The sequence below is a fragment of the Thunnus albacares genome, chromosome 5 (assembly GCF_914725855.1).
Source record: "Thunnus albacares chromosome 5, fThuAlb1.1, whole genome shotgun sequence".
Lineage (NCBI taxonomy): Eukaryota > Metazoa > Chordata > Actinopteri > Scombriformes > Scombridae > Thunnus > Thunnus albacares.
Genome location: NC_058110.1, coordinates 5,965,588 through 6,087,483, shown reverse-complemented (window position 1 = coordinate 6,087,483; position 121,896 = coordinate 5,965,588). Strand labels below are relative to the sequence as shown.

The 121,896-nt window shown below is 39.8% G+C and overlaps 2 protein-coding genes and 1 long non-coding RNA gene across 7 annotated transcripts; all 3 read right to left on the bottom strand.

Moving 5' to 3' along the window:
* Positions 1–411: 411 nt before the first annotated feature.
* lamb2l (laminin, beta 2-like) lies at positions 412–92,329 on the bottom strand. Of its 5 annotated transcripts, XM_044351001.1 has the most exons (36): positions 79,231–79,320; positions 79,086–79,120; positions 66,083–66,162; positions 47,637–47,806; positions 42,173–42,311; positions 41,660–41,733; positions 41,052–41,240; positions 39,737–39,800; positions 38,941–39,143; positions 38,602–38,722; positions 36,429–36,617; positions 35,672–35,851; positions 35,412–35,524; positions 34,840–34,919; positions 34,486–34,642; positions 28,514–28,654; positions 25,282–25,443; positions 25,033–25,154; positions 21,827–21,947; positions 20,870–21,062; positions 20,573–20,716; positions 19,286–19,517; positions 19,037–19,200; positions 18,620–18,844; positions 17,862–18,076; positions 17,617–17,713; positions 14,764–15,136; positions 14,488–14,672; positions 13,973–14,220; positions 13,174–13,389; positions 12,907–13,051; positions 12,563–12,770; positions 10,006–10,147; positions 9,727–9,903; positions 3,033–3,198; positions 412–1,145 (listed from the first exon to the last, which is right to left on the bottom strand). In XM_044351001.1, exons 1-36 carry the CDS (start codon positions 79,303–79,305, stop codon positions 1,009–1,011), a joined length of 5,682 nt encoding a protein of 1,893 aa, XP_044206936.1. In that variant the 5' UTR covers positions 79,306–79,320; the 3' UTR covers positions 412–1,008. The 5 variants fall into 5 exon arrangements, with proteins under 5 accessions (XP_044206936.1, XP_044206937.1, XP_044206940.1 ...); XM_044351002.1 differs by lacking the exons at positions 79,086–79,120; positions 79,231–79,320 and adding an exon at positions 91,872–92,329; XM_044351005.1 differs by lacking the exon at positions 79,086–79,120 and having other exon boundaries at positions 79,231–79,342.
* A 16,622-nt stretch (positions 92,330–108,951) lies between these two features.
* Positions 108,952–109,710, bottom strand: LOC122981862 (structural maintenance of chromosomes protein 5-like). The gene is made up of 2 exons (XM_044350635.1): positions 109,635–109,710; positions 108,952–109,467 (listed from the first exon to the last, which is right to left on the bottom strand). Exon 2 carries the CDS (start codon positions 109,450–109,452, stop codon positions 109,165–109,167), a length of 288 nt encoding a protein of 95 aa, XP_044206570.1. The 5' UTR covers positions 109,453–109,467; positions 109,635–109,710; the 3' UTR covers positions 108,952–109,164.
* A 114-nt stretch (positions 109,711–109,824) lies between these two features.
* LOC122981903 lies at positions 109,825–110,656 on the bottom strand. The gene is made up of 3 exons (XR_006403356.1): positions 110,318–110,656; positions 109,971–110,015; positions 109,825–109,895 (listed from the first exon to the last, which is right to left on the bottom strand). It is a non-coding gene; the product is annotated as an uncharacterized LOC122981903 (long non-coding RNA).
* Between the last annotated feature and the right edge of the window lie 11,240 nt (positions 110,657–121,896).

Below are 121,896 nucleotides of genomic sequence, written 5' to 3'. Positions count from 1 at the left end.
TGTTTATTGACTACTCTGCCTGAAATGTCAATCAGGCAGAGTCTGTACCTACTATACACAGTCTTGAGAAGAGGTCTAATCAGGCAAATAAGTGAAAACACATGTGTGGGTTTGTCAGACATTTTCTTGTCATAGCAGGAAAAGCACAGCTGTAGCTAACAACATTAATGATGTTTAGTGTCACATACGCTATCTACTGAGTCCTGGAGCTGACACACCTAACTGGAACACAGTTATCATTAATGTTATTAATTACACATAAAGAATGTCTGCTGTGAACACACACTGCCTTGCTAAGTAAGAGGCGCCCCCTTGTGAGAATGAATTTAAACACTTTTTCTGCAATAAATTTGTAATCTGACACTGTAAACATTAAGCACACATCATCACACAAACAGGACACGATATATATTATGAATTTACATAAATCAAATTTATTTTTCTCCATCATCACATCTCAGAATAAATTTTGCTTATAAGAATATTTGTGTATGCATTCATATGTATTTAATCAAGAGTGTCTTTTGTAATAAAAAATAAACACAAAATTGGATTTCAAAAATCAGTTCACGTTACTCTCTTAATAGGAATGTCAGTAGCATACTAATGTGGTCAAATTACAAATTACAGTAAAAACACAAAATCTTAAAATCACTTTTGGTCAAAATAACACATTTATGATACATGTATTATTTATGAAATCAATTATCATGGCCTATACAATAAAACAATACTCTCCACTGGTCATCCACTTGTTTTAATAGCTTAAAGACATAAACACCACACAGGATAGTGTTGATATCCAGGAGTCAAAAAGTGGTACAGTACACTGATAGAGGAAGGCACTTCTGTGATATAACACTCGACAGGTAATGTGTAAAACTTGAAATACCAATGACCAGAGCAGTGTCTTATTTTCATGGGTGATGTAATTTTTCTGTCCCAGCATCAGTCATGACTCTGCTCTGGACTACAGCAGCATACGGTAAACAGGGAACTGTGACCTCCTCACACACAGTTACTGTACTTCTGCACTTGATCCCGGATGTTGTCCCGCACCACAGTAGCATTTTCCTTTAACTCCTCCAGCTCCATGCGCTGCCTCTGCATCCGCTTCTCGTTTCTCCTGAAGTTTTTCTCCAGTTCTGCAAAAACAAAGAGAAATAAAAAGCTAAAAAAAGGGAAACAGTAGGGGAAGCTGAATGCCATCAAAGTTCATTGAGGTAGCAAGAGTATTATAGATGTGAGTATGGTAAACTGAGCACAATGTGCCAGTGGAGTTAAATACTTGACCAGAACAGACAAGCAGCGTTGGTCGGGACCTTGCACTCTGGCCCGTCGGGATCAGATCATTTCGCTTTTTAAAAATGAGGGATATTTCTTACAAGTGTGGTGTGCTTTTATTTTGAAAGTTTGATTGATGTGTACTGTCAGGTGTGTAGAGACAATAAGTAACTGCAGTTGGACACAGAAAACTACTCATATATTTGAATGGAGAGTGTGAGCGAACCCACACCTTTTTGAACATTTACTGCTTCCACATACTTCTAGATACAGATTTCATTTGAACTTTAAATGAGTCATGAGACTTTGACCTACAAATCTTGAATTTACATGTTTTTTTTCTATCTTTTACTGTTTTTGAGATGTTAGAGTTTGACTTTTAAAGTCTTTTCTTGCTCCTCCTGTAATTTTATAATGAGTGTGTATTGCGGAATGTTTCACAGCACTGAGGGAGTGACATCACCAGGAGCAGTAGTTTAGGGGGTCAAAGCAGCATGTTTAGGGGGTCAAATTTAGGGTTTAAGTGACGGAATAATAAAGAAAGAAAGAAACAAACACACAAAATACAAGAGGGCCTTCACCCTTTGGGCTTGTGCCCTAATAAAGAAAGAAACAAACAAACAAAGAAAAAAACAAACACACAAAAAACAACAGTATATATACTACTGTTACTACTATAATACTATTGTTTTACAGTAGTCCTCTGCCTTTTCAAAATAAGACTTTTCCTCAATTTTGGCTCCCGAACAAATGCTATCAGCTGGTATTGGCTTCAAACTTTAATCGATGACTTATGACACTGTGCTGAAAAAAAGTTTGTAATTATTCGAACAGTTTGGATTTTATAAGCCCTGAAAGTTGCAGTGCCACATCACATCAAATGTACCCCTTACAATGTAAAACAATGGGGGAGGCATGGACTTTGTGTCAGACAGAGGCTTCTGACGTCTAAACTATAAGTCTGACCATTTTCAAACCTGTATCAATGGATTCACCACGAAATTTCTTACTAAAATATGATTTTTAATGTAAGATTTCACCAAAGTAGTAGTAGGGATTTATGTGGAGATTTCACCAGAAGTGTTCTCTAAAATACTCCTCTCCAACTGCTCCTGGTGATGTCACTCCCTCATTGCTGTGAAACATTCCTCAATACACACTCATTATCAAATCACAGAAGGAGCAAGAAAAGACTTTAAAAGTCAAACTCTAATATCTCAAAAACAGTAAAAGATAGAAAACACATGTAAATTCAAGATTTCTAGATCAAAGTCTCATGACTCATTTAAAGTTCAAATGAAGTCTGTATCTAGAACTATGTGGAAGCAGTAAATGTTCAAAAAGGTGTGGGTTCGCTCACACTCTCCATTCAAATATATGAGTAGTTTTCTGTGTCCACCTGCAGTTACTTATTGTCTCTACACACCTGACAGTACACATGTCAATCAAACTTTCAAAATAAAAACAAACCACACTTGTAAGAAATATCCCTCATTTTCAAAAGGCAAAATGATCTGATCTCGACGGGCCAGAGTGCGAGGTCCCAACCAACGCTGCTTGCAGCTTTAATTGTGTTTGAAACTGTAAATATAAAAATGTATTTAATGTAAATGTTTCCTATTCTTTTAAGTGCTGAAATATTATTAAACATGTAAAGTAAGAAAAATTAAAATTAACTAATCTTGGCCTGTCCTTAAGATACCCCAGGGTGCCATGGAACTCACTTTGGGAACCACTGCTTTACTCACCCATGAGTTTCTCCATCCCCTTGTTGGCTTCATTGAGGAGGTCTTCTGCCTCCTTCTTGATTTTCTTGGCCTTCTCATTGATGCTGTTCAGGCCTCCAGACTCCCCGCCAAGAGAGTCCACCTTCCTCTGCAGCTCACGGTACTGTTTCTCTGTGTCGTTGAGGCTCTGAGAGACGACACAATATTGAGAGCATGGGTTGTTGTATAAATATTGTACTTATATTTGTGTGATTGCTTTTCATCATCAAAATGGAGATTTTTTCCTCTCATTTTTGTGAATGTCTGGTTGGTTCTCCTGATCAGCTTCATCTTAGATGACCTTAGATGACAAGGTTGTGTGTTCGATACCCGCTCATTGCAGTGCTCCTCGTAATATTGCTCTCATGTACAAAGTTGCTTTACATCCTCATCATGTACCATAATTCAATTCCACTCTAGCTTACTTTAACATTATTACCTAAAATGTGGATTGATATGCTTGTTAAACACATCTTTTCCTGAGCTACAGAAAATGTGTGAGTAGTCCAGTGGTTTAAGCTCATGTCACTTCTAAACTCTTTTTAAATCAAAAGATTGTGAGTTCGAGCCCAGCTTAGGGCAGAACTCAGTAGAGTTGAAGGATGCAGGAGCCCACAGGTGATGTCAATCTGCTTAATGAGACTGCTACTGATACATTTCATGCAATTGACAGAGTAAACACCAGAATCTGGCCTGGCATTGCTGTGTGACATGTCAGCTCGATGTGGAGCATGTCTGTCTCATAATCACGAAGGTGCAGGTTCAATTCCAATTCACTAGTGTTCAGCTTCCATTTATGCAGTCTAAATCTGCTTTCAGCAATCACACGCAATTTGTACAGAAATTCCATTTTTTAGTTGTGTGATTGCTGGAAGCAATCACACATTGCTCTTCTCACTCTTTACTCTTATTCCGTCTTCCGTACGTTTTTTGCCACGTTTCAACTGCTGCATACTTTGTGCTATAAAAACCATTCAACTGTCAATCTCTGCAACTCATTCAGCAGATGTGTGCTTGTATTTTTCTGAAATGTAACATGTGTCAGTGATTTTATATAATTTTTTAAAACATTAAAATTTATAATGGCAGTCTATGGGACGAACCGTCCAACTGAGTTGGAACCATAGTCACTTTGACACTCAACTGCTCGGAAGTCCCTTATTGTACAGACGCCATTCAAACTGTAAAATGTTCACAAAACTTTGAACTTTCAAAGTTATCAGATTGTTTAGTGATATCTTTTGTAGTTTTTCAGCAATTTAAGCCCAAAGTCAGGGGTTTTGAAGACTTTTTCAGGTCTCATCAGTGTGTCATGTGATCAGGCACAGTGGAGAGCACAGATAATTTTAGACCAGAAATGTTTTTCTAAACTGCTGTCACTCCCACAATTTTAACTCCTCAAGCACATATCTTGTCTCAGTATGTTGCCACAAGCCTCCTCTCTCTCAAAATGTAAATACATTTCACATAGGACTTATAGTTTTTGAGATCTGAACCTTAATTGATAGAGAGTCGCTGTCATGTTCTCATTGACTGCAATACAGTCTGCAGGATGTGTGTCTCCTCTCACTGCAGTTTCTTAAACTTACAGATTCTCTCTTCCTTCAAACACTTTTTACACATATCATTCATTCTCATGTTAAACTAGTCTTGCTTTCACTAATGATGTACAAATCTCTGGGCTTCAAACTCTAGTTTGAGACAAATACATTTTCCTCATCAAAATAGAGATTTTTTCCTCTCATTTTTGTGAATGTCTGTTGGCTCTGTTCTCCTGATCAGCTTCAACTTAGATGACAAGGTTGTGTGTTCAATACCTGCTCACTGCAGTGCTCCTCATAATATTGCTCTCATGTACAAAGTTGCTTCACATTTTTATCCTGTACCATAATTCAATTCCACTCTAGCTTACTTTAACATTATTACCTAAAATGTGGATTGATATGCTTGTTAAACACATCTTTTCCTGTGCTACAGGGCATGAATGAGTAGTCCAGTGGTTAAAGCTCATGTCACTTCTGAACTCCTTTTAGATCCAAAGGCTGTGAGTTCGAGCCCTCCTTAGGGCAGAACTCAGTAGAGTTGAAGGATGCAGGAGTCCACAGGTGATGTCAATCTGCTTAATGAGACTGCTAGTGATACATTTCATGCAAATGACAGACTAAACACCAAAATCTGGCCTGGTATTGCTGTGTGACATGTTAGCTTGGTGCATAGCATGTCTGTCTTACAAACATGAGGGTTGTTGGGACTACATGGGGGGACTAGAACATCCCAGAACTGTTCAGCCTCTCCTCTGCACTATCAGGAAAGTGATAACAGTTGTTCAGCCCCTGCCCTTCAACCAGAGAGAATTGTAGCACATGATGCACATGTCCATAATAGTGCTAGTTTAGTCTTGTCTTCATCAGAAATGACTTCACAGTGTCCCCGCCTTAAAGTGCTTGAGCTTATAGCTAAGGACATTGATCATTTTGACCCAGACAGCTGTAATCACCACATTGAAGATTACTTTAGAGAACTAGAATACAATCTAGTTGACCTGCCCCATGCAACCCAAAGTGAGAAAGTTAAACTTGTGTGGAAAACCAGCTCTAAAGCTGTACACAAGTTTATACAATCACAACCTTCCAGAGTCAGAAATGACTACCAAGAGCTCCGTCAAGCACTAGTAGAAGAATTCTCTTTTACTGCTGACAAGACCACATCAATGGTTGCAGCCCTCCAAGTTAAACATTCCCGTTGTGAGCATCCCTGGGATTACTACCAATGTTTGAGGCATGCGCACTTCCAGGGCAAGAATGCACCAGGCTTAAAACCCCACCTTCCAAGTCCTTATTCTTGCAGAACCTTCATCCATGCGTACGCACTCACGTTGTACTTATGACGCACCAAGGTAACCCCTCACTGTGTGAGATAAGAAAGATGACACAAGTGGCTTGGGAAACTGCTGTCACTTCCAAAGCAGGAGGGAAAACAATTGAGCCTGCCAGCTCAAACACTGAAGCGTCATACAGGTCTTCTGCCTCAAAAGATCACCCTCAGAACAGTCCAAAGGGGGGTGACAAAAGGCAGCATAGGGACACTGGGCGTAACTGCCATGTCCACCAACTGCGTCAAGATAGGCATTCACACAGTAGAAGCTTTAGAAGGCCATACGCAGAGATTCTGGCCCAGAAGTGTGACCAGACAATGGACAGATCAGATGATGACCACAGCATCTCTGACCACAGTTCAGTACATGGTCACCATCTATCAGACAGTGACAGTGCCTCTGAATGTCTCTCTCCCTCTGGCTACATGGAGCGTTACAGCCCTGAGCCACAAATTAGAAACTTAAGACACAAAAGCTCTAGAGCTCGCTTTTCACAATTCTAGATAGCGACACAGATCACCGCTGTTCTGACAGTAAGACAAATACCAGTGCCTTACCTTTCCTGCAGTTACATAGGCAAACTTGGGTTTGTTAGCAACAGTAGCAACCTCAGTTATTCTAAACTCAGTAATAGCCAGACAGCCTGCTATTAGTTGAGGAAAGCCTAAATTCTGATTCAGCTCAGACACCACTGTCCTACTTTGCAAGTACAATTGGATCAACTCCTTGGAAGTATTTTGCCAATAGGATCACTTTGCAAAACACTAGCTTAGGACACTTGATTAGGTACTTTCAGAAGTAGTCATACACATGTCCTCACCCACCAAAAGTTTAGGACATAGTGCCAAGCAAACAATGATACAGCCATTAGGACTTTGGGATTTTTGGAAATATGATGACATCCTTCTGTAGCAACACCTGCCTGAAGGACAAAATTGTAAAGTCTGCCAAGATCAGACTGAGTACTACATTGAGTAGTCAGTATTGTCATCAGATCCAATGAGTGAAACAACAAACACTCTTGGACACTCCAGAAATGGCTTTATCATTTTAGGTGCCACTCTCTCTGCATCTCACCTTAACAAAGTTACACCACTAACATTCCTGTTCTCACCAACCCAAAGAGTAAAGAGAAACACAGGTTATGTTATTTAGGACTATGCCTTTGTTGTTGTCTATCATGCTTTTGTTTTGTAACTCTGACTGTTCTTGCTTAGCCAAGATAGATAGTGTTAACCACTGCCCAAATGTTACAAACTTGAATGAACTGACAAATGAACTCTTTCAACTGTGGACCATACAGTACATGTTTGTGCTCCCAGGATCACACATCAGGTGCAATCCTAGGACCAAAGGGGGGATGTTGGGACTACATGTGGACCACAGTTTACCACATGTTTCAAGACTCCAAGAAACCGCAGCCCTGGGGGTTCGCACCCAAAGTGTGAAGCTCCACCCGTGGATCCAGGTTATCAAAACTAGAGATTCCCCTCTTATCTTTCTCTTTTCTCCACCAGCTGCAGCAGGAGCAGCTCCTTGCTCTCTTTCTCCTTCAGCTGCAGGATCAGCTGCTTGGTCTTTCACACCTCCAGCAGCTACTGGAGCATCTCTCTGTTCTCTTGTGTGGCCTGCTCACAGCAGACACACACAGTCTTCTTTACGGCAGAAGACACAAGAGCCTGCCTAAGACTCAGAAACTAAGTTTCCTTGTGCCAGCAGCTAACACACAAGTCTGCTGGCCAGTTTAACAAGTACAGGAGCCGTGAAACTGAGTTAGCTTGCTGCTAACTCTACACAAAGGAGTGACCTGAGCCCTCTGCACGACTGGAGTGCTGTCTCCCCAGCAACACCTGCATCTTTCAGCTTCAGAGCCAAAGCCTTCTAAGCCTGACTCACCCACGGATTCACCAGCTACAAAGCAGAATGCCACAAAGCATCTCTTCCTTCATGGACTGGTAACAACTGGGCATAGTCTAGCAACACAGTGAAGCATAGGTCAGCTAAGCAAGAATGTTTAACTCAAACAATGTACTGTACGTGTATTGATTTGGTTAAGGTTATACATTGAACTGTTGATGTGATGTCCTTGTTGCCTATAGTCAGGTTACTGCATAGCCACACCGCTAGGTTAATGTTAGCAGGCTTAACACATGTTACATCCAGTAACTAGGCCTTGCATGCAACTAACCTCATTTTAACCTGGCACTTTAAGCATACACCAATTGGCCTTGAATAGAGAACCACACAGTTAAGAGGTTAAAACCTAGTTTGGCAAACTTTGGTTCAGGCAGCACATGTGGTTCAAGACACCACATGGTCTGGCCTATTGTCTCTGTAGTTCCCTTTATCAGCCAAATTGTCGGCATGCCATGTGCTCAGTCACCAGGTGACTGCAGCCATCTTGCTATTGTCTTCCCTACACACACACACACACACACACACACACACACACACACACACACACACACTCACACTTGTATATAGGTACACTTAGCTAGATTAGTATTGTGTGTTTTGCTTTTACCCTTTGTTAAATAAATGCTTTTGGATATACCTGTTGTCTGTTTTAATGTTGTACAAGAATGAGTTTTGCCAACCCCTGCTCTGTAAAGAACTCCAAATCCTTTAACCATAACTGACTACTGATATGGTGATTTTGTTTATAGTTATTAAATTAATTATTAATCAAAGTCCCAAATTCATAGATTAGTACACTTTGAGACTGAATTGGCTATCTTTTTCCCTGAGTCCAGGGTGGTACCCCGTTATTATTAATTCTCATCAATAATCTTATTGATTTTAATAATTAACGATTATCTTTGATAAAACTTGTAGCTACGGCCCAACAGGGTGTAAGTTCAATTCCACCCATTGCTGACTTTAATCTTGGTAGATTTTTCAATAGTGGTCAGCTTCTGGTAATGCAATCTAGATCAGCTTTTAGCAATCACACGCAATTTCTACAGAAACTGCATTTTCTAGTTATTATTCCACATTCCATATGTTTTTTTGGCCCTTTTCAACTGCTGCATATTTTGTGCTATAAAAACTAGGGATGCATGATATTATCGGCACATCATCGGTATCAGCCGATAAAAGCTCTAAAATGAAATATTAGCATCGGCCATATCTGCCGATTATGAGAGGCCGATTTTTTGCAATCTCCTCAGCCGCCTGACTGTGCTTCCCTCCATGGACTGTTTCACTCTGACAGTCCCGGTGCTTCCTCTGCAGGCTCCACTTCACTCAAGCTGCCCGTCAGACCTGCTGCTTCTTCCAACTTTAACTTGAATAACAAACTGGGGCTCAGTGCTCTGGTTGGATCCACATGCAGAATCGGTGCTAACATTAGCTGGGAGGCTAGCAGAGGTGAGCTGGCTGTGCTTCCCTCCGGTCATGCTGCGGCTAATGCTCCACTAGCCTCTCAGCTAACGTTAGCCCTCCATGTGGATCCAACCAGAGCACCGAGCCCTGGTTTGTTATTCAGGTTAAAGTGGGAAGAAGCAGCGGGTCTGACAGGCAGCTTGAGTGAAGTGGAGCCTGTGGAGGAAACACCGGGACCGTCAAGAAGAAACAGTCTGTCGAGGAGCTGCTAAGTTAGGCTGCACAGATAGGAAACACCTCGGCTGACAGGATGTGTCACTCTGTTTGGAAAAATATAAATCTTTTTGGTTTACACCAGTGGTTGGCAACCAGTGCATTAGGTGCATTACCGCCACCTTCTGCTCCGGAGTGTGGAACAGTGATTAAATCCTACTCATTAATCCTGTCTGTAACACATCATGCCAGTTGCACACTCACATGCTCCACTGAAGACGCTAGGTTTGTGGCGTTGTTAGCCAGTGCTTTGGCGTCCTTCGCCATCTCCCTGTTCTGTTCGGTCTTGTTCTTCAGAGCTTCCACGCCGGCAGAGAGGTTGTTTAAACGCATCATGAACTCCATTTGCTTATCTTCCAGTTGCGTCAGCCTCTCATCCACCTAGAGGGAAATGTAATATAAACAAGTGAAGAATCAAGAGAGAGATCTGGGAGATTAGTATTTTTGCTGGAAATAAAAACCAGCACACACAGCATGCTATACCTCAGCAGTAGCGTTCCTAGTGCTGTTCAGGTTGTTGAGGGCTTCCTTCAGGGCTGTTCTTGCTTTCTCTATGGCTTTCTCTGACTCATCCAACGCCTGCTTGGTATTATTGGCTGTATCCTTCACTCCCTCTGCTCGGCTCCTGCACAATGACACCAGAAATTAGACATATATGTTATTGCTATAGTCCTCAGTAATTAGTTTATGCATGTCATAATAGGCGTGGTAATTAGATTTAACTTAAAAAGTACCCAATGTATCATTTTAACATTAACACATAGTGCCGCAACTGCTACTAAAATCACTGTAAGAAAACACAATAAGTGAAGTAAAAGTACCAACAAGAGGGGCATCAACAAAATCCTTCAATTCAAGGCTATGGCACAAAAGGGAAAAACAGAAGAAGGTGGTACGGCAATCTTGGTATGTCAGGACAACCTGAAGGGGTTGATGATATCAACAACAATAAACATCAGGAAGATATTCTACTATACAAATCAAACCGTACCTAAAATCCTTACAGTATTAATACATTACTGAGTAATGTTTTACAGTGTTATAGTGCTGTTAGAAATATTACACAATAACTGAAAATATGTTAAACCTGCATAAACAGATTTTTGGCCACTTTGGTGCAGCAGAAAGAGACTATAAAGACAACAATCAAAAATGATCACTTTTTAAGTTGATGTAGCTAAAGTGATAGCAAACAGTTTGATATTTACACATCGAGACACAAAGCAACATTTGCATTCATTTAGAGTCATCTTTCTGGCCACCCAAAAAATGTAAATCTAGCAACATTTACTCTCCTTTTATCTTTGTTTGTTTCTACCAGCTCCTCAGGCTGCTCAATGCTCCACTATGATGTTCCCCAAATAATGGAGAGTCAGCGATTACGGCTGCAGGTCAATGATGCTTTCATGCTGTTTTTGTTTGTTGTATTATTATGTAACAGCCTTTTGAATCACAGCAGTATAGAATATGTCCTGGAGAGTATTGAATCTGTTGCAATTATGCTAGTTTAAATGTTTGAGACGATTAAGATGAAAATGAACCCTGTGTTTACATTCAGATTGCTGTGCAGGAGACATATGCTCAGGAAAAATATGATTGTCTTCTTTCACTGGAGGCTGATGGAGCTGAAAAGTTAACCAAAACATTATTGGAAATATCATTATGTTTACCAGTGATGGGGGTTCATGATATAGCAGCTTCTAAGGTTAATACACAAACAACCCACACACCTTATTTCTAATTAGTTCCAGTCACAGTTTGTTAACAGTGGCTTTGCCAATAATATTGCTGTCTGTCAACAAGCCTTGCTGCTGCTAGATAGTGAGAGAAGTGAAAGGTCCATTGACACATTTCACTCCTCATAAGTACACATACGCAGTTCTACCAAGGTGGCAAACACAGGCAACTTTTGTCAATTAGCTGGAGTGAGAATTTAATTTTGGGGTGGGGTTAAGGGACATCATAATGTTGGATGCTGACATCAGTGGAAGTCACCTATAAAATGCTGTGGCTATGCTGCAAGTTTTGCTTTTATTTGTCCAGGTTGTGCATCTCAGATTTCTGCCTCCACCTCAATATAATGTAGGTGAATGGACTTTTCACAGAACTCATGGTGAACAAGAACAAGAGGACTATTACTTCAGTAGAAAATAGTCCCTATGAAAACAGAAGAGTGTGTTTTGGTGATTATAAATTCACCTACACTGTATGGGGCACTGTTTCTGAAAAGTGATGTTGATGCATGATCTGCATGGATAGATACCACTGCAATTCTGCAATTTTTCTTAGTAATTTCAGTGGATTGACTCTTTAAATAAGCTGGGAGGAGAAAGGCTGAGGTGTATTTGAGGGGAAAAAAGCACAGTGAAGGCCCAAAACACCATAATATCAATATATATGATTCTATTTATGCTGTCAATATTTTCAATTTGAATTTGTGTTCCTTGTAAATGATCAGCCTGTTTTTGCAATGGAACAACTACAGTAACATGTAACATGTTGACGATCTACTATAGAGGAAATGGAACTTTTGCTGAAAATAAGTTTACAAATGTTTCAGTAGATTCATTTGGAATATGTTTGTAACTCCATAGAGTCAATTACTGTTAAATCATGACTGATCCTGACACTGTATTATAGGTAAAACTCATTGTAATATTTTCCATTGTCTTATTGTGGTAATGACTATATTGGCAACTAGAAATGATGTAGCCACTCTATAGTGTGACTGTTATGCCTCAAAAAAAGAGGGGGGGGGGGGGGCATTAGTCTAACTAGACTGCTACTTATTTGGAATAAAATTTGCATTTCAATTCATGGTTTTGTTATTTTGGAGAAGTCTGTGTGTGTGTGTGTGTGTGTGTGTGTGTGTGTGTGTGTGTGTGTGTGTGTGTGTGTGTGTGTGTGTGTGTGTGTATGTGTACCAACTAAAGCCACTTATGTTTTCTACACTATCTATAATGCTTATGGACTGTAAAGTTTATGTGGATGGTTTATGGGAAATGTCGTCTTTATTTTCAGAGCCAGTAGCATTACTCACTTGGCATCTTTAGCTTTTTCAAGCAGCTCCTTGGCTTTGCTGATGTGCTGCGAGGTTTGGTTGATGATCCCCTCGATGTTGGTGAGGTTGGAAAGGCTATCTTTTATCTGCATGATCATTTTGTCCAGCGTGGTCCTGTTGACTGGCAGTGTGATCGACAAGACTTGCAGAGCCACCTTCTCTATGCTCTCTGGATCTGCTCCCTCCTCTGGACAGCACAAGCAGGGAGAATAAATCAAAAATGCAGCAACAATTAAAGCCCAGAACATTATTTCTGCTCCTGACTTGTAGGCTGACATGATCTTCAATAAGAATTCACTTCAGTTAAAACATCATCAACATACCAGTGAGGAAGTCTCTTATCTTCTTAATGAACTCTTTGAGCATCTTGTTGGAGTTTTCAAAGTGGTCTTTCTTCTTCTGGGCTTTCTTCAGCATGTTCATAGCCTGATTCTTCACATCCTGTGTCAGAGTGGCTATATCCTGGAGCTGAACACAGGAAACCAAGATGTCAACAGAGCAACATTATAGTCTCCAATCATGGCACATAAGAGGATACAACATCACTTGTATGTTATATTGAAATAACAGTGTCTGAAAACTTCTAGCACCTTTCTCGCCACACCCTGCATCTCCTCATTGGCAGCGTTCAGACTGTCAGTGACATTGCTAGCGTGATTCAGTGCTGCCAAAGAAGTGCTCACTGTCCCGTTACATCCTTCTCCTCCACACACACGGTTGCCCTCAATGTCACGGCAACCAGCACCACCACATTGGCTGTCTGAGCAACTGCCATTGGCAGTGGCATTGCTATGACCACCACATACCTGCAAGGAGCAACAACATAAATCATTCATATTGGAATGACTGGATCAATGTAATGAGAAAATACATAAAATACATGTGTAAATAATTTCAAGAAGAAAATTTCAAGAAAACTTGTTGTTTATAACTCAGTATTCTGTCTGAAGATGATAGATTACCAGAGCATATCAATCCACTGCCAATTCATTGCCTCCTTTTTTTTTTTTTTTAGAAAAAGTGGCACTTCATGTTTTATTCTTGAAATGGATTACGATGCAACCTCTGTTGTGCCACATCAATGACAAGAGGTGACACAACAGCTACGATGTGACTGAAATATCATATAAATAGCTTCAACAAACTATGCTTTATATTTTATTAAAAAAAACAACATCTGCCTCTGGGTGCAGATTTATGTTGCTGTGTGTTCACATCATGATGCACCGCAATATCCAGACAACAATATTATTTCCCATCATGTCACTGTTGCCATGCTTCCTTGTAATTGGTACCATTAGACTAGTGATGTTGCTGGCTGAAAGTGTATCTATTAATCACCACACTCCCAAATCTATACATTTTTATATACCATCTAACTCTGCCTACCTTGTTACTGAGGTGATGGACTGTCTTGCCCAGGCCATGGGCTTTCTGCTGCAGCTCATCTAATGATTTGTTGTGAGCAGCCATGGCACGAAGGAACCTGTCTTTCCTGCTATCCAGCTCTTCTTTAGTGTTTGCACGGGTTTCTTTGGACTGTTCCACAGGGCTGAGAGGACCGGACACTGACATGTTGCATTTCTCCTCAGCCTCCACTGACATCCGATAGTACTTCTTCACTTTCTTAAACTGATCTGTAAGGAAACAGGAGAAGGTTTTTGCGTTTGACAGCTTAGCAGTTTAATACCTAATATTTCAGCATTTGGAGGTGGTTTTATAACATTTTGCAGATGCTTGGCTGAGGTTTGCAGAATTAAAATTTGCTACCTTTTTTTGTATCACACATATTGTAGAATTTGAATGTTTGCTTACCCTGTGTTTACAGAAATCTACAGGGAGTTTCAAACTGTGCTGTCACATAATATTTTAGTAAGCTTCACTGATTTGACTGAATATGCTACCTGTAAATCCTGAAGTGAGGTAGTCATCCAGCTGCTGTTTTTTGTGAGCCACAGTGATGTTGATGTCTCTCAGCTCTCTCTCCATGTCACTCAATGTGCGTCTCAGTGCCCCCTCTTCTTCTGCTGTTGTATTTAGCTCTCGGGTGACGCTCATCAGACGCCCATCGGTCAGGGCAATCTCAGCCCTGAAACACACAGGCCAGGGTATTTTATACACTATATGCTAAATTTATATACTATATCAGCAGTTAGGTGCCAAATCATCCAAACACACACCTGAGGTCATCAATGCTCTGTCCAATCAGCTGGTGGATTCTGTCGCTGTCCTCCGCACTGATCAGATCCTGCACCTGCTTCAGCTTCCTCTCCAGCTCTTTGATACGTGTGTCCCCAACTCCCGGCATGACCCCACTCTCCAGGATCTTCTGCACAGTGTACTGAATGTGCTCTAGGTCCCTTTTGAGCTGGCACAGAGCATCGTCCCACAGCTGGAAGCACGGGTGACACTGGACACACTTGGGGAAGAAGCCGGTGAAGCCACGAGCGCATTCGTCACAGCGCTTCCCCGCTGCTCCCTTCCTGCACTCGCACACCCCTGTTATCCGGTCGCACTGGGCGATCTCTGAGCCCAGCGGATGACAGTTACACTCTGGATGGAGGGAGGGAGGAAGGGAAGAAAGAGAGGGAAAGTAATAACAGTGGGTTTGCAGGTGAAACAGGCTGTAAGAAAAGAATCTACTGGTGTCTTTAAGAAGTAATTAGAAGATTTACTGCCTCATAATGTAACAATGAATCTTGCTATTTCACAGGTCAAACTGAACCGATTATGTGAGACAAATGAGACAGGATGCTAATTTTCTTGTCCCTTTTTAATTTAAAGGAACAGGGAGTAGATTCTGGTATGTATATCAGTATTATAAACTGATATACAGTGCTACTGTACAAGCAAGCAATTTTAAAATTGTGACTGTCTGAGAGTTTTAAGTTTGTCCCTTTGGAAGCCAACTGTGGTCCAGTATGCAACGTATACAAGTGTAATGTAGAAACCTGAAGCCTATTTTCCTGCAGGCACAAGACCCGTGCTAGTCCAAATGCAGTCTTTATGCAATTGTCCACAAGCAAAATCTACTTTTTGTGCGTCTATACCTGTTTGATAATTTCTGGGCACCAAAGGAGCTCACTAGCACTGACGTGGAGGAGAGGTGGAGCTGAAGCTGTGTTTATGCAGATTAGGTGGCGCAGTGCAATTTTGGTGCTCATTTTGGCACAAAATTGCATTTGAGATTGCATTGTCATGGCTGCAGTTGGCAGAGGTGCACAGACACAGACATCACCTTTCATTTATGTTAAATTTGTCCCCTTTCAGTTTGCTACACATTTTACATTACTGCAGATTAACATGGGAATCAAAACACAATTTTATTTTTAAGGAAGATTCTTACCAATAATATCATCCACATGAGCGTAATTCAGTGAACCAGAGTTAAGAAATACATTCTGCTGGATTCCATTTCCCACAACAGCTTGTAGAATGTTGGATCTTTTGCATGTTTATTAAACAGCTGTAGTCATCACACAGCAGCAGGAATGACACGTGTGATTAGTCTCTGATTTGAGAGAGGGGCTGTGCATCAGTTCACACGTGGATGGCACAACAGAGGAAACTTCATTAATTATTTAAATCTTCCAACATGGCGACAGGATCGGTCAGGATCTATGGTAATTAATGTTCTGCATTTTCTAAATATCAGGCTGTAAAACTGTTACTCACAGATTCCAGGTTTAACAATAATATTATTTGAAGTAACACCTCAGGATGTGTCCTGAGCTCCATCAAGTCTGTCCAGACATTTATTAAATAAAAGTTCAAACTCAGGTTAGTGTCAAACTATTTTTTCTGTCATGTCATGAGGATCATTACAGTGAGTTTCAGTGATGCCATTTACAGTCAAATCTCAAAATATGTGCAGTAGTCAGTTCTGAGCATGGACGTGTATCCATATAATCAGCCTCTGACAGCCTGTGACGTGTGTGCTACTTCCTAAACTGAGTAGACCTACATTAACATCCGACATGCCGTGAACAAATGAAACATTTTAAAACAGGTTAAAACACAGACATGCTTACTTTAGGCACAGCCGGCACAGCATAGATGCCTTCATTCATCATTTAAATATTTCCATGAAACAGTGATAGAACTGGCATGCTTTTCAAACACTACCCAGCAGATTTTATAAACCTGATTTTGTATCTGTTTATTTAAGGACATTGTATGTACTTAAAAGCATAAATGAGGACTTTCAAATATGCAGGGGAGGAGTATAACTGCAGAGTAAATGTATTATCCTACTTTAATTGTTTGCACAAAATAAGCAGCAGTACTGGTATGCCAGCAGCTGTGGCACACATGAGAGCACATCAGCTTTATTTTCATTCTATCATTGTCAGCATATTTTGATTTTTGTATATTAATGTTTGAGGTGTCCTGAATGTATATTTTGGAACTTCAGGGGCTTCACAGAGATGAACTTATTTCTCTCTCTCACTCAGCCTCTCTCTCCCATTTCACCTGTTGCTGCGTTTAAAGGGGATGAGAGGAGCTCATGTGATTGGTCATTATTGAAGCTTGAAGCCAACTCAATCTGTGCGTAATGCATTCCTCCCACTAATAATGTATTCGGTCTTTCCTCCACGTTGCGCCTGGCTGAGCCCACAGTGTGCCAGTGCTGATGGTCGGGAAAATTGCAAAAGTGTGTTGGCCACACCAACACGTGCCATATGCCAGGAAGTAAGACTCTGATCTGCGCCAACACCCTATTTTGGGAAAATGGACCCTTTGTGTCCACCAGTTAAACTTCTGAAATGAACAATATTTGCATATTCATAGATAATGATAGTAAAGGAGAAGGAGTAGATGCCATTTTAAGGAATTTGATGTGGTAATTATACTTGTTTTTGTGGAAAAACTATATCAGACACACTATTGTACCAAGCAGGGTATTTTTATGCATCTTAATACATGTCTGGGTGAATCTTTGAGGTTTACTGGTATCATGAGTCTGACAATATTATAAGTAATGCCAATGAGTGCTAGCTATCTATTCCAGGATTTGTCACAAGGTGAGTTACCTTGACACTGCACCCGTGGGTCTCCCCAGTGGAACTGCTCACACTCAGTGCACTGTTTACCCCCAAAGCCTGAACGACAATGACACTGGCCTGTGAACTGTTGAAAACACAGAGACACAGAATGACAAAGATACATGGACACGCAGATGAGGATATCAAATAGATAAGAATACATGTAAACTTTATTTCTGTTCACTTTTGCATTAAACATTTTTAGGCTTTTGGAGGTCTTCATGCTTCCTTACCATGTTGCAGTGACTTCCTAGGGCGTGTTGTGGTTCGCAGCCACAGGGCTCACAGCCTCGGGCCTGACCATAGTTCCAATGGTTGGAAGCACACTCGTCACAGTTATGACCGGCCACGTTCTCCCTGCATGAGCAGGCTCCAGTCTGCCGGTCACAGTGACACTGGCCATCACTACAAGCAGACTGGATGGTGCCAGCAGCCACACAGGTACAACCTGAGAGGAGAAATACACAATATACAAAGAATTGAAGCGGAATACTACCAAATGCACAGATACATACTTTGTGGACGAGAAGCACAAGTGGAAATGTTAAGTAGTCAGAATGCTAGATCAATGGACATAATTCAGTACTTACATTTTAAATAGGATTGGATTTCTCAAATTTTATCATTAGCTGTATTATCAAATTGTAATAAATAAATTGATTTGAAGAAATTAACTTAAAATGGTGATAATAATAAAATTTGCCAGCAAACAAATGGCAGGAGGAAGCAGACTGATCGACTGTGCAGCAGAGTACATGCAGGATTTTAAATAAATTTTCAGAAACTAGAACGATTTTAGTTGAATGTCATGCAATTGTGTTGGTTTGGAGCTGTGGCTATTTAAGGCTTTTATTGTCTTTGCAACAACCTTTAAAGCTGAAAACAAGCTGGCGGTACATCACTCATTTACATTGTAGGCTGTTTCAGTTGTTGATGCTTATATCCAAGGCAACTTAGCAGAGTTAGATGCTAAGATGACGCCATCACTTACGTCTGCAGTCGTGGGCCAAAGCATTGCCATAGTAACCAAGTTGACAGTGGGCACAGGACGGGCCATCGGTGTGGTACAGGCACTTGAGGCATTGGCCTGTCCTGGAGTCACATGACCCAGGGTCCTGGGTGTCGATGTTGCCACTGCACTCACACGGGAAGCACTGCCCACCGGGTTGCTCTGGGTTACCATAGTAACCAGGGGCGCAGAGGTCACAGCGTGGCCCTGGGAGAGAAAAGGAAGAATATGGCATTGCAATATGCTTTAAAATTGCTTCTCAGAGATGTGAGACTTAAATAGAGAGTTAAGTATTAATAATGACAAATGTAGATAAGCAGATCAGTCAGATAAGACCAGTTAAAATCCCATGTCAGTGCAGTGCAGTGCAGTGCAGTACAGTGCAGTGTGATAACTCACCAGTGTAGCCTTGTTTGCAGTTACAGATGATCTGGTTAGAGCTGTGGTCTGCTTGGCAGGAGTGTCCATTAAAATGATCTGAGCCAGGGTTACCAGGGCAGGGGCAGGGCCGACAGTGTTCCCCTGAGCCAAGCACTGGGTTTCCAAAGAATCCATTCAGACAACTATGACAAATTAAATGAGTGATTTACCATTAGTCTGATAACCAGGGACTAAGTAGAGTAAAGTCGGACATGGAGAGATTCTTACTGTTCACAAAGGTGTCCTGCTGTGTAGTCCCTGCAGTCTCTACACTCCCCAGTTCGGGGGTCACAGCTCTCTGCATGGCCATTACACTGACAGGGGCTACAGCTGGGGAAGCCCCACTGGTCTGGTTGGCAGTCGGAGCACTGACGCCCCCTGGCCCCTGGCCTGCAATGGCACTGGCCTGTAACTGGATCACACTGGTGGCTCAATGAACCCTCTGAATGGCACTCACAGGCTGGAAGGGAGGAGGTATTTAAATGTTTATTCACTGAATTTATATCATCACTGTTTGTGCTTCTTACTGGAATCAGGAAAAAAAATGATACTCAATTATTAATCTTTTTCTCAGAAAGGTGCATGTGTTCAAGTTTTTATTTTGAATAGCACGTTAGCACACGTATCTATAGAACATACAGTGATGTGCCTTTTCCATTTGAAGCAGACATCACAGCTCTACAGCTAAGCTCAATGGTTTGTGCAAATATGTGATTACGTATTACTAAAGAGTTTCATCTACGTTAAAACCAATACAAATATGATTGCATGACTTTCAAAAAATATTGTTCTTTTCAAGAAAGTCAAAGTTCTGATTTTGTATTGGTATTGACTTGGCATTATCAGTTTGAATTATAAGAACAGACTGGAGGAAAGTCAAATCTTTTACTTGAACTTTGTCGAAGTTGTGACTGCTCTGTTTTTTTATTGCAAACCAAACCAATTTTCTCTTATAGCACAATGGCTTGAAATTACATGGTGTAAGCAGCTGAAAATGCAATAATGTGCCACAGGGGGACACATCAGAAATGTGCTACAATATCAGGGTCAGAAAACATGAGAAATTTTCTCTTGTGTGCTCTGCCACAGAAAATATTAGAATCTACATATAATTTACATTTTGCTTATAAAAACATGTCATGATCTGGTTACTCAGTTTATTGCACCATAAGAATGTATGAGGCATTTAAAACAAACAAACAAACAAACAAACCAACATAACCAAACCCAGTAACCTAGTTAATAGAAAAAGCATCATTTACATCTGTGAGCTTTCAGGGATACAATTACCCAGGTATATTTTACTTACTGGACTTGAACAAGTGTACGAGTCAGCTTTCTGTGACACAACTGAATAAACTGTGATGAGATTGGACAGCTAACTTAAAAAAAAAAAAAAAAAGTAATTTATTTCAGGGAGAACCTGGTTCACATTTTTTCCACATCTGGCCCTGTGGCCGCATGATGCCCAGGTCTGTAAAAAAAAGTGTTAGAGTATCATGTGAACAGACTCACCAGTACAGCCACTAACTCCAAAGCCATAGGTTCCAGGGGCACACTGGTCACAGCGTCGACCCATCACGTTGGGTTTACAACGGCACTGACCTCCAACCTTATCACACTCACCACTGAGGGAGCCCTGGGGGTCGCACTGGCAGGCTGGATACAACAAATACCCATTTAACACAATAAAGAACATATCAGCAAATTACTGTAATTAAAAAAGCAATGAAGGACTTAAAACTGTCAGTGGGTTTAAAACCACATTGTCCAAATCTGTGCTTGTTTTGTGTGTTTCTGTTATTTACTCACCCAGAGCACCGTCGTGAATGATGGCTGAAATGCTACAGATGAGTTTGGAGCACATCTCAGCCAGGGCGGGCATCGGCGTGATCATAAAGGAATCCAGACACATGTAGCGAATCATCTCATTGCGACGATGCTCTGCCTCTGGCTCATAACCTTGGAAACCCGGGAGCTCAGTGTATTTGGGGATCAGAACAAGCTATTGTGGTAAACAAACAAACAAAGGTTAAAAAAAGAAAGTATTATAGTTATAGCTGTGAATGTAAATAGGCAGGTATTATGAGCCATGGAGGTGTTATTAATCATAAGAGCCATAATAAAGCTAACTTTCCTTATGCGGAGAAACATAAAAATGCTAAAGTTCTTTTCAACATAGCTCTCGCAGAAAGAGAACAACTTGGAAAGCCAGAGCTTTGTCAAAGTTTATTCTAGAAATGTCCATGAGATTGACAGAAAAAAAAAGAAAAAAAGAGCAACTACAAAGAGGGAGCCTGAAATACTGCCCTGCCAAAATCTGATGTTGTTTAAAACATTTTTCTAAAGGCACAGCTGTTTGAGTTAGATTGTGTCTTTTAAAAGATCATTCTTTCTTCACTGGGAATTCTTTGTCTTTATTTATTTCATGATTTAAATGACTTAAAAGTGCTTTGAAGGGACATTCATTCACTCATTTACAAGCCAATCCCAAGCCTAGGTTAACTCAACATTTGCAGTTGGATTTCCCTACCACTAGGGGGAAACGTCATGGTGTGAAACCCCAAGGAACATGCAGATGTAGTCACTGTTCCTGAAATCAGTTTAACCTTCATCATCATTTAATGCTGAGAGCCTTTTTTGGTGTCTCTTTTAATCATGACAGCTAAGAGGCCATGGTGATGTAAATTTTCTAGAATACTGCTACCTTTCAAACAGACTTAGATGTGGATAATGAGGGTGGTGGGTTGACAGATTGTCTTAGCTCACCGAGTCGATGAGAATGAAGGCAGTGAGATGTCTGTGTGAGACCCCGTGGCGCTGGAACCTGATTGCAACCATGTAACGATTACTTGGCTCAAAACAGAACGGCCTGGGCATCTGGATGTATCTGGAAGAACATAACACATGCAAAAAAAACTTAAACAGATAGGCGAACAGTATATTCTACATGCCATGGAGACTTTATTCCTCTCAATTTACTCTGTCTTTCTCTTTCCCTTTCCTTCTATCTCCCTATTTCCTTCAACTGATGGGCTCAACACCTGATAGGTGGTGACAAATCACCTATATTAATACCTATTATCAAGTGGCGAGATTGATGAGCTCTACAAAGTGACAAATACTAGATCTTGTGCATTTGTGCACATTCACATGGCCTGCAATGAGGTCCAGCAAAGTTGACTACTTTTGCCTGATGTTGGCCAGACAGCAGTGGCTATACTAACATACTGCTGAGTTACTGGTAATATTTTTCTACCATTAAAAACTGAATTAATGTGTAAAAAGTTTTTGTCATATCATGTCATATTTTCTTTAATCCCATACAGAGTCAAAAGATTTAGTATCAATGTTGAACATTTTACAAGACAGTCAACAATACAGCAATATGGTAGAAAAGAAGAAATGGAAAAAGTTCCACTCAAAAAGGTCAACAAACACAAAAGGAAGTGGAAGAAATTCCATAAACATAAGAAATGAAATCACAAAAGGAAATTGAAATGGTTCCTGAAAAACACAAGAGATAACTGGAAAAGTTCCACAAATGCAAGAAGAGGTGAAAAAAGTTCCACAAACACAAGAGGAAATGGACAGATTCTGAGTCTAACATAGAACATTTTTGCTAAGTACTTATTACAACAGCCCATAAAGTTAAAGATAATCTGTAATATTTCTGTTTTAGTTAATGTTTGTTTGATTGTTATTTATATATTTACTTGTTTGTTTGGGCATTACTTAAAAAAATACATAAACACAATATGAATCCCTATTCCAATTTATCTTTTTTGATTTTGCAAAAGTTAACACTGAACAGAAATTTTACATGTACTTTTAATACAATTCTCTTAATAATAAATAACATAATACTAGTGTTAATTCTTGTGTTTAATGACTGTTTACATAAATTTTCTACTTAGTATGTCTTGCTTTTGATGTTTTGGTACCAGGTTATTTCCTTTTTCCATGTTCTGACTTGCTGTTTGTTTCTAGAGCAACCACCGTACACCAGAGACAACTAGATCCACTGTCTACCTGCGTTTGGCTCCCACCCCTCTGTCTGTGTTTTGAGCTCACTTTGCTAATTGGTTTTGGCTGACGGACCGACCACAGAGAACGGAAGGAGAGCTACGGTCCGCTGAGACAGCTAGATCCGGGCAGGGTCTGTCCTCTTAGTTCCAGATGAATTGAGACTCTGAAAGGCTTTTCAGCAGGGTGAAACTAAACAGTCTTAATGTAAGGATTTTTTATCCTATATCCTGCCTTGATTTTTCTACAGGGATGATTAACATTTTATCTCAATTGATCTGCAGTAATCTGTCTAATGTGTTGATGCTGCAACACAATAAGCGTTCAACAAAACACCAGTTATTGAGAGGATGCCCACCTGATGACCCTGTAGACCTGCCTGCACTCTTACACTCACACACAAATTCATATTGAAACCATGTTCCTTTATTTGCTAAGACAGGTCAAGGGACGGAATTCAAGAAAAAAGAATCTCATACCAGAGAGGTTTTTAACTACTGGCTACTGGTAGAACTAGCTGTACAGGTAATACAGTGGTGGTGGTTGGACTACTGAATGGTATTGCTTGTCATGAGGACCAGTAGATTTATGATGGCAGAGCCAGATTCCCACTACTGTGCATGGTGATAGGTCAAATCATAATTTAACATGAATACTATGAGGTAAATAACATACTGTAATTGTAATACTGTTTAACTGAAGGATTTTAATGGTCTTTCTGTTCAATCAAAGAAAAAAAAAAGTATTAACAAGCCTTTACACTAAAAGGGGGCAACACGAAGACAGGCAAAAGTAAATGAAAATCAGAGATTAAATTTAAATTTAATCTCTTTTAATTTAAATTTAATTAAAATATATGGTGCAAGAAAAAAAAAATTTTTTTTACTCTTTATTTAGATAATTTCCGGCTGATTAACATCTCACTATCAAATTAAAATTATAATGTGTGAAGTCTACTACATTTCAGGTGATACATTTGCGATAACAAATATTATTTTCTTCAGATAACTTTCAACACTGGACTGTGTGATAACAAGTCTCCTTACCGATTGTGGTTTGAGCTCAGACAATAAAACAAGCAAAAGCAACTAAAAATATCTGAACTGAAAAAATATTCACCGTTAGTGATGTCATTTGGCATAAAAAGGGTGGGGGGAAACTAAAATAAGGCAAGGAAATCATCCTGGGGGGAAGGCAGGGGCAATAAATGTCTGTACAAAGTTGTATTGTGGTATATTTCCCTAAATGTGCATAATGGGAAATGTAGGATCCAGTGTTTTGGAGTTTGGCCCATACTAGGGACTAAAATTCAGGATACTGGCCTCTGCTGTATCCATTTTAACCATTCTTTCTTGAATCTCTCTTTTGCAAGTCCCCCGACTTGATGGTGGAAGTGCAATACTAAATTGCTAGAGTAACACTTTTAAGATGTTTAAAAAACTAATGCAAGAACAATCTCAATGAATGTGGACCACATGTATGTTGTTGGTTATGCGTACAAATTCCTTGCCAGACTGTACCATTCTCTGCTCGTTTCCAACAGCTCCTCTGGTTTTTTCACACTCTGAACTTCAGTAAACAAAGCTGCCTCCTTCCTTTCAAATCACTGTACCTGATTCTTACAAGGCTTTCAGGTATGTTTGCCCTCTTATCAGTGAATCAATAGTTAATAATACCTCAGGGTACAGTGAAATAAGAAAACAAATACAGGCCTGACTCACACAGTGCATACAAGCCTAGGCAAGTTTAAGTGACTACAATGCAATGATGCAATTCTTCCTGAGCTATAAAACAACACAAAACCATATCAAGACTTGCATACTTGAACAAATCCTTTAGTGACTTAACAAACATAGTGGCTACAGTGGCCTCTCTCTCAGACCTACAAAGACACACACACGCATGCACACACACACATACATGCAATGCATATATCTAAGTTTTGGTACCTGTTGCGGTGCGGCAAGGTTACTGTGTAGAGCTGTTCAGTTGGTAGAAGGTTTCCACACCGGAGACTGGAAGGCAGCAGTACAGAAGTAATACTAACTATGGCTTCCCAGTCCTCTGTGGACTACACACACAGACACACAGACACACACAGACACAGACACACACACACACATGGCTTAGTTCAAAAGACTTTCATTAATCAGGAAAAGAGATCAATTATGTAGGTTGTGGTCCACACACTCACACACCTCAGGTTCGTAGCGGATCATGATGTCATACTCCATGGCGTAGGGGATGTTTTCAAAAGTGAACACCAGGCCAGCACCATCTTTGACACGGGCAAAACCAGGACCTGTCCATGTCACCATGTGGCTGGGAGTGTGCTCTCTATGAACGGTTTTCACATCCGGCTGAAAGAGATAAACAGATTTAGAAAAAAAAAAAATTCTACTTGTACTTGATATCATACTTATATGTTCTCTCTTTCAATTTACTGACCTGACTGTCTATTTTCTCAAGGATGACAGCTGTGCACTCTTTATTCAACTCAACTCAACTCAACTCAACTCAACTCAACTTTATATATATAGCACCTTTCATGCAAACATGCAGCCCAAAGTGTTTCACATAGCAGGATTAAAACAACACAGACAACACAGACAAACAACAAATAAATAAAAGAAAAATTTCCTTGCAAGGCTTAAAATTACAACAATAAAACAATGAAGTGTGTAAAACAGAATGAAATAGAATAAAAGTCAATAAAATGAACACCAGGAATAAAATGATTAAAACTTCAAAAACTAAAACTGAAACTATAACATTACTCCAAGTTAAAATTCAAAGCCAGATGAAAAAGATAGGCTTTTAACTTCCTTTTAAAAATACAGAGGGAGCTTGCCATTCTAATAACCAGATGCAGTGTGTTCCATAAAAACAGAAGGCAGCCTCACTGGTACTTTGATGGGACACATAGGGAACATTTAAAAGAGAAGTGGTGGAGGACCTTAGTGATCTGGCTGGAAAATACAATGTAAGAAGATCTCTGATGTAGGGAGGAGAAGGTCATTTAAAGCTTTATAAACAAGTATAATAAATTCTAAAAGATACCGGTAGCCAGTGCAGTGTCTTAAGCAGTGGGGTGATGTGATCTGTTTCTTTGTTTTAGAAAAGACTCTGGCTGCAGCATTCTGAACTAGCTGTAGTTTTCTTATAAACTATTTAGGTAATACAGTAAACGGCTGTTAATAAAAACATGAATGAGCATTTCAGCATCTCTCTGAGTTAAAAAAGGTCTGACATTGGCAATATTTATGTTTTAATGACCTTGTTAAAATGAGAATTAAGATTTAAATGAGAGTCTAAAGTCACTCCTAAGTTTGTAATTTGTGTTTTAATCTGTTTGCTAAGACCACAAAGCATTGATTGCGGTTTTCTCTTGCTGCTTTGGGTCCTATTTAAAGAATTTCAGTTTTCTTTTCATTTAACTTTAAAAAGGTTTTACCCATCCATGCATTAATGTCAGTGAGACAATCAATGAGAGCATGCAGTGTATTGGGGTCATTTGGTGATACAGAAATGTACAATTGTGTGTCATCTGCATAAAAATGGTAACTGATGTGGTGATGGTTCATAATTTTTCCAAGTGGGAGCATATATAATGAAAACAAAATTGGACTGAAAACTTCTATGAGGAATACCTTTATTCTAGGTTAGCAGAATGGAAAACAGCTTTTATGAAGACTAGAGCCGCTCAGTTAATCGTATCATCATTGTGATCACCAGTTTGGATTCTAAAATGACAGTGATTAAACTATATAGGGTGACAGCATCTAATTCTTTCATTTAAAAACTTAACACCTAAAGAGTTAATTTATACTGTAGGATTATTTAAGTAAGTTTAGTGAAAAGTTACATTTTTGTAACAAATGATGAATAATTAATTGTTAAAATGACCACCATCTCTGCTGAGCCAGCTTTCCTTCCCTAGGTACATTTGGTGTGATGATGAAGTTTCACTGCTCCAACACAGACATAGTGAACACATTTCAGCTACTCCAAGATCTCCTTCATGACCTCAAGCTCCCTGAGTACTTGAGCAATAATTAATCATCGTTTCATAGTCACAACACACACACACACACACACACACACACACACACACACACACGCACACACACACACACGCACACACACACACACGCACACACACACACACGCACACACACACACACAAAAGCACTCTTTTTTTCTTTCTCTCTAGCTCGTTTGGACACTGGGCGACTTTGGGTCTTTGATATCCTGATCCTGGTTTGATATCAGATATCCTAATAACTTGAGTGAATTACAGATCATTATTAAAGAGTAATGAACTATTAATTGCCTTAAAATTAGTCCAAATTAGAAACACTACATAGCGATGACTTTTCAGCCTGAAGTTCATAACTAAGACAAACTGTACATGCATTTGTAATGAAATTAAAGGCTGTTTCAGGGTTATCAACAGTTTCCTCATCACTGGTGTTAATCAAAACTATTTCCAAAGTCAGGGAATTACAATTATAAATAACGCTACTTTTCCTTTTAAAGATCTGGCAGATAAATGGTTTAGAATTTTGAACCCTTGTTATGATGTCATAACAACATGATTACAGTCATGGCCTGCATTAGGGTTCAAGTTTCTATTTCAGAGGTCTCCAAATATCCCTGCAGTCCTACAGTATATATTAGCAGCTCTTTTTTCAGCTCGACCAGTTTGAACGGACAAAACTAATTTGACAGCCAAGTATTTAATTCGTCTAAGTATCCTCAAAATGCCAGGTGGTGCACACAGCACATGACCAAAACTTTAACTTTAACTTTAAATTTAAAAATCCTATACTGGCCCTTCATGCAGCCCCTCTGTTCAGCCTCTGTCTGAAACAGAGCTTCCCGATGAGCCCACTCTGATTGACCAGCTCTCAGACTTTCAGCGTATTGGGAGACTATGTAAACAAACAAAAGAAACAGGATTTCACTTCTTTTCCTCGTTCTTTACTTGAAATTGAAACTTCGCACCTACCTCAGCAACAAAGGAAAAAGGAAGAAGCAGAGGTAACTTTGACTTTAAAGACGCATTTCTACGTATGTTCACCTGAAGTTTTGGACCTTTGACCATGTGAACCATATACATCCAACATCATAGCAATATAAAAATAACAGAAAATCACAAAGAGCATATGTCCCCTTTAAGGGATAAAGAAAAAATGCTTATGGAAGTGTTTCTTTTTGCTCAGGCCACTAAAATACACCTCATAAGGCCTCTAAATGTGCATAAAAAGGAACAAATCTGAAGAGGAAAAATCTCTGCTCACAACCCATAACCACACTCAGGTCAACAAGTAGACACTGCATTATTTTAGGGGTCACAGGTCAAAAGGGTTGGGAACAACTTAACTACATTCATTTTTGTCCACCTGGTACCTGCGACTCTCAACCTACTGTTTGTTGAAGCTGGCGGATACGTCTCAGTGCTGCCCGATGTTGCTGTGAGTTGGTGATGCGACGGTGACGTCGGTGCCTCCTCAGCTGGTTGCTAAGGTGCTGAACACAGTCAGTCTCTGCCTGAGGCCGAACTTTACCCTGAGAGAGAAGAGGAGAGGAGAGGAGAGGAGAAGAGAAGAGAGGAGATGGTTGACGTTTGTGTCAATCATACGTTGCACTTTTTACAGAAATACTTATTACAGAAACACTTCTTACAACCTACAGGGGTTCATCCTGCACAGCTTCGCCATTCCTAAAAATGACAGCACAAAGCACAGAGACCCATGCTGTGCTGTAGTTGCCAGAGTGTGACAGAGAGAAACAAAGACTATGAGGCTGAGAGTGTTTTTCTCTGCCTGTGTTGTATGTGTGTATGTGTGTGCCACGCAGCAATAATTGGTTGTGACAGGTTGGTATCTGCGCTACTGTCTGGTGTTTTTATGGGTCACTTCAGCTACGGAGTTTTAATTCTGCACAGGAATGCAGGACTTTGACTGTATCCTCCATATTATGTACCTCTTCTCTGTCCTTCTCCATCTACATCCGCCATCACTTAAACAAATCATGTTCAGTCAGAGGCTTCACCCCTGAAGACAACAGCCTCATAAGTCAACGACACATCTCCTCATGTTTAGTGTCTTGCACTGTTGCCTTCCTCGTCATAACATACTGAAGTCAATACTTGCCTTTTCCCTCACATTCCTGTAGCAGTGATGTTGTAAGTGTGGTCTGCCTGAGCTTGCCCAGAGGGCTGAATGGGGAAGTGGAGGGGGCACAAGGTCCCTTCAGATTTTTCTATCAGAGGCAGAGGAGGTGGAGGAGACAGACAGGCAGAGGAAAGAATGTGAGAAAGAGGGTAGATAGAGATGGTAGAGGATAGAGACACTGTTGTAGGGTAGAGAGGAGTCTGTAAGAGTGATAGCAGGTAAGATTAGTCACTGACAGCAGGAACGGGCTTGTCACAGTGGCTGTGACATGTTGGTTGGGGGGAGCTTAAGGGCAATATTAATAGAAATCTGTGTTTAAGTTGCCCAACCATTTGCTTCAACAGATTTGAACAGCAATAGCTGTAACATTAGTTGTTGGTATAGGGATGAGGAATGGTAATGAAACTTCTCTAAAGCTCCTTTCAGACATGCACACCTTTATGTCAATCTGATAGGAATTTAACATGCTGAATAAGCGCCTGAATCACTTTTATGTGCAAGTCACAAGAGAAATCTTACCAGGCTGGGCCTGTATGTCTGTATCACGTTAAACACAGCACAAGTCTGAACTGAATGCCATCAGATTAACCTAAAGACCAGAGCAGCACAAGGTTAAACATGCAGAGAGAGAAATACAGGTCTTGTGTCACCTTCTAACATTACTGTGATAAATTCAGTATCTCAATCATCATCTCTTATGCACAAAATCAGTTTAACAATATAGGAAACACGGTGAAAGAGACAATTTTAAGTTGTTGAGGGGATTCTTCTCATATCAGATCAGTGTATAAAACTATTTTCTCCCTCATGGTGCCACCAGACCATAAGAGATTTTAAAAAACACCTCATACAACCACAATAATATAATAATAATCTAACAGCATTCACTGCATTTTCAGTTTTCATTCATGTCAGCAGCATGAATGAAAAAAATTGATTTCCAGCAAAATGCTTTACATGCATGTCAGACTTTATAAAAACAGGCAACAGAATTTACTCTCTAATAACGAAAATAATGCGAAAATGTATCAGCTGTGAGGAGTGGTCAAGAGTGTCCCTCACACTAATTAATGATGATGGTCATTAACTTAAGTTTCAGTAGTTCAGCCTGTGAGAGAACAGAAAATGGTCTTCTTCCTCCTACTACCACTTTTAACTCACTGCTCTCTCTGATCCCTCTGGATATTTATGAATCCATTTCCATAAATATCCAGTCATGTCTGAATAAAGCTGTACGAAACATTCATGTAAATGACACCTATGTCTGAATGACAAAATGACATAATTTTAACGGATAGATGGAGCCTGAAATGTTGTGTATTCCATGTCTGAAAAGCACTTCATCAGCAGTGCATCTAAGGCCCTGTTTAGACCTGGCATTAACATGTGTCTAGGGTTATCCGATCACAAGTAGACAGCTCTAAGTACAGGTGTGAATGCACCCAAGACGCATTGAGGACACATTGAGATCTGATCACTCAGACCACATTCAGAGGTGGTCTGGGCTGCATGTGGCCACATTCATTTAGCAGTGTAAATGCAATGTGTCCTGGGCCACACTGAAGGACCGCCCATTCAACTGACATCCTCTAATTTCCTGCAGACTAGGCACTGGAATTGCATTGCTGCCTCCTGGTCCGTGAACCCTCCGTTCAAACAAACCCTCCACTGTGTCAAACTTGTTTGATAACAGGATAAAGAAATGCATTATTTTGTTTTTCATGTGAATTAAAAAAAAATGTAATCCACCTCCCTTTTTTTCCTGTTTTCCCCGTTCCCCTAACCCATTTTCCTCTTCAAATCAACAACTGGAATAGAAATTAAACCAAAACCAGAAAATAACTTATTTTTCACTTGTCTGTCTAAAAAAATATTTCAGAAGCTAAATGTTGCTGAATAGTTTCTCTCTCTCTCTATATATATCTATATATATCTATATATATATCTATATATATATGTATGTATATATACATATATATGTATATGTATATGTGTGTGTGTGTGTGTGTGTGTGTGTGTGTGTGTGTGTGTTCCAATGCCACACTAGAGCAAATCAATAGGATGGGCATTTGATTTTCATGAGGGGGCACACAATGCATTGTATATTTGTTTATCCTGTTATCAAACAAGTTGAACACAGCTTTGGGCGGAGGGTACATGGACCGCTAGTCCTCCCACCGCTTAAAAACAACGAATTTGGTCTTTGCAAACAGAAATGATGTACGTGTTTATTTGCATATAGAGCAGGGAAGTGAGATCCGATTACAAGTGGTCACTCAAGATGCATGTGGAGACGCATGTTAATGCCAGGTGTGAACAGATGTACTTAGAGCTGTCCACTTGTGATCGGATCACCCGAGACGCATGTTAATCCCAGGTGTAACCAGGGCCTAAATTTGGCACCCAAACAAACACACCCTTCCAAATCCCATCAGGAAGACAACCTTGGTGGAGTCAGAGCAACATGAAATATCCATCTGTTATAGTCATAACATTATCCACAACTTGATGTACTGTGTGTACAATATACAGAAGCTATCACAAGGTTAAACCTTCTGTTGATGGCGCTGAGACGCAGCAAGAAGAAAAAAAGGTTTTAAACAGTATCATAATATTTTTATCAAGGACGTTTGTAGCCCATCTCATACTGTAGATGACTTTAAAGGAATAATTGGGTTATTTGTTTTTTTGCAGAGAGTTAGATGAGAATATTGATGCCACTCTAAGGTCTAACTATGAAGTAAGTGCCAGCAGGTGATTAGCTTAGCTTAGCATAAAGACTGAAAGCAGAAGGACACGCTAGCCATCCAAAGCTAAAAAACTCACCTACCAGCACCTAAATCTGTTTTGCGGTTTTACAGAGAGTTGTATGCTGGAACAATTTCTTGGCTAAGTACAGTAAAAGGGCGGATATAAACATAGCACAAAAAGTAAGGAAATTTGTGTTTGGTAGATTATTTCTTTGTTGTAACAATGCTTCTTGACAATAAATCTTATACCGTTGGAAAGCCTGTTTATTTCCCTTTTAAATGGTGCCACATTTGTAAGGAACATGCATTTGTGGGATGAGCAGCAGAGCTGAGTATGTGGCTTCTGCCGATGAAAAATTTGCCAAATCTTCTCTGCCAATGCCAAACAGCTTATTTTGCTGTTGCTATTGACTCTTGTTTTGAACTTCTGGTACCCCCAGGTGCTGCCAATCAGGCGCCTGATTGGCAGCATAGGGCTGCCAAGAGGCCTGCCATGACTGCCCTTCACCGTCAGGCCTGTTTGCGCTGGTGTCAGTGTCGTGTCAAATCGATGGATGACAGTTGAAGAAAACACCAGATCAAAAACTGCTTTTTGATGATAAAAATCAGGAGTCAGAGGTCCGAGCAGCAAAGTGTTCTTTAATGCCGGCAATAAAGGAGAGTAAATTAGCGCATACAAGATGAACCAGGTTGCTCTGAAGGTTTTTTCCTTCAGGGCATAGTTTTTATACCCTTGGGTCGGCATAGGTCACACCTATCGTCCATCCTCCTTATTTTTGGCCAATTACACCATTATTTTTATCTCCGTCACTTGTTGTTGGTCAAAACTCTTCAAGACAGGTTTTGAGCTGTTGTGGATATGTACTGGCATATTCATTTCTATCTGGTTATGTCCAAGTATTGGGGATCATTTTACACCATTATTGCCAAGTTGTCTTCTGGCCTTTATTTTTTTATAAGTCATTCTAGTCACTTTCACCCTTATTTCTTGATTTTCTCCAGAGTGTATTTTTAAAAAAGGTGAAGACTTTAATGCAGACCCAAGCAAAGTGACATGTAATACAAGCACACTCAAATTTCTCCAGTGTATGATTATGATTCTTTTACCGTGATTCTATACGTATATCGTGATTAAATGTGATTCATGAGATTACATATACATCATCAATAAGATTCTAACACACTAGCACTTATTGCTTATAAAACTTATAAAATCAATCTGCATAGCTTAATATTGTCTTTAAGCACACCAATGACACTTAATGAAAATACACCACATCAGCAACATGTGCACTGGAACCTGAACATGTGTAACAACGTTATGTTCAGCGATAAGTCCAGTGTGACCAGGCTGGTGACCAGAATGAGGAGGAGGTGCCAGGCTGTCGTGGCTGTGTATGGTTCTTCCACACACTACTGAGGCTCCTGTTTGTTAAATGAATAAATTGTTAAATTGCCAATATGTCTTGTTTCTTCAATCATCCAATCCACCAAACACCAAACAATGTCAATGGCAGAATAAGCTGTTTGGCATTGGCAGAAAAGATTGGACAAATTTTTCATCGGCGCAAGCCACATACTCAGCTCTGCTGTTCATCCCACAAATGCATGTTCCTTACAAATGTGGCACCATTTAAAAGGGAAATAAACAGGCTTTCCAATGGTATAAGATTAATTGCCAAGAAGCATTGTTACAACAAAGAAATAATCTACCAAACACAAATTTCCTCACTTTTTGTGCTATGTTTAGTTCAGAATCGGACACAGACTGCAGATGCATATGTGGTTCCCTACATTGGTCAAAAATTTCGATCTGTACACAGACAGTCCACGTGGATCCTCGTGGACAGGTGCAGATGGTGAATTTGGCATTCACAAAAAGAATATAAACAGTTAATAGTGTTTATAACACACTATAATGTAGTTGCAAGCAGATAAGACACACTACATTATAGTGTAATATCTTTTATTAAATGTTTATTTAGTGTTTATAAATTCTAAACAGGGGGACTTAAAGTAAAGTGTTACCGCAAATTTTACATCATGCCGACTAACTATAAATTAAGCTCAACTTTGTGGAGTCTTGTTGTCACTGTGAGGTTGTTAGTCAACCAGCAGTAACTCCCTGAGGTCCCCCGTAAAACCACAACTTAACAGGAAGACATGAGTGGTACTGATCTTTTTGTCAAATTCTCGAGAAAAAACAACCAATTTCTTTAAATAAAAGACAAACATGACTGTTCCACAGTATAACTGTGTGTATGAACGTGTGTATTTTTTTGGATGTCTGATTCTGATAAACCTTCAAACTGAATTTCCCAACTTCCTTGGGAAAAGCAACAGGCAACAGCCCTACACCAACGCAGCTGCTCACATTCTTTTACTGAAGGTCTATTATCAGTCTTAATCCAGCAGTTACAGTGAGCTAAAATGTAAATTAGTGAGCTCAACTGACACATAGCAGTGTGCTCACCGGCAGTGCAGAGTCACCAGGGGACTGTCCAGCGGCATCTTCTGCTTCATATTTGTAGTAGTCAAGTGGAGCACAAAAATACCCAGGCTGCACCTCCGAACACTGTCGACCAATCAGATGTCTCCTGCAGTCACATTGTCCATTCTCCATCATGCACCTTAAAAAACAGACAGAGGAAACTTTAAATGTTTATTTATAAGTGATTGTGACCTCTCTGTGGTCTGCATTCAGGAATGGACTGAATGATAAACAGCCTCACTTCATGGTTATATGCTCTTCAGACCATTCTTAGAAGTGACCTCTCTTTATAAAAAAGGATATGGTAAAGATACATCAAATTTTGAAAATCTATACCTATTGTTGACGGCTCCGCCAAAGTCACAGTCACATGGTCTGCAGCCAGCCAGGTCGTTACTGAGTCCCCAGTATTCAGGCTAAAGGGATGGAAATAAATTTAAAAACCAGGATGCACAGTGACACATACAGTATGCAGTTTTTACACTCTGACTCTGTGTCTGATGCTTTGTTGTCCTCGTACCATGTCAGCTTGCGCATTTGTTACTGTGTAATATGTTTCTTTATCAATGCAAACAAAACATTTATTTGCTATCCTTGACTGGTGAAAAGAAAACCTCCACTTGAAAATGTCACTACTTTGACAGTGTGAAAAGGTAAAAAAGTTCAAGTCTGTTGTCTGGTGACACAATTGCTTTCAAACTTGTTGCAACAAGTCATAAAAATGAAAAACCAGTGCAACATTTGCTATACAGCTATATAGCCAAACAGCCAAACTTTGTCTGTTCTCTAGTTTTCCTCTTTAAATATGCCTTACTGTGACATGGAAAAACATGAATACTAATTAACAGCCACATGAAAGACAAACACAATTATCAACAGATTTTAAGAGCAGAACAGTTGTTGCTAACCAGACACTGGTTGCAGTAGCGACCGGTGACATATCTTTTGCAGGAGCAGTCCCCACTGATCTGGTCACATGGGGCTCCCATCATAATAATGCCACGAGGGTCGCAGTTGCAGGCTGATGGAGACACACACACAGAATAAGATGGCATATGTGCTTTAAAGATCTTATATGCAGAATATATTATTTTCAGAAAAACAAATTAATTTTCATCCCTGGCCAAACACAAATCTTTTCACTTGTATGACAAACACACATACGTACGCTGACAACCAAGCGGGTCATTCTGGCTGAGTCCATAGTAACCCTCCTTGCAGTCGTCGCAGCGCATGCCCTTGACGTGGGCTTTGCAGCGACACTGTCCAGCTATCATCCCTATGTCTACGTCAGTGTGGCTGTCACACACTCCTCCCTCCAACGATCCCACCGGGTCACAGTCGCAGGCTGGGTGTCAGAGGTCAGATGAAGAGCGTAAGTAAAAGGGGAAAAGAATGAGAGACAAAAACAAAAGGACAATAATAGAGACATGAAGAGACAGAGGATAAGAGCAGTGAAGAAAATTAACTGAAAAGGTTTTAGCTTCATGACACAATGAAGATCTGAAAACTGACACTTAAAAATGGCTGTCGTGTACATGCAGACATGTAATATTTGTACTTTCATTGTTTTGTTGCATCTAAACAAAAGAACGAACGGTAAGGAGATTTTCACGTATAGTAGCGTTATTGTCATGAATTTGCATAGATTATACACGGAGTAATACCATGAAATAAGGCTATTGTGTGGAGAAGAGTGTTCAGCTTTCCACATTTAGTCTCATATTCATTTTAAACTCTTGTGATCTTGAAACTAAATGGAGCCTTCTATAACTATAATGTTCTGAATTCAATCTCAAGGATTTCAGGAATTATCTGAGCCCACTGGCAGTGTAAATACTGGATTTAATTTTGCAGTACAAAAGTAGACACTCCAACATCATGGCTAAAACATTTTTTTTTTTACAAAAGAACAAAAGACTCACCAACACAAACCCGTGGGTCCCTGATGTCCCTGTTGGGCTCTTTGTAGTAGAAAGGTTTGCACATTTCACAGTTGCGTCCCATGGTGTTGTGCTGACACTCATCACACACTCCTCCGCTGACGTTTCCCGTGGCCAAATACACCGCCATGTCAAAGTGGCACTGGTTTGAGTGGCCATTACAGTTACACTCTAGAGAAAGAAGCAAGACATTCAAAAAAGTAAAGACTCATTAGACGCACATGAACGTTACCTTGACTGTAAAAGTTAACCACAACTTCCATGCTAGCAGTAGGAGAGTTGGGTTGACCTCCAATGATATTCTAATAACTAATCACATCACATCATCTCTTATTTATTTGAGCCCTTTAAAAGCAGCAAACACCTTAATGAGCAGGAAAGTAGGGTGCAAGACAGTTTTTATGTCTTGCACAATAACTGCTCATCTACAGGATGATTTAAAATATACAGTTTGCCAAGATTAATGTGAATATGTATATAAGCAGTATATGAATATTTGGGAGATTATACTGAGCTTCAAATGTTAATATACAGCATCAAGGGTATTTGCAGGTCTCGCAAATTCTTAAATGGTTTTGAATTCAGTTCCCTCAATTCAAGACCTTGAATATTTTTTCTTGCCTGCTGTAGACATTAACGTTATATATATCTTTTTTTTGGTATGTGGTTGCTGTCGGGAGACATTCTACATCTATTAACTAAACATAACACAAAAAGTAAGGAAATTTGTGTTTGGTAGATTATTTCTTTGTTGTAACAATGCTTCTTGGCAATAAATCTTATACCGTTGGAAAGCCTGTTTATTTCCCTTTTAAATGGTGCCACATTTGTAAGGAACATGCATTTGTGGGATGAGCAGCAGAGCTGAGTATGTGTGTGATCAGGCTGGTGACCAGCATGAGGAGGAGATGCCAGGCTGTTGTGGCTGTGTATGGTTCTTCCACACACTACTGAGGCTCCTGTTTGTTAAATGAATAAATTGTTAAATTGCCAATATGTCTTGTTTCTTCAAACTTCAATCATCCAATCCACCAAACACCAAACAATGTCAATGGCAGAATAAGCTGTTTGGCATTAGCAGAGAAGATTGGGCAAATTTTTCATCGGCGGAAGCCACATACTCAGCTCTGCTGAGTATCATTTTTTAAAGAATGAATAAAGCTACCCATGCTGTGTAAGCCATGCCTAAAATTTTACACTGTGCATAAAAAAATGGAAATTGCAGATGCAATACACCTATTCCTGCTGCTGATGGCTACATAAAAGGAACTTTGTACATTCCTACAACAGGTGAAGTGACATTATTATATTTTGTTGATTGTGAGTCTACTTCTGCCAACAAGTCAGTAAAACTGCTTGCTAGATGCTCTGAGGAGACCGAAACAAAAGTAAACATAACCTAATTCACAATATACCAGCAACCGGCTCTCTGTATGTGTTTGTATGTGTGTGTGTTTGTGTAAATCCAAGAAAACTAGAGAAAGGCTAAGCAAATGTCTTTCTCTAGCCTTAACCTTTTAACATCCACTGGGTTGCCAGCAACCCTCTTAAGCCAGTGGTAAGCGGTAGCATCACACAGTAATGAGTAAAAGCAAATAACACAATTTGGCCAATTTGAGATGATTGGAGAGGTTCGGGGACACCAGTGACACCACAAACTAAAAACTCCCTAGCTCCCATAAGGTTAGGCCTAGGGGTCTGGAATATTATACAGGTTGACAAGATGTAGAAGGTATATGGAGTTCTGCACAGTTCTGGCACAAAGCAGAGCCTAATTATTGTTATTCAAATATGACTCATTATAGACAAGGACCAAAAACACTTTTTTGAGCCTTATTTGAACTGATGTAGTTTTCTTTGTGTTATAGCCATATGCTAAACAAGCACAGTTCCAGAAACTAGAAGGTGTCACTTGTCAAATGAAGCCTAATACATACATCATGGCCTTACAGTTCTTGTGTTATGAGCTTTTCCATTTGGGTATGCCAAAATAGGCGAAAATTCTATAAAAAGGGTGGATGTTAAGGGGTTAAAAAATATTTGCATCTAATAACAGGCAGCAATCAGTTTAACAATAAATGACAATAAAATATAATCTGCATTTCTGAGTTCATGCTCATATCAGAATTTTTGAGACAGTGCCGTGTGTTCCCACCTCTGCATGTGTGAGGGTTCTCCACCTCAGCTGGTCTCCATGGCAGGTCGTTGTGGAAATGTTGGCAGCGCTCGCAGTTCAGGCCCTCTGTATTGTGTTTGCATACACATCGACCATGGATCTGGCCAGAATGTAGCAAAATGATCAGTAAATAGGTTACTGTAGGCAGTGTCAGATATGAAATTATCTTGGCATGATAATTTGTACTGAACAAATTAAACAAGCACAAACAATTTCTGCTCTTGTTGTCTTTTATGTAACAAGTTTCTGTTCTGTTGTACAGAACATGTTGTAATGACAACAGGTACGATTTTCTCGTGATCTAGTCGACTAACTCACCATGCCGTTTTCTCGTGTGTCAACCCCTGGCACTGGGGTGCACTCTGAGGCGTGTCCATAACAGAAGCAGCTCCCTCTTACCACCAGTTCATAGATGGCATAGTAATATTTCTGGAGGACATCAGAGCGTCGGTCCAGCAGGTCGTCTCCCAGAGTGTTAAGCTTTGTGAAGTTGATACGCAGGTTGGTGATGCGCAGAAGTTCTGTAAAGGACAAATAATAAAAAAACAAAACAAAAAAAACATTAATTAAGCTTGATTTGTGGCTGAAATTGTATTAGTATGCAAACATTTTTTTCCTAAATGACTGGTATTAAGGTGTCCATTTTATGTTAGCCTCACTACTCCAAAAGTATAATATAACCTATTTACTTTAAAATAATAATTGTTGTTGATACCTCTAGGGAGAAGCATTTTGTTTAAACTTAAATATTACTTAAATGTTCAATTTTAGCATTTACTTTTTTGTCTTATCTTCAAAAAATATGTAATTATGGATGTAAAGATCTGATTCTGAAGAAAAGTAATAACAGCAAAGTAGTGTGCAGCAGTTCAATATTTTACATTATATTTTGTTTGTAGTACAAGTTTGTCTGAATACAAACTGACTAGTGTTTGAACTGCTGATGCACACAGTCTTTGTTTATGAAAAGAATATGACAAGTTTTCATCTGGAGATAACATGAAGGTGAAATTTGTAAGAGACAAATTATGCTGTGCTGCTAATGAATGTGTTATTGGTCCATATTTAGAGTTAAAAGTCTCAATCATAGATCACTGAGGAACACTTCACTTACCTTGAATGTCCAAGCTGTAGGGGTCTTTCACATGAATGGCAGGATCCAAAACTTTATAAATGACCTTGAATTTAAAACAGATTTTTTTTTAGCAAGAGAGGTTTTCGGAGAAGTCCCATTAGATTTTGGGATTAGAGGAGATTATATCAATTTTAAAACAACAGATGTTCACCAAAAACAGGGATATGCAAGTGAAATGAACAAATTTACAAATGCACTTTCTCTTATTTATGTACTGTTATAATGTTGGATGTCTATGTTAAACATTGTAGTTTTCATTGTTAGTGGATTCAAATTGGCTTCAAGTGCATGAGGGATTCACAGGAAACATTTGCTACTGCTGCTACTGTAGTTCACATTAAAAGCATTCAGCTGGCGAAACGTAGGGTGGCTTTAATTGTGAACGAGTTATAGGAAACACAGTGTTTTCATCATTGAGGTTGTGATTCAAGACATTTTTCGTATTTTTTGTAGATGTAGTAGATCAGCTTTAAATATTGTGAGTAGTGGAACAGGAGCACCAAGCTGTGAGCTGTGGCTGGTCCTTTGTGTAACACCAAATCTACTGGGACTAAAATGTTAAAAGATTATAACTTTTAAACTTTACTCTAGTTTTATTCTCAAACCACCTTTTGTCTTCAACAAACCAGTAATTTAAGATTATTTTGGTATTTATTCTCCTGTGTGTTGGGTCATCTATTGATCATCTCATCTATTGATCATCTATTCCTCCAAACAACAGTTATCTCACAAATTATTCTTTAAGAATCCTCAACTACACATTAAAGGACAAGTACTGCGATATTATATATATTTTATATTCTTCTTATTGTCAAAAAATCCCATGAAAAGATCAATACCACAATGAATTGATCTACTAACAAGTATTGTGTGTGTATTCAAAGCCTGATTTATCTTGCCATAGAGCTCCAGTGCTGTCTAAAAACTATTAAAAACATATCAATGAGCGTAAGTCATGCACCAAATTGGCAGCTGAAAATAGTCCCCAACAAATGCACTATTTCCTCCCATTTGAGCATTGCTAAAAAGTACAGTGGCTAGCTGTTTTACGAGATTATGTAGCCTTTTCTAAGATTGAAACTATACTGTATATTGGTGGGTTGTTCTTTAAGATTTATGTCTCAAGAAACAGGATGGGAAGTCATAAAGTATTGAGATACAGACTGCCACACTGTTGGATTTGGGGTTTTTTTGTAAAAAAAAAAACAACAACAAAAAAAACAAGAATATTGCTTGCTACATCTTTTAACCATAACCTCTATCCTCCCAGTCCAACATGTCTCTCCTGTCTTACCTCTCCATTAGTGGAGGGTTCAATATCGGAGTAGCGTTCCTCGCAGATTATGTCATTGATGTGGTGCAGGCTGTTGGCAGGGATGCTGGGGAAGGTCCTGGTGCAGTTTGAGGCAAAGTAGCGGTAGGGGCGCCATGTGCGTCCAAAATCAGCTGAACGCTCGATGATCATAGCTGCAGGTCGGAATGTCTGAGAAAAAGAGAATTCAGAATTTTTAACTTCATTTGCATATGCTGATAGTATTTTAGTGGTTTTTCTTTTTGAAACAGGATATAGGATCACAGGGAGGCTTGTGCTGTATGTATGAATATAATACATGCCACATCAATCAATAAGTTATGGACTATTTGAGAAAAATTGGTGATCAGACTGATTTATCTGGGCCTTTTATTTCATGTTTGCTTCACTAACAGTAGGATGACAGATTCATGCCTGATGGAATGCAGTTGCTGAATGTTTGAGTGTACATAACAAACACACACCTAAACATGTATACACCTTGACATGCTTAAGCACATATATGAGTCACCTTTTCAAACAGAGGTCCACTTACACACACATGCAAATTGCACACTTGTCATCCACATGTGTGGAAAAAGTGTGCGTACCTTGAACTTCATGATGAGATGTGTGAAGTGGAATTCAGCCTCCAGGTTCAGTCTGATACTGACATTCTCCTCTCCTGTGGAGGAAATGACTGTCAATCAATATCATAACAACGCAATTGATGCACTAGACTTGACTGCTACAGTCACTGTCTGCTTGACTGAGTGACTGTGGGAGAACTTTTCCATCCTTCTTTGTATTTTTTTTTCTTCTCTTTGTCTCTCACTGAAGAAATATCAAAGTCTTCTAATATTACCCATATGGGGACATAGATTTATACTATAGTGTGAAGGTACTTTTTCTCTTTTTATTACATCACTGCATCTCAACATCTTGTAAAATCCCTCTAAAATATATAAATTATTTCCAATCAGGATGTAAAAAGACAAGAAGAAGAGGAAATTTCTCCCTGTGTGTATGACGACGGAGTCAATCAGCACAATGAACATTCTGATTATGTTCTTGTGTGCTGTTTTTACATTCAGTAAATATTTAAGGATATACAAGGCACAAACCGTTGACAGACTGCCACCAGGTTTGGTCCCTGTCATTGCTGTCCATGAGGTAGATCACGTTTTCGATGCGGTGGCTGTTTTTGTGGTGGTACGGGTCGTAGCGGTGCCGAGAGTTACACTCGAAACACTTGTCTGACTCCTGTCGAGGTGAAAAACAAATAGAGACTGATGTATAATAAAAGTAGAGTTTGAATATAAATATCATTTGCATTTGTTTTTTTTATTCAAGCTCTTTCAGATTTGTACCAACAAGATCACAAGAGACTGAACCAGCTGCATGATAAACCACCTCTGGATGTTGCACTACATGGGGAAAAATAAAATATTAGTTCATTTCACTTTCTGTTTCTACGGTTTTGTAGTGTCAGTCAAACTCATGATAGAACTGTTACAGGGCTTTCATCTGTCAAGCAGAAATAACGTGGATAATGTTCCCCTGTGTGCCAATACCAGTGTAAATTGGACTACGGCCAGAGGGGACTTGACTGTGTCTCCACTGGGTGAAAAGATTAAAAGGGAAAAACGGTCAGAGAGATAGAAAAGAAAGCAAGGAGTTAAAGAATAGGAGGAAGAGAGAGAGAAAGACAGTTTGAGAGAGAGAGCCAGATGTGAGGATTGGGATAAAGGGCAAAAAACAAGAATAACAGTCACAGTCATGCTAGCAGCTCTCTGAGGCTGTAATTAGGCAGTAGTGGTAGTGGTTGGGACAATATACTACTGTCAGCATGCTAACAATGACAACATTATGATATTTAACAGGTACAGGTACAAGTGAAGCTGATGGGAATGTCATTTGTTTTACAGGTATTTAGTCAGAAACCAAAGTATCAGACAAATCAAAATTAGTGAAAAGTAAGGGGGTCACCAAAGTTCTTACAAATCGTTCTGAGGGGGCCAAAAATGTGTGTACCAAATATAATGGCAATCCATCCAATATTTGTTGAGATACGTCAGCCATATTGGGAAAATCATTAGGATTCATCATTCAATCCATCTAGTAGATGTTGAGATATTTCACTGGACATGTGGAAACTTTGACCTGATGATGGCGTTAGATGTCAGCAGATATTACTTTGGGGACCTTGAATATCTGTACCAAATTTTAAGGCAATCCCTTTGACAGTTGAATACATCTTATATAAGATATTCTAAAAATGTCAACCTCATGGTGGAGCTAGAGAAAAAATCAGGGAATCACGAAATTCAGTAGGATTCTTTCTCTGGGGCCTATGAATGGCTGTACAAAATTGAATGGAAATCCATCCAATATTTAGTTTTTCAGTCTGAACCAAAGCAGTGGACCTACACACCCACATTGCTATCCCAAAAACCACGCTGCTAGCATGACTAAGAATCTATAATCTTCAACAGGATCTCTGTCCACTAATTTATAAATATGTAAACATTTTATAATTAAGATAGTCAACACATGATGAACACAAAATATTAAAATCTCTGTGGATGCCAGTGGGTGCCCAGGGACTTTAGACTACTGTTGCTAAGAATTTAGCAACAATATCACCAACTGTTCTCATTAAATTCTTAATAAGAGTGGTTGCATCTTCAGCATCAATAGTTTAGATAATGATTATGAGAGATGCAAAAAGGGTGAGGTGCGGGAGTAGGAAAATGCAGTTAGCTGCTGAAGAGTGGACATTGATGAGGTAGAAGGCAGAAGGAGAGGAAAAAAGGGCATGGGAAAGAGACTAAAATGTGGTGACCGAGGCCAAGAGCAAGGGCTTGAATGAAGGGGTGTGCTTGAAAAGTTAGAAAAGGGGGTTAAAGAGAGGAGAGGTGCAGGTGAGAGAAGTGGGTACGCAGTGGAGAGAGGTCTCAAACAGCACAGCAGGGGTGGGGGACAAAGAAGGGGTCGGTAGAGGGTGAGGGAGATGCTGAGAGAGGGTGAGTGAGATGGGGCCATGAAGAGGGGAGCAGGGAGGGAAAAGAGGGCTAAACAAGCGGATGAGGGTAGGCTGGCACAGAGAAACAGTGGATTCCAGGGCAGCGTTTCCTAATTAGGTTGTTGTCAGGGGTGATTAAGCTGCTAACAACAGCATGGCTGTTAAAGAGACTCGGCTGAGAACTGAAAAGAAATGCCTAAAGTGTGCTGGAAGTGGTGTCTGTGTATTTGTGTGTGTGTGTGTGTGTGCGCGCGTGTGGTTGGGTGGATGCATGTGGATGTGCGTGACCACATGTGCACCCACGCCCACTTGTATGTCTGTGTAATTGAGTGTGTGTTTCTTACATGCAAGCTTGCCTTCTTCACCCACCCTTCCTAATCCCAGTATAAATCTGCCCTCACTCTCAGCTCAGACCCCTTCCTGCACAGTAGCCCATCCATCCTAACGGCCTGTGCCATCATTAGCAAGCACTGAGTATTCTCCACAGCTTTATGGTGTTTATAGGAAGTCCTTAAGCAGGATTTCAGGTATTTGTAAAGGAATGGAATTTTAAAAAGTTATGAAAAAAAACTTGAGATGATGGTGAGAAAGTTTAGGTCCTTGTGCATAGAAGTAAAATAAAAGTCAGATTTCAACTGGATTCTTTTTTTTTTTCAAGGACACTGTAAAGCTTCATTAGGTGCTGAACTTGTGTGCATCTTAGACCCCCCTCCACCCCCTGCCTCCTCTGAGCTCTTATTTATATCCCATTAGTCAAGCCTGGTCAGCTCGACTACAAGGCTTTCTGCTCCAACAATACACTGATGTAAGTCTAATGTTGATTTGAAAACACTTCTTTGTCACACTACAATGGTGGCTTTACAAAAAAAAAAGTATAGCCCAGCTCCCTCATTCAGTTTCCTTTCCACCTCAGTTCCTCCACTCTGAAACTGATATTTCCCCGCTATTAATACAGTATCTCACTTCTCCTTTTCTTCTTTTTCCTCTTTTTCTACATTCTCCATTCCATTTCCCATCTCCTTCTACTTTTCTTGTCCCTTCTCTTTGCCTTAGTAAGCCTGTCTAGAGTTACAGCTTCAGTTCCACTCAACCATGTGGGTCTAAAGGGCCAAACCTGGGCCCCTTTAAAGGCCTTTTACACAATTAGCTTGACCTAAACACACTGCTTCTCCTGGCATACAACTGTGCATAAAAGCTATGCAATCCGATCTCACAAGGAACAAAAAAACAACCCAGGAGATCCTATGCCAAACACAAATGATTGATGAACTCCTGGACGTTTAAAGACCAAGAGTGTGATGTTAGGTGTGGGAATCTAAAGTAGCTTCTGACAGACCAGCAATGGTCTGCAGCTGGATTTATGGCGTGACAAGTTGTCACCCTGTCCTGCACCTTACTGTAAAAGAGGGCCTCTCACCAATCAGAGGATGCCAATCATGTTCACCTGGAAGTTGGATATCCCTGCCCTGGGGTGTGGAAGTGCAGGCACATACATGTAGACGTGTGGAAATGCATGCATGTAGCGTATGGATGCAAGACAATTGAATGACAACATAATGGTGAACCTGTCAGGAGTCATGTAGGAGTGGATGGAAAAACAAGGAACCAACAACATTTTGTCTTGCATTGGAGATGCAATACAAAGCTACTCTCTGTGTCAATAGCTGTATATTTCACAAAATATGTGTACTAGGATGTATGCTGGCAGTGGAAAAGACCTGCACCAGAAGTATTTAGAAATGGTCTAGACTGCTCTTGAATGTTAAATTGTTTTCTCCTGACATTTATACTCATACCCTCTATGTATATCTTAAGATATAAGTTGCTGACAAAATATGCAACACAGTTTTATGACCATTATACATTTGCATTTGAAGACCACCTTCAAAAAAAGTTAAAAAAAAAAAAAAAAGAAAAGAAAAAAAAAGTAAGTCTTAACTGAGTCTAAAGCTGTGTAACTGTTAATGGTACGGGGAGAATTAATAGTGGAAGAGGTTCTAACAGAGATTGCATCGGGCCATATTGCATGCTTTAAAAACTGGAGGTTGTGTATATAATAATAGATGAATGTAAAGTTGGTGTCTACGGTATCAAAAATGTTGAAACAATCTGAAAAACTTTCTTGGCCGTTTTGCAAGCACTTTTAAGATGGCCCCTAACTTCAGATGTCATTTTCCTGTTTACTGTAAAGTCATGCAAATAATACCTGTACAACATCAGTCAGGGGATGTACCTGTTGAAAGTTTTACATTTTGGTGGTATCATGGTGCTTTGGTGACCAACATTTTCTCTTTGTACTGTAGACAACAATCACTTGGATTAAAAAAGGAGCACCTTTTTTATGTGATTTCTAAAAGGATCTATCAACATTTATATCGACATTTATCACTGGAGACTCCACCACTGTAAATTGTGAGCCCCCTCATTGAAGCAAGGTATGGATGATGTCTGTGCTCCTGCAATAACATGGATGCTCTTCGTTTCTGTTCAGACTAGTTATCTGTTCATAATGTATTTGTTTACATCCCTGGTGTTAGCTGGATTTAGGAATAACAAACATAATGATGAATCCAATATCACATTGGCCAAGTCCTCAAACTTTCATCACTGGGGTCTAATTTACTGAAACATACATCATACATACAGTATGATTCTGAATGTACTTTCCTTCCTTTATTCTCCTCCTCTTGACTCACTGATTCACTCTACACTGAAAGACTGCCCTTCAAAAAACAAACAAAGACCTTCACAAACATCTCGACTGCATCAGAAGTCAAGAGAGAGAAGTCCTCAACGCACACAGGAAACCATCATCAATGTCCATTGCAACTGTCTCACATTCATGGGCTCAGCTCTTGAAAAGTGTTATGGTGCGTCACCGGCCTGAGAAGGATGCTCTGAGGGAGATGGAAATGACACAAATGGGGACAGAAAGATGTGTGTCACAAAGAAAACAATGGAGCAGAAGGTAAAAACAGTAAGTTCAAGACAGTGAGAGTGAAAGAGAGGCACTGAAAGAGAGACAGAGGGGGAGAGTGTGTTTGTGTGTGATGGAGGTGTGGCTGACTTGTGTGTCCACACCTGGGGCCTGATATTGAAAGACTGGGCATGTGTCATGGTCATGGAAACCAACCAGGCAACAATCAAACAGATGGATGAACAAATGAAGATGGATGAATGCATGAAGGAGAGAACAAACAAACCATCACATATTCTGGTGGTGGAGGGTGTGGCAGGGTGTTGAGAGATGTAACAGGCAGGTGGGAGAGTCAGGTCGAGTGTGCATGGGAAACTTTGAGAAGCAGTAAAAATTGTCAGAATTATTAAAGTAGGGATTGAGAATGCCGTAAGGACCTGTGTGAATGTGTGAATCTATGTGAATTACTGTACATAATATGACACAAAGGTTGCACATGAAGGAAAAAATAATGTGCATGATTAGTAGTTGGATGGTATGAATGGGAAATCATAATCACTACCAAATGCTGAATCTGAACCTGAACCTGAAAATGTTACTTTGCATAGTTCAATCTGGTTTTATGTTCACATGAGTGTATCCTGACCTGCAGATGGCTGACAATGCAGTAGTGCTCTGGACCGTCCAGGCCGCAAGTGGAGGTGGTGGTTAGGTTAATAGCTCGTCCAATCAGAAGGTTTCCTGTTGCTGGGTAACAGCTCCCCTCTGTGCAGCCATGAGGGCCTGACGGAAGGTCCTGGCCAAACACATTCACAGCTGGAAATGGAAAGATGGAGGGAAGAAACAAAGGAGAGAATAATTATTGTAATTATCATCTAATTATCAAGTTCTTAATAGTGTAGAAAAACACACAAAGACAAAATCTCTTCCTTAATCAAGAAGTGAAACTTTGGTTAATAACTTCTTGTTATAATAGAAAAGTAATGCACACCAACGGTTGTAGTTGGGTGCTGATCACTAGAAGTAGACCTGAGAGGAAAAAAGTGTCACACACTCTAGATCTACAGTGTGTGACACTTTTTTCCTACTCTCATGACAACTTCTTGTTATCAAATGAAAAAAAAAGAAATTCACTTGATTCAAGGACTTCAGGACTCATAAGAGGACTTCTTTCCTTCTCCACTCTATCGTACCCACACAGTAAAATATGCACTTCACATAGACTATAAAACCAACAAGTACACACTTTAAAGGCCACACCTGCATACTTATTTTGGCATATGACACCTCTGCTCAGGTTGAAGGTGGGTGGACATAAATTCTCCCATAATCAGGTTATCCTGCCTTTGCCATTTCTAAGTTACATGTTGTTTAATGTAGACCTCTACAAAGTTTTAAGGCAGCTTACCAGTGAACTGCTTCAGAGGCAGCCAGGGTTCATTTTTGATGCCTTGATGATGCATCAGTGCAGGCATGGTGTCTCACCGTTTGCTGGAGTGCCAGGGGTACCATGGTGTACTTGGCCAGTACCCTGCAGATTGTGTAATACCGCACTTCTCCCAGTACTGTCTTGAAAATGCTTTTTATGCATTCAAAGGCGGTACTGGGAGGACATTATGGTATTTGGCCAAACCAGGAAGCCTGGGGATGACAACCGAGAGTACTGTTATGCTGCCTATAGACATTTCATCTATTGACAACATGGCTCTTTAGGCCAAGGAAACCGACTTGTCATCCCCAGTTGCTGTGTTTGGAGGATCAGGGACAAGTTCCCTGGTCCTCCAAAGACATCACACTGGTTTCACACCTGGCCTCTGAGTTTCCCTCCAGGTCCTCTGGAACGTCCACACAGTATCTCAGGTACTCACACACCTGCCTGATCATCATCAAGGCATCAAATCATCTCATATTTATTTGTTACATTTCTGATATTTTATTTATTTTATACTTGTTCTATACATTTTATATATTTATATATTTCCTGGATAATTATTAAACTTTTTGTTTATATATTCACATTTGTTCAACTTAATTGTGCAAGTTTACCAAATAAAGGGTATTCATCAGATGTGCTGTGATAATTGCAATGATAAACATATTAATATATACTTATACAATAACAGTATTTCCCTGCAGTCAGTATATTGTCATTACCACTTCCACCATTAATTTATATTGTCATTATTTATATTTATAAAGCAACATAAAACAGTAGTGAAGTTGGAATACCACTGATCCTCAGAACAGGGCACTGTAGTACATGTTATGGATTAATTTTCATTGCTACTTCAGGTTATGTTAACTGTAATTCACTAGTTTGAACCACAAAATAAAAATATAAAAAAACAACACTAAGAATAATGACATTTGTAATAAAAATATATTTTATTTAACAGAAACATTTTTGGACATCCTTTTCAATCTGGACAATAAAAGAATAACATAAACATGCAGCTTTTACTGTTCAAACAAACATTTTGACAGCTTATTCTGTGTTCTTCAGAGTTGATTCTGAAGAGAAAGAATAATCTATCAAATCATTAGTCTGTTTGAACACTAAAAGCAGTGTGATTAAACTTATCTGATCACCTTCCAGCAGTCAAATTGCTGCACATATAATAGGTGACAAGGGTCAGACCAATACCACACCAAAGGTATTCAATTTACTGCTCTGGATGAAGATGCTCTCATGGCAGGAACAACACCTATGATTCACTGGCACTGCTGTTCCTCATCTGCTCCAGGAGCTGTGTGTAGAGCAGCAGCTGCATGGAAAACTGCTTCTGTGGAAGACAGTACCGTTACACATAGAGTTAATTTACTATTTCATACATTTTATACAGTTGTACATGTGAAAATAGTGCTATTTAACCAAGAGTAGGACTTACAGGGTAAGTTAATATGCTACATAGGCAAACAAATGTGTATCACTTACCTAGACCTCTCCTGACTTGGTCTGCAATACCTCTGATATGGCGGGTGTGAATGTCACAGACATGGTGAATAATGCCAACCCATAGTGCCTGAGAAAAATAAAACAGCACAAATTCATGAACTTACTATTATAAATCATCTATCTATCTATTTTTCTAATGTGCTCACCAGAAACTGTTCAACCTTATTCCATGCAGATTTTCATCCCAACAACAGACTAGATCAGATTATTTAATTGATTAACACACTTTCAGTCAGAGACAAGTAGCTATTCAGTGAAATCAACTTTTGTTGTCTTTGGTTGTAACGAAAACCAACGTACTCCCAGCCATCAATGGCACATGGTGAAATACCCCTGACCTATAACACAGTCACTTTAGGATGAAGATAAAGGCAATATCATGCATCGATGCTACTATGTGTTGTCTTACTGCCGCAGAAAATGAATAAATCGTTGGGTCATTAGCACAACGTCGCCTCCCTGTTGTCTCTTGTCAGACCACCAGCTCCGTGAGAGGCACAAACTGAAGCTAAAGTGTGCTCATATTTAACGTTACGTGGCGGCGTTTCTTTTTTAGGGAAACTAATGCACTGCTAATAAACATTGTACATCATCTAGGTTTTGAACCATTACCAGTGGGGCAAAATAAATATACATTACACTCTTACCTGTCCAGCAGTAAACTTCGGCGTCAGTCTGCAAACATTTCTCTCATCAGGGATTTCCATCTGGCTTTATCCTCGTTTTATGCCGTTGCTTGTCCCGATTTCATTTTGCTTCTTCGTGTTTTCGTGTCTTTGACGACGACATTTCATGCTCCTGTGATTTTCTAAATAAGTATGATCCTCCATTTATCAGATTTTGGTTTCAAAAACTTCTCACAATACAAAATGTTTGGTCCGTTCTTCTTCATTTTAAAACCGGTGCATTTCCGGTAGTCGCCCACTGAATCTAAAACGCGTAAGGCCCTCACTGGAGCCAGTGTTTGTCTGCTCTATGCTACTGTAGAAATATGGCGATGCAACATGGCAGTCACCGTGGAGGGGGACCCGCTCCCATGTAGATATAAAGGACTTATTTCTAAGGTAACGAAAACACAACAATTATTATTTTCAGCTGATTAGACACTAATTAAGATATACTTATAAATAATCTATTCAATTTACCAAGTCTGTTCTTTTAGATGTTACTAAATACTACACACTGGACCTTTAAAAATGTAATGTTGTGCATGTTAGGTGTTTATGTAAACAAATTCAATATGACCGATATGTCATTGTCAGATTTTTGTAACTAAGTATCGGTAAAATATTGGTATCTGCCTAAAATTATCCTGCATCAACTGGGCTCTAATCCAGAGTTCTGCTAGTGTATCCAACATGCATACATGCCAAATTTACTTTAAATGAATCTATGTTTTTCTCGATATGAGATTTATACACAGTGTACTGTACAATCTACTGTATGTTTCTTACAAGCAATTAATATTTAGGAAAGACGATAGAAAATAACAAAAATAATAAATTTATGCACTTTGTGGTGAACTGTGGGTTTTACACAGCATATCCAAAAGTATTTGAACCATGGCATTTTTATCAGTTCCCTTGGTCTTGGTCTTCTTCTGCTGCTCATTGTTGTGGTATAACTTTTAGACATTGCCTGACATCCCATAAAGTAATTACTTTAATGGACAACAGTGTCCAAGAGGAAGCACACTCTTGTTCCCCCACTTTCACCCTCACCCATGTAAACACTCTCTCTGCATTGCTGAGTCTGAATAACAGGCCTCATCAGCAAGAGAGAAACACAATGTGAGAGAAAGACAATGTGATAAATAATGCTAAAGCAAAAAATCTTTGTGGATGGATTTCATACAAACAAAATTAAGAGGCTTCAGAAAGGGATTCAGCAGTCAAAAAGACAGGGAAGAGACAGTTGAGTCAGGATATTTAGGTCAAACTCATTGACACAGATTGTCCTTGAGCTTACGAACCAACCACCAGAGTCTGTGACATCTGAATGAACATGAAACCACATGAAATTCACATACTGTACTGCACAAGAAGACTGGAGAGATGAAAGCAGGCAGTGATGTGGCAGAATTGTAGTGTTGGTTTAAAAGGAAATGAGCAGAATATTTGATTATATGGACTTATTAGTGTTCTGAGAAAGGGTACGGTCATATGTGATATGTAGAACATATGGCCTGAAAAAATGTGAGGCTCAGCAATGGGCAGCACACAGGGTGATAAGGGATGAGAGATGTTGAGAGAGATTGAGGGACTTTCATCCTGTTGATCTACAGAAAACAACAGAGCAGCAACATGTTGAGGCATGATGGGAAAGACTTGGTCGGGTGGAGATGGAATCATAAGCATCCTTTTAAAAAAGCTACATACCTGCATTAAACAGACGACACACTAATGGTGAGAAGCTCGTTTATGTACCACTCTGTGGTATGACTATGACTGTAATATTTGTAGTGTTAGAAAACCGTAACTGCTGTTTTAATTGTTTTCTTATGGAGGACACAATGCAGTAGTTAATGAGGTAGCTAAATCAACTTTAATTTTGTTTATCACCTGAGCATATGTCTGACGTCCCCACAGTTCTACACATTAAAGGGGAACTCTGCTGATTTTACACATCGAAGTCTGTTTACAGGCCTTGGGGAGTAGTAGCACATGTAGTAGCATATGTGAACAAAGTACCATAAAGCCTTTTGTGGCTCCAGAGGGAGCTGTGTGAAATGTCATAAATTGCCTCAAGTGATGTCACTTGAGTCAGTGTCAGTGGGGACTGAAGTCTACAAATTTGAAAGTTTGGAGAAAAAATGTTGGGTCTGACTTGGAAAGAAGTGAGGTTACCTGACCATGAGGGTGATATGTAAGCCATGGAGGAATAATACCTTTCCAAAGTCATATTGTTTACAGAATGTAGATCACAATTTATAGTGTTAAATAATGCAACAAACTCAATTACTTGATTACCTTGAAAAAGCAGAATATATAATCAAGTTATCTGTACCCTTTAATGATTTTGGAATGAAATTGATATTTTTTTCATGATTTTACACAAAAGTGTGCTCAAAACCTAAAAACAAAAAACATGTGTATATACAGTACTTAAATAAAGTATATAAGATCTCTATTTTGCTACAGCTGGTACAGTCCTGTCGGTTGACGAACATACACGTGCACACACACGCACACATGCACATGCACACACAAACACACACAAAATGTGTATGTGTGTGTATAAATATCTTGGCCCCAGTTCAAGTAAAAGATTTAACAGAGGAAGATTTTCTGAATTCGTGTGAGGCATTAACAATGCCTGGCTGACATTGTTAGCAGTACTACTGATAAACCTGCCAGGAACATACTGCAAAATTAACCAGCAATGTCATTCCACTGCATGAATATACTGTATAGCAAATGTAAAGGATATGTAGTCACACATAATGTATAGCTAGGTGCACACATGTATAGTGTGCACATGCACAATTGCACATAAATGGGTGAGGAGGCAAACCTGTGGACTGTAGATAAAGATCAAACACACCCTGACCAAACAAAAAACACAGAGCTGTAACACTGGAACTCATGGAACAAAGAAATTTATGAAAGAATATGGCCTTTATTATTACTGTAAGGTAAATTAAAGAATACATTTCCTCATTTAACACATTTAGAAAAACAAGTGGAAAAACTATAAACCTGCCCATATTTCAACACATCTTCATAATTAAACAACCACATAAGTCTATTGTTCCTGTACTCCAGAATGACCCATACAGTAGTAGCATAGAATGCTGCTTTCTAAAACCATTACAAATCACTGTTAATAAATAATGATGTTTTATGGTGTGACAACACCGTGGTTAAGGTATGGTACAAAAACCACTTGGGTTAGGGAAAGATCATGGTTTTGGTTAAAATGATCACTTGAAATGTGGTTAGTACTGCCTTAAAGTTGTGCAACCTTCATCATCATGGCAACAGTCAACAAAACTGTAAAAACATTTTTTTAAAAATGTAAGGTTATTATGGCTTCTAAAAAAATGTCCCTACTTGCAGATGGAAACATGACAGGAAATGGGAAGTGAACAGCTGTCTCAGGCAGCAAAGTCCACCTTGTTTATAACTAACTAACTTTCCATCTAACTATTTAGCCTCCCAGTCTGCCTCCTCCTTATAAGGAAGTCATCAATTACTGCGGCATAAATGTAACTACGGGCCGTTTTTACTGGCTGAATTTTAGACCTATACTGTCTTTTTTCTTGTGAGGATGGGCTGCCATATCTGTCTGTTGTGAAGCTGAATGTAGCACCGAGTGTACCCACCCCCCTACACAAACAAACCCTTAAAGAATACAGAAACTGACTGAGATCTGTAACTGTGTTTCACCTGACCTCACTTTACAAGTATGACATTACACAATGGGTTCACTCACTGGTCAAATAATCTACCCCAGATGAGGCACTATGGAACACTGTACATGAAAATCTTTACTGCTTTGAACAAAAGAACAGTGGTGTTTATACTTCATCTCGGTCAGTATTGTCACAGGCATTGAGAAGTTCCTGAACTTATGAGTTCAGGAGGACTCAAATGCAGCTGTGGTTCAAGTTGATTTGTAATCCATTACAACTTTCCTATTTCACAAAACTGCAGGGGTTTTATCTTTCATCTTCTTGTTATAGATTTACATGAATACATGTGTAGTAACTGGTATTGTAGGCTATAAGATTTTTAAAAGACACGCAGAAGTATTAGGCCCACTGTTAGAAAAAAATAATAATCCAAAAACATTACAACTTTTTTGAAATAATTAAACTTTATTTTCAAAATCTCCTTCAAAGTCTCCCCCCCTTCATTTTGGTGTGTGCTTTTGTTATATCATATATAGATATATAGATATATCATATATACCCTGATGACAAGTAGAACCAATCAATGTTTCTGATATATTTTCTTAAAGGCTAAGAAACTGTCAGGGTAACTATTTTATGAGGGGAAAATCTTACACAACACTTTATTCATCTTAATGAAAACTTCTCAGAGCAAAAAGTCAATTCACAAAAAGTGTCAATGAAAGAAACTATAATTTTGTAGGTTGCCACTTTAATGTTTAAATTGGATTTGATTTATGACTCAGAATCAGTTTTTGTTTTTAAGCAGCAATTCATTTCAACTCTGGTCCTGTATGATCAGAGTTTATCATACTGGTATGTACTGACGTTACATACTAAAGATTGATGGAGTGATAGAACTAACATCCATATGTGTTATGACATTTCCTCCTGATACTCTGTCTAGGCATGTAGCACTCAGTAGTCATAATTTACCCTCAGTTTCAATTAGTGACTGAGGCTGTGTTTTGAAACAGACCACACATGCATGGAATGTTCTTACTATAATGTATGCCATTCACAAAAGCTGTCCGTGTAATGGCTCTCTCCAATCTGTCACACTGTGCTGAAACAGGAAAAAATGGTTGTTGTGTTGATAATTACAAGGCAAAGCCATCATCTAGGCACACATCCTCACATGTGAAAGAGCCTCATTTTTCAAAAGATGCTTTAGACATCTGAGACGTGACAGTAGTGTTCATCCGTCACTCCCTGTGGACTGTAGGACACATATCCTTTACTTGGTTTTCACTTGCCTCGACTAGCACTGATTATGTCAGAATGTGTGTGCATTGTATTGCTTTGCTAACACATGCAGTAACACACTGATGTCATGATTTTCAGGAATTTTTTTGCGACTGTTTTTGCATTTGTACATAGAGTCCATTTGTATACGTGTGCATGTGTGTTGCAATTAGTAAGTGTGCTTGTGAGATAAGTTGGGGTTCTACAGCTTTTAATGCAGGAGTGACAATACAGTGCAACAATATAGCACATGTAGCTCAGGGGGGAGAGGGCGCTTATGTGACTTAAGTGACAGCTGCCAGTTTCAAGCTGGGGAAATTGCTCTAAAACTGTCATTCAGCAATGTACTTCAAAACTGGGATTACTTTAAGTTAAAGTACCTTTTAATTTTCAAGACATTTTACAGGATTACAAAAGCCAGCAAAGGGACAACCTTTGCAACAGCAAGAGCATTTTTTGAAATAACCCTTCTTACTGTGACATGTAGGCAAAGACACTATGAAAGCGATGATTGAGTAAGTAAAGTTACTTACTGTATGGCCATTTTCGATTTTCACCACTAAAAATATGTTGGTATTAGCTTCCCTGATGACAGTCGATATATTCTCTGTCAAAAAGAGTGGGTCAGCCAGTGTTCCAGGCACACAGGTTTCAACTATAATGGCTGAGGTACTGGGGGTAAAGAACATACTGTACAGCAGCTACTAGGTAAGTATTGATTGTTATCTGCCATTTGGACAGACAGTCAGGCTGAATTTAGAGGCAATTTTCTATCCTAATAACCTAGCTGGCAGGTAAAATGGTGGGCATCTTTTGAGATGAACCAGAAAAAGAGTTAATGCTCTTCTTGCACAAGAGTACTGAAGGTCAAAAAGAAAGCAGGGACAACAGATGCCTGAGTGTGACTTAGTAAAGTGTAAAGCAAAGCCGGTCGTTCAGATGTTGTTTGACGCCAGCTGGTTTACTGGTGTGTGATTAAAGCATTGGTATAGCATGTGGCAATGAAACATACACACATATGCACACAAAGGAGAAGAATTACAGATAAACACACCCTGGGGTATCCAATCTCCCTCCTATACATAGCGCTATGGCAGGAATGCAGGGACAGAGAGGAAAATGTTATTCATTAGAGAAAACATTCCAGGTGTCACGAATGACACGAAGGACACAAACACACCTTTAAGTGTTGCATGTATAGGTTACACACAAATAATATGTAGGTTAGAGAATGGAAGGCAATGGTTTCTTTCCTACCCCTACTCCCTACTCAGGAGGTCTTCAAAATAAAATATATATACATATATATATATATATACAAAATTCTTCCCAACCTTATGTAAATCTATTCCAATTAATAATAAAACATTTCCTTAACATTTCTACTGGAAATGCAGCAGCAGTGCAGGAGGAGGCCGGAATGTAAAGGTTTTTCACATGCAGTAATCAGTCTCGATAACAAGTGGCAAGCTCTGAGATCCCAGTTTTGTTTTGGTGTTTCTGCACTTCTCAGAGATTACGTCAATTATTGAATGTCAGCATTCAGTCCTGTGATGAAATTGATGCAGGTGAACATTTTATAGACAGCATTTCTTTTCTTCCTTCTTCTAGCCAGTTAATCTAACATGAAATACATTGCTCTCTGTAAAAGCTTTACAGGCTGAATCACTGTTATGTTATATTGATAATTAATCAAGGGGAGTGCATAAAAATGTCAGACATCATTATTTTAAACTCAAGTAATATGTTTAAACTAGACTGGTACTTCTTGCCTTATTATATTCTCAAATTCTGTCTTAAACAGTGAGTAAAACAGGTATGGGGGGGGTCTCAGGGCATCTCGGACCCCTTATTACCGTAATACCAAGTTTCCCCTGTAAACCTCTGCATCATAATTTCATAAGTTTATTTTTTATACTATGGTCTGGGTGAACACTCAATTTTGATTGGCTGCAGGGTGTCCATTACTACTAAGTAGTTCCAGTGAAACTGTCTGCTCACCGTTTTAAAGTAATGCGCTGGCTAAAACGAGTAACCATAGCAACAGGGACGCAGTCAAAGACTCCGTTTACAATTTATTGTAACACGTTAACAAGTTTTTAAAGCCAAGTTGTATCTAAGGTTCATCCTATTTACTGGAGTAGGGAACAACCTTTCTATTGCATAAGAACCTTATGGAATGGAAATGATTGTTCCAGTTATTAGTCAAACCCTAAGGTGTTAATCAGAAAACTGAGTCATGGCTTGTGAAAAACTTTAGATTTTGATTGCAAAACGCATGAAAATATAAATTAATGGTCTTTTTTTTTTTCTTTGGCAAGTGACCATGGTATAAGTGGGGTAATTACCTTTGAGGTATCCATAATCAGGAATTAATGGCCTCCCCGTCGTCCATTAATTCCTGATAATGGACACCTCGTCAGGCATTATCCCTTACATATTTATCTATATTGTTCAGGAGTATTTAGCCTCGTAGTCAGAACATTTAAAAAATGCTATGTGCGAAGTTGGGGACTAGGTTGGGGTAAACAGTTGCATCAGCAACTTTTAGTTACCATTAATAGCGACGACACTCAACGCACTTTCAGGCTAGAAGGATCTTATGAGGATGCAGCTGAAAGCTCCAAGTCCTTGAAAATAGAGCACTTCTTAGTTTTATGAATAATGCGGTAAACAAGTTGAAGTTGGTGTCTGTGTTTGAATAATCAGTGACGGTCAGCCCTGCAGCCCTTACGTTCCTGTACCTTTGGAAAGAACTACCCCCAGTACCTGGAATTATCTTACAGGAACTAAATTTAGTAATGCAGGTAAAGTTCTTGAGTTCCTTAAAAGGTTCTTGGTCCCCGGGGAAAATTCCTGCAAAGATAAATAAAGACCACCTTAAGGGGTTGAAGAATTTAAAAAAAAAATCATGATCCAATACTTACTACTACAATTCATTAATACTTTTTGTATCCATTAAGGAAATTCCTACAGCAAAATAAAAAATTTGATGTATATCTGGGGCGGCTGTGGCGCTGAAGGTACAGCAGGAGGTCCACTAACCACAGCTCGGTAGCTCGATCCCCAGCTTCTCCTGTTCGCATGTCGAAGTGTCGAAGGGTCACTGAACTCCATATTGCTCGAGGGTCGAGCCAACATCTTGCATGTTAGCCTGTTGTCATTGGTGTGTGAATGAGCGGCAAATTGTAAAGCGGTATATACAGTAAATGCAGCCATTTGCTATTTGCCATATATCTGGCTTGAATGAAGATTTCTCATTGTCCAGTTTTTTGGTGATATGATTTATGTTTAGTGAGATTTTTTTTAATGCTGCCAGCTCTTTTAATGAGCGTTGTTTGGAACACAAGTCCTCTTCTTGGTTACAGGTTTGTGCTTCAACACTGTTGCCAGTTTGCACACTGAAGAAGGGCATCTGCACAAAACATACAACGCATGAATAAACAATTCAGTCCTGTCTTTGCCTTTCAGGATTCAGCTCCCATCTACACAATGAGGTGAGCATGTTGATTCATTATCAAACTTAATTCATGAGCACAAATCTTCACTGGTCAGTTACCTGTAGTCTTCATAGTCTTCATAGAAAAAGACAAAAATAAGATAACCAATGAGGCACCGTAGATATGCGCACTATTCATTCATTTTTCAGTTGATCCATTCATTCTTTCATCCTGTCATTAAGCAGTTTTCCAGCAGCACACAGTCATGAATACAGTATCTTCAGTTAATAACTAACACAGAGACTCATCCTGATACCTGTGAGTAATCGAGGTGGGAAAGGCAAGTATCAGTTAGTGTGTGTGGGTGGCTCATGCTTATGGTGAGAATTTCTCTTTAACTTTGATAAAATCACTGTTAAGTCTCCTGAGAAACACAAACACAGATGCATGGGTGACCAGGGGAAAAATCCAACCAGATAAAGCACATTTAACACAGGCTGTGCACTCTATTTGTATGTGTGTGTGTGTGTGTGTGTGTGTGTGTGTGTGGCCTTCTTCAAAAAATACCCCTCAGGCACCAATTAACCCTGTAAGGGCCCATTCTGCCTCAGATCCAGTACTGCTGTCAGTAGCCCATCATCTACTACACATTCCACAAATACCTGACATTCTAACAGACTTTTTCACCTAACCTTCACAAGTTCCCAAATCCTACAAGCTGACCTAATAAACCTGGGTTTGCAAGTCCACAGGAGCTTTAACATCATGAGATGCAATGAGCTGGTCTGCTGCTAGAAAGTGCAACGAATGTCCACACAGGAAATTGGGCCCAAATTAACAAGGATGCTTCACTGAGATTACATTTAATGATTACAGTTGGGCAATCACAGTTTTTTAAGCATTTATACCAACAGAGACATTACTTCACCCTCTTAATAGACTGAACTAAATTTGTCGATAGAGACATGTTAAGGAGAGGCAGCAAAAGCATGTATGGCTCTATAGGGCTGTAATAATACAGTCATGTTATAAAGTTTGTAGTTCAATGCACTCACATTTTTGGCTGACAAGACACTATAACAGCAGAATAATCCTCATTTACCCCTCCTTAGAAATTTATTAGCAAAATAGTTTGTTTTTCAGCGCAGGACAAATAACAGAATAATAGAATCTCTTACTGTACATGAAAAAATAAATCACCTGTTTTATAAGGAGATTTCTAACTACGTAAATTTAAATAGATTTAAAAAGGTCTTCATGAGAATGTCCTCCAAACACTTTAGTTGGCCAAGTTCTATTTGTTATAGTGTACCGTCCTCCTGGCCCGTACTCTGAATTCCTATCTGAATTCTCAGAGTTTTTGTCGTATTTAGTCCTTAGTACAGATAAAGTAATTATAGTAGGTGATTTTAATATTCATGTGGACGTTGATAGTGACAGTCTCAGCACTGCATTTCTCTCATTATTAGACTCAATTGGCTTCTCTCAGTGTGTAAATAATCCCACTCACCGTCTTAACCACACCCTAGACCTTGTTCTAACTTATGGGATTGAAATTGAACATTTAATAATTTTTCCACAAAATCCTATTTTATCAGATCGTTTTTTAATAACTTTTGAATTCCTATTACTGGATTACACACCATTAGATAAAAATGTCCTCACTAGATGTCTATCTGATAGTGTTGTAGATAAATTTAAGGAAGCAATTCCGTCAATACTGAATTCACTGCCATGTCTCAATACTACAGAGGACTCTTATGTTAACTTTAGTCCCTCCCAAATTGATAATCTTATTGATAGTGCTGCAGGCTCACTAAGACAAACACTCGACTCCATCGCCCCCTTAAAAAAGAAGATAATAAAACGTAAGAGGTTAGCTCCATGGTATAACTCCCAAACCCGCAAATTAAAGCAAACATCGCGAAAATTGGAAAGGCTTTGGCGTTCCACCAAAGTAGAAGATTCTCGCTTAGTCTGGCAAGATAGTCTTAAAACATATAGGAAGGCCCTCTGTAATGCCAGAGCCGCCTATTACTCAGCATTAATAGAAGAGAATAAAAACTGCCCTAGGTTCCTTTTCAGCACTTTGGCCAGGCTGACAAAGAGTCATAACTCTACTGATCCATGTATTCCTATAGCTCTCAGTAGTAACGACTTTATGAGCTTCTTTAATGATAAAATTCTAACTATTAGAGACAAAATTAACCATCTCCTGCCCTCAACAAGCACCGTTCTCTCCCCAAACACAGGAACCTTGGTAACGGCAGTAAATCCTGACATATATTTGGACTGTTTTTCTCCAGTAGACTTGTCTGAACTAACTTCAATGATTTGTTCAGCTAAACCATCAACCTGTCTCTTAGATCCCATCCCAACTAGGCTGCTTAAGGAAGCCTTACCCTTAGTGAGCACTTCTTTACTAGATATGATCAATCTGTCTTTAGTAACAGGCTATGTACCACAGTCCTTTAAAGTAGCTGTAATTAAACCTCTTCTTAAGAAGCCTACTCTTGATTCAGGTGTTTTAGCCAATTATAGACCTATATCTAACCTTCCATTTCTATCCAAGATCCTTGAGAAAGCAGTCTCTAATCAGTTATGTGACTTTCTACATAACAATAGTTTATTTGAGGATTTTCAGTCAGGATTTAGAGCGCATCATAGCACAGAAACAGCACTGGTGAAAGTCACAAATGACCTCCTAACTGCATCAGACAAAGGATTTGTCTGTATACTTGTCCTGTTAGATCTTAGTGCTGCATTTGACACAATTGACCATCAAATCCTTTTGCAGAGACTGGAACATTTAATTGGCATTAAAGGAACTGCATTAACCTGGTTTAAGTCCTATTTATCAGACCGATTTCAGTTTGTACATGTGAATGATGAATCCTCCGTGAAGGCAAAAGTTAGACACGGAGTTCCACAAGGTTCTGTACTTGGACCAATTCTATTCACCTTATATATGCTTCCTTTAGGTAATATTATTAGGAAACACTCCATAAATTTTCATTGTTACGCAGACGATACCCAATTATATTTATCAATGAAGCCAGATGAACCCAATCAGTTAAACAAACTCCAAACATGCCTTAACGACATAAAGACCTGGATGACCTGCAGTTTTCTACTACTAAATTCAGATAAAACTGAAGTTATTGTGCTTGGCCCTAAACACCTTAGAAACACATTATCTAATGATAAAGCTGCTCTGGATGGCATTACCCTGGCCTCCAGCACCACCGTAAGGAATCTGGGAGTTATCTTTGATCAGGATATGTCCTTTAACTCCCACATAAATCAAATTTCAAGGACTGCCTTTTTTCACTTACGTAATATCACAAAAATCAGGCACATCCTGTCCCTAAACGATGCAGAAAAACTAGTTCACGCATTTGTTACTTCTAGGCTGGATTATTGCAATTCCTTATTATCAGGCTGCCCTAACAAATCTCTAAAGACTCTCCAGCTGGTCCAGAATGCAGCTGCACGTGTATTGACTAAAACTAGAAAAAGAGACCACATTTCTCCCATTTTAGCTTCACTACATTGGCTTCCTGTAAAATCTAGAATAGAATTTAAAATCCTTCTCCTAACTTACAAAGCCCTTAATGGTCAGGCACCATCATATCTTGAAGAGCTCATAATACCGTATTATCCCACTAGAACACTGCGCTCCCAGTATGCAGGCTTACTGGTGGTCCCTACAGTCTTTAAAAGTAGAATGGGAGGCAGGGCCTTCAGCTATCAGGCTCCTCTTCTATGGAACCATCTACCGGATTCAGTCCGGGGTGCAGACACCCTCTCTATGTTTAAGAGTAGGCTTAAAACTTTCCTTTTTGATAAAGCTTATAGTTAGGGCCGACCAGGCTCGCCTTGGATCAGCCCTTAGTTATGCTGCTATAGGCCTAGACTACTGGGGGACTTCCCATGATGCACTGAGCTCCTCTCTCCTCCTCCTCCTCTCCATCTGTATGCATTCATGTAACATCAATGCATGTCACTAACTTTGCTTCTTCCCCGGAGTTTTTTGTGCTTTCTCATCTCACAGAAAAACCTGACTCCCGGGCCGAACCTTCGCGGTCCTTCACAGTCCTGATGGCATCCTTCCCTGGCTGTTGCTGCTTGTGCTTGTTGTTGTTTGTTGTTGTCATTGTTTTTCTTCTGTCCCCCCTCCCCCTTTCCCTCTCTCTTTCTCTCTCTCAACCCAACCGGTCAAAGCAGATGGCCGCCCACCAAGAGCCGGGGTCTGCTTGAGGTTTCTACCCGTTAAAGGGGAGTTTTTCCTTACCGCTGTCGCCAAGTGCTTGCTCATGGGGGAATTGTTGGGTCTCTGTAAATTAAAGAGTACGGTCTTGACCTGCTCTATGTGAAAAGTGCCTTGAGATGACTTCTGTTGTGATATGGCGCTATATAAATAAAGATTGAGTGAGTGAGAACCCCAATTTCAGAATTCTGCAGTTATATTATACAATATAAGGCAATATTTACAGGCACCCTGAATCCAAAGTTGTTTCAACTTAAGATGTAGGACTCCTTCAACACACAGGAGACAGGAGCAGACAGGAAAGAGTCTGCAGGAAAAATATGTGTCATTGGAGTTTGTCAATTTTGAATCAAGTCTGTCTGAGCTGTTTTTTGACACACTGATGGAAGTCTGTACTGTCAGTCAGGGACAGTTGGTGGCCAAGAGTTACAGACTATGAAACCACTGCAGCGGTCAAAGTGAGCTGAAAATGATTTTGGGGTGAGAGAAAACACTGCCAGTTCAATTTTCTGCTAATACTCTGTGCTCACACCTAGTTTCAAAGGCAATTAATATTTACTTGATATTTCGATATACTTTTCAGTTCCAAAGTCCATATTGTCATTTTATTGAGAAATACACAACAGTTAGTTCCAACCAAATAATTTGATTGGACAAGAGTGGTCCGATAGACAGCTTCTGGTATACCACTGTTCCCCTTGGAGTAAACCAGCTGTCACAGATGTTGCCCAGGATGTGCAAAGAGGCAGGGACAAATATGTCTTAAACCAACCACAGCCTGAGAGCCACTGTCATACAGAAACTGATGCAGGACTCGAGGTGAGGGAGATCATGGCAGTGAGTGGGCATAGGTGAGATGCTTTATATAAACATACAGAGCCTACGATGTTAATTGTGATTTATAGTTTATTGTGATTTAGAGTCACGGAACATAAAAAACATCTCTGGCACTCGGCCTGCAGCCAAATTTCTGCTGTGCTGATATTCAGTACAACAGTATGTACAACAGTAGCACTGCCTCTCCTGTGATATTGTTTAAATATATTGCTATAATATATCAATTCAGCCCTATTAGTTAACGTACAGTGTTTGCATAAGAAATAAAAAAGCTCACATGAAGGGAGTGTTTACAGAGAACATCCTTAAGGTCCTGGATTACAGCATCCACTGTGCTGTAATGTCATCGATAATCAATGCACTTTTATTCTTCACAATATTGAAGCAAATCAAGTATGACATAATTGTTGCTATTGTCATGTAGGGTTCTGCCATCCTCTGTCATTTTGACTGGGATGAAAGTTGGCATCAACTCAAGGAGAGTTAAATTCTAATAAGTAATACTTAAACCCTCCACTTCCTGTTCCCTTAAAGCTGGAGTGTGGGACTTTTGTCTCCCCCTTCTGGCAGTGAGTCATCACAAAAACACTGTTAATGCATGCTTACGTACGCTCTGCTGTGGCTTACTCCATCACTATTGTTGCGACTGTAAAATGGTGGATAATTCTTTTGAGCGTCACACAACCCCTGCGAAATGACTTGTTTCAATTTGATCCATTTGGAAAATCTAGAAGAGCTGTACGATTAAATTATTTTATCCCCATTCAAGCAGAGGGCTAACTGGAAGTTAGCCACTCGGCTGGCAAAAGTCTCTAGTACGCATCTCTGCCCATACAGCATGCGCAGTATGCATTCAACTGGCCAGCGCGGGAGTATAAAATTCAAAACGTACAATGTGAAATACAGAGAGATTTACCTGGCGGTGATAGGCTTAATCAGTATTGTGTGAACTCATTTGGCAAGGGCTTGAATGTTACAGATGTTCATTTATATGTAAAAGTTCCGCACAGCAGGTTTAAGTAAACACAATCCAGTGCAAACATCTGTGGTTACAGCTCAATCCTGTGATTAGCATGCATGAAATAATGATGGATTAGACTTAATTACAATGTACAGGCTATGAATCTGTGAGGATTTCCTTTTGCTGTGAGTCTACTGAAGCAAAAACAACAACAAAACAGATTGCAAGGAGGACATACTGTATAGACACAAATGCCTGTTCACACTGGTTTCAGTCACAATTACCACATTTTACTGTGCTACCCTGCTGCTGCTGCTGCTATGTAAGTCACATGACACATGGCATGGGCTTCGGTTTTGTATAAAAAGAATCTGTCTTGTTGCTGCCTCTCTTTTCACATTCTACAGCAGCTATCGCACACTGAGAAAGTGTGACAATGGTTTTCAATATCCAATGAGCTTAGGCAACTGCAACTGCAGATAAATGGCTCAGCTTACAGTACTCTTACTTACAACTACTTATTACTGTGGTAAAATTTTTGTTTCACTGATGTCGCTTTCACACCTGTAGTTCAGTTCAGTTGGCGGTGAGGTATAAACACAATGTTATACCAATGACTCATTCACTGGACAGTTTTGGTGATGCCATCCTGCATCATCATCAGTTAATTTCTGGTGACTCACAGCAGGTCATGCTGCACTTGTCTGTGTTCATTTATGTTCCATAGTGTCACACAGAGCTCCCAAAGAAACATTTTACCGTTAATTATGAGCTTCACTTGTCAAGACTGGAATTGACAGTTGCTGACAGTTAACAATCAGCAGATGGTTTTATTAGCAGCATCTAATATCACAAAAGTCTTTTTGCTTTCACACCAACCCAAATGAACTGAACCAGAAAGGCAAACTGAACCAAGCAGGTGAGTGGTGAAAGCAACTAGACAGAACAAACAAGACACAAACACAAAACCGACCCGAGACTTGTACTCACCCAGCATGAGGAGGCTCAAATACACAGCCATGATGGGCATCACGACGCCTGGATGCATGGACAGCGGGCTGTCTCTCTGGCTGTAACAAACAGACACAAATTATTTAAGAGTATGTCAATTAGCAACATTAGCAAAACACCTGGAATCTGGCAGTTCACACCATAGGGAATGCTTGTTTGAACATTTCTCAAAATAAAGAGCAATTTCCCCACAATCTCCATTACTAATTAAGATGATGATTTTTTTCTTCAAATTTACGCTTTTTACTTGTTGGAAGTGATTATTTCCATTTACCTTTCCATCCGCCATTATCAGATAGTCAAAGCAGATAGTTAAAGCTTCTATTGTTTTCTTTGTTTACAGTAAATATTAACATTATTTTGCCTCCCAAGTGGTAATGGCTGGTATTAAAACGCAGCTTTGAAAAACAACACCTTTAACTGATAAAAACTACCAATGCTGCCACAGTGTAGTAGATTTTCTCAGAGGTACAGTGCAGTAGAAGGGTCTTGATTGTGTTGTGACACAGGAGCAAAAAGGCCTCTTGTATACTCAGGCTCTGCAAACATAGAGAACTGCTCACTGAATAGGACAGGACTCTGTGTACGTGTGTGTACGTGTGTGGGCGCGCACACTGAGAGTGGAGAACATGCATCGTTCATGTCATACACTAAACCAATCTGATCTCTGAGACAAATAAAAGTGGTTACAGGAAGGCAAAGGGACAGAGTAAATGAAAAGACTGACTCGCTTTAGAAAGCACTTCACAGCGACGATTGTTTTGGCAGCCTAAAAAAGTCCTCTAGGTCAGAGGGAGAAGTGCTTTGCTGTCTGACAAATAACAAAGCTAATGTCTTCCATTTTAAAGAATTCCTTAAAGAAAAAAAAGAAAAACTTAACATTACTCCCTAATCCAAGTTTGTGATCTAAGGCAGTTCTCTGTTGGAAATCATTTTTCACACTCAGCTTGGTAATAAGAGGCCCACGTGGCCCCACACTCACACTGTCAAAGGCAGAAGCACAGAGGGACCCCACAACATCTCAACATTCAGCTCAATAGCTTTACACGTGTTAGAGGCAAATACCATATGCACCAACAGCCTGAATAGACGTGAACCCCAATCAACAACACGGAATTCCTTTTGCTTCTGATTTGTTTTTGTTTTATCAGTTTTTGTCATTATATTAAGTTGTTAATCAACAAATACTGCAATTAGCACTATGCAAGTTGAAGTGCTGCTGAATGAATGTTTAAAATTGAAGCTTCTTATTTCTAGAGAGTGAAGGAAGTAAGGAGTGAGTGAACATAAGTGAGGAAAAATGCAGGATGCACAAGCGGAAACAGAGAAAATAAAAGAAAATAAAACTAATTTAAGATTTTAAGAAAAAGGTAAAGGTGAGAGCAGCTCAGGAGTGAGGTGATTAATTGTTATGTTCCTAACTTATATTTTTTAAGGAAAATACTTAATCTGGATTCAGAACACAAGATCAGACAAATCTTTTAATACAAGGAATAACACACGTTTGTTTACGTCAGTAAAAACAGAAAGATGCTTATTTTTTTTCATTAATAAAAACAATACTGATTGTGGTTGATTCGAGATTGGTCTTTGAGGTAGAGGGTATGGGACCATCTTTCCATTCATCGTGGCCCACGACAGATTAGCTGAGGTAAGATAGGATGTTAAACCCAGCTTTTATTTTTTTATTTTTATACAGCCAAGGTACAGAGGGACCCCTCAATGCACAATCTTCAATCTGTGTCTGAGTGGACATATCTGCAAAGGATTGTGAAGCCTATTTGCCATTGAAGAGCTCTAAGAGGAAACAACTCATAATCCACTTAACACAAGAATATTACAAGATAATGACTTTCCTATGTTACATTTAATGAGACCTAAATGCCACTCAAAGACATGCAGACGAACAGTTACAATCATCAACAACTACAGTTATTATAATGATGACGATCGTACCCCAAGCCATTTCCTAAGGAATTGAAAAACTGCCTACTGCACTGTTAAACTACTACTGTTAGATTTTAACAGCCACATAGTGAAGAGTTTACAGTTTAGCCACAGACAACCAGTGGTAGACCAATGAGCACAAGGTCACATTTTAATCTCAAATCTTCATCACAAGACTAATCCACCAAAGAACAAGAATATATAGAGAAACAAGTAAAACAATGCAGTAACAGCACTCATCATTAATCCAGTATTAACCAGAACTTATCCCAGCTTCATACTCACACAGCCACAGGTCACCTCACTCTCCTCTGCACTGCGCGCTCAGATTTGCTCACTCTGTGTCTCTGTAGGCCAATTTCTTTTGACAGTGTGGATGTGTGTGTATATTCCCGTATCCTGAGTGCGCAAATGTGCAGGCCCTGGACCCCCGTGTGTATATTTACGCGTGCATGCACATGTGTAGTATGTATGTGCGCCAGAATGTGTAAAACAAACTTGAAAGCACAACTGACGGCAGCGATGTAAAAACAGAGGGAATGCCGTCGGCCAACTGGAACACAGAGTGTGTGTAGGACCCCCCCACACTTCATTTCTCTCCTCCCTCCAGCTCCCTCCGTTTCGCCCTCCCTCGCTCCCTCCGGCTCGTCACTGGGGCACTGGGGTGAATGGACAGCTATTCTTATTCAAATTCCTCTGTCACTCTGTGGGCCACTGGCTGAAAGAGGGGAATGGTCTCCAGGCTTTTGGAATGCACCACCCCTTTCTTCTGGACATGAGGTAAAGTGAAGGGTGAGAGGAGGCCAGCAAAAGAGAGGGATAGCTAGAGGAAGAGAAAGCAGAGAGAAGGATGGTAGTAGGAAGAAATCTTTAGTAAAGAAGTAGAGAGGGGTGACACTGACAGCAACGGAGAGACATGCTGGCTTTCTGGGGTAAACCAGGCCACAGAGCTTCAGTGCAGCACTGCCACCGCCCTGTCCACCTCATTCACAACCACTTTAATGGCACTTAGCAAAAGAAGGCAACCAACAGTGAAAGCTTCACCTCTACTCTGACCAACTTCAACTTGCTCTCAGCACTAAAAGATAGTACACTCTCCCCAAAACTGTTTGACAGCTAGTCGTAGGAATTTTCTGCAGCAGGATTCTCAGGACTGTGTGCTGTACACACGTTTCTCACAGTTGAAAAATTATTTTAACAATAAGCCTGTTTACTTGAGCTTTTGATTGTGTCACTCTTAATTGCCCACGGGCATCACCTCTGAGCTGTAAATGCTGCTTGTTGACAGTGTTGCAGTGGAAGAATAAGTAAGACGAACAAAACTGAGTTAACAGGTTCCAAACACAGTGCAATTTGCCACAAAATTACAAACCAACATGCTGAAATTCAGTGGAATTTTAATTTGCTTTTGTATGAGTCAGAATCAGTTTGATTACACTGGGTTGAGACTTTGAACCGGGCCATGGAGGCCAACTCTATTCAAAAGGCTGAAGTGACTCCCATGTTATGACTAGATTAGAAAAAAGAAAGGAATGGGATTGGTGGGTGTTTGTGCCATTGCATGTAAGATATCTGCATGTGTGGGATGTGCATGCATGTGTGTCATTCAGGCTAGACAACAACTACAAAAAAAGTGCAGGAGAGAAGCAGTGTTCACTACGGATGCATGATATTATTGGCACATCATCGGTATCGGCCGATAAAAGTTCTAAAATGAAATATCGGCATCGGCCATATCTGCCGATTATGAGAGGCCAATTTGTTGCCATCTTCTCCACCGCCTGCCTGTGCTTCCTTCCACAGACTGTTTCACCCTGACGGTCCCCATGCTTCCTCCTCAGGCTCCACTTTACTCAAGCTGCCCGTCAGACCCGCTGCTTCTTCCCACTTTAACTTTAATAACAAACTGGGGCACAGCCAGCTAGCATCTGCTAGCCTCCCAGCTAGCTAGCCCCGGTTCTGCATGTGGATCCAACCAGAGCACCGAGCCCTGGTTTGTAATTCAGGTTAAAGTGGGAAGAAGCAGCGGGTCTGACGGGCAGCTTGAGTGAAGTGGGGCCTGCAGAAGAAACGCCAGGGCCGTCAAGAAGAAACAGTCTGTCAAGCAGCTGCTAAGTTAGGCTGCACAGATAGGAAACACCTCGGCTGACAGGATGTATCACTCTGTTTGGAAAAAAAAAATCTTTTTAGTTTATACCGGGGGTTGGCAACCAGCGTATTAGGTGCATTACTGTCACCTTCTGCTCCAGAGTGTGGACCAGAGATTAAGTCCTACACATTAATCCTGTATGTCTAATGAAAACTCTACTGCTCCACCCACTTAGCACGTTCATTAAAGTTTTAACGCTGAGCTCCTGAACTCCAGTCTTCCTAATAGTTCTTCCTTCATATATTATCTTTCTTGATCATACTTAGTACAATCTATGCTTGCTCACATAATAGTCTCCTCAGCCAGCTGGAAAAAATATGTGCCTTTATCGGTATCAGCATCGGCAATCGGCCACTGTGAGTTGGAAATATCAGCATATCGGATATCGGCAAAAAATCCAATATTGTGCATCCCTAGTGTTCACATTCTCAGCTCTGTGGTGATGTGACCTTTGGCCCCTACTGAAGGTGGAGATGAAGAGGCAGACTGGGGCTCAACATGTCACACAGCAACCACAGAAGAGGAAAGTGAAGCTACTGGTGCAAGTGCTAGGCCAGCTGTGTATTCTTTAAGTAGGAATCTAGGTATTTAGTAAAAAAAGACATTATTTGCAGCAAAACAAATGAGAGGAGAAGTGTCAGGCTGTACCTCGTGATCCTAGACCTTGAGCAGTGACTTTGACGCAAACGCACACTCAATCACATCAACAAAAGATAAAGAGAAACCTGCAGAAAGTTCAGTGTCTCCTCTACAAAGCCAAGGAATCTCGTGACTGCAGTCCAAACAATCTCAGGCTCCCATATCCTTGAACACAATAACACGATAAGCCTGACTCTGTGTGTGTGTGCATGTCTGCTTGCATGAGTCTGTGTACACATCAAATGAAGGGCTTCAGACTGAGCTACCAAACACACTGCCAAAACACTGCAGCTTGAGACGCTGTTGTTAAAGGTATTGTAAAACAAGGCAGGGCTAGAAATAGGATCAGATCATTCTGATGAGCTCATGGAGGAAGTCTGCTTCCCTTACAGAGGCAGGTGACTCAATAAAAACAGCTGCCAGTACCTGCACCGCAATGAGGGGACATGTGTCATCTATACAACACAAGGCATAAAAAAGAAGGGATGAAAAAAAAACTTGTAAGTAAAATGTAAAAAAAGGATGCATGTATCAAAATACCAAACAAAGAGGCATTGCAGCATTTCAGTTCACCTGCAGCAAAGAAGCTACATACAGCACAGTACAGTACAATAAATGCACAAGACTCACTAATTCCACACAACTTAAGTTGGTACACAGCCACTAGTGCCATAAATAAACCTGCAGTGTGCAGCAAACAGCAGGTGAAGTGCACTCAAGTGTCATCGAAGACACGGTGCCTGGTCAAAAACTAACCTTTGATCAACCCGCTCACTGTAAAGTAGCACAGGACCTTGAAGAGATATTGCAGTCATGAAATAGTTTTTAGTGCTGCTCAGTACAACTCTTAATGGTTGCTGAAAAGAAAATTCCACCTCTGAATACTGTTGCACTGCTCAACAAATCAGAGCAAAATATGCAAGACGTGAAATGAAATGAAATGCGTTGTAGCGTGTTGTTTGATTGAAATGACCCGACTCAATCACATGAATCTCATTTCTAGTTTTATTGTTTTGTGCAGTCACCAGCACCTTGGAGTGAATTTTTAGCTGTATCTACCTTTACTCCTCATTAGTTAGTGATTTATATGAGCAAGAATGACTTTCAGCAACGCCAAGGGATGAGATGAGAGGGTGTTGCATTCAGCTGTGGCTTTTTTTAATCACTGTACGTGTTGGTGGAGAGAGTAATTATGGCAATAGGTTGGTGCATGCAACACTTTTTTTTTTTTCCAGTGAGGTCAAAGGTGGAGTCGTTCCCATTACTCGTCATGTTTTGCAGCTACACTGGATGGTGTCAATAACTTACAACATGTGTGTATTTCTGCCTCTTTTCCCATTAATTTCTCCCTTTATGCTCAGTCTATAGAGGAAGCCCTGGTTCCTTGATCCTGAAAAACTGGCAATAAAAGAGATGTTTAGCCTTTATGATAAATGTTTAAATAGGATTATAAAAATGTAACTTCTTTGTACTCAATAAATTAAATTAGACCTGAAAAGATTAGTCAATTAAGCAGTCATCTGGAAATTAATCAGAAACTCTTCTGATAATATTATTTTCAAACAAAACTGCCAAACATTTGCTGGTTCCAGCCTCTCAGATATGAGAATTTTACTGCTTTCTTTTGTCTTAAGTTAATTTGAATTAAATATCTTTGGGTTTTGGATTGTTAATCAGCCAATAATTTGAAGACCCCCTCAAAGTCTAGGAAATTATGTTTTTTTCCCACAAATTTATAGTGTTCTTTATCACCACCAGGCATAAGTCTGGCGTAAGTGTGTGTGCGTGTCTGTGTGTTTATCTGTCCGCAGCTTATCTTGCATACTACTGGAGCCATCAGCCTAATATTTTTGATGCACATTTATGACTGTATGCTCAAAGACCTCTTGTGGTTGTGGTGATTCACAATTGTTGAAAAACCTATTTTATAACGCAATTCCTTATGCGCCTATAGTAAAGCTTAGACTTTTGTCTTTTCATCAGTCCTCGCCTTTTTACGATATGCAATACAACATAGCAAAGGGCATTTCCGGCAATCGGCTATGCTAAAAACAAGGCTTATCTAATCTGTTGCAGGCCACATTTTGGCCTTTGTCGTGGCTCAAAAACTGACATCCATAGAAAAGTTTGGTCTCATCTTGAATCAGAGCGTTTGCAGATTAATTCCATACTCAATATGTTACGATCCACTAAAGTTAAGCACGATATGAGATGAATAATATCCCTGTTTTTGTTATGGTCGCCACTAGTAAACCAGTCATTTTCATTTCACAGGCTTAAGGAGACCCAGCATTACAGTAGGCAAGCAGCACTGCATCTGCATGTTTGAGTCGTAAATTACTGTAACACACCCTAAAGCCACAATGAGTGTGTCTCCCCAAAATAGACTGAGTGAAAATTGCACAGCCTTTATAAAATTATATGGCGTTTAACACCTTCCAAGAAAACAATGTCCTACTTTTCATCATGAACATACAGAAAGCTTGAAAAGCTAGGAAAACAGCTCACGCCTTGTATTAAAACTTTTCAGTGAAGTTGTAATGACTTTAGCCCCAGCATCTATGTACTCCAATAGATTTCTCACACAGATACCAACTAATATCATAAGAGCCCAAGGTAAACCATTAACTGTCTGCCAGTCCACATCTGCTTAATTTGACAGAGACAGACCACCCAACACAACATCTTCAACTCAAGGGACTTAGTTTAACCATAGTGTCAAACAAGAAAACAGCTTCCCTTCAAACAACTTAACCTAATCTCCTACATAAATAATCAGATCATTGTCTGTGGAGCCAAAGGAAATCTCATAATACTGTCTGGATAACTACTTGAATGTCTGCTGGTATCTTTCAGTGCGGTAAAAGAAAGATTACCATCAAAGATAATTCTCTATTTCAGCATTGTAGAGAGAGAGTTAAATCTCCTGCTTGAGATGAACTGCAGACTTTCACTGCTATTGACCCAGACTTTAGCCTTAGTTCCACACACACATCTGAAAGTATGCATATGCATTCATACTCATACACAAGCAAAGACGTTTGTTTTATACCTGTGTAATGCCCTTCTATTCAATGCAACAACAATACTCAGTATGAGATCCATTCTTACTCCAGCTACGTGTCCAGTGATTTATCACAGAAATTAATATTTAACTTAACTCAGTGGGACACACCTGCAAGGCCAACAAAAAGCTCATGCAAGGGCATGACCAGACAGTAGCCAGCGAGGAGCCTTTGACATGATTATATTCACTGCAGACACATCAACCAACACAATCACCACATTCATGTTTGGACTAGACAGTCGCAGAGACAGTAGGTGAGAGGTGGAGGTGAAAAGGGGTACTCAGGTACTCTACCAGGCAGAGCTTCAGGGAAATCATTTCACAAAATAATTGTATGTGGCAGCTCGCCACCCAGATCAACAAATACACACCAAATAAATTAATCACAAAGCTGCAAACATTCAAAAGCTTTATGCTTAAAAACCATAACAATGCAGGGGGGGTGAAAACTTGCTGCCACAATGTACATACACATATATATATGTCATATGACATATATATATATATATGTATGTATGTCATCGTCCTCTCATTCCCACATTTTACTGCACACCTCATATAGACATAGTCAGCTCTTGCTAGCCAACGTGATACAGAATTCAAGTGAGAAAGGCAACTACAAAACAAAGTTAGCTCTTGCGGGTAGTGAGACATGAACTGTGTCCCAGACCATCAACAGGCAGCACAGGGTTAAGAGTTATGAGTTAAGAGTACAGCAGTTTACTAGGTGTGTTATATTAGTGCAGACACTCAGACGACTGCAGTGTATACAGGCAGGGCTTCATTCATAAAAAAACTATGTCAGTGGAGATGCGAAGTGGGAGGGGGCGCTGGTTCCAGAAGTACTTCCCATTTCAAATATTTCTTTAAATGATCTCCTCAATATTATTTAACATAGAAGCTAAGGACTCTCCCAGATAATGTAACCATCCCATTGCCACCAGTTTTAATTGTTTCAACTTTGTTTCTGAGAAATTTTGTCTGTGATTTCAGCATAACAGACGCCTAAGAATACTACAGTACCCATGAGCCTCAGCTGCTGTTGCTATAGAGAAGAAGCCATGAGAACAAATCAGAGCTAATGAACTCAAAATGCTTTGTTGCTGGAGTTGTAAACAGTAGCCATAGTTGCTGAATTCCTTCAAAAGTGACCCAGAAATGAAAAGTGAACTGAGTCACTATGTAGACTGTGAATAAGTTTTCTCAACAATGTAATCTTTAGCTTTAGCCTACCATTAGCAATGCACATGACTGAATTTTAAGCTTGATGATTGGCTGTTTCTTGCTGAAATGCACCTTTGGAGTTGTAGTTAACTTCTTCCCCCACATTTTTATGTACAGTCTTGTTCCTTTGATCTTTTACGAAACAACCAGATATTTTCGAACACAGTTGTTCATCTTTTGTACTGATGATTTGACTGGGAAAGTTTCATGCCGATCCAAGCCATAGAAATGCTCAAACTGTGAGTAACATAACATTGTCTATGGGAAAAATGAATGAGATGTTTACTTCCTGAATCAGGGGCGCCCGTAATAGCTCTTTCCACATCGCATCTCTATATACAAGATATTTTAGTATTATATAACCACTGTGGGGGATCATGAAAAGACATTTTTTCTCTAAAGTATTACATGCTTTTCCCATCCAACACCATCAGTCTGCACCTCTGTCAACTGTAACCAGTTAGCTCACTCAAACTCTAACCTAATCAATGATCACAGAGCCTGATAAATGTTTGCACTATTCCTCATTAAACAGCCATAAACACACAGTAGCAGTGTGTGCTGTCTTAACTCAAAATAGGAGTTTCTTTCTCACCAGTTTCTGTGCAAAACTATCCACCACCCTTTTAAAATCCAGGGCTCTGACCAGATCACTAGCTACTAATAGCTAATTCTGCACTCTGAGCTAAAAGGGAGGTTTACTTCTTGGAATATTCAACGTTTTCCACCTATTAGTGTCTTATTATCTGTAGTTAATGGCACAAAAACAAATCCTCCTGTTAATCTCCAAATCAGTTCCCAGTGATTCTGTTTTTATTTTCTACTCCCCATGTGCACGTCTCATGTTGACGTCACCCTGTCCACAGCTTACATCGGCTGGCTTATTCTTTCTATTATTCACTGTATCCTATGAATTCACCTCAATAACATTTAATTAACTCACATTTATGCAAATAAAAAATGCTGTTTAGGTGAATTCCTTCACGTCATGAGTTAACATCCAGCAAACTGAACTAAGACGTATTTTATTTCATCAAGCTGAATATGAAGTCTTCATGCTTGATGAATTAGCTATATGGGGGTGATGTTGCCAGCCTTGACAGGTTTGATATTGATGCTAACACATCACGGCATGACAGTCTTGAATGTATCTGGTTACTGCTGTTAAACAAGGACATGAGGGTTGCCTCAGGTCAAACCGCTTTACTTTGGACAATTTACACTTGAAACTACTAAAGCAGATAGGGCCTACGTCACAAGTCATCTGAAAAGCAGGGGGGATATCAGTGCTTGGAGAAGTTTCTTGTCTTTATAAAAGATAGAAGGCTGGATATTCTTGCGTCTTTTTCAGTAACACATATAAGGAAATTGTATTTCCTGTTATTGATGAGACAATCTGCAATGATTTGCACGCCATCAGCCATTTCCAGAGTAAATTTCCTCTGTTTGAGTGTGTGTGTGAGTTTGTGTGTGTGTGTGCGTGTGTGTGTGTATGTGCAGGGGAGGGTAAAAGACCCACCACAGAGGCAGCAATTTGTGTTACATCCTGAGTGGTAATTGGCAGTGATTGCAGTTCATCACACTGGCAGACAGACATTAAAAAGAGAAAAGATTATTGTGTGGAGAGACAAATGATTCATAGTTTTTCTCTGGAAGCCAGAAATGTTCTGACACATGCTTTCTTGATCCTAAGTGTTTGTGTTTACTCATCTACACAAAATATAACACGTGGGAAAGCCACAGAGAGAGATATTTTAAATAAATTATGGCATACTGCATTTTTTGAAAGAATATTTCCCCAGTGTCACAAACAAAAAGGTCTTAGTTCACTGAACAAATGTCTTGATTTGTCCACTATATTTACTATCACAGAGGACTTAAGAAACCAGAAATTATTCACATTGAGAAGCTGGAATCAGAGACTTTGAAAATTTTCTTCTTAAAAATGACATAAAATGAGTAATTGGTTATCAAAATAGTATGTGATTAATTCAGTAGTTGGCAACTAATCAATTAATTGACGAACTGTTGCACCTCTGTTGAAAGGATAAATTTGGGCATTTTCACTTTTTATACACATAATAATTAATAAATGAAACAAAAGATAATCAAGTCTATATATGTCCTTACGATGAAAAAAATCATGAGTTGCAGACACTCTTTGTCTGTGTTAATTTAGCTTAATGATTGGCAGGAAACATAACTTCCAGACAGGAAAGGAGCAAAAGAAGAGACAGACATGAAAAAGAGGAGTAGCAGTAATCAGTCTCTCTTGTCAGCAGGCAGCAAACAAGGGGTTGATTTATATCAGGGGATGTGATTATGAACACAGACACATACCAAACATACATAACCAACTAGTCCCCCACCCCCTTTCAAACGTGTAGGAGAACCTATGGTGGCTGCGAAACTCATGAAAAATGCAAAGGCCCTCTCTACGGCCAGTGTTTGGTTTGTCCTTTCTGGGCTACTGGAGAAACATGGCGGTGCAACATGGCGGTGCAACATGGTGGGCTCTGTGGAAGAGGACCCGCTCCCTATGCAGATATAAAGGGCTCATTCTTAGGTAACAAAAACACAAGGAATGTTATTTCCAGGTGATGACACACTAATTAAAACATACTTATGAATATTACGTTCCATTCTACCAAGTCTGTTCCACTGGATGCCACTAAATTCTACACACTGCAACTTTAGATTACTTTTTACAACTGAATTCTTCTGTTTAAACAATATAGCATCTGAGATCTGCCAAATACAGCACCAAACTTTGTCAAAACCAATCTAGAGTCAATCGAAAAATAGTCAAGGAAAAGCAGCCACCAACCACACAGCCAGTTCTAAAATTTGGGGTCTTGAGTGACTCGTGGATCCTCTTAACCCTTCAGGTTAGAGTTGATCTCAGCAGTAGAACGAGGGGCCAGGTCCTTGAGCTAATTAAAGCTAGACTAAGCCTACAAGGGCCATGGGAACCTGTGCCACCAAACACAAACATGTCTAAATACCTCAACATAGAGCTGGTAAAAAAGAAATAAATGACAGTTTGACATTCATGATTTTAAAGGAAGAGAAGAAGAACAGAAGAGAACAGAGAACATGCTTTTCAAGGTCATAATGAGATATTTCCTGGAACCTAGTGTGAGCTCTGGGGGAAATAAGTGTGGAAACAAATGCTCTGTTCTGCACCTGCATAAAAAATTTGAATATCATCCATTTCAGTTCAGATGGTGAATCTGAGCTCTGCTCTCCATTAAACTGTGCTGCCGGATAATCTGGTAGGAATGTGTGCAACAGTGTCAGAAAACTGCCTCCCAGCCACAAATGACCCACTGGTGTCAGTGAACGAGCAGGCACACACGCACACACACACACACACACACACACACACACACACACACACACTGCAAGTCATCAAGTATCTCACCCGTGAAATTTTTCAACTTCTAACCTCAATCTGTACGATGAGTCTGAGACAACTTTTGGTTGCTCTATATTTCATTTTCATTTTCTTTCTTAATAAGCTGCACTTGTTGCCTCAGGCTCACAAATTAAAAAAAAAAAAAAAAAGTTAAAAAAACCACATACCAAGTCTTATACTAGCACTTTTTATGAGGACAATATAGGCTATTTTCAGGGTTATATTAACTGACTGGCTAAACCTGCAGTACATTAATAATGCTACTGTTTATTTTTATTGTTGTTTTTTCCGATGATATAACCATCTCATTACTGCGTCTGAGGCAACACTGTGGGCAAAACTGTGGTGTTTGTTTACTCGCCAACACTTTCTTTGGATTTAAAACAAAGTGATCCACTACATCAACGTGACAGCAAGCTAACCCAAAAAATAAAGTAGCCGAGCATTACAACGCCACAAGGTACGCTAAAGTTACATAAAAGTATAGCAATATAACAGTAGTACGGGAAATATAGCTTAAAGATTCATGTAAACTCACTGTTCAGTAAAGCCAGCAGCAGATACCCACTGCCCCTGTGGGATTAGAATGGTAACAAACTGGTGATTTTTCGTTATTGGGTTTCGTTTTACTGAGGTGTGGTCCTGACATAAATGTTAGCAAAGACGGAAGATGTAGCGCTCACCTGCTCGGTAGTTTTCGCCGGCTCCTCTCTCTCTCTCTCTCTCTCTCTCTCTCTCTCTCTCTCTCTCTCTCTCATACACACACACACACACGCCGTCCCGCAGCGGCTGCACCGCCTATATGAGCTCGGTCTACAGAGGTACAGTAGCGGCAGTAGAGGAGGTGGAGCCACAAGTGTCACCGGGAGAAGTTCACTGTACCCATGAAAACTGACGCAGGTAGGTCCCATCAATCCACAGAGCTGGACCCCACCCCTGTCAGGCCAAGCCCACTGCTCTGGCAGAAGAAGAATGTTGATTTTGCTCTGGACTGTTCTCTGTCAAAACGGCGAATGAAGATTTCATCCCTCCCAGTAAACTTAAAGGATGGGTTCATAATTTTTCACGTCTGTCTAACAATAGTCAGGTGCCCATATGAACACTGAAATAGGTTTTTCTTATATCATTCCTCCTGTTCATACTACCCATTAGAAGATCCCTTCATAATGTACTTGCAATGTAAGTGATGGGGGCCAAAATCTGCAAACCTTCTTTTGTGCAAAAATGTATTTTAAAATTTATCTGAAACTAATATGAGGCTTCAGCCGTCCAAATGAGTCACATCAAGTAGATATCTTTTAACGTTAGTCCTTCTCTTTGTTACTATACTTCCACCACAGCTCAACAAGGAAACACAAAGGGGGAATTAGATGCTAAAAAGACTGTAAATGTGGCAGATATCCACTTGCTGTGACTAACTCAGACTGCTGAAGACACATATAAGCTTCAGATCAATTTTTAAATGCATTTTTGCACAAAATGACTGTGTGGACACACTGTAGATTTTGGCCCCCATCACTTACATTGAAAGCACATTTGAAGGGATTCTTTTTAATAGCCAGTATGAACAGGAGGAATGATTACAGCAAGCAACTTGAAAAATTGTGAACCTTTCCTTTAAATACATTTGAATCTGATAAATATTTAGTAAAAGGACAACTGGAGGCCACAGTCCTCTTACATGCATGGGCATTTTTTATTGAATCTGTCTCCCCAGACAGAATTATAGTAGGTTTCCCACACATACTGCCTAACCTTTCAATTCCCTTGACACTTGCACTTGATATCAATGTGATTCACACAGTACAGACCATGTCCATATTAAAAGCACTAGTGGGCCACAGTGGACTGGGGTCACACACCCTTTGCTCCCCATCAGAATTGGTTGACCTTTCACTAGATCTACATAGGGTTCATGTATAGCACCAGTCAAGTCAAGGACACACCTTCCGATTCACTTGAAAGAGAAAGTGTGTCACCTGGATTCATCATTAAAGTTACAAAATGCTTAGAGGTCAGATTACAACACAAAATAATTTTATTTATTCTCCATGACAACTGAGCAAACCTCTTCTGCTGAGGAAGAACATGACATGCAAAGCTTGGGAAAAGCTAGCAAGTGGAACTTGCTCAAGTTTTTTTTTTTGTCAAAACCCAATTTTGAAAGTGCAACAGATTGTGCTTGGTTTAATAATAGATTTGAAAAAGCTAAAGTCACTGATATAGTCATATATGTTCTATTATCCAACAGAGTGTAGGAATTGGTCAAGGCCCAACAGAACAAAACAGAAGTTCTGCCATAACTGCAATCAATTAATTGCATTTATGTACAACTGTAACCTTATCTCATATTTCTAAAGGGTTTTTGTTTAGTTTTAGGTCTTATGTTTAAGTCTTTTAATATGGGTATATATTGAAATTAAGTTGAAAATTTATCTTAATGTGAAATTTCATCTTTTGAGGCCCTAATTGTCTAGGGCCCTTTGATTTTCTGTAATCCAGCCATCATATCACATCTGCATGTGGACACAGCATGGGTTGTATTCTTCCTGTCCGTAATCACGCCATCTGATTGTTTGCGGTTTTTGATGTGCATGTAACTTCTTCTGATCAATGTTATTCCTCTCTTTATGAATATGGCAGTATAGAATATGTAGTAGTAGTGAGAGAATAGCAGAGAGAAATGGAAATCTATTTTGCTTTCATAGCATGCAGTCTTGTCTTAGTTCATGAGGGGAAGATATTGGGATAGCTCATCACGGACTGGATTTGCACCATGGGAATTATCAAAAGATGATGACAATCTCCATCACCAAGCTCATTATATGGTGCCAGCCAAGTCAGCTGATACATATCACATATCCCCAACCAGCAGTTGCCTAATACAAGGATAGTCTCCTTTGTAGGGGGCTGATATGTGTGTGTGTGCGTGTATGTGTGTTAGGGTCTGATGTGATCTTTGGACATTTGACCAATATAGTAAGCTGCTAATGAAATGGATGTTTCGCAGTGTCCATGTTGTCTGGAGACAGAAATGGGGTGAAAAGAGAGACACCGGGAATAGTAATGTGTTTACGCTGAATTTAACTGAACTGAGTGAGAGGGTAAAAAGAGAGAAAAAAGTCACTGTAAAATCTACTGTCATGAGTCAGCACTGTTATGGAATTTTCCATCTTTAGGAGTTACAAGTTGGAGTGACATTGGGTCAAGATGACACCCTGAGGTCACGCCGTAATTCTTAATCTCTCCTCGAGACGTCAGTTGTCTGTGATGTTTTGGTGAAAGCAGAAACCTCTCTGATAAAGAGTATATCAGCATTGCCATGGTAAGCCAAGGCCAGAGAGGACCCTTCTAGACAACACAGATAGGTGGAATGTGTAGCCAAAATGTGTTGATAATGACTTGAGGCTCAATGCAATTTGATTTAAGATGTCACGGGTAAAGTGTAGTCCTTTGTTTAGAAACTAGTGAACCAATTAGACTAATTTTTCATATAGTAGGCCAATCTGCTTGGGTTAAAGACTAACACTCAGACTGTCAGAGGGCAGAACGGGAAGAGACAGCATCCAAGTTACACCAACTTGGATGTTCGCTGTTTACAGTTCTCCTTGATCAAGTAACTTCAATAAATATTCTCAGCATTAAGACATCATCATCATTCTCTCCACTGAAGTGTTGACCATCGCTCAGAAATATCCACAACAAGCACATGTTGTGCAAATTTAAGCCTAGGAATGGCTGGAATCCATAATAATCAACAATTTTTGTGTAGCCATATTCTCCTGTTATACAAACATGGAAGTAAACAGCAAGTACAAAAATTGCAAACATGATACAGCAAGTTGTTATCAAATGCAGACCCATTAAACAGTATTGTCTTGTATATGCAAGCACCAAAGAAATGCAGTGAAAAACAAAAACAGGATGAGATGAGCAGCAGCACAGCAAAAGAGAGACAAAGAGTGAATAGATAAACTGAAAACTGATGGGGGGAAACGAAAGAAATTAAGAAACTTTGACAGAACAGCTAAGAAAGAGAGACACATGACAAAGACAAGGAAAGAGAGAGAAGTGAGAATGCTGAATGGTTGGAAGGGGAGGCTGTAATTTGCTCAGAGCTATACTCTTTGGACAGGGAAACATCTGGAGGCGGTGTTTTATCTGATTGCTACATACACTCAGAAAGCGAAAATGAACAGTTGAAAACCATGTTCACCCTCTTCTTTTCATTCTACATGTGCTTTTGTGTCCAAGTAATTTTCCTGGCTCTTTGCACAAATTACCCACCATAGGTATGAGAGGAACATCAACCATCAGAAATGCAAAAATATTTTATTCTGTTGGGGAAAGGTAAACTTTTTTTTTTTTAAATTGAGTGCTGTATTGTGGTTTAAAATGTTTTTGTTAAATGGTCTCATTTGCCTCAATTATTTTCTGCTTGACAAGCTGCCAGCTGGCTGAATTATGTGACCTAATGTTTATGCATCAATATCACTAATCAATATTTCTAATGCAGCATTAGCTTTAGATTCCTAATGTAAAGGCTTATTTTATTGATGCTGATTTGAGGTCAACATGTCTGCAGAGTGAGTGACTGACTGAAAGATCAAACTGAAGGACCACCACAGTATTTTGTTGTACCACAGACATTCAAAATAACAGCCTTCATAACGTCCTTTTTCAATGGCCACAGGGCCACAAAAAAGCTCTTTGCATTTACACATAATGATCAAGGTCTGCCCTCTAGTGAGAAAACAGATCAACCCCCACATCACTCCATGTGGAGACTGCAACCGAGATGCATCTTCACAACCAGGTGATGTTGCTTCAGCTCAGCCTGGTCCCCTGAGATTCAGTGAAATTAACTGATGAGATAATATTTTAAGATAAAGAAATGAAAATATGCATATTGTTTACCAAAAAAGCAAAAGGAATACATTTCCCCACCACTAGAAGATTAAATGAAGGCATTAGATGGATTGCTGAAAAACAGCAAGGCTGTTGTGATTGGGTGTAAACATTTGAATTATTCTCCAGCAGACAGGGTTTAGTCTCTACAGTAACTCATACCAAAAAGAGAGAATAGTATAAGAGAAGTTCAAATACATATATAGCTGAGGCTTTTACCTGCTTTCACTATCAAATCCACACTGTTGTGTTTACACACCTTTAACTGTCCAAAAATGCTATTTGTTTTAAAATTTAAATAATTTAAAAGCTATGTTAATTAAACAGGAATGAAAATAGTCAATGGTCAGTGGGTTGGTAATTTTATATTGATTTTACAATGAATGAATGTGAAAAAAAAGGTGAACCGCTGAACAGACAAAAAAAAGAGAGAAAGTTTTTTATATAGGTGTTTGGTTTATGTCCCAGCCTAAAGGAGAGTCTAATTATAAACTGGTATTATGCACACACAGAAGGAGGTTGGGGTGATTTCCACTCTTTGACTATCAGTCTCTGGCTAATCATAAGTACCATCTGGATCCAACTAGCGTCATGGGTAACCAAGGATTTGAGGGGAGATGGATCACCTAACACATAGTCTGCTTGAGTTTGGGTATTGTGTATGTATAATCCTCTGGACACAATCAGGAATTGTTAAACAGAACTACTGCATTCATTAAGCCTGCAGTCATTGATTACTTTGCCACTTGGGGGCAGTGCAACAAGCCGTAATCACAGCACAGCTTTAGCTATTAAACTATATTCACATGCTAGTGGCCTCTTGGTGCTGGACGGGTAGTGTACAGTGGATTGATCTGAGCTATTTCCTGAACACAGCTGCCTTCTGCACCTGGAACAACACCGATGAGAGAGGTGAGAGTGAACCAAAACAGTCAAGATGTGGATCATAAAACAGAAAGAATGACCTGAAAGATATTAAAAACCTCCTTAGAGCTGAGGGAGTATGACAGAGTCTGGTGATAATTATCTCTGTTTTTATCATTACAGACAACTCCTCTCACATTCTCATTGTCATTGATATGTTGTGTATATAGTAATATTGATTAGATCAGCTTTAAAATTGGAACCACTGAGTGTTAGGGTGGTTTAAAAGCCATGTAATTTGTCATTTGGTCTATGGAAGTAGAAATGCACATGATACAAATGGATGATAAACATACATTAAACAGGATAAAATTTATTATGCCTTTATTGTGAGGTTCTAACTAATTAATTAATTAATTTTATTCAATCTCTAATGATTCATTTTAAGTTCTCATTGCTGTGGTATTTTTGCACTGTCATCACCTGTCAGTATGTCCTTCCAATGTCTTCCTCCTTGGATTTTCTGTTCATGATGCCTGAGGCTCTGTAAAGTAGCAGTGTTTCCCATGTGGCTGGTCACAGTGGGTATCACTGCTCTGGCATTTTTATTTTAAACAAGTCAGAAAATGATCTAGTAGTGGGGTCTATTTACTGCACACACAAGTGCCTCTACAAAATATGAAAAGGTACATCGATTTAATGCAGTTCTCATAGATTGTAGTCCCATATTTTGGTTTGTGTTGTTTTCATTCTTTGCCTTCACTGAAATAACAGCAATAAAGTTTAATCATAAAAAAGCTGGATTTGCACTATGGTTCATTGTTAGAAATTAGGGCTTTGGTACAGGTAGCTGTGCAGTAAAAAGCCTCATAAAGCAGAGCCAGATGAAATATCATTAATGCAAAGCTTCAGTACAGGTAGTTACAATACATAGATGCCTTGAACTGTATGTGGTCATCTACACAAGAGTATGAAAGAAACACTGGGAGCAATTACCACACCATTTTATATTGCACAGTACAACACTTCATTTGTTCTGCAAAAGGCCGTCATTCAATCAAAACTCATGTCAAAAGTAAGTAAATTTATCAGTTTGATGACATGTCATCACTGCCACCAAAATGACATGTCCCTTTACCATCCCTTTATCATTGCTCAAGCCAAGACAGTCAAATGTTTAAGAAACTGTGTCATGATGACAGAAGACACTGAAATACTGTTTCTTTATGGCATTTCTCATTGATACTTATAGTATATGTCCTACTAATATATGGTAACCTAATAAAAGAGGTTTTTGGAGAGTGTAATCAGGTATGAAAATGACTGCATGGTTTGTGAACCTCCCTGTATCATCAAAATCAAAGTTGCATTTGGTTCAGACTGCAATGAAAATCATCGGTCAGAAGGATCATCATAATCTTCATTATCTCTTTGACCAGTGTGTACTTAAACAGGTAAAGATCCTCTGTGATCCATCCTATATTCTGCACCTCAGCAGTGTAAATTGAACCGGTTTAAAAACTCCTTTGTACTGTAGTACAAAACCACAAACTGATTGATGCCCCTCACTGTGTCTTTTTCTGAGTTTGTATTTTTGTATTATTTATATTGCATTTTTGTGTCTTCTGTTTGCTGGTGTTAGCTGCCCATATTAAAGTATATATCTATCTATCTTAAGTCAAACATGCTGAGGAGTTGCACCTGTGAATTAAATTTGACAAAATTTGCATTGAAATTTGAGGATGAACATGAATTTAAAGATGTATCTTTTATCATTTTTCTTAATGACAATACCAGATGACTGAAAGCTATAAAACATTTATATTTGAAAGGTTCTGACAGTTGGCTTTAATGATTTGCACATTGAATTTGTTGATGAACATGTCAATAATAAATTTCATTGGAAAAGCAGTCTATGCCATTTTGATCAAAGAGGCTAACTAAAGATATTTGTACTTATATGACTTCTGCATAAAAACAAGAAGAAATGTGTGAACTGTTGAGAGAAAAATGATCTAGATTTGAGAATTGCACACAGTGTTTTAAGAATCATGATCTTCATTCGACAATATTGTGCCAAAGCAATGACAAACTGTATACTTTGTATTGTTACAACCATAAACTATTACAGAGTAAAATGAATCATAGGTACTATTTATCTAAAAACTATTTATTTACAATTTATCAACTTAGAGATGCTATCAGTTAAAGATGATTTCAGGACTAATATGCCTCCTTTGCAATCAAAAATCCATTGTCACCTACTGTATATCTGCATATTTTTTGAGTGCCCCAATGTTAATTACTTTAGTGTCACATGAACAATAAATTAGTTATATTATTATATTGGGATTCAGTATTAGATTGGGAAAATTTGTTTTTTTTTCTTTTCTTTTTTTCCCTCAAGATTTTCTTCTCATTTGATTATATTTTTCTTCATATATTGCATTTATATGTCAGTCAGTTGTGCCATTCTGCGTGAATGGTGTGAAAAACCAATAAAAAAAAAAATTGATCACACGCACAAAGAAAATGCTCCTGTTGAGATTTAAGCGACCAATCTAAATAGACTTCACATACCTTTTATATACATATACACAATATAAGCAAATTTGTACATGAACATGTGGAGATGGTTGATGGTAACTGGCTCCTTTTGGAGAATCAGCAACCTGTTACTAATCATGAGGGAAACCTTGTTGCTGGGACTGTGTATAAATATATATAGTATATATATATATATATATATATATATATATATATATATATATATATATATATATATATATATATATATATATATATATATATATATATATATGTCCTTTAAAGTGCAACTTTAAAGGACATGAAATGACTCAGACTGTGCAATTAATTACATTATTGCACTTGAAAACTGAGCATTTTTACAATGATTTAGCCTGGGACTGTGCAATCTACTGTGCATGACATTTGAGGTTCCTATATATATAGTGCATTGATTGAGAAAAGACCTTGGTTGAACCAGTCTATTCTATACACAGCATATAGTTCAGTATCTTCTAATCTTTATAGTGTACTGCTTTCATACAAGAAAACAATGTCCACATTGTTTTCCAGTATTTATTTCAAAAATGGAATTGTTATTTTTTGTTTTCTTAGATGTTCCTGGAGCTGTCTCACCACCATCCACTATTACTTTTCATTTTGTCCAGCTGTGAGTACTGTAGCTCCCTCAATTTGTTTTGTGCATGGCATTGTGGGACAATAATATCCATCAACAGCCCACACAAAAATCACAATCGAAAATCAAGTTATATACTGAATAAGTGATCCAACTGTGGTGAATGATGAAGGAGCAGAATGCGCTGAATTAAACTTAGTGACTCTTGTGTCCACTCTACTGCTGTGTTTTTTAGAGATACATATTGTGTGGTCTGAATATACGTTCATATTTCTATCTCCAGTGGATTCAAATGCATTTTACTTCTTTAGGGGAGATGTCAATCAAGGACAGTCTATACAGGCCCACACACTCCTAAGTAGAGGTCTAATCAAGCAAAATAGGCAAACAAAACACCTCTGTGTGTCATCAGGGGCTTTTAAACTGGGAGAAGCAAAAGAATTTAAAAATATATTGTTATGACCCGGCCTAGGAAAAACCCTGGCACAACATGAAAATGACACTCCCTCTTCCCAGCTCCCAAGAAACAGTAGCAACAAGGGATTTTGCAGCCCTTTAAATGTTTATTTCATAGTTGTGGTTTCAGGGTGAGTTAACAGCAAAACAACAAACAAAGGGGAACTAAAGCTAATCAACCTAAAATTACCTATTCAAACGTAAAGAGACAAAAATACAAATCATAAACATCATCAACATAAACAGGAGAAAAGATATTAAACAAAAATGCTCCCCCACCAGAAATCCAATCCACCCCAACAGAAACTGGGCTGTTTAGATGTCAGAAGCCACTGTTTGACACAAAGGTCATGCCTCCCCATTGGTTTACATTGTAAGGGTGATGTGGCACTGCAACTTTCGGGGCTTATAAAATCCAAACCGTTCAAGTTATTATAAAGTTTTTAACAAATTTATTTCAGCACAGTGTCATAAGTCATCTATTGAAGTTTGAAGCCGATACCATTAACACCCTTGGAGGAGATAGCGTTTGTTCAAGGGCCAAAATTGGGGCAAAGTCTTATTTTAAAAGGCTAATTGCGGACTTCCTGTTGGATTTAGGTTAGGGGTGTCAGTGTATGAATTGTAGGTCTTGATGAGACGAATAATTGAGTTTTGGTTTGATCTCTCTACAACATTCCTACGGGCTGTGGCGGCCATTTTAGTTACATAGGTGGCGCTAGAGAGCACATTTTGGCACTTTGAGGATTAATTTTGACATTTTATCAAATTTTTCACCAGACCTGATGTGCATGCCAAATTTGGTGAGTTATTGAGCATGTTTAGGGGGTCAAGTTTAGGGTTTAAGTGGCGTAATAATAAAGAAAAGCAAGAAGCAAACAAACAAACACATGAAAAACAATAGGGTCCTCACCCTTAGGCAAGGACTTCTGTTTTACAGTTTCAGTTTTACTGAGAGGTGCCGCACATAATGTTGTTTTATGACCTACAATGACAATAAAAATGTTTTTTATTTACACATTCAATCATTCAATTAAACATTCAAGCACCATCACTATTTCAGCATACATCATACCTTAGGCTCATCCAGTTGAGCCTATGAGGAAAGATAAATGACAACAGATGAATTAAATTAAAGCTGCAAGCAGCGTTGAACGGGCCCTCGCGCCTCTGCGAACATTGGGCTGCGGCGCAGTCGAGGAGCTTCTGTCACGAGCATGTAGATGTCTTCAGACCCAGGCTGTTTTCAGACAGTGCAAGAAGGAGATAAACATCACTTCCTTCGTCCACTATTTTGCCTGCTGCTGGGGCTGCTTTGCTGCAATTTCGTAGGGGGTGCTATTCAGCCAATTTACATCACTTATGGAATATTGTCATGTAGACATGTTCAGGCCGGGAGACTTATCAAACATGTAAAGTTTGGTGCCGACTGGAGCATGTACAATAAAGTTATAGCAACTGCCTCTGTCATGGTGACAAAGAAAGTAAAATAGTGGACAAAGGAAGTGATGTTTATCTCCTTCTTGCACTGTCTGAAAACAGCCTGGGTCTGAAGACATCTACATGCTCGTGACAGAAGCCCTTTGACTGCGCCGTGGCCCGACGCGTGCAGAGGCACGAGGGCCCGTTCAACACTTCTTGCAGCTTTAATTACATTTACATCTGCTTTTATGGTTTAATCACGACGAAAAAGTAATTAAGTTGATTATTTATTGTTTATTGATTTAAGTACTGAGTATCTTAGAGTTCGTATCGTAGAGTTATAGATTAGCTTAGATTGTAACCTACCATACTCACCTACCATGTGTCCAGAGGCCTGTACTACGAAGCAAGTTCAACATACCCGGGATATCTTTTCATTATCTGGCTTCACGGAACCTAACATTGGCCATCCAGATAACCAGTACTGCGAAGCGGGTTATCAACTAGCTCTGTCAACCCACGGTTTTTCTATCCAGCTAAGAGCGCGTTCATGTGAAAGAGGCGGGGTTGTTAATTACTAGTGACATCATCAGAACCATGAATGAAGTAGTTCATATGAGATGAAACGGTGATACAAAGTACCCGCGGAAAACTTCTGTTTAAGAGATAGCAAAAAATAGTAAAAGTAGGCTACGGCTTAAAATACATGTAGGAATTATTATATATGACTTAAGTATAGAGTGAGTATTTTTTGCTATTTAGTTGGATGATGAAGAAACCATTCTGAATATGTCACATAAAAAAACAAACTTAAAAGTAATGTCAGACTGTTTCTGCTACTGAAGCATAGAGTGGAAAAATAGTTAATGACTGATGAGATCTATCTGACCCAAATGTTGCTTTTTAATCATGGAGCCAATTAATAGTGTGTGGATTATTTTTCTGATAAAAGACAATATTTCGTTTTTATTTCTAGTTATCATCACACAGTTGTCTTATGTTATTCTGAGCTGCAGTGATGGAATCAGAGTGTAAAATCATCCACACAGTCAGCTGTCACTGCAGGGATAAATAAACTTTGCACAATTAAAATGCAGCTAAAATCATTATTATGTGTTAAGAGTCGTAAATGGACGCTCCGTTCAACAAACTGAATTTCAGCATGACACTGATTTTGCATTAAATTCATGGAAAGGGGGAAGGCAGCAGTTAATTGTGCCCTGGTCCTGTTTTTCTTTTGGGGAAGTGCCTGGAAGTGCGGGAACGGTGGCCAAGGCACTTCCGAGTACTTCCCCATATGAAAACCAAGACAGCCGCAGTGAACTGCTGCCTTCCCCCCCAGTACTACTTACCAAATGCAGGGTCGCCATTAATTTACTGCAAAATCAACGGTGTCATGCTGAAATTTGTTTTGTTGGTGCTTTTATAAATACAGCATGACACTGTTTTCTACATTTACAGCAAAATACTGCCAAAAGAAGTGTAAATTAACGGTAAATTGTATATTACTGTTAGGTTGCACTTTTCACAAGTGGCATACTTACAGATTTTTAACTGTAAACTGCAAAATGTATGACATACTACTCGACACACTATTATGTGACTGACTATGAACAGTAAGGACTACAGTGAGTTGATGACGACGGGCCCCAGCTGTGCCCCCGAGAGCCTTGCAGGCTCTCAACGTCCCATCGAGCCCCCTGCGGGTCCCCAGCCCTGTCCCTGAGTGCCTTGTGATTTGAAATGTTGATGGGCAAGTAGTCAAATATGAGCAGACAAAGAGTGAAACTATAAGACAACTGTATGAAAAAATGTATCAGTGAACAAATATAAAATCAGTCAGTTATGTGCGTTTCTTGATTCCATTGAAATGCATGAGGTTGACCTAAATTCATTAGGTGGGGAGATCACTAAAGCTGAAGTAAACCAAGCAATTTTACAATTAAATAAAAGTAAAGCATCTGGTCCAGATGGACTTCCCAGTGAATTTACCAAACATGTATAAATGAGATCACAGACCTGCTAAGGAAATCAAATAGTTATAAAACTAGAATTTTAATAATAAAGACTTGTTTTACCCAAATTGTTGTTTTTAGCTACCTTTTTCCCTCCTAAAGAACAAACAATAAAGACACTAAATAAAATGGCAGTCGGTTTTATATGGGGAACCACTAGAGAAGTCACAAAGAGGCAGTTACTTTACCAAAGTAAAAAAGATGGAGATCTGGATTTGAAATTAAAGATAGCTTTTTATAAAAACATTGCAGTAGGTATCAAAAGAAAGGCCATGTGGATTGGTGAAGCCCTGAGCTGGACTAAAAAAAAAGGGACGTGCGAGAAGCTCTAATCCATACTATAAATTTATGTATAGTGACTTTATGACTAAGGTTGCACACCTAAATATTGATTGGGTTGAAATGTCCAGCAAAAATTTAGGTATTAAACTGTGTGATAACCTGTATGGTGATGTTTACTGTCTGCATCCCAGACAGCAAAAGCCAAGTGTTTTACCTTGTTGGTGTTGGTGCTCGTCTGGCTCCTGCTGGGCTCTCTGCTCCAGTAGATGTGATCATGGAGGTGAGCTGGCACATCACACACCTGTAACCATTAATGTACAGTTTAGGATGGGACTCTACTTAACTCAACACAACTTGACTGAACTGAACATTGAATAAATTAGTTCATCTCTTGAAACTGCTGAACATACTGATGCTTCCCTTAAAGGATAGAGGTTTTACAATTTTTCACTAGAAGAGTTTCTCCTCACTGTAATCATTCCCCTGTTCATACTGACTGTTAAAAGATCCCCTTCAAATGTGCTTTCAATGTAAGTGATGGGGGGCCAAAATCCATAGTGTGTCCTCTGCCACATTTACAGTCTTTCAGCATTGAATTCCCTCTTTGTATTTCCTTAGACAGTGTTTCCCTGTAGAACTGCGGTGGAGGAATAGTAACAAAAAGTGGGACTGGCACTAAAAAGACTGTAACGTTGAAAGATATCTACTTGATTTGACATTTGGACGGCTGAAGCTTCATATTAGCTTTCAGATAAATTTTTAAATACATTTTTTTACAGAAGGAATGCATTATGAAGAGATCTTTTAATGGCCAGTATGAACAGGAGGAATGATTATAGCGAGAAAAACCTCTTTCAGTGTTCATTTGGGCTCCTAATTGTTGTTTTAAGATAGTTTTGAACATTTGTGAACCTGTCCTTTTAAATAAACAAGTTATTGTCTACTTTGCGTGCACATATGCATAACAGCTTTTCTGTTTTTGCTGCACAATAGCACAGTAAATTTGACATTACTACAAAAAATATCAATCACTTATGAACTGTTTAATTACACTGTAAAAAATGGCTGTGAAATTTACTGTGTTTCTGCACAGTAAATTACTGTGAATATTTTTACAGTATAGTACTATGTATTAGGCCTAAAAACACAGTAATCATAATGATACTGTAGAAAATCACAGTAATAGTCATACTACTGCAGACACCCATTATTATACTATATTTAAGGTAGCAGCTTTCCCTTTTGTAAAGAAAATCACTAATTTGAAGATTATTTTGTTATACCTTCAAATAAAACCCTCAAATTCATGATGCAGATTAAATAATTTAAACATTAGTTTGAAATAATTATTCTTTTCATATGAATTCAAATACTTAAAGATGAGACCTTGTTTGTTCATGTTTCTGCAGGCCGTTACTTTCAGTTTTTAAATTTCTCTCAACGTTTATCAGGTCATGACCTTTTAGACAGTCTATGGGTACGTCTCAAGTCTCTTATTTTATGTCTCCTCGCTCCTCGCCTGAACCAGAAGTTGTTCCTGATGCGCCATTTTGACAGGAGCGATCTCTGAGGTGCAAGGAACGAGGAAACACGAGAGCAGCCTTCACGGAAGTCTTTTACCAGCCGACACGCCCCCTTATTGGATATCAGTTATTGATTGGATGCTGCAGCTGATCTGACTGATCTGAAAATTCCTGAGCGTCGGGTTTGATATGAGTTACATCATTTCCATTTGCCCTGAAACATTTAGCCAAATACATATTTTCCAGTGTTCAGAAGACACCTTGATCATATTCTAGGTCATTGAATGATGAATTCACTATCAGGATTATCAAAAAATACAGACGCAAATAATCAATAAATAGTATAAACACATTCTGCGAGTAGAAATGGTTCCTGTGCGTCTAAGCAGGACACAGTATAAATGCAGAATGCAGGTTTTTATTTAGGTGTTTGTTAAACAGGTAACAGGCTGCAGAGAGGAAACAGCTGCTCTAGCGGTGATGACTGTGCACTTTTATTAGTGTCAGCACAGTGCACATGTGTGCAGACACAAACTACATCAGAAGTTTCTACAGCTGTTAAAGCCGACTGACAACTGATCCAGCTGTGATCAGCTGTCGCCGTCATCAGAAACAGACATCGCTTCACATGACGCTTCAGAGGAGAGGACGTCTCATGTCTCTTAAAACAAATTTCCTCGTTTCCTCTCTCCTCGCTCGGTTTCTTTGCGTCTCTCCATGCATCCACGGTGGGACGGACTAAGATTCAAGGAAAAGACGCAAGTGAAGGAAACGTGGATGCAGTTTAAGAGACTTGGGATGCACCCTGTGTCATGACCATAGACTGTAAAAAAAATATGGACGTAGTCACTGTGACGTCACCCATTGGTTGGTGAACTGCCATTATCAAGCCTCGAGTGTAGCGATTTTACAATCGCCATCTTGGATTTGGCTGTCGCCATGTTTGATTTTTGGAGCCAGAAGTTACTGGACGAGAGGGTGGAGCTGATCATAGCACTAGCTGCTAGCTTGGTTAGCATGGTGCATTTACAATCTATGGTTAACAGTGATCATACTAATGCTAATTTTTGCTAGCAAAAAACAGGCCTAAAAACGTTAAAAATGTACTCATCGGAAAAACTGATCATCCGACTCATTGATGGGTCTTTTATTACAACCAAATGCTGAACAAGACTGTTTTAAGGCGACCACAATGTTACAATTAACTTTGGTGAACTGAAAACACACTGTGAAATAGCAGCAGCTACGCCCATACGCAGTGGTTACGTTATGTAAGCAATATTGTTGCCGTGGTAGCGACTTGTCAATCACAACGGAGCAACGCCCTGAAGCATACCCTGCTTTATCGTCAAATTTAAATGAAATGGGACCATAATTAACAAAATAAACATCATGCTGTATTGAAGAAGACTTGAAATTAGCGATTGAGACCATAAACTCATTAGGGAACAGTTCACTGAGGTAATAAATCAAGAGAGAAGTAGGGTCATTTTCTACAATCGGACTTCTTTTTGAAGCCAGTAGAGTCACCGCCAGCTAGCCATTAGAGAGAATGCAAGTTTTTGGCACTTCTGCATTGGCTTCATTTTTCAGCCCCGGAGGTTGCCCATGGATGTATAAAGAGAACTGGATACAGGAAGAGCGCCAGGCTTTGAAGCAAATTTGACATTTTTTTGAGCGTCACAACCCCTGCGAAATGACTGTCTCATTATCAGAATTAAATCCATTCGGTCCGATTATGGAGCTATTTCCCTATCTTTATTCAAGAGTGTGGTATATCAATTTGAGAGCATAATTTATTGATTTCACGTTCAAATTTTGTAATTTGTCCCTCAAAACCCTGCCCTCGCACTCAAATAGCCTCTGCTTGCGCTTAGATTCGCTCTGTTTCTGCTCAAATTGTGTGCTTGCGCTCAAATATAATGTTGCTTGCACAGATTTCCTGCACTCCAGCTTCAGCTTTTCTCCTCGCACTCAGGCTGCTTCTGCGCGCTTGTGAAACTTCTGCTCTCAGATTTTTCCTCTGCTCTTGGATTTTTTGTGCAACAACCCTGTCAAAATCCCCTAATCAATAGAAGGCCAGGTTTAGTGTTGACCAATGAAATGATCCCTGCCTCCTTGTGAGCTTGTTTGCTTTACTTCTTAGAGCGTCCCTTACAGGCAGGTACTCTTTAAATGGGTTCATCCACTCCCGCCCTCCAGGTCTTTATAAAATGTACTTCCCTTGCTTTATTAAGACTTTCAGACTTTCAAATCTAAGTGCAAGCAGAGGCTATTTGAGTACGAGGGCAGGGTTTTGAGGGACAAATTACAAAATTTGAACGTGAAATCAATAAATTATGCTCTCAAATTGATATAACATGCTCTTGAATAAAGATAGGGAAATAGCTCCATATCTGATCACATTTCAAAAGCCTAAAAGAGCTGCATGTTTGAATTGTTTTATCCCCATTCAAGTTAGCCGGAGGGCTAAACCGGAAGTAGCTGACTCGGCCAACACTAGTGCGTGTCACTGCCATGGATGTATTATAAGAGCTGGATACCGGACTAAAAATGGCGCCCATTCAGTCCTATAGGAACATGGATGTATAAAAAGAACTGGATACATTGTCGGAGGCGGGGCCTCATTCATTCCTATGAAAGTTGCTCAGTGGCGCATGAAGCATGGATGTATTATAAGAGCTTTCACAATGTAAGTCTATAGAAAAAAGTCTTTTGGGCCCAATAGTGTCACGTGACGTTGACGGTTTGGCTGCTATGTCAAATTGGACTCACAGCCCGGCGCTGTTCCTGTCGATAGTATAGCATGGATGTGTTATAACCCCTAAATTCCACCGGTCGCATGTGCGCCACGTTCCGGCTCCGATGCGGCTGCTGGAGCTGATCGCGGCCACTCTAGTCAATGTATCCAATTCCACCAGGCATGCCGCGGCGTGTTTCAGAAGCATCCCAGAAGCGGCTCTCTGCTCCGCTGCGCTAAAGAAGCATTGAGCATCCGGTCAATTTTCAAAATAAAACACCCCGTGCAAACTCCTGGTCGTATATCAACAATAAACACAATCAAAACAGATGAATAAAGAAACCATTTAACTACCTAGCCTACTTAACCATAGCAGAAGCACAAAAATCAAGGAAAATGACCAAATCAACGAAAGCTGAGCAACAAAATTGGGCAGTTTAGTTGCCCTGCTACTGCAGTAATTACGGTAGCCTTAAAGGTCCAGTGTATAGTATTTAGTAACATCTAAAAGAACAGACTTGGTAAAAATTGAATAGATTATTTATAAGTATATCTTAATTAGTGTCTAATCAGCTGAAAATAATAATTGTTGTGTTTTCGTTACCTTAGAAATAAGCCTTTTATATCTACATGGGAGCGGGTCCCCCTCCACGGTGGCCGCCATGTTGCATCGCCATGTTTCTACAGTAGCGTAGAATGGACAAACCTAACACTGGCTCCAGTGAGGGCCTTACGCATTTTAGATTCAGTGGGCGACTACCGGAAATGCGCCGGTTTTAAAACGAAGAAGAAGAACGGACCAAACATTTCGTATTTTGAGAAGTTTTTGAAACCAAAATCTGATAAATGGAGGATCATACTTATTTAGAAAATCACAGGAGCATGAAATGTCGTCATCAAAGAAACGAAAACACGAAGAAGCTAAACGAAATCGGGACAAGCAATGGCATAAAACGAGGATAAACCCAGATGGAAATCCCTGATGAGAGAAATGTTTGCAAACTGACGCCGAAGTTTACTGCTGGACAGGTAAGAGTGTAATGTATATTTATTTTGCCCCTCTGGTAATGGTTCAAAACCTAGATGATGTACAATGTTCATTAGCAGTACATGAGTTTCCCTGAAAATAAAGGCCGCCACATAACGTTAAATATTAGCACACTTTAGCTTCAGTTTGTGCCTCTCATGGAGCTGGTGGTCTGACAAGAGACAACAGTTAGGTGACGTGCTAATAACCCAACGATTTATTCATTTTCTGTGGCAGTAAGACAACACATTGACTGATAACTAAGATATTTAGCGCTGGTGATGTGCTAAAGACAGTAAGTCAGAGTAATGAGTTAGTGTGAAAGATAAACTGAGGAGAAGTCTGCTCATCACCGAGTTAATACATCCTGTGAATTTATATTTTTCACAGTGCTCCATGATTTCATTGTTTGCTCCTAATTTGTCATTTAGGAGCATGTGTACACATTTGTTTGCCTATGTAGCATATTAACTTACCCTGTAAGTCCTACTCTTGGCTAAATAGCACTATTTTCATATGTACAACTGTATAAAATAGTAAATTAACTCTGTGTGTAATGGTACTGTCTTCCACAGAAGTTTTCCATGCAGCTGCTGCTCTACACACAGCTCCTGGAGAAGATGAGGAAAAGCAGTGCCAGTGAATCATGGGTGTTGTTCCTGCCATGAGAGCATCTTCATCCAGAGCAGTAAATTGAATACCTTTGGTGTGGTATTGGTCTGACCCTTGTCACCTATTATATGTGCAGCAATTTGACTGCTGGAAGGTGATCAGATAAGTTTAATCACACTGCTTTTAGTGTTCAAAGAGACTAATGATTTGATAGATTATTCTGTCTTTATCAGAATCAACTCTGAAGAACACAGAATAAGCTGTCAAAATGTTTGTTTGAACAGTAAAAGCTGCATGTTGATGTTATCCTTTTATTGTCCAGATTGAAATGGATGTCCAAAAATGTTTCTGTTAAATAAAATATATTTTTATTACAAATGTCATTATTCTTAGTGTTGTTTTTTATATTTTTATTTTGTGGTTCAAACTAGTGAATTACAATTAACATAACCTGAAGTAGCAATGAAAATTGATCCATAACATATACTACAGTGCCCTGTTCTGAGGATCAGTGGTATTCCAACTTCACTACTGTTTTATGTTGCTTTATAAATATAAATAATGACAATATAAATTAATGGTGGAAGTGGTAATGACAATATACTGACTGCAGGGAAATACTGTCATTGTATAAGTATATATTAATGTTTATCATTGCAATTATCACAGCAAAACGTGATAATATTCTGATGAATATCTTTTATTTGGTAAACTTGTACATTTAAGTTGAACAAATGTGAATATATAAACAAAAAGTTTAATAATTATACAGGAAATATATAAATATATAAAATGTATAGAACAAGTATAAAATAAATAAAATATCAGAAATGTAACAAATAAATATGAGATGATTTGATGCCTTGATGATGAACAGGCAGGTGTGTGAGTACCTGAGATACTGTGTGGACGTTCCAGAGGACCTGGAGGGAAACTCAGAGGCCAGGTGTGAAACCAGTGTAATGTCTTTGGAGGACCAGGGAACTTGTCCCTGATCCTCCAAAAACAGCAACTGGGGATGACAAGTCGGTTTCCCTGGCCTAAAGAGCCATGCTGTCAATAGATGAAATGTCTATAGGCAGCATAACGGTACTCTTGGTTGTCATCCTCAGGCTTCCTGGTTTGGCCAAATACCATAATGTCCTCCCAGTACCGCCTGTGAATGCATAAAAAGCATTTTCAAGACAGTACTGGGAGAAGTGCCGTGTTATTATTACACAATCTGCAGGGTACTCTCCATAGCATTTCCTCTCCTGGTCCATAGGCATGTCTGTACAGTTACTACAACATGGTACCCCTGACACTCCAGCAAGCGGTGAGACACCATGTCTGCACTGATGCATCATCAAGGCATCAAAAATGAACCCTGGCTGCCTCTGAAGCAGTTCACTGGTAAGCTGCCTGTGCACATCCAAGGTCATCTCTTCAAGAAGTTTATGAAAAAATAAAACACAGGAAAAACACAGATAAGGCTTTATAGGTTATACATTTCATGATATGTTGGAAATATGGTAATGGTAGTGCAGAATATGGACTGTAGGCTGTCCAGTGTTCCCAAACATGTCTACAACAATAACATGATTTTTAAAAAAAGTCAAAATATTGCTGCTCGATACTGTTCCTATATAGTATTTATATAATCATTCAGTAGTGTTGCTGATGTTTTCAGTAGCCTCTTTTATACAGAGAACCCGCATTATAGCTGTAATGAGGATCCAAGGGGAGGACATTTCTCTTCATTTGATAACGTTAAAAGTAAAGTTAGACTTTTCTGTTGGCTTCCCGACTCATTTTAAAAGGACGAGAGAAAGAGAGAGGGAGCAGCTGTGGTCGAGTGAGCTAGAGGGTGAATGAAGAGAGGGAGCCGTTATTTTCTGATTGTTTCACAGCGGTTAGCTTCTAAAGCACAAACACACCCACACACCTCCTCAACCCTGCAGCTGTGCGCTGCGCCGCCTGATTTGGTCTGAATATGGGCTAAACAGAACAGCAAGGCGGATTACAGGCGCAGGATTCCCGCCTTGAACGGGCTATGTAAAAGGGGCTACTGACTCACATTACACTGATAACACATCAAACTATACAGACTACAGTAATGTAAAGCACAGAGCTGCTATGTAAATACCACTTTGTGCTGTATTGGCATTTTTAATATCGTGCAGAACGGGTAGGAATATGATAAAATAATAGAATATGTAACGTTATCCTGCCAACGCTATCTCGCTATCAATAATGCTTAACTTTAGAATAAAATAACATAAGTTTTGTTTAGCATGACATTGCTAATGTTAGCTTGTATTACCAAAACAATAAAACACTCATAATTGCTATCTTACTTGTGAGCTATAACCTATAGTACTATAGACTAAATAACTAAATACATATTCACCTCATCACTTGACTTGTTAGAAATGCTCGAAGTTGTCATGGACGATGACATCTTCAGCAAATAGCTTCTTGTCCTTGAAGGCCACCGTAGCTTCTGGAACCTCTCTAAAGTCTTAGGGAGGGGAGGGATGAGCGGCGGAGTGCTTCAATCTAGAACTTCACTGTTAGAGGCCGCTAAATACCACACATATTACACACTGGACCTTTAAGGGACTTTATCAGCTTTGACTAGGCTGCTGTAATTACTGAAATTACTAAATTACTCCACGCCTCTGGTGGAGTAGGGAGCTGTGCAGAGGACGGATCAAAACCGTGTCGGAGCTGGAACGTGGTGCACACACACCCCGTGGAATCCCGGGATAGGAGCTGGATACCGGACTAAAAATGGCGCCCATTCAGTCCTATAGGAATCGCTTGTGTCACTGCCGATTTGCATCACGCATGCGTGAGCAGGTCCACCATCTTGGACAGCTAAGTATGGCAACACCACTTGGACAAACAACATTAGAGTTGAGTTTGTCACTGCCCGATCTGCGTGGTGCATACGCGAGTGTAAACATAATTAAACATATATATGTAAACATATATTTTGTAAATTATTTATTTTATTACAAAGTAATTTCCAAAATATTTGAGAGGTTTTAATAGCTTTTTTGTTTGTTGTTATCTTGGAAATACAGACAAAGAGTTGTAGTTCAATACAGAACAGAGGAATGTTAGGTGTGATAAGAAGCACTCTAGCCATATGGATGAGATATTTGCCGACAGATAACGTTTGAGAGCATTGTTAGTAGGTTGTGAGTCTGTATTCAGAAAAAAATGTCCATTTCTTCTAATTCTGGCCTCACTTTGTTGAAGCTTTGATAAATTAACAGAGCAACATCAATCCAGAACTCCTGAGAGTAAATACATTAATAGAATAACTGAGAAATGGTTTCAATTTCTGTTTTAAAGAAAGGACATACTGGAGAAATATCTACTTTAAATTTATGCATTAATTTATTGCAAGGATAGTATCTATGTGATTCCTTAATTAATGTGAATTTCTTTTGGAATGAGGAATTTATTGGGGTCTGACCAAACTTTCTCTGCTGAGATTTCTGTAAAAGTTAGTTTACAAAAAATAGTTTCCATAAAAGAGTCGATTTGGGAAAACAACTGGTCTGAGGTCAGTATTTTTTTTTTCTCATATGATGATTATTACACGTACGATCTGATAGGTCTTTCCCACCAGCTAAGAGCTTGGGAATTTCTATGTTTTTAGGGCCTTGCACTTTTGATGAGATGAATGTTTAAACACATTTAATGCTTGTTATTATTCTATGCATTTCCACTGACGCAGCTGATATCATGCCGCCTAAAAGCACGGATAGGTTGTGTAACATAGAAGAACTGCACAACTGCTTTTGTTTTGTTAAAATTCATTGTTTTCTTAACATTATTTTGAAAAAATGCTTTACTAAAATTACACAGTGATTAATGCAGAAATAAAAGGAATATGATGACACAAGGCCGCTGAATGGATAGTTTTTTATTTGCCCATGTCACAACACACACTTCTGTTTAGGCTACCTGCACCTGTGGTGAATGTAGCATGGAGAATGTAGTCCGAGTCTCTCTCACTCTTACTGCAAGCACCTTCCAGCATCCCATTCTCCAAGGGCCTCCTACCTTGCTCTCCCCACTCCCCCTATGTGATTACTTTACTAATGTGGGGCCCTACTGATTATCACTCTAACACTCCACTGTCGTCAACCCTCATATTATGGTTACTGTTGGATATTTGGGATATTGTCACCCTTTTCAGTGATGGATATGAACACTGATTAAGATGAGTTTTTTTAATTCATTCATTATCACAGACAAATGTGATCATATATCAACACAGTGCTTAATGACATACATTTATTGACACACACATCAGTTCACCTAATTACATCATATCCTATCATCATGTGCTGCATCAATACAGTAGCTGCATAGTATGGTTCAATGCATTGACATAAAGCATGATAAGCATGTATAGTTTGCATTTTTGTATGCATATTATATTATATTATATTATATTATATTATATTATATTATATTATATTATGTTATATTATATTATATTATATTATATTATATTATATTATATTATATTATATTATATTATATTATATTATATTATATTATGCGTATAGGGCGGCTGTGGCTCAGGAGGTAGAGCGGGTCGTCCACTAATCGGAATCCACTAATCGGAAGATCAGCAGTTCGAATCCCGGCTCCTCCAGTCCACATGCCGATGTGTCCTTGGGCAAGACACTTAACCCCAAATTGCTCCTGATGGCTGTGCCATCAGTGTATGAATGTGTGTGAATGGTTAGCTTTCTCTGATGGGCAGGTTGGGACCTTGCATGGTAACCCCTGTACCCATTCAGCGTATGAATGTGTGTGAATGGGTGAATGTGATTCGTAGTGTAAAAAGCGCTTTGAGTGGTCGGAAGACTAGAAAGGCGCTATACAAGTACAGTCCATTTATTATATGCTATATATATATATATATATATATATATATATATATATATATAATATTTATTATCTATTATAAATAGATAATAAATGTGTATGTTTATCTTTATTTTTTAATTAACATTTTTAACTGGTGGGCTTAAAGGGGATGCTACCAAAAAAAAAAAAAAAATCACACTATCTGGGGTGGATATAAATGAGTATAGATAATTACATCTCTGCATGTTCAATTTACACTTTTCATGTTATGTTAGTGCAGCATAAAGACTATCACTCATATAGTTATTTTCTTAGTGTTATGTGCGTGGGATAAAATATATAATAATATATATAATATATATATAATAAATTCACTGGTGTTCCTTTTAAACCCACCTGCTACCATTAACAAAAAAATGTTCATTTGTGAAGGAGAGATGTTCGATGTTCAATTTATGGAAATGTTCAACTTATGAGCTAAGTCTTTTTACCTACAGGGCCTTTACTCTGGCCTCCAAGGTCTCATACAAGAGATGTTTTAGCTTCACGGCGCCAGGCTAGGAGATAAGATGGTAGCCTTGGATGGGTAACAACAGCTGCCTGCATTATTTTCCAATTAGAGTTCATTCTGACACCAAGTGTCCTTGTTTCTCCCTTGCCTGGTGGTATGACCTGAACAACTCTATAAGAAGTGATTGTTTTCCTGTTTGTGCTAAGTTTTTGGTATGACTATATCCATGTGTACATGGTGCCAAAGGCTTCTCTGAGCTCAGATATATGTTTTCAATAAACTTCATATATTCAAGTGTTGGGCCTCAAACCATGAGGTCACACAGAGCCACCTGTGAGGCCTGACCACGAGGTGCTTTTTTCCTTTGTTTCCCCCGAGACAAAGGAATAGCGCCAAAATGCTGCTTACAGACAATGGGAGTCCATTGCAAACTCCATTTCCAAGGATGCCTTGCGATTTTCACACCTCAGCAGGGAACAGTCAACATACAGTCTCATTGGCAGAGACGGGCCGCTGTGCAGGAGCGTCCTGATGACGCAGCCATGACATCACCGCCCCTTTAAAAACTGAACGTGCCCTGAAGCACACTCCTTTCCTATGTCACTGAGCTAGGGGTAACTTCTGTTCCTCTGAATCAGCTTGACTAAAGGGGGTACCCCACGCACGTGTTTTCCCCTCATCGAAGACTCCCCTCGCCGGACGAGACGAGACTTTGCCCGTGTTCACCAGAACACATTCCTGGATCCGAGAGAGACCGCTGCTGCAACCAGCGTCCTCAAATTCCCTCGAGAAGGAAGAAACTCGACTCTGCCGTGCTTTTTGCCGACCGTGCGAGAACAGCCACCATCTGCATCCGAGCCCAGGACAAAGCCGGACATAAAGACGGACTACACACACACCCTGCTCGCTTTCTGAAGCGACCAAGTAAGAGGCATAAGTCTGGGCAGAGGCAGTGTTAATTGTGTGTTCTTATCAGCATCAGTTACTGTTGTTTAGCATTTAGCTTTTAGCTTTATTGCTATTATTTTGTTGTGTTGTTGATGGACCGCCGAGTCCATTTTTTCATGCTTTATTCTTAGGAGTATTTTAAGTTTGCTGCCTGTTTAGTTGTGTTCACCACGCTAGACTGTTTTGTTTTTGTCCCGCTCGGGACTACCGCTGTGTTTGTGCCATCGTGAGTGAGAAAGTAAGTGCTTTGTCGGTCAGAAACCAGGCAACGTGCATTACAGACCGCCGTCCGTACACACGCTGTCTGTGGACAAAGGAACCGCTTCTCTTCCTCTCACGATCGCTCTCTCTCCATCTTCCCTCTCTCTTCTGACTAACACATGCACGCGTGCACACATACACGCACTGACATCTTTTTGCGTATCTGATGGTCAGATAACGTCGGACAAAACTTTGCTTTGTCTTCCCTTATCCGCCATCAGACACATGTTTTTTCACAGAATTGGGTGAGTGCAAGACGCTGACCACTAGACGGCACCATCTTGCTTCTGTCTAGACTTAGACTTAGAAGATCATGGGCCTGGAGGGATAGCTCAGGGCTTCTGCCCTTTTCTATCCATAGTAGGTGGTCTTGTGTCCTTTTGGTCTTAGTTGGCGGAGGAGAGGCAGAAGGACGTGGGGGGACACATGAGATTTCAGGACACATGTGGGCCAAGGCACAAACAAGAACAGAAACAAAACAAAACAAACAAAAAAAAACTTGTTTGGTGTGTTTTATTTACATTTATGTATGTGTGTGCATGTGGGTGATATTAAGCAGCAGAGGTGAAATAATATTCTGTGTATTCAGGTTTGGTTAGTCAGTCATGGGGGGTCGGTGGCTGGAGGGGCTTTGGTTAGCTGTAGAATGAATGAGAGGGGGTGTTAACTGTTAATTTTGCTTCCTTTATGGTTCTTTGGAGTGAAGGATTGTTTGTCGCTATCCTCAGGTATTTCAGTGCTATTGTTTGGTGTCTCTGTCTTAAGGTTTGGGTTATGGTGTGTATATAGTGATTGCTGATGTAGGATAGGAGTCTGTGTGCTAGTTTGAGTGCTTTGTTCTGGATTGTTTGTAGGCGTTGTAGCTGGTTATCAGAAATGGTGACCCAGGCGGGGACAGAGTATTCGAAGAGTGGTCGGATGTATGATAGGTAGACTTTGATGACTGTAGAGGGTGATGCGCCATGTTTTCCACAGAGGGCTTTGAGTCTATTGTTTGCTTTTTGTTCCAGGTTATTGACGTGCTTTGTCCAGGTCATGTTGTTTTGGAATGTGACTCCGAGGAATGTTGCTTCTTTACTGATATAGATTTTCTGGTTGTATAGTGTTAGATTGGCACTGTTGTTGGGCTGCAGGTGTGGTTTTTTAGTGAGGAGGACGCACTGTGTTTTGGCAGGGTTTAGTTTGATTCTCCACATGTTAGACCAGTTTTCTATTTCAGTTATGCATATGTGGTTTTTTTTGGCTGCTAGGTTTGGACATTTGGAACTGGACCAGTAGCAGAGGTCGTCTGCAAACTGTGAGACTTTGGCTATGGTGGCTGGGGGGTAGTATATATCAGAAATGTATAGTAGAAAGAGAAGTGGACTCAGAACTGCACCCTCTGGAACTCCTGCTTGGGGGTGAAAGGTGTTGATATGGCAGAGGCAACCTTGACTTTGATTTGGCGGTTGTTAAGAAAGCTGAAGATGATGGATTGGGTGGGTTTTGGGAGTTTGAGATTTGTATCCAGTAGTCTGTATTTGAGTCCGTTGTGCCATACCTTGTCGAAAGCTTTTTCTATATCAAAGAATGTTGCCATGGTTATTTCTTTTTTGTTGAAGTTTCTGTGGATGTCTTCTGATAATCGGATGATGTTGTCTGTGGTGGCTCTCCCTTTTCTGAAGCCAGCTTGATGAATTCCTAGGAGGCCCTCCCCCGGTGCTTTATTTTTCATCTTTTTCAAGTGCAGTTGTATTTCTTGGATGGTGACTGGCTTTGTGAGGGGATGATGTTCTGTGATGAGATTGGCTGTATTTGTCTCTTTTGTGTTGTGTTTTGCTATTTCTTTATCAACCAGGTCTTTCCATGTATTGTCAAAGTGTGGGTCATTTGGGCATGAGTGGATGTTTTCGAGATGATTACGGAAGAGTGTGGCTTTTTCTTTGTTGTCACTGATTGTGCCTGAGGATTTGATTGGTGGTGTGTTATTGTTTTCTGAATCTCCATTTAGGCTCTTTATTTTTTGCCAGAAGGTCCGGGGATTTGTGTCCTGATTGAGTTTTCTGTAGAATGTGTTCCAGGTTTTCTGCTTTTGAAGGGTAAGTTGTATTTTAATAGTGTTTTGGAGTCTGTTTATTTCTGTTTTGGTTTGGGGTGATCTGAACCTTATGAATTCTCCTCTCAGCTTTCTCTTGTGTCTTATGAGTTGGAGCAGGTGAAGGGGTAATGTCTGTGTCAGTGTTTTAGCAGGGTTTTGGGGTATTGTTTCCTCTCTGGCTTGGGTGAGAAGTTGATTTGACAGCACTGCTTCTTGGTCTAGACCTTGGGGGTGGTTATGAGGGTGGTGTTTTGCAGTTTTTCTTCTATGTGTGTTCTGTATATTTCCCACTCTGCAGTTTTGTAGTTGTACTTCTTCCTTGGAGTTGCTTGCAGATGAAAGGAGAATGTTGTGAAGACAGGTAAGTGGTCGCTGGAGAGATGATTTTTGGAGGAGAACTTATGCAGTTTTGAAGCCAGATCAGGGGAGCATATGATCAAGTCCAGAATGTCTGTGCTGCCTGTTTGGGGGGATGTATAGGTGGGTTCGTTTGTGTTGATGATTGACAGATTTGTGCTATTCAAGATCTGTTTTAGTGCTATGCCACTTTGATTTGTTTTTCTGCAGTGGAAGTCTACATGCTTTGCATTGAGATCTCCCATTATGAGGGAGCGGCTGGGGTTAGAGATAGCGTTAAACAGTGCAGCTGAAGGTTTTATTCCAGGGGGACAGTAAATGCTGGTGACTGTAATAGGGTGATGTGAATGGATTTTCATTTTGGTTGCACTGTATTCATTTCCTTGTAGTTCTTCTGATGAGAGACTGTAATCAATTTCACTGTATTCAATGTTTTTTTTCTGATCAAGATTGCTACTCCTCCTCCATGTCCTGTCTGCCGTTCTTTTCTTATGATGTTGTAGCCAGGGATCTGAATTTGTGATTTGGTTGATAACAGTGTTTCATTTATGGAAGCCACAGAGACATTCTTCTTGTTTAGCAGTTGGATTAGCTCCTCTTTGCTTCCCCTTATTCCTCTAATATTTATGTGTAGAAAGGTGGTGAGGGCCATTATGAAGAGTGTTAGAAGGAAAAAAAGAAAATTACTGGAAATAGACATCTGTTGTCATACAGAGAATGACACACACTTCATATATTGAAGTGTGTGTTTCCTGATGGTTTTGAGTACTTCCTCTATTTTCTTGTCGTCCATGGTGAGTTTTTTTAAGTCATCACGCAGATGAGTGAGGTGGGTGCCATCATTAGGGTGCAGGCTTGGGGGGTTAGTGGTAGTGGGTTTTCCGGCTGAGGGTTCGGCAGATGGTGTCTTTTTGTTTGATGCGGTCATGTATGAAAGGTAGACTGGACAGGTCTTGGAGGCAGCAGAGTGTTCGCCTGCACAGTTGGCACACTTGGCTTCTCGCTTTTCTTTTGTGCAGGTTTTGTGCTGGTGGTTTTTTCCACATCTCAGGCATACGACTGGGTTGGTGCAGTTGATTGAGATATGGTTGAATTGTTGGCATTTATAGCACTGTTTGGTGGTGGGTGGAGGTTGTGCCTTCTCTACTCTGTACTGAAAAAGGTCCATGTAAAAGCCCTCATGGAGAAGGCTAGCAGCTTGGTCTGGGTTGGTGAGCTGGATCTTGATGAAAGTGGTTGGCTGTTGAGTGGATTTGCTTGTAATTCTGTGTATTCTGGAGATGTAGATGTCTTGTTTGTCCAGTTCTTCTTTGACTTGTGTCTCTGTGATGTTTGTGTGAATACCTTTGATGACCAGCAGTTTTGTAGGGGTTTCAGATGGGGGCATAGAGCTGTGTTTGCATGCTAGCCTGCAAGTGAAGTGTGCTCCATTAAATGCTCCCTCGAGCCATGGTGAGAGCAGAGAGTTGAGGGAGGGAATGTCCTTGGGGAAGATGAGAATATTGCCATTCTAGTTATAGAGGTGTGATGGGATCCATTCTTTCCAAGTTTTGGAGTGTTTTGGTGATGAAGCTGCGTACTGCTGGGGAGTTGGGGCTCTCTCTCACTTGTGTGGATTTTTGTGTTTTGGGATCTGGCACTTGTTTCTTTCTTTGTGTTCTTTCATTTGATCCAAAAGCTTCTGTCTAACCAAGAGACTGCCATATTTCTGCCATCCGGTTCTCGCGCAACGTGACTTCCTCCCATAGTCACGTCCGTGTCGCAGACCGACGTCATCACGTCAGGCCCCGTCGCCATCTTGTCACACACACGCACGCTCGCACACACACACACACACACACACACACACACACACACACACATACATTCCCCTGCATGTGTCCAACCCTGTACATAGCTGTTGTGTTTTGTTTGGTATAATTAGATTTTAGAATTGTTGTTTATTGAATGAAGCATTTGTTAACTTTGTTAATTCTGCTAAGTTTAATAAACGCTTTTATATCTTTAAAGAGAAGTTCTTCTGTCATTATTGTGTGTAATTGTGAAAAGTGGCTGATTGAAGGAGTCAGAGCTCGAACCCTTCTTTGTTCACCCTCGAATGTTGATATCTCTCAGATATTAACATTCTAGGTGAACTCCTTTTATGAGACTACCTTGTTTGGTTATTGGTCCCGGTTTCCGGGTGGTGCCCCGTATTTGTTAATTCATATAAATAATTCTATTAGTTGTCATAATTAGTTAATTATCCTTGATAATTGATAATATTTGCAAATAATCAACTGTGTTCCTCACAGATCCAACAGTTGGTGCCCGAATTATTGATTAAGGTTAACAATATCTTATTTTCATAATTCATAATTATCTATGAAAAAAGTTGCACAGTAAAGCTAAATCTAAAAGAGAATTTTAAATTAATTGACAGTTTGAACAGGTGTGGCCAGGCTTGGTTGTAAGCCCACTCACCACGTCAGGCCATGAGGCCATGAGTGGGTAAAAGATGGGGTGAGGGTTTGTGAGTGTGTGGGGCACCTTTCCAGCGTCCAGCCACAAGGGAAGGTGAGGGTGTGGGGCACCTAATTAGTGTCCTGCCACAAGAGAGTGTAAGGGTTTATACATGCGGAGTTTACTTTCAGGCCCTGCTGATCCCAACACGCTGTGAGGAAAACCTCCATGTCCTCCATCTTTTCAAACACAAACATGAAGGGGTCCTTAGCTTCAAGGTCCTCTCCCTCCAGCACCACCTTCAAGACCTTCTGCTGGTCCTCTTCCTCCAGACTCAGGAAGGTTGGCTCTTTCACCTCTCCTGCGAATACCCCTGGGTCGCTGTGGACCCACTGTACAGCCAGGTGGAGGTCCTTCATGATTTTGGGCTCCTCCTTTTAACAAAGAAAAATACCTGAGGTTGGGATTAACCTATAACATCAGCTGTTGGTATGCCATTACCATACATGAGTAACAACAACAGACGGACAAGTCAAAATATGCAGCAACAAAATGCTTGATGGAAAACTGAAGATGGCTATGAGGTGAGTGTTGGCCATACCTTCAGTGGGTTGCTGTGGGTAAGTCTGCATGGTAGCGTAAGAAGAGGCTCTAGTGTTTCGGCCAGCAGTGCCTTTGCCTCCTCTGTCCAAAAGACAAAGCGTTGACCATGCCTTTTGAATAATTAAAGTACAGTACTTTCAATGTAGTGTCATCATGAAGCGGACCAATGTTTTCCTATTAAAAAGTTATCCTACCCTTCAATGGAGAACCTCTCCATGAGCTGCACACACCACCACTTGTCGATAGACTGCATGTCACTCTGTAATACACATATAAAGTTGGTGAATTGCAATGCAACTTTTTTGTTTACCTAAGTTGCATGAATTAAACTTACTTCCGAGAAGTTAAGTGGACTGCCAGTGCAGATGCAGAGGGCATACTGTGAAATATAGAAAAAGGTAATGATTACAAAGGCTTCTGACAAACAGAAAAACATTGTGTGGAAATTGCACAAGTTTACTACGAGCATGATAACACCGCAGTGGTTTCCAGTCATTTGTTCAGGAAAGCCCTGAAAAACACAAAACTGAATCTCATACGTTGAATCAGCGTGTTAAAATTAAATGTTGCATGTCCATGTCTGTGGTAGTCTATAAATGTGACTGAGAAAGTGATCATGATGAAAACTGCTATGTACATTAGTATGACACTCAGTCAACATAACGCCTTAAAAGCATTTACGTCAAAGTCACTGCCTGTCTTCTCGGTCCATGGTCCTGGGTCAATGTGACATGCAATTTGTCTAAAAATCAAATAAAGGCACAAAGTTACATCTCTGCTGTGGATAAATCATCATAACCCTAGGTAACGCTGTACAAGTAAATCCCTATCCCTTGGCCAAACCTTAATTGAGCTCCTATCAAAACCTTTAGCCATAGAACAAGGCTTATACTGAAACCTGTAGCCATAGAACAAGGCTTATTTCGAAACCTGAAGCCATAGAACAAGGCTTATATTGAAACCTGAAGCCATAGAACAAGGCTTATATCGAAACCTGAAGCCATAGAACAAAGCTCCTCATAAAATATGTGACTATTAAACATGAAAAGCAACAGTCTAAACAACTCCAGAAAATGTTATGGGCCACAAAACAGGGCCAACTATTTTTCTTATGTATGGACCTAAATATGGTTCTGTACGTCTCATCTCCAAAACCACCAGGGAGAAGAGAGTCAAAAAAATGATCTCCCTTTCTGCTACCAGTAACACCTGCAACAGACACATTTTTACATGACCACAGTGCCAACACATTAAGCATATAACTTTGTTATGGCAGAAATTCAATGTGTCTGAGTGTTATCGATTTTCACTCAACACATAGCAAGTAGTGATCTGCTCGATCTGGTTGTGTGCTCCATGCAGGAAACAAAATAGCATTCTTTGAGCCCATGTTGTCCTGGTATTATTGGAATATAAATACATGTATTAATAATTTAATGCATTTGTGTACAAATGTACAAAAGTATGAGTATTGCACAAAAACTCACCGGCGGGCCAACCAGGGTGTCCACAGTAGTGGTTTTCCATGTGGGCACAACAAACATGTCCATAATGTGAACCTCTTTTCCCCATTCAGAGCAGTATTGATCATTACTTCTATGCAAATAAACCTACACAAACCATATACACTGAAGTTTATGAGACTAAAACAAATTACATGTCTCTGAGCAGCCTCTCCCACAATCTTCAGACAGGCATTTCCAATCTAAAAGTAATTAAATTAAATAATTAATTAATTACATGATCGACCCAACTTCAATGTGATATTCTCTTGAGTTTAAATCTAAGTGAGTGAGGTACAGCAACATTGATATACTCACATTGGAATCCATGCACCGGCTCAAACCCAAAGACCAGAATTCCTCACGGAAGAGGCAGACATCCCCATCTTTGATTATGATTTCCCCCGCAGGACGACTGGTGTCCAGGACATATTTCAGCTAAAATGGAATTCAGTATTATACCATGAGTTATCCAAACACTTGAGCAACCCCCTCTCATCCTAAACGCACAATGAGTTGGCTTGAGTCAATCATTAATATGATTATGATTAGATGGATAAGTCACTTGCCTGTTTATCCTGAAGAGGACCCAAGTCCTTCTCCCATTTCTCATCATACGATTTTTGTTGTCTTTCTTGTGCCCTTTCAATGTTGTGAAAAACCTACAAAAACAGTAAATTAAATTTAAAATTCTTTCATATTAGACATCCATTGTCCATTGTATTTTGAAAGGGCACTGACCTCGTTCAACATCTTCATCTCCATCACTATGGTGTCGATGTCCTCATCTGGATCTCCAACCTCAAAACTGTCTGCCATGGGACAGGCATTCATGACCTCAGGTGAGTGAGGATGCCGGTGAAACATCAACAAATAGGGAGTATGCCTTGTGGAAGCCTGGATACAGGCCTGGATACATGCCTTGTGGAAGCCTGGATACAGGCTTCCACAACAGCATTAATGCATTTAGCATTAAATGTAAAAGTAAAAATCATTATTACATGACAAACCAAGAGGAAAATGAACACCCACCTGCAAAGCTGTGTTTATGCCATACACAACTGCAGGTAGGTGGAGGTCCCAATTGTTGTGGGTCTTGTTGACATATTTCCTCAAAGCACGCTTTATATTTTGATTTGCTCTTTCATCCTTAACATTCCAAAAGAGTTCATGAAATATATTTAATAATCTTTTTTTCTTTCAAAAGTCACAAGACAGGTATGAATTACATTAAAAAAAAGAAAAATTTCATTACCTGCCCGTTTGTCTGGGGGTGATATGCACTGGAGATTGAATGTTTTATTCTTAGAATCTGGAAGATTCTCTCATTCAACTGTGGATGGTTCAGTAACAGAAATAGTTACAATGGTTCTGACAATGATGAATGATTTTACGCAGGAAAAAAATAGCAAGAGGAAAGAAGGCTATCAATGTGTTAAAAAGATAATAATAATAATAATTCATAAACAAGGTAAGATAGCAACAAAATGATACCCATGTTAAAATAAACAAGGTATACCTTCATAAGGGTTAGTACTTTATAGTGTAATAATTATAAGTATTGTTTGTATTTTTATGCTGAGAGCATGTTTTTGAATGGTACCTCATTGACGAACTCCTTGCCTTGGTCAGTGATGATTTTCCTGACCATGCAGAAAGAGTACATCTTGCCCAAAATGGCTGCAGACACTTCACTTGCACTCTTACATGTGAGGGGCTCAGCGGCAACCCACTTGGTGTACAGGTCTGTCATGGTCATCACATATTTGTTTCCTCTAGCTGTTTCAGGTAGTGGGCCAATAAGGTCCAAGCCTACTACCTCCCAAGCTTCTTTCACCTGAGGAAATATTTCCTGTTAACTTGTTGGGCCTCCACATACAGTCAGACAAAGATGGGCCTACATGGAAACCCTGAGGCCTGGCCACGAGGCCGCCTTTGTTCTCCTGAAACAAAGGATCAGCACCAAAAGGCTGATCACTAACTCCATTCCCCAGTGTGCACCATTTCGCACCTAGGTGCTAAGTAGGAAATGGTCCCAACACAGTCTCTGATTGGCAGAGACGCACCAACATTATGGGGAGTCATGGCAATGGAGCCGTGACGTCATTCCCCTTTAAAACACGGAGCGGGAGAGAATCTCGTCCTCTTTCAGGTACTCTTGCTTAGGAGAAGGTTCGCCTTTTCGATCAGCTGGATCGCCAATGAAGGGGACTCGTACACGTGTGCTATTCCCCCCTTTTCTTTTGGAGTTTCTCCCCTCGCTGGACGAGACGAGACCTCGACCCGTGCTGCACTCTGAAGAGTGTGTGTTTTAAGTTGCTGCCTGTTTAGTTTGTGTTCACCACGCTAAACTGTTTGTGTTATCCCATTCGGAATTTCTGTGTTTGTGCCACCGCAAGTGGAGAGTAAGTTGCTTTGTCAGTCCACAACCAAACAACGTGCGTACCGACTACCGTCCGTACTCCCGCTCTCTGTAGACAAAGCAACCGCTACTCTCCCCTCACGGTCGCGGGACTGAGAGTCGATCTCCCTTCCTCTCTTTCCTTCTCTTACTAACACCCACACACACACACACGCACATACACTTACACATCCACCTAACCACACACGTTTTCCACACATCTGATAGTCAGATAACAGAGGGCCATAGCGCCGTCTTGCCCCTTTGTTATCCGCCATCAGACACGTGAGTGCAGAAACGCCACCGACCACCGGTCGGCGCTATCTTCTATTGTTAACCGGAACTCTGTGGCGTCTTCCGCCGGTTGTTCTCACGTGACACGACTTCCCCCGGAAGCTGCACCATCTTGAGTCACTTGTATCGTCACGTGATCCACGTCGGCCATCTTGTGACTCACACGTACATACACACACACACACACGCACACATACACACTTACACATACTCTTACATCCTCTCTCTCTCACACACACATGCTTCAGTTTACCTATTTACCTTTACACAGCTGCTGTTTTATATGTGTTTTTCGCTAGTATTAGTTGGTAGTATAGTATTTATTGATTGAAGCAATTGTTGACCCTGTTAACTCTTGTGGAAGTTAATAAATACTATTTATAGCTTTAAAGAGAAGTTTCTTTTCATTATTGTGCATCTGTTATTGTGATAAGTGGCTGATTGAGGGAGTCAGTGCTCGGACTTTCACCTTCACCATTCACTTAGAGGTACTGATACACCAGGTATTAGCTCCCCTTAAGTGAATAATTTGTTTATGAGACTACCTTTACAGTTGATTATTAGTCCCGGTCTCCCGGTGGTGCCCCGCATTATTAACTAAGTTAATAATTTTTAATTTCATAATTCATAATTATCTGTGATAATTATAAATTATAGCTAATAACCAAACGCACTCCTTTCAAGCCCAACAAACTTATTTAACCACATTTCCCTTTGTTCAGCATAAGTTTGGCATGCACTACCTTGATAGAGTGCAAAACTGGTGTCTGTGTCTTGATGGGGTCATTTAACTGGCAGCGATGACAACATCTCACCTGAGACAAGAGTTAATGACTTGCTAATTTTCTTTCATAATTACACTTTGAATGATTGTCTTGTAATTACTGAATATCTAAAATCCGTATGGTGTCTTGCAAAATTCATGTATTATAAACTGACTGTTCTGTATCCCAGCACACTCAAATCAAAACCATTTCCCCAGGAAAAAAGCAATATGTATATCACATGCTGCAGGACAAAGTACAATCATAACTTATCCTGTCAGTCACATCTCTATTAAGGGTTGACCAGTAGTATCCAGCAATAACCCTGTTTCTGGTGCCTCTTGTTGGAACAGGCAGGAGTGCGTTTGGTTATTAGTAATAATTCATAATTATCATAGATAATTATCATAGATAATTATGAATTTGAAAGATTATTAATATCAATCAATAATTTGGGCACCAACTGTTGGATCTGTGAGGAGCACAGTTGATTACTTGCAATAATTATCAATTATCAATGATAATTAACCAATTATAACAATTCATAGAATTATTAATATGAATTAACAAATACGGGGCACCACCTGGAAACCGGGACCAACAACCAAACAAGGTAGTCTCATAAGAGGAGTTCACCTAGAATGTTAATATCTGAGAGATAAACATTCAAGAGTGAACAAAGAAGGGTTGAATTCGAGCTCTGACTCCTTCAATCTGCCACTTTTCACAATGACAAAAGAACTACTCTTTAAAGATCTCTTTAAAGAACAGTATTTATTAAACTTAGAAAGGTTAACAAAGTTAACAAATGCTCTGATCAATAAACTACTATTCTAAAATCTAATCTACCAAAGCAAAACAAACAGCTATGTACAGGGTTGAACACATGCAGGGGAATGCGTGTGTGTGTGTGTGTGTGTGTGTGTGAGAGAGAGAGAGAGAGTGTGGGGGTGTGTGTGTGTGTGTGTGTGTGAGAGAGAGAGAGAGAGTGTGGGGGTGTGTGTGAGACAAGATGGCGACGGGGCCTGACGTGATGACGTTGTCGGTCTGCGACGCAGACGTGACTATGGGAGGAAGTCACGTCGCACGAAAACCGGATGGCGGAAGTATGGCGGTGTCTTGGTAAGACAATAGCAAGATGGTGCTGCCTGGTGGTCGAGAAACACAAAACAGTCTAGCATGGTGAACACAACTATACAGGCAGCAAACTTTAAATACTCCTAAGAGTAAAGCAGAGCAAATGGACACGGCGGTCCGTCAACTCACGCAACAAGAAACAATAGCAATAAAGCTAAAAAGCTAAATGATGAACAACAGCACTGATGCTGAAAAGAACACACAACTAACACTGCCTCTGCCCAGACTTAAGCCTCTTACTTGGTCACTTCAGAAAGAGAGCAGGGTATATGTGAAGTCCGTCTTTCTGTCCAGTTCTGTCCGGCTCGGATGCAGATGGTGGCCATGCTGCTGTCGGCGAGCTTATCGGCAGAGTCGACTCAGTGAAGAAGAGCGGGGCAGAGAAGTTCCACGTCCTCCTGAAGAAACTCCGTTTCCTACTCCTGCAGGGGAATTTGAGGGCGCTGGTTGCAGCAGCACTCTCTCTCGGATCCAGGGATGGTGTTCAAGTGAACACGGGCGATGTCTCGTCCAGCGAGGGGAGTCTTCAGTGAGGGGAAAAACACGTGCGTGGGGTACCTACATTAGTGAAGCTGATTAACAGGAGGACAATGCCCCTCCTAGCTCAGTTCACAATGAAGGCGTATATTTCAGGGCGTGCTCTGATTTAAAAGGGGTGGTGATGTCATGGCTGTGTCATCAGGACGCTCCGCTGTGCAGGAGCATCTCTGCCAATGAGAGACTGTTTGTTGACTGTTCCCTGCTGAGGTGTGAAAATTGCAAAGCAATGGAGTTTGCAATGGACTCCTTTTGTCTGTAAGCAACGTTCTTTTGGTGCTGTTCCTTTGTCTCAGGGGGACAAAGGAAAGAGCACCTCGTGGTCAGGCCTCAGCAGGTACATGTAGGCCTTCTCTGTGTGACCTTGTGGTTTGAGGCCCAACACTCTCAAACCATGATGGTTGCCGGCTCCAGGGTTATCATGGCACTCTATGAGGGCAGACCTCTTTTCTTCCTCGGTCAACACTACCAAACGCATGTAGCGTTGATTCGACCCGATGTAAAACAACTGGCCATCTACACACAAAAAAGAACTTAGTAACCTTACTACTAACGTAGGGTGACATATTTTAGAAAAGACCGACTCTCTCTTCAGCATGACAGCTAACCGTTAGCATACTGACAGGTTCATTCATACAGAGCTGCAAGCGTCGTAGCAACAGCCTTGACAACGACAAATTAAATGACTGACACACCTACACACAAGTCAGACGCATGGTGCATTGTTTATCTTTTCATATTGGGTTAACTTGGGTGAGATAACGTTAATGAGTAGGACAGATCATGTAAGTGCTGAAAACAAGTATAATAATATAATTATTATTTTAATTGTGGTGAAAACCAGGACAGTTTGGTAATGAATGTTGAAAACCGGGATATTTTAGGATTTTACAGATATTCGTCGGGACTCGGGACACCCAACTCGAAATTGTTAACTTAACCTACTGTGCATACTGGCCGAATGAGCTTACCTTTAATTATAAAGTTGGAAGCGGCACAGCGCATTTCACTTCGCTCCATCCTGGAAAGACTGGAGTGAAATACACCATTGCAGATGTAATCTCTCAAAAGATGATAATATTCGAAAGTTTTCATTGTTGTGGATGTAGTAATACTGTAACGTTAGATACCGAGCAGTGACAGAAGCTGTTAAACTCAACTTTAATGTTGTTTGTCCAAATGGAGTTGCCGTATGTAGCTGTCTAAGATAGTGCACATGCACAGTGCAGATCAGGCAGTGATGTGCATGCTGTGGCGATCAATCCCACAGAATAAAAAAAATTAATAATAATAATAAGGATTTGAAAGTTTTGTATCAGTTTGGTATCTGTGCTATGTTCGTGACTAAGCAAATACCTTACATTCATGCTTTAAATATATATTATGTTTTGGTATGCGATTGCCCATTTTGTTTTTTGTTGTTTTTTTTACTTACTTCCACACCCCACTAGTCCAGTCAGCCAGTGAGTTCGCTCCATGTTGCCACTCCCTCGGAGTCCCGCCTCTTCCGTTTTTCGTACCAGGAGATTTAATTCAGTATGGCGGGAGTCACCGGCAGGTGAACAGCAGGAGAGAAACCCTCGTGAGTCATCCATGTCCGGAGTAAGCCTATCCTTGACCATCAGCGCGCGTTTCAGTCCGCGTCGTTAAAATCCACCTTGGTTGCCCTCGAGCCGTGGATACTGCAGCCTCTCTTCTTATCTCCACGAACACACCGAACCGTCCGTGTTTTCAACTCCGGACAACGCACGTTTCCACACTTCCCCTGGACCGTGAGTCGGCTAAAGCCGGGTGACTTCACTGTGCTCTTTTCATTATCTTTATGCTTATGGAGAAATGGGTAGAATTTGTAAGACTGGTCGTCAGCTGAAAAATGAGTAAAACGAGTAAGGGCCGGGGGCTACCCGAAAAATGGCAGAAAAAGGTTGAAAATGAAAACAGCGTCGGACCATCCCGAAAACATGATAGAATGAATACGGGATGGGTGTTTATGGAGAAAATTTGTAGAATTAGTAAGATTGGTCGTCGGTCGAAAAATGGGTGAAACGAGCAAGGGCCAGGGGTTACCCAAAAAATGGTTAAAACGAGTAAGGGCCGGGGGTTACCGGAAAAATGGCAGAAAAACGATGAAAACGAAAATGGTGTCCCGAAAACGTGATAAAATGAATACGGGGTGGGTGTTTATGGAGAAATAGGTAGAATTATTAAGATTGGTCGTCGGTCGCAACATGGGTAAAACGAGTAAGGGCCGGGGGTTACCGGAAAAATGGCAGAAAAACGGTGAAAATGAAAATGGCGTCAGGTCTTCCCGAAAACATGATAGAATGAATACGGGATGGGTGTTTATGGAGAAATGGGTAGAATTAGTAAGATTGGTCGTCGACCAAAAAATGGGTAAAACGAGTAAGGGCCGGGGGTTACCCGAAAAATGGCAGAAAAACTGTAAAAATTAAAATGGTGTCGGATCTTCCCGAAAACATGATAGAATGTATACGGGATGGGTTTATATGGAGAAATGGGTAGAATTAGTAAGATTGGTCGTCGGCCGAAAAATGGGTAAAACGAGTAAGGGCCGACCCGAAAAATGGCAGAAAAACGATGAGAACGAAAATTGCGTCGGATCTTCCCGAAAACGTGATAAAATGAATACGGGGTGGGTGTTTATGTAGAAATAGGTAGAATTAGTAAGATTGGTTGTCGGTCGAAAAATGGGTACAACGATTAAGGGCCGGGGTTTACCCAAAAAATGGGTAAAACGAATCAGGGCGGGGGGTTACCCGAAAAATGGCAGAAAAATGGTTAAAATGAAAATGGCGTCGACTCTTCCCGAAAAAATGATAGAATGAGTACGAGATGGGTGTTCATGGGGAAATGGGTAGAATTAGTAAGATTGGTCGTCGGCCGAAAAATGAGTAAAACGAGTAAGGGCCCGGGCTTACCCGAAAAATGGCAGAAAAACGATGAAAACGAAAATGGTGTCGGATCTTCCTGAAAACGTGATAAAATAAATACAGGGTGGGTGTTTATGGAGAAATAGGTAGAATTAGTAAGATTGGTTGTCGGTCGAAAAATGTGTAAGATGAGCAAGGGCCGGGGGTTACCCAAAATATGAGTAAAATGAGTAAGAGCCGGGAGCTACCGGAAAAATGGCAGACAAATGATAAATATGAAAATGGCATCGACTCTTACCGAGAACATGATAAAATGAATACAAGATGGGTGGTTATGGAGAAATGGGTAGAATTAGTAAGATTGGTCGTCGGTCGCAACATGGGTAAAACGAGTAAGGGCCGGGAGTTACTGGAAAAATGGCACAATAAAAATGAAAATGGTGTTGCGCCTTCCCGAAAACATGATAAAATGAATACGGGATGGGTGTTTATGGAGAAATGGGTAGAATTAGTAAGATTGGTCATCGGTCGAAAAATGGGTAAAACAAGCAAGGGTCGGGGGTTACCGGAAAAATGGCAGAAAAATGGTAAAAATTAAAATGGTGTCGTAACCTCCCGAAAACATGACAGAATGAATACGGGATGGGTGTTTATGGAGAAATGGGTAGAATTAGTAAGATTGATCGCTGGCCAGAAAATGCGTAAAACGAGTAAGGGCCGGGAGTTACTGGAAAAATGGCACAATAAAAATGAAAATGGTGTTGCGCCTTCCCGAAAACATGATAAAATGAATACAAGATGGGTGGTTATGGAGAAATGGGTAGAATTAGTAAGATTGGTCATCGGTCGAAAAATGGGTAAAACAAGTAAGGGCCGGGGGTTACCCGAAAAATGGCAGAAAAACTGTAAAAATTAAAATGGCATCGGATCTTCCCGAAAACATGATAGAATGAATACTGGATGGGTTTATATGGAGAAATGGGTAGAATTAGTAAGATTGGTCGTCGGCCGAAAAATGGGTACAACGATTAAGGGCCGGGGATTACCCAAAAAATGGGTAAAACGAGTAAGGGCCGGGAGCTACCGGAAGAATGGCAGACAAATGATAAATATGAAAATGGCATCGACTCTTACCGAGAACATGATAAAATGAATACAAGATGGGTGGTAATGGAGAAATAGGTAGAATTAGTGAGATTGGTCGTCGGCGGCAACATGGGTAAAATGAGTAAGGGCCGGGGATTACCGGAAAAATGGCAGAAAAACGGTGAAAATGAAAATGGCGTCAGGTCTTCCCGAAAACATAATGGAATGAATACGGGATGTGTGTTTATGGAGAAATTGGTAGAATTAGTAAGATTGGTCGTCGACCGAAAATGGGTAAAATGAGTAAGGGCCGGGGGTTACCCGAAAAATGGGTAAAAACGAGTAAGGGCCGGGGTTTACCCGAAAAATGGCAAAAAAATGGTAAAAATTAAAATGGCATCGTATCGTCCCGAAAAGATGATAGAATGAATACGGGATGGGTCTATATGGAGAAATGGGTAGAATTGGTAAGATTGGTCGTCGGCCGAAAAATGGGTACAACAAGTAACGGCCGGGGGTCACCCGAAAAATGGCAGAAAAATGGTAAAAATTAAAATGGCGTCGTATCGTCCCGAAAACATGATAGAATGAATACGGGATGGGTGTATGTGGAGAAATGGGTAGAATTAGGAAGATTGGTCATCGGCGGAAAAATGGGTAAAACGAGTAAGGGCCGGGGCTTACTTGAAAAATGGGTAAAAACGAGTAAGGGCCGGGGATTACCCGAAAAATGGCTGAAAAAGGGTGAAAATAAAAACAGCATTGGATCTTCCAAAAAACGTGATAAAATGCATATGGGGAGGTTGGTTATGAAAAAATAGGTAGAATTAGTAAGATTGGTCGTCAGTCGAAAGATGACTATAACGAGTAAGGGCCGGGGGTTACCCAAAAAATGGCAGAAAAACGATGAGAACCAAAATGGCGTCGGATCTTCCCGAAAACGTGATAAAATGAATACGGGGTGGGTGTTTATGGAGAAATGGGTAGAATGAGTAAGATCCGTTGTCAGTCGAAAAATGGGTACAACGATTAAGGGCCGGGGTTTACCCAAAAAATGGGTAAAACGAGTAAGGGCCGAGGGCTATCCGAAAAATGGCAGAAAAACGATGAGAACGAAAATTGCGTCGGATCTTCCCGAAAACGTGATAAAATGAATACGGGGTGGGTGTTTATGTAGAAATAGGTAGAATTAGTAAGATTGGTTGTCGGTCGAAAAATGGGTACAACGATTAAGGGCCGGGGCTTACCCGAAAAATGGCAGAAAAACAACGAAGACAAAAATGGTGTCGGATCTTCCCGAAAACGTGATAAATTGAATACGAGGTGGGTGTTTATGGAGAAATAGGTAGAATTAGTAAGATTGGTCATCCGCCGAAAAATGGGTAAAACGAGTAATGGTCAGGGTTTACCCGAAAAATGGGTAAAAACAAGAAAGGGCCGGGGCTTACCCGAAAAATGGCAGAAAAATGGTAAAAAATAAAATGGCATCGTATCGTCCCGAAAAGATGATAGAATGAATACGGGATGGGTGTTTATGGAGAAATGGGTAGAATTAGCAAGATTGGTCATCGGCCGAAAAATGGGTAAAACGAGTAAGGGCCGGGGCTCACCCGAAAAATGGGTAAAACGAGTAAGGGCCAGGGAATAC

What these genes read in the sequence shown, in the direction of transcription:
- lamb2l (XM_044351001.1), bottom strand. Translation starts at nt 79,305, where the DNA reads ATGAGAGAGAGAGAGAGAGAGAGAGAGAGAGAGAGAGAGAGAGAGAGA. An exon ending in CTACAGCTTGGACATTCAAG is followed by an intron (nt 39,144 to 39,736) that starts GTAAGTGAAGTG and finishes TGTCCTTTACAG; the next exon opens with AACTTCTGCGCATCACCAAC. An exon ending in TTTGGCCCACGACTGCAGAC is followed by an intron (nt 18,077 to 18,619) that starts GTAAGTGATGGC and finishes TTCTCCTCTCAG; the next exon opens with GTTGTACCTGTGTGGCTGCT.
- LOC122981862 (XM_044350635.1), bottom strand. Translation starts at nt 109,452, where the DNA reads ATGAAGGACCTCCACCTGGCTGTACAGTGGGTCCACAGCGACCCAGGG.